The sequence below is a fragment of the Toxorhynchites rutilus genome, chromosome 1 (assembly GCF_029784135.1).
Source record: "Toxorhynchites rutilus septentrionalis strain SRP chromosome 1, ASM2978413v1, whole genome shotgun sequence".
Lineage (NCBI taxonomy): Eukaryota > Metazoa > Arthropoda > Insecta > Diptera > Culicidae > Toxorhynchites > Toxorhynchites rutilus.
The window spans coordinates 72,350,519-72,484,413 of NC_073744.1; the positions used below are offsets into that span (position 1 = coordinate 72,350,519).

The following is a 133,895-nucleotide window of genomic DNA, read 5'->3' on the forward strand; positions in this document are numbered from 1 at the left end:
CGAGATCGACTTCTGCATTCTAAAATCCGTCCGGGATTCAAACTCATTCGACATATGCAAAGGTGGCAGCATTGCTATAACCCAAACAAACATAAAAATAATTCATCCGTATTATGCAGCTTACTCTCTATCACATTAACATGCCCCAATGCAGTTTTAAATTGTTGAAATACGAATGAAAATTATTACTAGATTACTTATCTCACCCTGACTTAACAATTTTTTTTGTAATTTTCCAAGTATTTCCGCTAATAATAATATATCATCAATATCAAACAATTTTGATTCGCCTCAAGGCAATGGAACACCTTTCTGCATATGTCGATTAGGTTTATATCTCGGATGAATTTTAGAATGTTTGAATTTCGGATGGATTTTACAAGTCGATCTCGTTCGGGTCACAGAATGCAACATCGTGCTAATTTCAAACCCGATCGTGTTCCGGAATTAGGGGTGGATGTCACAATGGCCAACGGGAAGAAAACAGTTGCTGCAGGTGTCGGCAACGGCGGTAAGAAAGAAGTTTTTCCGTTGTGTTTGATTCACATGAATGTCGTGTCCAACATACGGTGGCCGTTGCAGACCTTTATGGTAGTATGTATTTGCTGAAGTGCAGTGAGAAGTCTATGGTTTCTGGTGTTCCTCGACACAACGAATTTTGCCAGCATACGTGGCACCGACTTTTCGGTCACAGAGACTACGATGTGGTAAATTTGATTAATAAGAAAGAGATAGGTACACAAATGAAAGTTTTCGACCGTGGGATACGACTGGTGCGCGAGTGCTGCCTAGAGTCTTCACAGTTACACAGAAAAGCATTCCCAAAGGTAGTGGAAAGGTATTGTTGAAACCACTGGGCACTGAAACCCAAGTGGCCGAATTCACTTCGTCTGAGTGACAGCAGCCCTGGCAACCGGAAAACAGTTTGAGCGAAAAACGTCAAAGGAAGCCATTCTTTTTCCGATCCAAGAACAATCCAGATCAAGACTGAAAAGTTCTAGGTGAGTCTAGAGATTAAATTCGTGGTTTATTTATTTTATTCAAACTAAAATTAATTAGAACGTAATTCCGTTTCCGTAATTAGTTTCAGGAATACTAAATGTGAGTTGATTTAGGCCATTTTGTTATTCCTTCAGTTAATTACAAACCTTACTTACACAGCGCTTGGAAACATAGACAGAAGCATCATAGAATCCAGGCACATTTTTCCGCAGTAGAAGAAACTAAATATGTACGTAAACAAACATACTTACCTTTATAATCTCGAACTAAAATAAACTTATATGTTTCTAGTTTGAGCAGATTCAAACCGAACTGCTACAAAAGGAGTTTTCAATTCTCAACATTTCTCATAAGATTTACCTATCCTCACTTTGAGATGGGAAGCTGCCGCTTATGTAATGGCCCGGACAACGAACAGATGGTTGCCTGCGACGACTGCGAGACATGGTTGCATTTCGCTTGCGTGAATGAATCACCCGGTGTGGAACATCGTGATTTCCGATGCTCGGAATGTGCCGCGAAGAGGGAGAAAAAGGGGAAAAAGTGCGGTAGCAAATCCGCGACCGGAACTGTTCCGAAACCCTTACCTCAGTTCGTGGCTCTCGACAATCAACCACCTACCGGTAACATAACCACGTCTACGACTCGAACGATTATCTCGGAACCAAGACGCAGAGTGAGAAATTCCGCCATCCGAGGGAGCGATTACAAATCGCTTGTTTCAAGAGTCAGCAAACGTTCCGCTGTTATGGAGCTTGAAATGCGTCGGATGGAAGAGGAATTGGCGATGAAGGAGAAACAGCTAGAGGCGGAAAAGCTAATCCGCGAGAGGAAGTTGGAAATTGAGCAGTTGATAGCGCAAAAACGATTCCAGCAGGAGAAGGAGCTGCAGGAGAGGCGACTGGCTCAGGAGAAGGAGATGCTAGAGAAGCAGCTGGCAGAAGAAATTGAATTTCAGCGGAAGCAGCGCACTCTACAAGAATAGCATCAGCGTGAACGTCACCAATTGGTGTTGGAAGAAATAGGAAGCGAAGACGGCGCCGTTGGGGGAGAATATTTGGACGACTTTTCCGAACACGACAACCGGGAAAAAGTGCACGACTGGCTAATCCACCATGTCAATCCGGATACGAAAGCAGCGGCTCTCAACGAAAACGTGAACGAGGTTCTGAAAGTTTACGAGGACCAAACGCCCAAGCGGAATCCGGAGGTACCGCGACAGCCGAGACATGTCGTCCCACTCCAGTATCAACAGGTCAACCGTCAATTCCGCAAGCAAGAATCCGTTAGGGATGAAAGCCAGAGAACTGAGGACGTATTGTCAACGTCGACGACCAGTTCTCGAGACGGGTCGGGGCCTACCAGGGCACAACGCGCCGCTCGTCAAATCCTTACCAAGAAGCTACCTACGTTTACCGGAAGAATTGAAGAATGGCCGCTATTTTACAGCAGCTATATAAACTCAACGGATGCCTGTGGATTCAGTAATGTCGAGAATCTTGTCCGCCTTCAAGAGTGCCTGAATGGTCCAGCACTCGAATCCGTTCGCAGTCGACTACTTTTGCCAAATTTCGTGCCACAGGTGATTAAAACGCTCCGGATGCTGTACGGCAGACCCGAGCAGTTGATTCACGCGCTTCTAAATAAGGTCCGGAAGGCGGATGCTCTGAGAAGCGACCGATTAGAAACTTTTATTTCTTTCGGGATGGCGGTCCAAGAATTATGTGACCATTTGGAAGCAGCTAACCTCCAAGATCACCTGGTGAACCCGATCCTAATACAGGAACTAGTCGAGAAACTTTCGGCTGCGACGAAGCACGAGTGGGTGATACAACTGGGCAACGATTGGCCTTAAACGAAGCTCGTACGGTGAAGAAGCTGTACCTTCCGAGACAGCACGTGAATTTCAGAGAGATTATCGGTCAATATCCGCACCTTCAAGGACTGTACTCGGCTAACCAAGCAGGAGAGGAGCCAAAGATTCTGATCGGACGTAACAATATCCATCTGATGGCAGCTTTGGAATCAAGAATCGGAAACATCAACGAGCCAATCGCTGTTAGGTCTCTCCTCGGTTGGACAATCTACGGACCTCGGGGAGCTTCGCACATTGAAGGCTTTTTAGGCTGTCACCGCGAGCTTACGAACAAGGAACTGCATGACGTGATGCGTGAGTACTTCGTCGTAGAAGAAGCTGAAGTCACAGTGAGCGAACTGTCTGAATCGGATGAAGTTCATCGAGCTAGAGATTTGCTGAAGAGAACAACCGTTCTTGTTGATGGTCGTTTCGAAACCGGATTATTATTTAAGCGGGATGATTTCGAGCTGCCTGACAGCTACCCTATGGCGCTAAAGAGGTTGGGTGGTCTCGAGCGACGACTGAAGAAGGATCCTTCCCTCGAACAGGCTGTATGCCGAAAAATCAAAAAATACCAAACGAAGCAGTATGCGCATAAGTTGACGGATGAAGAGATGGCGTCGGTGAATCCCAAGAAGGTTTGGTACCTACCTCTCGGCGTTGTTGTCAATCCAAACAAACCTGGCAAGATACGTTTGGTTTTAGACGCGGCGGCTCAAGTGAATGGAACGTCGTTAAATTCCATACTGCTTTCTGGACCGGATCTTTTAACATCGCTGCCAGCCATAATTCAGCAGTTTAGAGAACGACCGGTGGCTTCAAAGCGGACATACGCGAAATGTTCCACCAATATCGGATTCGGGAAGCTGATAAACACGTATTGTTGGAGTGCGACCCTGTTCTGTTACGATCACAGCCGGCACCCGTCAAAAAACCGGAGGCGATTGAAGAGAAATGATCGTGATTATCATTATACCTATAGTCGACTGAGAACGCAGTATACAATTGTACTTTTAACTCTTAATACGTGAAATACATGTTTATTCGTTTGTTACGTTACTTCCTCGGTTTACTCTCACATCGTAACAAAGTGGCGACGAGGCTGTAAGAAAAGTCGTGCCGGTAGTTTCCCGTTTTTCGTGAAAACAGGTCGAAAACGCCGCGTCGTGTTCCATCCACGTGTTTCCCATGCCGTTACCACAACCACCGGTGCCACCAGGCAGCAACATGGATCAACCGTTCAAGGAGACGATCTTGCAGCTGCTTTCCAACCAACAGGCACTGATGACCCAGTTGGCGGATCAGATGGCCAACATTCAAGGGAATGTCAAGAACACCAACCAGAATTAGCTAGTGCTAGATTCCTTAGTAAGTAATATTAGGCTGTCAAAAAAGTCCTGCGGTATTTTTTTTGAATTTTCATTTGTTCATAAAATTAGTTACAATCATCTGTTTCATATGCGTCAAATATGCGCCGTTTTGTTTGATGACTTGTTCCCAACGAGATGCCAACTTCATACTACCCCTGTTATAGAAGCTCGCTTCCTTATTGGCAAAAAACTCGGATAGCCAATTTTCACAGGCCTCTTTTGTGGCTAACTTCTGACTACCTAACTCGTTCGCCATGGACAAAAACAGGTGGTAGTCACTTGGTGCAAGGTCCGGACTATACGGCGGATGCAAAAGAACCTCCCATCCGAGCTCCCGGAGCTTCTGGCGCGTCACCAAAGAAGTGTGTGGCCTGGCGTTGTCCTGATGGAAGACAATGCGGCCTCTGTTTATCAAAGATGGCCGGCCGAAATTCTATAACCGCTATTAGGTATACTGGTGCTCCGGAACCAATCCGTTGATGCGATGTGATGTGAAACGAAGCCATACAGCCACACTGATTTACGTTTTGAAAGAGAATGATATATTTTTCAGCGGATCCGCGCGTTTTGTACTTTAGCGGTACACGCTCACAGGATAGAGAAAAATCGGCAGACTCAGCTAAAGGGGCGAGTCCAACGAGACGAACGAATGAGCGTTATAAGGCAGCGATGGCAAAAAAATACATTCATTCATACTGATTTTTACCTCCGACCGAGAAGGTCGTCTTTTTCAGCTCGGCGTTTTGGCGTTTTGGACAGCAGACTGGGACGTCTCCCGTTGGCGATTTTGAAGCAGATTCATTTAGCGTGGCAGCAGAAGGCGAATAAGAAAAGGCATCAGCTCGTTTTCGACCGTGGAGAGTGTGCGCTTACCGGCCAGCCGGAAAAGCGCGCGCTTTTGTGGCGTCACCGACGCTGTTCTCTTTCGCGCTTGTTTCAGTGACTAAATAAATTTATTACCATACGATTAGTGTAAATATATGCTCGCAAATACGCACGGTGAAGTGATTTAGCCCTTCAGGACCAAAAGTTGTAAACAACATAAATTCCATAGTGTATTTCTCTTGTTTTTTTACTTTTACTATAAAAGTGGTTTTTTGCGTTCTTCGGAGTGTTTTATCTCCCGAACCAGTGTTGTTAAAAATATTTTTCGGGCACATATCCGAATAGTGCTTACCAATTCTTGTGCTTACTAGAACCATTCTGCCGGCTATACCCACGGTGTAGCCAGGCAACACCATGGCATCCAGTAGCTCTGGGCCTCCAGGAGGCCGAGCTACAAATTTATATCAAGGGAAACCGACCCAACGCACCGCTCCAAAGTGGGCCGATCCTAATAACGGGAACCTGCAAATTTTGCTCCTACGTGCTACCGGAGAGAACGTGCTACCAACCAACCCGTTCATTGTTAGGAAAACAATCACCAATGCCGTTAAAGATTTCGATAGCGCGAGGCCTTCACGAGACGACAAGAAGAGGATGCAATATGTCTTAACATCCAGAGATGAAGACACTATAGGTAAGCTACTTCTTATTACCCAATTAATTGATAAGACACCTGTCGAGGTAATCTATCACCCAACACTAAATCAACTCAAATGCGTTGTCACCTGCAGAGAAGTAATTAATTTAAAGGAAACCGAAATTCTTACCGAACTTGCCGACCAAAAAGTGATCGAAGTCAAGCGGATCACTAGGAAAGAGAACGACGAAATCATACCTACAGCCACACTGATTTTGACCATTCGTGGCACAGTAATCCCAGAAACAATTTCCTTCGGATATCTTCGCATCGGGACTAGGAATTTTTACCCGAACCCGATGCAGTGTTTTAAATGTTTCCGTTTTGGACACACATCAAAACGATGCCAGCATGAAAACCCACTTTGTCGAAACTGCGGTAAAGAACACGAATCGGAAACAGAAATTGAGACGTGCAATGATATCGCATACTGTGTTAACTGCCAAGGGAACCATTCCTCTTCTAGCAGGAAATGCCCTGTATGGCTCAAAGAGAACAACATTACAAAAATTAGAATAGATCCAGGCATCTCTTATAAAGAAGCCAAAGATCTATTCAATATTCAAAACAATGGACAAACTTATTCTAGTGTCCTGCAAAACAGGCTGAACACCCTTCAAACTGAAACACCCACTGCTAGCTGCAGTAAATGCAAATGTCAATGCACCTCCGCCTTGACAAATTCCGACGCGAGTCGCGAAAGCACTCCATCTTCAATAGACACCACTATCACGGAAACCGATACCTCGACCACCGAATCAGAATATGATTCCGATGTTTCTATGGCAATCTCTGAGGCTCCAAGGAAAACCAAAAGGAAGATATCTTCCAAAGACACATCTTCAGAGGAGCTAAAAACCTCGGAAGATGAACTTCGACAAAATAAAGAGAAACAAAGAAAGAAGACACGAAACAATCAGGAATCAACGGAAACCACACCACAAAAAAACAACACACAAAATAACACACAAAACCAAAACACACAAAACACCAACACACAAAACAACAACACACAAAACAACAACACACACAATAACAATACACAAAACAACAACACACAAAACAACAACAAACAAAACAACAACAAGAAAACGACAAAAACACTAACTTCCTCCACCCCAAACAAAAATGACAAGAAATCCGGAAAGAACAGCACCCCTTCAAAGGGGAAATAAGATCCACCTTACTCGTCAATACATTCACTCCAACGAGCAAACTAGCTATTCAATGGAACATTCGAAGTCTCCAAAGAAATTTTCCGGAATTACAAACATTAATTTATAAATATAATCCCACAATCATAGCTCTTCAAGAGACTATGACGCAGAGAAATTTTCACAAAGATTCTATCAAAGGATACACCACTTATTTCAAAGAAGGACCCAACCCTTCATTCAACGGGGTTGCAACTTCAATAAAAATCGGCACCCCCCACAATTTTCTCCCCGTTAACACCGCTCTACAAGCAGTGGCAATACGAATAAACCTTCCTTTTCCAATCACAGTAGCCAGCATATACATTTCTCCTACGTCCGACCCGGCTCTTCTACGGAATCAACTGGACCATCTTCTAACCAACTTCCCTCCCCAGTTCTCCTTATGGGTGATTTCAATGCTCACTCATACGCCTGGGGATGTTCATACCTCAATCGAAGAGGTTCCATTTTAGAGGATTTTCTCTCCGATAATACTCTCACTCTTCTGAACAACGGCCAACACACCAGAATCAATTCTGCTTCTGGCTCTTCTTCGGCCATAGATCTCACCATCGTATCCCCTCAACTTTGTTCAAAGCTTTCATGGAACACTCACGATGATTGCTGCAACAGCGATCATCTCCCAATATGTATTTCCCTTGGCCAACCTTCTCCAGAAGTTTCAACAAGGCCTAGATGGAAATTTGAATATGCAAACTGGGCTGGCTATCAATGTGACATTGAAAGCTGCCTCTCAGCCAAACAAGATTGGACACCCGAGGACTTTTCCCAAGCCGTCCTTGAGGTTGCAATTCGGCACATTCCTAGAACCAGCGGAAATCCTGGTAGAAAATGCGTCCCATGGTGGACACCTGAAGTAAATAAAGCTATCAAAGACAGAAGAAAAGCCTTACGCAAGCTAAGAAAGGCCCATCCGGATAACCCATCTAAGCACACTCTGCTAGAGGAATTCCAAAGGGCTCGCAAAAATGCTAGAGCTATTATTAAAACAGCCAAGCATAATAGCTGGATTAAATTTGTCAACGATATTAATCCCAACACGTCGTCAAAGGAATTATGGAGCAAAATTGGCAGGCTTCATGGGAAAAAAAGGAACAACGAATACAACCTTCTAATCAACGGTCAGTACACAAATGATCGCAAAACGATAGCAGAGGCCTTCGGAGATTTCTTTGCCTCCACCTCAGCTAACCAAAGCTTCGATACTACCTTCCAAACTCGCAAGGCAGAATGCGAAAAAATCCCCATTGATTTTGACACCGATGCAGATTTTGACTTCAATAGAAATCTTTCATTCAAAGAACTAGAATGGGCTTTAAACAAAGCAACACGGGGCTCCACTGGACCAGATGACATCAGCTACCCAATGCTGAAAAACCTACCCTATCTTGGGAAAAAAGTTCTTTTAAAACTTTACAACAATGTATGGAACAGTGGAATTTTCCCAAATTGCTGGAAAGAGGGCCTAATGGTCTCTCTGCCTAAACCAGACAAGAATAATCACCTGCTGGACAACTTCCGTCCCATCACTCTTCTGAGTTGCGTCGGTAAAATCATGGAAAAAATTATCAACCGGCGCCTAACGACCTTTTTAGAGTCAAACAAGCTGCTCGACCCTAGACAATTTGCCTTCCGCGTGGGTAAAAGTACAGAAGACTGCCTCGTAGCTCTCGAAAAAGTCCTAGACGACGCTGCTGAAAGTAATCTGCACGCAGATGTTGTATCACTCAATCTTAGCAAGGGCTTCGATCGAGCATGGAGGTACCCAGTTCTGAAAAATCTTTTCAACTGGGGGGTTCGTGGTAGATTAGGCTTCTTCATCAAAGGGTTTCTGGAAAACAGAACCTTTAAAACAATCATCAACAATCACAAGTCTTCATTGAAAAACCTTGAAAACGGGTTTCCCCAAGGTTCAGTCCTTTCTCCAACACTGTTCAATGTTGCCATGCAACCTATTTTTGAATTAATTCCCGACAGTATAAACATTTTTGTTTATGCTGATGATATCACTCTTGTTTCTGTCAGTGGCTTTGGGCTAGCACAGAGAAAGAGACTTCAAAGTACAATTGATTCCATACAAAACTGGGCCCAAAACATAGGATTCCAATTTTCGCCAGAAAAATCCCGATTCATTCACATTGGCAAAACCCTCAAAAAGAAATCCGCCCTAAAGTTTAATCAAACCGAAATCCCTCAGAAGAGAACACTAAGATTACTGGGCGTAACCTTCGATACCAGGCTTAACTTTTTACATCATGCTCAATTAGTCAAAAAAACAGCGAACGGTAAAATGAATATCCTGAAGTCTATTACAGGAAGTTTATCCTCTGGACACAGAGAAACATTGCTGAAAATTATCAATGTCTGGTTGATCCCCCAAATTCTCCACGGAGTAGGCATCTTCAGCCGTGGTGGGGACAGAGTACTCAACGCCATTGAACCCATCTACACCAAAGCAATAAAGCTAGCAACAGGAGCCTTCATCACGAGTCCCACTTCTGCCGTCATGGCGGAAAGTGGCCATCTACCTTTCAAATACCTTGTGACAAGAATTATCACAGGTAAAGCCATCCGACAACTTTCACTTCCTGACAATGACCCCCATGTACCATTAGTAATTCGAGCTAAAAACTGGTTCAAAGACCTCACAAATCAGGACCTTCCCGATATATGCGCACTTTCAACTGCCACGGGAAGAAAATGGAACGTAAAACCGCCGAACGTAAATCTTGATCTTCTCAAGTCTGTCCGTGCGGGAGACCCTCCACCAAAAGTGAAAGCCTGCTTCAATCAACTCACGGCAACACACTTCAAATTCGAACACCAGGTCTACACAGACGGTTCTGTTAACTCCGATGGAGTTGGGTGTGGAATTTTCGAGAACAGATACACCGATAGCTTTTCTCTTCCACCGCAATGCTCCATCTTCAGTGCGGAAGCTGTTGTTCTACTAATAGCTACACAAGAGTGTACCCATGATCACCTTCCTACGGTAATTTTCTCCGATTCAGCTAGCTGTCTTCAAGACCTGCTCAGTGGAAACAGTAGACACCCATAGATAATACAGACAGAACAGGCTGCTTCAGAAAAAAACGTCTCCTACTGTTGGGTTCCTGGTCATTCCGGAACCCTCGGAAACACAGCCGCAGACAAACTGGCCGGTAAGGGTAGCAAAATAGAACCACCAGTTATACCCTGTCCTCGAACTGATATAGCTCGCTGGGTCAAACAGCAAATTCGCGAAAGCTGGAACATAGGCTGGTTAAATAGCCCTCCCACCCATCTCCATCAAATCAAAAATACCACACTTCCTTGGTTTGATCAAAACAACAGCAAAGAAAGACGGGTTTTAACCCGTCTTCGAATTGGACACACTTTTTTCACACACTCACACCTAATGAAGAAAACCGAAAGACCACTTTGCGCATGTAACTCAGCCCAAGTCTCAGTTAGGCATCTTCTACTAGAATGCCAACACACCAAAGATGCTCGTGCCCGACACAATATAGGTCAGAGTCTCCGAGACACTCTCAGTAGAGACGAGACACAGGAAACCAATCTAATTGCGTTTCTGAAAGAAACCGGCTTCTTTGGTAAAATCTAAAATACATTCTCATTTCAGTTAGTCACTTCACCGCCGCGTATAATATATAGATATAAGATATAGATACGTATACGATACGTATAGATACGTATAATATATGTAGATATAAGTAAATAAAATGTATATATATGTATACATGTACATGCGCATGCATGCACAGGTTTATGTACAAAATTACAAATCTAACAAATAAATTGGCGTATGTATGTGAATGCATCTATAAACATATAACATACAAAAATATTAAAACAAATAAAAATATATAAACATAAACATCTTCCATATATAACTCACAAATTAACTTTTTCCAGCATATGCAGCAGTACTATATAATCAAACAGCATACCTTTTAAACATATTATTATTTTATTTACTCAATTCTAACCACACTAATTCATACTTATCCAGCATTTTCCTAACACCATTAAACTAACTACATTTATAAATCACCCAACATCACATCATTCCTTCCCACTCCATCCCACCCCTTCTCCTTACCTTTCCTTTCCTTTTCACCCACCCCCCCACTCCCTCCCTTTCTCTTTGTTCTAGAGCTTGGTTCTACGATGCTTCGTCGCCGCTTTGGTACTAATTAATAACAATACTGAGCTGTAACGTACTCATATTAAACATCTTATATGGCATAGGATCCTTTCCTGCCTTCGCCCGGTTTTACATCTGAGCAGACAGGTCCGATGAATATGGTTTTTTCTTCGTTTTCACCAGCCTCCTCAAGACTGGTGCTCAATGGCTCTTCTCAGAGCTAGAGGCGAATGAACTGAAAAGTTTAAACCCTCTTAAAGCCAAAAAGAAGAAGAAGAAGAAAATACATTCATTACGATTTGTTCGCTCGTTGGATTCACATTCAGGCTAAAAAGGGTCCTTTTCAAGATCACAAAATTATCTTTAATCTAAAGAGCTTATTGTTTTGTTATCACTCGATATCCCCATCTTGTTCGGCTAAACCTTTCTGTTTAGCGATTGCGTTTGCCACTCGCCACAGCTTTCACAGTTGGAAAATTTCTTCCCATCCTGCTTGTGACATGTTGTACAGTAAATTACATTTAACGCGACGTGCCGAAGCACCGCTCAGTGTCGCATTGGAGGCGATTTTAACCTGTAATTGAACATTTGCGATGACAGTGGTACAGTGTCGACTTTCAATGTGGGGTCATAATTTGGACCCCGAACTCTATGTTTACAAAAATGTCCAACTAAATATGTCGCATTACAGGTCCGTCAAATTAGCTATATGTCGAGCTAAATGTAAATTACTGTACTTTCAATCTGGAAGCAATTTAAGAATTCTTGAAAATTGAATAATCGAGAAAGTCCCCAACCATCAATAAGCTCAGCACAACTGCCAAATTCTCATACTCATCATATCTTGGCAAACAAATTATGAAAAAATCATTTTGTGTTTTATTATTATTTTGGATAATATTTTAGAATGCATTGAACTGTATTTCATAAACTCTTTTTTGAAAGGTTTAATGGCACTGATAAGCGCCGTGTTTTATGGAATGGTTCCAATTTAGAAAACTTAGTACTCGTGGTTTTGAAAAACAGGAAGTGGGTTATATCTATGGTATAACCGCAAGGGTGACGTAGGACTATCGTTGATTTAGAGATCATTTTTTTGAAGTTGAATCTGAATTCATTCTGAATGAATGAATATTTGGAGAACTTCGAAAACGAGAGCGTTACGTTGGAGGCACAAGGTTTTATGCATCCAATATTGGATACGGAAATATCCTACTGATGGGGAAGAATAATCTTCAGAAGCTATCCTGTTAATTGCGATTGATTGAAAAACCACAAAACCAAATGTATTTGGTCACAGTGTTACATGGATAGAAAACATTCAAATAAACTCTTTCACATGAATGTATTTTTAAATTCCTAGAGGAACTGGCAGATTATTTTCCGGATCTTTCTCGATGCTGAACGGCATCCAAACGAAAAGAATTCCGTGCGTGTATGTGTATGTGTAGCGGCTGCTTCGATGGTCACCTTCTCTTCTCCTGAAGGATCGGCTTCTCTGTGCTCCCTCACAGTTTCAAACAAACTGCTTGCGTTTCAGGGCAGATCTCGATCCTTCGCCGTCCAGCACCCTCAGCAACGATGTTGTCTTGTCGATGTCCTCACGAAAAATGAATGTGTCTCACCACTAGAATATCGCTTAAGTATGCTTTTTGTGCGTTGTGCTCGCGTGGCCGAGTGGTTAGCGTCAAACCTAGCATGCCGGGGGTTCGGGTTCGATTCCCGTTCTGGTCGGGGAAATTTTTCTTCAAAAAAATTTCCTCTGACTTGCACAGTGGTCACGCGTTTTCTAGAGCTTGCCACTCAGAATGCATTCAAGGCGTGTTATTTGGCATAGAAATCTCAATTAAGTACTAATGAAAATGACGCAAGTAATATTACGTTGAGACGGCGGAGTTCCTCTAGGAACGTTAGTGCCATATAAGAAGAAGAAGAAGATGCTTTTTGTGCGTGATTGAATCGAGAGAAGGCGTGGTTTACGATGGCAATTTGGAAGGCAAACTAGAGGGGAATGAACTCTCTGAGCTCGGAACTTTCGGCGATTGAGCAATAATCGATTGCGGGCGCATACAATATTGGATACGGAAATATCCTACTGATAGAGAAGAATAATCTTCAGAAGCTGTCCTGTTAATTGCGATTGATTGAAAAATCACAAAACCAAATGTATTTGGTCACAGTGTTACATGGATAGAAAACATTCAAATAAACTCTTTCACATGAATGTATTTTTAAATTCCCAGAGGAACTGGCAGATTATTTTCCGGATCTTTCTCGATGCTGAATGGCATCCAAACGGAAAGAATTCCGCGCGTGTATATGTGTGTGTGTGTGTGTGTAGCGGCTGCTTCGAGATCTTCCCGGGGAACCGTTTGTGGCATCACTCTCCTCCTGATGGATTCCCTTCTGGCCTAAGGTGCACAAACAGGCTCTTGGTGACACCGTTCATCCGCGTTTTCATGATAAATGAAGAGCTTCACCACAACAGCGACAACATGCTCCAATCGCTGTTCAATTAGAACTGAGTGGATTTCCGAGCGGCGCTCGCTTATATACCGATTGGCGATTTCAATAGCCTGTTTTGAAAGCAAATTTAAGACTATTGAAACAAGTTTTTGGATCAGAAAGTAACAAGTATAGAACGCGTAGACATTTTATCTTTCGAATGAAGTGTTTATCATACCAATTTGTTGTTTTGGAGCTATTAACACTCAAAATCTCGGTCTCCGGCGTAACGCTTTCGTTTCCGAAACTTTGATTTTACACCCCGATATAGAAATGAAAGACGTAGTCCTACGTCAAAAAACCATTTCGAACGCCCTCGATGCCGCCTTGTTCTGGATTTGCCACCAAAGCAGTTTGTATAAAGAACAAACTTTTTCTTCTGCTACCTGCTGCCGTTTTGCGATTGCGTTTGCCACTCGCCACTCGCTGCAACTGCCTGTTGTTGTCTTGGTGTCCACGGAACCGATTGTGGTCTGTTCTGAATGCGGGTTTTCTTATCGTCGCGAGCAGCTTTGCCAGCTAACTCGATAACTTCGGCGGCCGAAACTATATATCGCCGGCTAGGTGGACTGGTGCACTGGTACTAACGCGCTCGGCCTAGCTACCCTTACGGAGCAATTGGCGGATACACCTACGGTGAATTGCAGACCAACACGGTTCGAGCTTTGTCATGTCCAGACATGGCTGCTCGTGTTGCTTTGTTGATTTGATGTGATGCGAAACGATGTGGTGTACGGTTTCGATGAGAATGATCGTTACGGCAGCGGAGCGGGGATTTTTAAGCTGACTGGCTGGCTCGAGAATTACGCATGTGTGAGACTGCGACCAATGTTTCGTTCATATTTTTTCTTTTTCCTTTCCAATCATGCTTCATTGTATTTCGCTGCTGCTCTGGTTGTCCGTTTTGGTCGGTACGATTTGAGGAGCACAAAATGGACCAATCAAAAATGGGCACATAGTGCATTTGGACAATGCTTGATATTTCACAATTATTCAATTATTTATCTCAAGAAAAATGAAATGTTATTCGTTATGATAGATGCGTAGATATATTTCCTATCAATTGATGCAAAAACCTTTGCGATCTATTGAGAAATGCTCGAGTTATAAGCGTTCCAAATCTTGTATTTTTTCCTACTTGTTCAGTGCCTAGATTTTCATTTCACCCCCTATATCTTCCGGTTAGACGTAGTCCTACGTCAAAACCATTTTCGGCAGCCCTGTTTCCACGTTCATCGCCGGTACAGGTGTCTCCAAACGGCGAAAGAAGAAAATGAAGATTCAATAACCTATTCCTGTAGAGTTAATCGAGCTTGTGTGGATTTCAAGCTGCAGGAGCTAAAAGAGGATCAGTTTAAGGCACTAATTTATGTGTGCGGGTTGAAATCACCTAAGGACGCGGACATCCGGATGCGCCTGCTGTCAAGAATCAACGAGATGCAGGACATCACGCTGGAGAAGATAGTGGAGGAGTGCAAAAGTATGATCAATTTGAAGAAATACACTTTGCTGATCGGACGTCAGGTTGCCTCCACTGCTACGACTGTTGCTACGCAAGCTGTTCGATCCAGTTCTCCCCATCGTAACTAACACAAGAAGAAGTTTGGCAGTAACAAATCCGACAAACCGAAGACACCGTGTTGGTCCTGCGGCGGAATGCATTTTTCCAGTGAATGCAGTTTTAAGACACACAAGTGCCGTGATTGTGGTCGTACCGGCCATCGCCCTTTTCTGTCACCTCTGGCGTGCCGCAGGGCAGTCACTTGGGTCCTCTGCTCTTCGTACTCTTTATTCACGATATTTGCGCTGTTCTCAAATCGCCTAAGTTGATGTATGCAGACGATCTAAAATTGTTTCGTGTAGTAACATCACGTATGGACTGCTGTGCTCTTCAAATGGATGTAGATACTCTGCTGGAATGGTGCTCAATAAATGGCATGGAGGTGAATATTAGGAAATGTCATGCGATAACATTTTCGCGACTTTGCTCACCAATCACATTTGAATATGCGATGGGGTCGACCGAAGTGGAAAGAGTTGCAGCCGTCAAAGACCTGGGAATCGTGCTCGACAACAAGCTAAAATTTACGCAGCATATTGCAACGGTCACCGCTAAGGCTTTCATCGTTCTCGGGTTCATTAGACGCCACACTCAGGCATTTAGAGATGTCTATTGCCTCAAATCGTTGTATGTGTCTCTCGTACGCAGTATATTGGAATAGTTTCGTACAACATGGAGGCCGTAGTTGAGGAAGAGCTGAAGCGGCTTGAAGATTTAGGCATTATCACACCAGTGACCTATGCAGACTGGGCAGCTCCCATCGTAGTGGTCCACAAGCCTGATCGGTCAGTGCGCATTTGTGCGGATTTTTCTACTGGGTTAAAAAGCGCACTTCAAGCGAACAGCTATCCACTTCCACTCCCGGAAAACATATTCAAACGTATGGCGAATTGTACGATGTTTAGTCACATCGATTTGTCAGATGCTTATCTGCAATTGGAGATCGATGAGGAAAGCAGGAATTTCGTTACCATTAACACCCACAAAGGGCTGTACCGTTTCAACAGTATTTCTCCCGGTATAAAGTGTGCACCCGGTGCTTTCCAGCAGATTATGGATGCCATGCTCAGTGGAATTCCTTGTACATCTCCGTACCTCGACGATATCCTTGTCGGTGGCCGCACCGCCGAGGAGCACAAGCAGAACCTGTACCGTGTCTTGCAACGTCTACAAGAGTATGGATTCACGGTAAAATTCGACAAGTGCAAATTCTTCATGCATCAAGTAAAGTACTTGGGCCAGCTGTTGGACACCGAAGGCATTCGTCCGGGCCCGGATAAGGTGAAGGCAATCGTAAATATGCCTCCCCCTCACGACGTTCCCACACTTCGATCCTACTTGGGTGCGATAAATTATTATGGGAAGTACATCCGAGATATGAGTACCCTACGTCAACCGCTGGATGAGTTGCTCAAAGAGGGTACCAGCTATCAGTGGTCCAATGTCTGCCTACGTTCTTTTGACTATACGTTCACTATAATCCTCGACTTCAAAGAGTTGTATCAGCAGATGCATCGAATGTGGGCATTGGTGCTCGCATTGCACATCGTTTTCCTGACGGATCAGAGAAGGCAATTTATCACGCATCCCGAAGTCTGACGCCAGCTGAGTCCCGCTACAGCCAGATCGAGAAGGAAGCTCTTGGTCTGGTTTACGCCGTTACAAAATATCACCGAATGATCTATGGGAGACAGTTTGTTATACAGACCAACCACAAACCGCTCCTAGCGATTTTTGGGTCAAAGCGTGGGATTCCTCCGTACACAGTCAACCGCCTTCTGACTATGCTTCTGTACGACTTCCGCATCGAATATGTTTCCACGGATCACTTCGGGCATGCAGACATCCTTTCTCGTCTAATCAACTCACACGTCAAGCCAGACGAGGACTACATAATCGCGTCGCTAGAAGTCGAAAGTGTCATCTGCAACATTGTCTGCCACTCTATCGAATATTTTCCCATCTCTTACAAAACGATAGCGAACGATACCTGTGAGGATCAGACTCTGCAGAAGGTCATGGAGTTTGTGCAAAAGGGTTCGCAATCTGAAGCTAAGTCTCTCTCCGGAACACCGGAGGTCCAGCAGTTCTTCGCTCGTCGAGTTTCGCTGTACGTCGCTCACAAAGTGCTGATGTACAGTGACCGGATCGTAGTCCTGAAGAAATTGCAGCAGAAGGTACTCCAGCAACTCCACACAGGGCACCCAGGCATCGATAGAATGCGTTCACTGGCCCGGAATTTTGTTTATTTGCCAAACATCGATGATCAAATCACCGCGCTAGCTTGTCAGGAGTGTGCCTCGGTCGCAAAAGTAGACACCAAGACGAAACTTGAGTCGTGGCCGACTCTCGAGAAACCGTGGCAGAGAGTTCACGTAGATTTTGCTGGTCACATCAACGACACATACTTTCTACTAGTGGTGGATTCATTCTCCAAGAGGCCGGAGATTATTCCGACCAAACGCATCACCACCGCTGCAACAGTGTCGAGTCTACGGAAGACCTTCGGGAGATTCGGTATGCCTGCGACGCTCATCAAGACAGCGACATACCCCGGTGCGTTTCCGTATTGGTGCGTATTGCGTTTCCTTTTCCGAACAGACCCTTCGTGTAAACCGGACGTGTACGTTATGGATGTGGGAACCTTTGGGGCAGCTTGTTCACCTACATCCGCTCAATACGTGAAGAATTTAAGTGCCTCCCAACATGCGGACCAATCCCAGACGCAGCAAGAGTTATAGTTCGCCGATACTGCTGAAGAAGCCATCAATCGAGCAAAGCAGGACCACTACGTGCATTCGAAAGCTGGATTCGAGCTGCAAAGCTGGGTCTCGAACGAAAGATCGTTCACTCGAGCACTAGGTGAACAAGAAGCTGATGATCGGGTGCCGCTGCAACCAAATGATGATGGAGCAACGGAACGTGTTCTTGGGATTATATGGTGTCCCCATGAGGATGTGTTTACTTTTTCGACAGCGACCGACAAAGCGGATTGCCCTCCGATGCTTAATGAGCCTTTTCGACCCGCTCGGATTCCTATCTCCCTTCACAATCCATGGCAAGATTGTTTTACAAAGCCTGTGGCGCACTGGTTGTGATTGGGGTCAGAAGATCGACGACGATAGTTACACACGTTGGTCCCAGTAAAGATCCCGCGTTGTTATCTACAAGGTGCTTCTCCGAAGGTCTACGAAGACTTACAGCTTTATGTGTTCGTCGATGCCAGCGAACAGGCGTATGGTGCAGCTGCTTTTTTCCGAATAACAACCGACGATGGTCCCCGGTGCTCATTGGTGATGGCAAGAACGAAGGTGGCCCCGCTGAAGCTGCTGTCAATCCCTCGTATGGAACTAATGAGTGCAGTGCTAGGCGCGAGGTTGCTGAATTCAGTTGAAGGTAACCACGAGCTGAAGGTAATGAAACGCACGCTCTGGACCGATTCGCAAAATGTGCTCTCATGGATCCGATCCGATCAGAGGAAGTATAAACCATTTGTGGCCTTCAGGATCGGTGAAATTCTCCTAGAGACGAAGATCGACGAATGGCGTTGGGTGCCATCAAAGTATAACGTGGCAGATATGCTCACCAAGTGGGACTAGGGCCCTTGCTTGGATTCGGACGGACCCTGGTTTGCTGGATCTCAGTTTCTGCAGCAACCAGAGTAGATGTGGCCGATACAGAAAACACCCGCACCAAACACGAAGACCGAACTTCGGGCATGTCATATATTCCACACATTGAAGGCTTATGAACCAATAATCGACGTTAATCGGTTTTCCCGGTGGAATGTTCTACTGCGTACGATCTGTTGCGTCTACAGGTTCCTTTCGAATTGCCGTCGTCGGATTAATCGAGCGTCCATCGAGGTCATTCCGGATGCTACCGAAAGAATGCGGAAATTGGCAATCCGTGATGTCAATTATTCCATTGTTCCGCTGAAGCAAGAAGAATACGAATTAGCCGAAGTTCTGCTGTGGAAAATAGCACAACGTGAGACGTTTGCGTGCGAAGTAGCTATTACATTAAAGAACCGTCAGCTGACATCGGAAAATTGGATTCCGATTGAGAAGAACAGTGTCATCTATCACTGCAAACCGTTCCTAGATGAGTGTGATGTATTACGGATGGACGGTAGGACGAAATATGCGGACTTTATTCCACACAAACGATTCCCCATCATTCTACCAAAAGACCACGAAATCACCGATCTGCTGCTAGCGGAATATCATCGGCGTTATGGACACGCAAACCGGGAGACAAAGTTTAACGAAATCCGACAGCGTTACTATATCCCGAAGCTGCGAAGTGGTGTGAAGAGGGCGATGAAAAATTGCCAATGGTGTAGAGTCAAGAAGAGTCGACCGCAAGTACCTACTATAGCACCTCTATCGGTTGAACGATTGATGCCGTTCCTGCGACCATTTAGTTACGTTGGCGTCGACTATTTTGGGCCAATCGAGGTGACATTGGGACGACGCGTAGAAAAAAAGTGGGTTGTACTTTTTACATGCCTGACGATCCGAGCAGTACATTTAGAGATTGCACAAAAAACACTGACTCGTGTATCATGGCCATACGGAGATTTGTGCTGCGTAGAGGCCCACCAATCATCATTTTCTCCGATAATGGTACCAACCTGAAGGCAGCCAACAAGGAACTCCAAGAGCAAATACGTCGGATCGGGACAGGCTGTGCCAATGTCTTCACCAATGCCAAGACTCGTTGGTGCTTTAACCCACCATTGGCCCATCATATGGGGGGCATATGGGAGCGTATGGTACGGACGGTCAAGAAGACTATGGCAACACGAATACGAACCGTAGAATGAACGATGAAACTCTTTTAACCGTTATCGCCGAAGCCGGAGAGATCGTTAACTGCAGACCATTGGTCTACATGCCGCAAGAGTCAACGGACGCTGAGGCGCTCACGCCCAACCATTATTTGCGCGGTACCGTTACAGAATTGAAGGATCCTTGTATCGCACCAACACGTCAGGCTGAAGCGCTTCGAAGCACTTACCAGAGGCCTCAGTACATCGCCGATGAACTATGGAAGCGGTGGCTAAAAGAGTATGTCCCTTCGTTGAACGTGAACAGCAAATGGCTGGAAGACTCGAAACCACTTAAGGTAGACGACCTAGTGTTCATCACAGACGATCAGAATCGCAATGGATGGGTCAGAGGGCGAGTGAACAAAGTCATCGCAGGCAAGGATGACCGTGTGAGACAGGCAGAAGTTCACACTTCCGGTGGACTGTTCCGGCGAATATAAGGTTAAGAAGATGATGTTTATATATATTATATAAGGTTAAGCAGATGATATTTATTGGATACTGTAGTGAAAGCAAAGCGTATCGATTCCTTGACTTGGAGTCTCGATTATCAGAGACGCTCCCTTTTAGAGCTGGGAGCATAAATCAAAGAAGTTTCAGACGACAGCCGGATTGCATTTAATGTTGAAGTTGATGCTAATGGTATGAACGAGGTGGAAGTTCCGGATGAGAATATAGAAGTAAGCGATTCTATGTACGACTCGATCGATTCGATTAGAGAACTGGATTATGCTGTTGAATCCAGCGGAATAGTGGCTGGAGAAGACGAAGATAATCGATCTTCGTCTACCGATCTACCGATTTAACCCTTTCATTTCACTCGAATTCTATTGGCAAAACCTCCAACAGAGCCCAGCGTCGGTCTGACCTTGAGCTTTTCGTTAGAATCGGGTCTCATTCCCATTGTATCCACGATGACAACGGTACGGTGTCGAGATCTGGATACGAAATTAGTTTTCCACTAAGGGCCTGTCCACAACGTGGACAACTTTAAAGGGGGTAGGGGTTACGAAAATATCCACACTTGTTCACGGTGAGGGGTTAGGGGGAATAGATTACATCCACGTGGACACTAATAAATATTTTGAATAAAATATATAAATATCTGTATTCAATAATATATGAAAAATATTCTGTATTTCTAGGAAATTTATCCGTATTTATGAAAAAAAGGCCTATATTTTAAATTCTGTGCTCAAATTTGTATTCTGGGACTATTGCACATGAGTAATATTAAAAATACACGATAATGCTTTCGATTCAGCTTCCGCTGTCAATGTAAATGCCGCTTAGTTTATGTTTTCTAAGAACTCGAACAACAAATTCTTTCACGGGACCGTATCTTTCGAAAAATGTCCCTAGCAGCGATGCTCTTCTCCGTTGAATTGTAATATTTTCTGGAATACGCTTGTAGTTATTTGGTTGTACAGCAAGTTCGTGTGCGCAACTGATGATAATCGAATCGAGACGCTGATCAAGAATAATTTTTGGTATACGACACATCAATTAACAGATTCCTTACAACTCGCTTTATAAATGAAATGAAAACTCGCAGTTCGAAGCAAATCGTTACAGGCGGAGACAAATATAATCATTTACAACAATGTTGAGCGAAAATAAAATCTTTGAGGTGCCATACAAATGAAGCATACATTTCTGCATAATTCAAAAATTGATCAAGCAAACGGAACCAGATTTGGTATGTGGAGGTTTTAGAGGGCAAGAAACATTTCTAAGGTGGTTCAACTCTCCTTCCACCTCTCTAAGAGGTGGCTGCCATAGAAATGAAACACGAATTTGTACATAACTCGAGAACTAATGAAGCAAAAGAAACCAAATTTGGCATATGAAGGTTTTATTGAGCAATAAATGTTTTTATGGTGGTTTGACACTCCTTTACCCTCCCTAAAGAGGGAGTGGGAGGTTGCTGAACAACTCGAGAACTAATCAAACAATTGGAATCAATCTTAGCATGTAGAAGTTTTAGGGATCGATAAACGTTTCTATGATAGTTCGACACTTCTCGCCCTCTTTAAAGCAGGGCCCGATACAAATGAAACCCAAATTTCTGCATAGCTCGAAAACCAATCAAGCAAATGGAGCCAAATTGGGGATGTGAGAACTTTTTGGGTATGAGAAATGATTCTATGATGGTATGACCTCTGGAATGGAGAGGGGGTCCCATAAAAATATTACACATATTTAAATCAAACATATTCCAAGAAAACATGACAATTGAAAATTTTCGGGAAACGCGTTGGTAGTTCATTTGATGATTGCGCTACCGAAATTGATCTTCGTTCGAAAGTGGAAATAGATTTTAATGTGATAAAACGCACTCCTATATCTTCTTATATCTATATAAATAAAAATGGATCGCCGAATGTGTCGGTAAAAGCAAAACTCGAGAAAGGAATTGTCCGATCTAAGGCTATCTTTATTCTATCATATTTTCTGTATCAAACATTTATTCCATGCAACGGAAAGGTGGAAACCGATAAAATCGTAGAAATCATCCAAGTAGACCGGCATGTGAGAGCTCGCTCGATTGGCCAGTGTGTGGCATGTAAAATACAATGTCAATATAGCTTAACTTGGGGCTTAACCTATAACGGGTTAGTACCATTATCCACCACCGCAAGCGCAACAGTACACAACCGTTAATCGGGTAACGCTTCAACGCATACACACACACATGCACACGAGCCGCATATCCGCTCCTCCATATATCATCCTGCACTCTTTCACCGACACCGACGAGGTAAGTCGCACATTTGGCGATCCTGCCATTTCTTTCAAGTGAACCAATAATCTTCCATCGTTTTCAATCTTGAAATAAGAGTTCGAGTTAAAAGCAAGTGAATTGTGACAACGCAGTGCTAAAGCATTCCGGAAAGAGCTGGAAATATGCATCAGTCGTTTACAAACGACGCCATTCGAGAATTGCAAAAATTGCAAATCTTTTGCAGCCAACGCTATATGACGCCATTAAGTAACGCAAAATATCAAAGCTGCATTCGTTTCAAAACGACGCTATAGCAAAAACGCAAAACTGCAATCGTTTCAAAACGACGCCATTGTAAAAAAATGCAAAATTGCAAAACTTCAGCAATCGTTTTAAAATGACACCATTGAAAAAATTTAAAAAAAAATGCAAATCTGCTGCAGTCAGTGTAAAACGACGCATTAAAAAAAAAGTAGAATCGCAAAGCTGCTAAAATCGTTTCAAAACTATGCCATTGGAAAAATGCCAAAAAAACGACTCAATTGAAAAAATACATAATTTCAAATCTGCGGCAATAGTTCCAAAACGACTCCCATTAGAAAATACATCCGCTGCAGTCAATCTAAAATGACGCCGTTGTAAAAAAATGCAAACTTACAAAGCTGCTGCAATCGTTTCAAAACGACGTTTTTGAAAAATGGAAAATTGCAAAGCTGCTGTAATCGTTTCAAAACGATGGAATCGAAAAAAATACATGATTGTGAATCTGTGGCAATCATTCCAAAACGGTCCCCATAAAAAAATGTATTCGTTGCTGTCAATCCAAAACGATGACACAAAAATATTCAAAGCAAAAAAAAATTGATAAAATGTTTGGCTGAAAAAGTTAACGATATCTTTAACAACCATAAACGAATAAGATCCATCGACCAATGCATAAAGCTCTTGCATCGAATGACTGGTTCACCGGTGTCTTATAGCTAAAATTATGTATGTGGCAAATTACAGGTTGAAACTCGTAATCTCTACAACATACTTCCGAAAATCTTGAACTATGGCACACGACAGAAAGCACATTCGATCGAAAGAATGAACCCAGGTGAACTTCGTCCTGATGATAAAAAACCGATGCAAGAAACAAATCCCAGCGACATCGACGAAAGTGAGAGTCATGATAACAGCAGCAAATGTTCATCGAACTACAGCGGTGGGAGCGGCCACGAAGAAGCTGCAAACGAGATCAATGCAAGCGACCATAACGGTGTTTCCAGTGATACTCCCAGTGATGCTTAGAGCCCACATTGAAGACCTACAAACTCAAGCAAGTCAGGAGTCGAGCTTCTAAGCACAAACAACCCGAAAGGAAAGCAACATGAGCGAAAAGTGAAGCAACCCGAGTAGATTCTCGCCGATTTCTCGACGGTAGTCGCACTCCTACGTCGCACTCCAGTCGCGAACCCGAACACCCGGCATGATAATGTGAGACGCTAGTCACTCGGCCACGGGTGCAATCCAAGTGTACCTCGCTTAGATAGCTACCAGTGCCTTGCTTATAATAACCTAAATGTCATACCGCAATATTTGTCAAAGCTTCAGAATAATGCTTTCAAAACCCTGTGAAGTAGTAAAATAGGAATGTTGATAAAAGTCAACTTCATCTTTTCTTATACTACACATACTCTTTTGCAGTCATTGAATGGTTTGTTGTGGTTATAGTTGTACTGTTGGAATTTGTTTTTTTTTTTTGAGAGAGGGGGAGATGTGTGGCATGTAAAATACAATGTATACTGTATACTGTATACAATGTATACTTAACTTGGGGCTTAACCTATAACGGGTTAGTACCATTATCCACCACCGCAAGCGCAACAGTACTCAACCGTTAATCGGGTAACGCTTCAACGCATACACACACACATGCACACGAGCCGCATATCCCCGCTCCTCCATATATCATCCTGCACTCTTTCACCGACACCGACGAGGTAAGTCGCACAGCCAGGAACTGGGTATAGACCATAAAACCGTTTGGAACCATTTGCAGAAGATTGGATTCCAAAAAAAGCTGGATGTATGGGTGCCACACGACTTGACGCAAAAAAATCTTTTAGACCAAATCAACGCCTGCGATACACTGCTGAAACGGAACGAACTCGATCCATTTTTGAGGAAGATGGTGACTGGTGATGAAATGTGGAATGAAGATAATGGGATAATGAAGTTGCCTTCTAAATGGCCACAAATTCGCGAACAAAACGGCGCATATTTGACTTAAATTGGATAATTTTAAGTATGTTAAATAAAGCGTCAAATTTCGAACAGAAATACGACATTTCTTTTTCCCCAACCCTATATTTAAGCGTTTTTGAAACATTTTTCAAATGAAAATATCATAATATCAAAAATATAACAAAATAATTATCTGAAGATACGCTACGCATGCGACAAACTATACAAACAACTCGAAAAAGTATGACAGTTGCACCGATATCTTTCACTCGATCGATGCTAACGACTTACTCGATATCTATAATCTAAAAACATAACTAACGAGCAAAATACTTATGGATTTCTATAAGAGGGTTCATTAAGTATAAAAAAATTATCATGGTCTTTTTTCGGATGTTTCACGATATGTGACTACTTTCTAGTCGAATATCTGACTATTTTCTATTTATACAATGAATATCTTTGGAAGCACTGAAAGCGTGCAAATACTCTTTAAGCGTTTTGAATGAAAAACATAGCTAGAACAATTCGGAACTCAACGTGTTAATGCAATCACACACTTGTCTACATAGAGGCGATTGAACCTCAAAATGTAAAGCTTCCTAAATGTAAAAAGTAAAGTGTTGGTGTATAGATCATGCGACTCTGTCGTGTTGTTTATTTTCGGTTTCATTTGTTGATACGAATATAATTTAATTATGATATTAATTAAAATAGTGATAAATGTTGCTTCTAGTACACGTGCACCATTCCATACAAGAAAGTCCAGAATAATACGTATGTGCACAATCCGCCAAGAAATCCATTGGTAAGTAAACTCTTTCGACTGATGAAATATTTCTGCCAGTTCGAACCAGATTTCATCAGTAGCATACACCAAAGTCCGAGCACCGCTAACACGTAGAACAGAAAACCAATTATTCCGGTCAATCCCAGCACTCCTAATGAAAATCAAACCGTATTATCAATGGCTTTGTTTGAAAATGAATATCTGATTTGTAATAACCTGCAGTACTTCCAGATAGAGCAGCCATCGATGTGCGGCAATATTCAACAGCGGATGCATTATTCCTAATTGCCGCCTCACTGTATGCGATAATCTCGCCGGATTTGGTTTCACGCGTTTTGACTCGAGTTGTGCTCATTGTGATAAATATATCTAAGCAGAAATCAGTTATCAATTGAGAATGTGAATCGAACAAATTTGGTGTTTTTCATTGATCAATCTCAATTTACTGTTTTGACGTTTGTCAACGTAAACTTATCACCTCCCTGCCCAGTATAAAATCGTTCATCTTTTCGGAAAGTACAATGAGGAAATATTTTGGTAATTCAGCATACGAAATGTATGTAGGTTAAGGGCCGTCCAAGATGGTGGAGTTAACAGGTGGTTCGTAATTTACACTATTTAGAAAAGACGTTTGAGGAATGGCAAGACGAAAAGTTTGGATTTGTTTATGTTATTACTTACGTTGGTATGGTTACATTTGATTTCGTCGAAGGTATTTGAAGCATTATAATAAATGATTTCATGATTTTTTTTTTGAAAATGAACGTATTTCTTACAATGGAAAGGATATAAAAAAGCCATTGTTTGTATTCATTTTCATATTCACATAAAACCCCAACTCATTAAATTGTTTCATCCCGTATTGTGCAAAAATGCTCTATGGGGTTGGGGTCTAGGGACTGGGATGGCCACTCAAGCATTTCAATCTATTTGGACTGAAAATAGCGCACCTTCAAGGTGTGCTTGGGAGCATGGGAGCATTGTCCTGTTCGAAGATATAGCTTTTATATTCATTTTCCTTAGTGACGGCTTTAAGTTTTCCTCCAAGACATTGACGTAGGACTCAGTAGTCTTCTTGAGTCATCGATCTTGACGAGATTGTCCACCCCATTCCAAGAAAAACAACTCCTCACAAGAAACGATTCTCCACGGTGTCAAGCAACAGTTGAGTAAACTGGATAGCTCAGACTTCAGACTGTCATTTCTTTGTGTTTTTCAACCTCAAACTTACTCTAATCGGTCCAAACAATCTTCTTCCAAAAGTCAGTATGACTGGAGCTCCTGGTCGTGGACCGTCATCATTCTCCTTGAACCGTTTTGCTCAAGTTTTGATGTCATAGGATTTGCTTTATTTGAGGGGCTTAGAATGAAAGGGGTGTAAGTGATTTGATCGATTTCTCTACATCGACTCTCTCTTTGGGTCATAACTTAGCTGCAAATACATTCCCAGCTGTATTTACCAACGTGGAGAATAGGTCAGAACCTCATCTATCGGATTCTATAGCAAACTTAAATTGGAAAGTTTTTGCAGTTGAGTTATTAACTAAATAAAAAGTTGATGAAGAGAAAACGATCAAGTCACTTACACCCCTTGCATTCTAAGCCCCTCATTTCAAAATAAATCATGCGAAATCTAGTTGCAAATCATGACTATGTACCAAAATTGCATAAAAATGTAAAAATAATGATAATCTTTATATAGATACACAGTTGCATGTTAACCCTTTTCGGTCGTATTCAATTTGGACATGGGTGCCATACTGGTCGGAATTATTTTTACTTGAAAGAGCAGTGATGCATAATTTGTATGATAATGAAGGATAAACAAAATTTTTTCAATTCGCTGTGAACTTTAGATGTGTATCTACGGACTAATGTGTTTTAAAATGCTGTTTTTATATAAACAATATTCTAAAACTCTCGTTTGTGCACCATCTTTCGACACAGTCCTTCAAAATAAGGTCCTGATTTTTTAATACAGTTCTGCACGGTAAAAAAGGTTTGGTGGCTGAGAACAGACATAGGAACGCGAAGATTTAATTTTTCACTTGCATTACTATTTCCAAAAATGTACACTTTCACGAGGAGTTGAAATTTGAGCAATTTAAAAAAATAAATACATTACGTGTCACTTCTCTACAAAATCAACACCAAATTTTGCACGAATTAGAACAAGTTTATATTTCGTAGGCCATCCTTAGTTTCCAATCAATCCAAACAACGTATTCGGCCAAGCTACGACATGTGGTAATTTGAATCTCGCTCCACGCAGAGGTAGCTGCTCGTTTAAGCTCAATAAAACTCGCATACCGCCTATTCTTCGTGCGATCAATCTACATAAGTTATCGATTGGGGTGAGAACTGATAAAAAAGCAGGGTAGTCCAGAATCGAAGCCCCAGTCCTATAAACCATATAAAGGACTACCGACTTTAATGAAATAAGGCCCTATTCTGTTGGAATAACACGGTGGTTTCGATGCAAAAACGGTAGCAAATGAATCAGGAATACATCCTTGAACTCCTATTGACATTCTTTGTTTTAAAGAGGCTTTAAACTTTTCAGTTCATTCGTCATTTGAAACAGTTACAAACAGAGAAATAAAATCTAACATTAAATAAATTTGAAATGGAATAAGAGTGCAATCGAGGTGTTTACTTGGTAAAAAAAATATTCAGGAATGTCCACGTGGACAACAGGGGGAGTGGTCTGGTCAATGTCCACGCTTGTCCACGAAGGAGGAGGGGGGAGTCTAAAATCGTGCTTTTTGTGTCCACGTGGTATGTGGACAGCCCCTTATGTACCCAGGGTTCAGGAATGTCCACGTGGACAACAGGGGTAGTGGTCTGGTCAATGTCCACACTTGTCCACGAAGGAGGAGGGGGGAGTCTAAAATAGTGCTTTTTGTGTCCACGTGGTATGTGGACAGCCCCTTATGTACCCAGGGTTCTGCTACCTGCCTTTCTTTTCCTATATACTCGGATAATGCCGACACCACAGCTATCTGTGGTGCTCAACAACTAAAAAAGTAACACCTCATCTGACGCAGCTGTCAGGAGGGTTAAAAACCAATCCAACCGCCTACACTGTTTTGGTGTTCGAGAGGCTGGCATCAAAAACACGATTGCATATGAGAGTGCTAAATGGCCTCAAAATCCTATAATCTGCTCTACAAAATCTACAGTAGCCGGAACATGGATAAAATTAATACATTTCCAGAACGCACTGGAATATACTAATGAAATAATTTCTGCAATTAATTTCGCTGCCTAATTGTTGCAGGAATATGTCTTCGATTTTTTTATGAGGGGTCACCCACCAAATTAAAAATGGAGCATGTAACGAAAGTTTAAGAGATTTCAGAACCATATTCGCATAATCGTCATTCGCGTTGACGGCATTGAGCTTCGTTTACGAGTTGAGAGGAACGTCAAAAGATAATTGATTTTCAGGTGGAATGAACACGTTTTCTAAAATAAAATTATGAATGAAAATTTACTCCTCCGTATCAAATTAGTATTCTAATTAAATGATACACATTTTTCTTCAGGTGATGGAAAATTCTCATACAAAAATTGTTTTTGTAGATTATTTTATTGTGCGTCTATTCCCTAACTGGACAGAACGACTAGAAATAGTCGCACTTGGAACGGTCGTAAAAATAGTTGCGTTTGCTGTTGACAGATAAATATGTCAAAAGTGACAAATCTTATAATCGTCATTACCAATTATTCGTGTTTTGCGAGCATTTTTGTGAAATTCAAAATATTGATAGCAGCATGGAATATACAATTATTGAAAACATTCAGCATCATCGGGCTAACACAAAATATAATTGTTTATACGAATACTACTTCCTGGGATTAACACGATCGCAAGAAGCCCAAAACAACCATCAGTTTCTGGATCGTCGACTCTGAGCACTTTCCGAAAATTAGTTGCAAACAGACGAATCTGGTTGATCAACCTGTATCCGAAAAATCCTATTTGTATTATTGGTTATGTATGGTGCGTCTATTTGCTAATTGGACACGACGGTCGTAAAAATAGTCGCGTTTGTCGATGACAGATAAATGTGTCATCGATATCGATGCGAATCGATAATGACAAATCTTTGTTTATTATTTTGTGAGCATTTTCGTGAAATTTGGATTCTTTGGAGTTTCAATCATCGTCAATTTATGAAATAATGCATGCATATGGAATTGACTTTTAGGAGAGCTTTGTAGACACGCCAAGTGAACATTGGAAAATTTGTTGATGAATTAAACTATTTACAATTGGATCTTCATCAACTCTTGATTGTTGGCGAAGTTGCGTTTGCAAACAGAAATATCATGCACAACCAAGGATACGGAATTATAGAACAGAAGTTAATGTTTAGAATTTTTCCAGACATTTAGAATAGAATAGTAGAAAGGCTTAAAACAGACGGCCCTATTACGAAAAATTGTTCTTTCCAATGATAACGTATGACCATCTCCAGGTTTTTTAATTTTCAGTGTGAACGGTGCTCATATTTATTGTAAGCGAATATCATAAAATTAATTTCTTGTCAACTTACCAATTTCGAACTACCATTTTACAATCCAATTGAAGTTGTTTTTAGATTGATTAAGACATAATTGAAAAGAAAATTAAATCCATCGATTATCTATTACTGAAATACAACAATAATAAATGTTCTCTTTATTTAATTCATTAGTTAAATCCGTGCAAGAAAATAGTACCAAATGTAGTGATTATTATCGTTAGTATTTGTAACTTTGGATGCTTGCTAAATACTATTTCTTCATACTGCTACGAAGAATTCATTGCATTGCAATGTACTTGTGCATGAACATGCGAAACGCTCATAACAAGGTTTCAATTCTTTCACACAAAATCAATTCAACTCAGTCAACTCTTCCACACGAAATCTCGATAGATTTGAGATTCGAGAGCGACACAGCTTGAAACAGATGAAGTTATTCATCCGTCGGAACATCCGTCAGTAACTTTGGACGTACATCTTCCGGTTGCGCAAAGGTGTAATTCATCCACTTTCCCCATAAAGCGTGCTGCACACTGTAGCTCTCAATTGTTCGATGCACTATTCCCCATAGTGTATGTGATGTAATCATAAAGGCCCATTTATATGTTGCTAGTGGCTCACTTGACAGTGAGCAGCTACTGAGCAGGTGAACCCGCTTGACAATTGGTTGACTCGCCTTGTCCGTTCACACAGTGTGAGCTGCTGGCGAGAAACTAGACACTACAGCACGGGTTTACCAGGGATGCCAGGCGATTTTTCAGATGTGCATCAAATAATCATAAACAGCAGTCAGGTCCGAATTTGACAGATGATTGATCCGAAATTGACTTCTTCATCGGCAGTTTTCGTCTAAGGTTTTCAGTTGCATTCATCATTATACAATTTTATCGCGAAATACACGCTGATCGTGTATAAAAATACTTTGTGCTAAATTTCTTCGAACCGAAGGTACTATCTGAAAAAAGCAGAAAGATAAAAGGATTTGGGCCAGGAGTTGGATTCAAAGAAAAGGAGCAACAAATACAATATTTAAAGAACTTTATGACGATGGTCCTTGAGATTACAGAGCAGTGTTGAGAATAACACCTGAACAAGTGGAAACTCTGTTGGATTTAATTACTCCAATAATATAACACCAAACACAAATACACTCATGAGGGATGCTAACCTGCAAGAGTGAAATAAGAAATGACATTAATGTGCTTGATGTGTTTTTCCTCGGAGAAAATCCACATGCATATATAATAAATTCAACAACAAGGCGACTTTTACTTTTTCACTATTGTTTAAACTAGATCATTCAAACGGTCACTTCACACATCGAAGGTTTTCGGTTACATACCGTTTCAATAATTAGATTTATGTATATGGTTTGCGTTACAACTAAAACTTCAAAGCTGAAATAAACAAATTGAATTATCACAGTTCCGGTTTCGTGGAAGAACTGGGGCTATATTCGCTCAATCAGCGGTTTATCAAGCCAATTATCATTCCTAAACTCAAAATTTAGTGCGCAGTTACGCAATATATTCTTCATTCACATTTTTTTAAACAAACTTCAAAACCTTAATGTAAGTTTAATGGAATGCGCTATATAACAATACCAATTAGAATAAACATTGAATAAGCTTTCAAACTTTGTTCAAAAGTAAGTGATGAATTCTAGTTCCCTCCGGTACGATGGTGAAGACATTTGAATACATTTTAGTACCATATGAAGACATTTGAAAAAATCACTCGGCATCCCTGGATGCGAGTGCGAGTAAAATCAAAAAACTTTGAAGTAGCTCGCACGCCGGATCTTGCATGACACTAACTGGCATGATGTTTTCACACGGTGTGAGTAGCTATACTGCAGTAACTGTCTAGGCCGTCTCGTATGCGTACTCGCACCGTATAAACTAGGCTTAATGGAATGTTAAACGATGGAATGTCGATGAACGACAAATTCCCTTCTACGTTGAAAATTATAAAATTTATTATTATTATCCAATCGGAGATTTTCAATTATAAAAAAAAATTTCATATTGAATGCAAATAATGACGACACGATATTTTGTTTACCAATCCAAATATAATCCGCCTACTACTCTACCTCATATGTATACCTTGGTCTTATGAATATGTCAAAATACAAAAGAACGAGGGTTCTCTTGTTGTGATAAGAAAGTTCTGTATATTTCAATGTTTTTCTCTCAGTAAAATATGGCTCATATTCAATATACTGACGGTCTAGTTCGTGAATACGTTCTTTTCCGTGGATTTTCCAATACTTTGAAATCATTCGATGCGGAATTAAAGAACGACAAAGATAAAAGTTTTCGCGTGGATAAAATTATCGATCAGCTAATGCAGCTGATTCAGGCGCATGATCTCCAAGGACTTCGGGACCTTTGGGCTCATTTAAATAACCATCTGTTCCGAAATTTGGAACATAGCTTTACTACTGGTACGTTTGTTCAATTAATAGGTATAGTGATTCGATCTACATGCAATTATTTTGCCTTTCAGCCGTAAACAAATTGGAACAATCGATCTTCAAGTTTTACTTGGTCATTGCGTATATGTCGAATAAACCTGAGAAAGTTAATGAATTTTTCACAAAATTGGCATCGGAACTTGTCTCACAAAGCGAATGGAAAGAGTGGTTTTGTAAGTGATTCACAATTTTCAAAACTGTAACTGTAATGTAACAATTTGCTCGTTTTAGTTTTTCCGTTCTGTAAAAACCCGGAAGAACATTCTGCTTTCGCAGTTTGCTTTACGAAACAGTGGCAGGATACTTTGCTGATTTCGTTGCACAACTTTTTATCCACCATTTACCAATGCATGCCTCAGCCAACCATTTCGAAGGTGGACGCAGAGAGTAATCTGCTTCGTAAGTTACAGGAAGAAAATGCCCAACTGCGCGCCAAACTTCAGAGTATACAACAGCATACGGCACCTACTGCTACAAGTTCCTCGCACCAATCGAGAGTATCTTCGTTCCACGAGCAAAAGTATACACTTGACGGAAAAACTCGCTACAGCTCTCGAGCGGCCGGAAACGCTCAATTTCTAAATGATATCATTCCTTTCGACATTCCCCCTCCACCTCATATAGTGGATGATTTTTACATAATAGCCCAGGAAACCAACAACATTGGTAATGCGGCGGAATCTCAAGCACGTGGACTCAAATCGTTGATCAAAAACATCAGTTCCGGTGGCAGTCCAGTGTTGGGACGTAAGGATACAACGTCCGATAGAAACAAGAAGCGATCGGGGAGCGTAGGCAGTCGTAACAATTGGATCCATAGTTAAGTGTAAAGGCGGAAATATTTGTGTGTTTGTCATATGTACCTATATAAACAATAAAGGATCTCAGCATGGATGTATTATCAAAGGTGTATCGGATAAAAATAAAAACAAATCTTTCAAGCGAAAGCCCTTCTGAATCAACAATTATAACAAAACTTGTTGCTACTGGGAACAACTAATTTACGCAGAACAATATAAAGTTTTTGTGTTGCTGATGCAATGTGCTTCGATTCCTAAGGCATTCTGATTCACATTAATTGCACTTTCAGTATTCTGAACCCAGTTTTAATATAGCCGAGATGACATTGGCAAACTATAAATGCATAGATCATTGGAAATTGTTTTAACGGGTTCTTTTTCTATATTAGTGTATGTAATTATCGAGATTCGTGAATACTGTACGGGTAAATTAACGGCTGACACTGATCATTGACATTTACTAAGCAATGGAAGCTTCAAATGTAGAAAGTAATAAACTTACTGTTTAGAGTTTTAAAGTCAAACTGGAGCCCGTACAAGTGTATCGCATACAAGATTCTGTATATGCTTATAAAAAAGTATATCTGGTGCATATATATTATTTTTTTGCAGATTGTGCTACCTTGCCACCATTACACTGTTTCACTAAAATACTAGAACATCTAGAAGTATATGTGTTTGTTCGACATCGTAGACCTATGATAAATAGAATATCTACAGCCCTATTCTGTATACCGACGGATTTGCATTTCGTTCGATTTCTAATTTGGCATTCCCTATTTTGAGCGTTTTGTACATTTAATGTTCGAAGGGAAACAGATCGAACGAAATGTAAAAACAACTCGAATGAAATACGGAGTGGAATTTGGTCAAGTCCGTCGAAATATTTCAAATCGATCGAAATGCAGAATAGGGGTGATAGTATCTTTCGTTTGTGAACATTTAGGCATCGCCGATGATAGCACAAAGAGCCCGTTTATAGTCGCCAGAGCATTCGTTCTGAAAAAAATCGTCATTCATTAGTAAAAGTTTATGATATTTAGATAATGATGTAGTGAGGAAGGTAGTGTGAAAAGTTAATTTGTATTAAAAGAAAGAGTACATAAAATGAACCATAGATGACAAGCTCCAATTTTTCAAACCACATGCACTTTTATATCCTGTATATGGGTTATAATCAACTCAACTCATGTCGATTTACTGCATGAAAATATATCATCGTTTATGAAAAAATAAAGATGAAGCATTTTGTTAACAATCAACCACACCATGAAGAAATAATAGCATAAATATAAACCCTTTTTCAAAAATAACTACATTACCTCCTGTCATCGTACGAGAGCGATATCCATGCGAATGAATGGTTTTCCAATTCCACAAAAAAACGTCGAATATTAAATATGCGTCATGTGGCAAATTGTTCGTTATTGAAAAATAAACAGAAAAAATGTTAAAATTGTAGTTAAAACGTGTCTATGACATTTGCTGAAATGAACCGTTTGCGGGAATAATGAATATTCTCGAATTTCTACGTAACGCGGTCATGTTTTCTACTTCTAGGCTATTTTTTCTGGTGCCTTCGACGGGGGTGAGATTGGGTCAAAAACGGAGAAAGTCACTATTTGTAATATCGTGACAAATAATGTGAATATTTTTGAAAGCTGTGCACCTTTAATAAGAGACATATTTTCACTACTTCCAATGTATGATACTCAACTGTAGTACAAATAGTTATTGTTTAATAATTCATCGAAGTTTGATAATCCCCCAGAAAAAAAAATTTGCTTAGCTTTATACAGAACTACTACAAGAATTATTCTTTTATGTTTTGTCTAGATGAATCATTGTTGTTTTTGAACATCAAAAACGTTTTTACATGGGAATTTCAACATTTTCGAAATAATCTCTTATTTACGCTGAGTGGGGTGAGAATGGGTCAAGCAAAAAATGGGCAAATTGGAAAAAGAGCATCTCACATGTTCCAAGTTCACCAGAAGGAATTGAGAACAAAGGAATCGAGGAATTCCGACGAAAGAAGTTTGATATCCCTCCAGAAACCAGCATCACGGCAGAAGACATCGTAGAAGGCAGACTTAAGAATGATCTTCAAATACTATAATTTCCATTTGATTTACACCATTTTCGTAACTCATCATTCAAGACACTTACATGTTGTCAAATTATCTTGAACTGATTGTAAGCTGTCCAAACAATTCAAGAATAAAAACGGGACACGTAAGCCCAGAAAAAAAAACCAAAAAGTCATAATATTTTTAAAGAATTTCATTGAGTGAATAAAACCGACAATAAAACCAATCAATCAAACATTCTCAGATTATCTGTTCTTCACAACGAAGGAATGTTCAGATGCTGGAGTGACTTGGCGAAGATTATTATGAATTATTATTTGACAATAATAATAGGGTTTATGGTTTAAGCATTGAGTTGTGACAATATTATGTCCAAATATTGTTCATTGAAAAATATTATTTCAATAGATGCAGTACTACCAGGCAAACACAAAATATAGTCAGTTAGCTTCACGAATTTCTTACATTCCATAAATTTATTTTCTATTTCTGAAAATATTTGCGCACAACCACTCACAACTGGTAAGGATTGTTTGTTCCTCTTTGTTATCACATTAATTATAATTCCTGTAATGTATTTGAACAGAAAATTTATTTTACTAATGTTACTTTGAATCTCTGGCCATACAGGAATAGATTTTCACGCATTAACCCACAACGAACTACACTCGTGATTGATTGAACTGTGCCCAAACCTACAGTATCGAACCTGACGCTCGCTCAGCATATTGGAACGACTCGATGTGCTCGTGTTTGATAAGTGCTGATGGAAAAGAAATTCTGGAGAAGTGGGTAATGTTATACTGTTATGTTTCTCCTTTGCTAGCCTTCGATTTTTAAATATACTCCAACGCAGTATTGTAAAATTTATCCATAGTTTTAAGAAATTTTTAATCAACGAGTTTTTACGCAGGACTACTTCTTTCAATAAAGCTACCAAATCAGGAAATGTCACGTTTTTATGAAATAGTTTCAAAGTTAATAACTATTTTTGTTGCGAACCAATCGAATTGCAAATTTACTAAGAATTGTTTGATATGTTATACATTCTTCTTTTTTTTCTTCTTAAATGGCCCTAACGTTCCTAGAGGAACTTGCCACTCCAGAGTACATTCAAGGCGTGTTATTCGGCATAGAAATCTCAACTAAGTACTACTAATAAAAATGACGCAAGTAATACTACGTTGAGAAGCCAAAAGTTCCACTTGCCAGAAGAAGAAGATAGTGTAAGGGGAGCGGTCCCCAACTGAGGGTGACAGCCTAACCACGCTCAAGTAAAGGATTCCGAAATTGGAGTTCGAAAGCAACGGACAATTTCAGAATTTGCGACTTCTTCTTCTTCTTCTTCTTCAATGGCACTAACGTTCCTAGAGGAACTTCACCGTCTCAACGTAGTATTACTTGCGTCATTTTTATTAGTACTTAATTGAGATTTCTATGCCAAATAACACGCCTTGAATGCATTCTGAGTGGCAAGCTCTAGAATACGCGTGATCACAGTGCAAGTCGGAGGAAATCACTTTGACGAAAAATTCCCCCGACCAGAACGGGAATCGAACCGGCATGTTAGTTATTACGCTAGCCACTCGGCCAAGGGAGCACCAAGAATTTGCGACTGGTTACGATAAATTGTATGACATGTTGCATAGATTATTCGAGGATACAAGGGTGATGAATCTTTGTTACAAAGGGTAAATTTACTAGAGCTAGAGCTTTCATAAAATCTCTATCACAATTGTTCGGCATCGCGTTAACCATATCAGAATTAAATGATGGAGTTCAGATTTTTGTTGAGAACTAAAAAAACTTATTCATCGGGTTCAGATCAATAATTGTACTTAAGTGAATAACATGCTTTCGCTGAGAATCCAGTTTGATAGTGTGTGTTGGGAACTTTTAGAGTGGTTTACTCGTTTTTCATAGTTTCAACTCACCACAGGAATAAAGATCTGAACCATATTAGTGTGACGGTAAAAATGTTGTCGCTAACTCCATGGAGTGCTCATTTTGATGCAGTGAGATTTATGCGAACTTCGATGATTTGATCACACCCATTGAAGATTTGTGCGATACTGCCGGGTATTTGAATACTACAATAAATAGTCCCTTCTAGAGGCAATTCGTGATTCCACATTTCTGTGGTTCTGCACTTCTGGTGCAATGCGTTACGTGAAGTAGATCTTGCGCAGAACTATTTGCAAACCAAATGATTATATCTGGATTAAATTGGTATCAGACTCATCGCACTGGAATATTTTTTGTCGAGAAGGCCATTTAAAAAAAATTATTTAAATCTAATAACTACGGATTTGCTACTGAAATGGAACTCGTCTTGAAATAAGCAGGCTAGACAAAAGACGGACCAACAATGGAGGATGAAAATAGGGCGGGAATCTTGGAGTGCATTGATCGTTTCCATCGGGAAGTACAAGAGCGGTCCAAATTGTCCAGAAGGGTAGCCGGAATTTTTGAAACAATTCAAGCATCGGGAAGCGAGCTTTTGCTGTAGATACCAAGATTCTGTAGACATTTGAATTAGCCTGGGCGATGCCAATCATTGGGCTGTAAGAATCGTTACAAAAATCGTTAATAAATCTTACAGTGAGGCTGAAACTGCTACTCATCGTATTCGTTCCTGTGGCATCTCATGGAGGAAGCTGTTCAAAATTGAAAACTATTCAAAATTATATGCGTTTAACGATGAGACAGACATTTATCAGGGTGTGGAGTGGTAAGATCTTGCTCATTTGTTTTGGTCATGACTTTCACATTATCTGAACACCGGTGTACACGACTTTGCGGATGACAGTTTAATGATACATACATAATTTTATGCTGAAATGTTTTTTTTTCGTACTTGCATCTTATTTTTAGTCCTTTATTTCGTTATCCGTGGTCACCTTGCCACTCAATTGTGCGGATAATCGGGGTGTACTTCAATAAATATGTTTTTGGTTCGGTAAATTTGGTTTAAAAAAAAACCAAAACAATCATTTAATAACAAGGGTTCATTGGAGAGGAGACATCGAAGACACCCGCCCCGGGTGTCACCCGGTCACGCTACGCCCTGGGTATGAATAAGCCATTCGCGATTCTAACACTCAGTCTCGTTCCAACTAGCGGGCAGTTAGCAGTCTCACCTAGTGCTGATGTCACACTTGTTTGCTTGATTTTGCTCGATACAAACTTCAAAAGTAAAATCCTTCCACATGCTGAATCGGCCTAAACGGTTCAAAATGTAACCTTTTCAGAGTGTAATTATAGTACATTGGGTTCCTTTGTATTAGCAGTCGCCCTATACAGCTTCCATATCCAGCTTCCAGTAACTGCTTGAAACTCTTAGATTGGCGTCCGAAAGGAACGGACAACTCCGGAATTTGCGACTGGTTACGATAAATAGTATGACATGTTGCATAGATTATTCGACAATACAAGGGGGATGAATCTTCGTCACAAAGGGTGAATTTACTAGAGCTAGACACACTGCAGTGTGCGGGTGCTCTGAGGGGGCACTGCATTTTTTCAGCCGATGATTTGATCGGGTTGGTTGGGTTGCTAGTGCGCATTTATGTTCGACAACGGAGAAGAGAATGGAGAAGGAAAATCAAAAGGAGATTCCGAGAGCATTCCGAGATGCATCCCGTTCTCAGTGATTCGCACGGCACGTATATCGGATGCCAAAATTAAGAGAGAATTGAACTATCGACCGATAAACAATCATCATGTGTGCGTAGATCGATGCTAGCCAGTACTGATTAAACGAACGGGCAATAGTTGACCGTCCGAATAGTTTGAATGCAATCGGGAAACAAGCGAATCGAATAAAATAACGAATAATTTTCTTGGTTATCATCCTCTATATTTTTTAGGAACACTTTGAATCTCACTAGTCAACAATACTTTTTTAAATACTTTATGTTAAGAAAAACGGTACTGTCTCGTTCAAAACGGTGCGTTTGGCCAGTCTAACTTATTGGGAAATTGATGTCGAAACATAATTCTTAAAAGAAAACAATATATATTACTTTGACCGATTTTAACCCCTTCTAAGGGGTGAGATTGGGTCAACTTTCATTTAATCGCAGTTCAGTGAAAAATTAACACTTTTCAACAATTTTCTGAAAACTATGAGCTCACTATTAAGAAAATTTCTACATAATCAGAAGTGCGATAGTTATTCAATAAAAAAAACAAAAATTTTCTTTTTTGACCCAACGACGGTAACTAAACATTACGAACAATCAAAATTCGCTTGAAACGGCTTTCCAGGGAATGTCATAGAATGCCACGCTCACTCGTACATTTGATGACAAGCGACAATAAATGTAACAATATAATTCAATATAAATTCTATTAGAATAAGTAACTCACCCGTACAGCACTTAGCAACGTTTTGTTGTACATTTGCTCATACTCGTCTTTGATGTTCTGCAAGTCCAGCTCCGAGCGCGAGACAATAATACGAATCAGACTGGCATCGTTCGTACCAGCACCATCCATTGCCTTATGCAAGCGTTTCGCGAAGAAATGCGGAGCCATCTGAACGCACTCCACAATAGCACTCAAAGCTTGATACAGCTCCCCGCTCAGTTCATCCTTCATGGCTTGCTCGATCGTACGGCCGGACAGCTTCTTATATTCATCAAACACAATTTCCAGCTGATCAAAACTAGCATGGGCCAAGATCTTGTAGAAGACTTCTTCGTCAGTACCGAACTTGCCCTCACCGGCATTGTACAGCTGATTGGCTTGCTCTACAGCTAGTTCCTGATCAACCGTCCCTTGAGGATCTCTTGATCCGACGATAATCATCGTAAGCAACCTCCTGAAGCTACCATCTGTTTCACTGCACAAATGTTCAGCCAATGGACGATCATACATTTGCTCGTAACAGTCGACAATCTTTTTAATCTCTTCATTAGTTTGTGGGGCAAGAATTTCAATAAGGGCGCTCTCATCGGTGCCGAGACCATCCATCGCTTTGTGTAACTGCTTGCAGAGAAACTTTTCCGATGGCATCAACAATGCGACAATTACGCTTTCGAACTTTCCACCCAGCTCCGATTTCAGATCTTCAATCAGGTCCTGTGAAAGAGCGATTTTGCAATACATGATGATGATGACGTAGCCATTATTTTTGATTACATTATTCACTTTCATTCGGGTGAAATTCATGAGTTACACACCATTGCTTACGTGAGATACAGAATCTTTTGTTATTTACAAAACGCATACCCGTGACGTTTCAAAACAAGCATTGATCTATTCCCATGACTCATCCTAACATCGAGGTCACACCATTCTCAATTAACTCACCCTTCCCAGTTCGCTGGTATACGTCTCGAGAATCTGCATACGCTGAGCGTTGCTTCTGGTGCACAAAATATCAATGATGGCTTGCTCGTCGGTTCCAAACCCTTTCATAGCGGCCCTTAACGCATTGGCATCGGCCGAAGCATCGATGTCTTCCGCCGGGACTACGGTTGGTTTCGGCTGGAAAATGCAGAATTATTTTTCTCAAACGTCTTTGAACAGAAACATGGAAGTGTCGTCATATCATTCGATGATTTTGAACTACGGCGACACACCTTGTTCGGGAGAAGCAATTTACTTACGGTATAATACCAGGACATTTTTAATTTTAGCTTTAAGAACAACAGGAATTTGCACAATTAGACTTCCCGGAGTGCAGATGACTCAACGATAGAAATATAAGCCTATAATTGCTGTGTTACAAATGCTTCTTAAATTGAACGTGAATAAAACACCTGCACTGACAACCTGACTGTCGGAGCGCAAAACTGTATACTAAATATAGTGAAACGTTTCAAGTTAGGAAACCTCTCATGTTTTACAATTGAGAGAGTAATCTGAATAGGGCTCTTGCTACACATACATGCAGAGCATCTGTTGGGCAAACATCATTTGTGTACATTCGTAGCTTCTATGCAGCAGAAGCGGATTCATTATCAATCGACGTTCTTGTAGATGATTTCGACCATGTTCTCACTGCAGCGGGGCGTCAGCGTGGCGTGAGCGAGGCGTGTTCACTTCTCGCCACGACATTTCAAGTCACTCATATTGCACCAGGTGTTGATTATCATAAGAAAAATAACACTCCTGATCGTTGGATCTTTTTTGACATTTCAATTGGATCTTTTTTGACAGCCGTTTTGATTCAGTCCGCACTACCTAGGTCACAACACGTTTCAAAGAGATATTGCGTATTTTATACGAAAATCTTACAGGCGATCGTTTCCGCGATATGAACGATATGGTTGAACACTTTGCTGGATTTAAAACCATTCTATTGACGAATTTACGCAAAGCTGAATCAGCTCTGCGACATCCACATTAGAGCTCAGAACCACAAAAGTGAGGGTGTATGTTTATTTTACGCACTGAAAAGCAAGTTTACGTGGCGATTATTCATTTTATTTCAATTTAGATTAATTTCAGCCATTGAATGTCGTCAGTATATGGTAAGAAAGTTGGAGTTTTGTATACTTATGATGGTTTCAACACGCGATTTGACCAAAGTCATAGATAATCTTCCAAAATTTTACGTTTGACAATGCATACCGGTTATTGATACTATGGATAATGGTGATGAAATCGATATCATATCAAATTGGCTGATATCATTGATTATGTAGGGGCCGATACGAGATGGATTTGCAGTATTCCTAGCGCAAAACACCCTATTCATCGTTTACTTAGTTGAAAAAAATTAAAGTTTCAATACTTATAACAAGCCATTCCTCGTAATATACATAGCACATTGTAAAATGATGATTTTCTAAACTTTTCAGCGTGGGAAGAATACATGAAACCGGGAAATTTGAAGATAAGTTCAGATTTTTCTAGGAAATTTGAACGAATTTCATACCAAAAAAACAAAACATCCTCATTTTACTCGCTGCGCCATCTGGTTGTAAATCCAACGTAAATTCGTCAATTGGTTTCGCATCAATCAGAGAAAATATCGAGTTGTTGCTGTCGCATCATCGACACTATTCACAGTGTAGAACAATTTAAAATCGTCCGCATATGCAAGTTTGGGATACTTTAGACAAAGATTAATATCATTGAGGTAAAGCAGGAATATATAAGGACCGAGATGACTTCCTTGAGGTACGCCCGATGTCACCCGAAAAGCCGGTATCGCCGATTTTCACTGACAGCACACGATCAATCAGATATGAGTGTAACCAGTTCAAAAGAAAACTATGGAAACCTAGACGCTGGAGTTTGACGACAACGATATCGTGTTGATTTTGTCGAACGCGGCCGAAAAATCTGTATAAACAGCATCGATCTGGTTACGAGACTGTAGAGAGCGGGCGATTAACGATGTGTACAGCATCAGATTCGTAGAAGAAGACCTTCTGGGCACGGAACCGTGTTGTTGGTCGGAGATGTAACTGCTGCAGGCGTGTGAGATGAAAACCAAAACTATTAATTCAAATAGTTTGGAGATAGAACAAAGGCAAGCGATACCTCTATAATTTTTGATGTCTTTTTTGCTGCCTTTTTTAAAAACGGGGTAAACGAATGAACTTTTCCATGCCTTCGGGAAAACTCCACAGCGTAGTGAGCGACTGAACAATAGACTTAGCGGTGAAGAGAGTATGCTTGAACACTTTTTCAATACGATAAAAGGGATGGTCCAGGATTCGAAAATCTCTTAAGATCCAAACAAGAAAGTTATACTTTGCTTGTTTGTACAGGATTAATACAGACAGCAGGTAGGCAAGGTACTGGCGGCTTCATAAATTTGCTCATTGTAAAGTCTTTCGCTAACGAAAACGCTACTGAATTGTTCTCGGAATAGCTCACATATACTTATTTTGTTTGATGCATCCACATTGTTGCGTGTCATTATGGTTGGTAGTCTTGACTCCTTCCTCTGTACATCAACAAATCTTCAAAATTCTTGTGGGTTCTTTTTCAGATTGCTCTGAACTAGGTCCAGATGAGCTCCAAATAGCGCTCTGTTCAATTGTTTATAGTCTTTGTTGATTTCTGAGTAACGGACTTTCCAAAAAGCACAACGGAGATTGGAAAATTTCCTCAAAGTAGAACGTTTTTCCCTCTTCAAACGTTTCAAAAGATGATTAGACCATGGCGGATAACGAGAGTTGCAGGCTGTTTTCTTAGGGACAAATCGATAAATCGCATAGAGGATAACATTAGATAAAGACTGCGTGGCTACCTCTATATCGCAGTCAATCAGAATGTCGTCCCAGTTGATACTTGTGAAGAAACGATTCATTGATGAAAAATTCGCTTTACGATAATTGTAGTAAGTAGATTCGATGGTTTCAATAAAGACGAGTGGTGACGTTTCGAGCAACGAAACAAGAAGCGGAGGATGATGACGACATATTTTAAATAAAGCGGAAGGAGCTTTGATCACCGTTGTGTTGTGAACCATTTCTGAATTTTCCCGTCAACTATTCTCTTGAACTGATTTTGCCGACGTTGCCGGTGATTGGGTATGTGAATGCTACCTTACGATTTCTATGGGAGAATATTTGACATTTAATTTTTTTACGTTGACTTCACGGTGACGGGACGTTGTATGTGTAGCGCACTATATTCTTATGGCGGGCTTACATTAGGGAGATCTATAGCTATAGATGGATTTATTCACCCGAAAATAGATGTAAACGGGTGAGCACATATACGATACACTTCTTCGAGGCATATATGTATAGAGTGTATAGAACAAATTCAGGCATATGGTGAGGTGAATTTCTCACTGGTTAGGAATCACTAAAGTTGAATGCAGTTCTACTTCAGGTGAACAAATTCACCGAAAATTTGAATATATTCATTATATAAGTTCGCGCTAGTGTAAACGGTTCATGCGATTTCTACAAATCTCATCATATTTCTTCACACGAATATATCACTAAATCCACCCTTACGCCGAAAAATAGCAACTGTGTAATGTGTTAATTATAGATATTATAAACATGTGACATGTACACGGTTAAAATTCGGCTCTGTTTCCTAAAATAAATAAATGGGACAAAAAAAACAATACAACTATACTGAATTGTCAAGTTCCGAGTTTTGTTTTGGAAAATCTAAAAATAAAGACTCTAAATGCACTATTACAGAAATCGAGTCGATAAGAATTTTTCCATTTTGTTCGAACCCGTTTTTTCGTTCGCGTTATAATTTCGCATTCCATATTTCGAACGTCTTGCCCATTTAATGTTCGAAGAGAAATAGATCGACCGAAACGCAAAAATAACTCGAACTGAATACAGAATGGCATTTTATCAAGTCGTTCGAAATATTTCGAATCGATCGAAATACAGAATAGGGGTGTGTATCTCGATTTGATTTATACAATAGGACGCTATTTTAAGTACCGTGTATAACAGCAGAATTGAGACGATACCTAATTATAAGCTTCTTCGAGTATTAGAGATGTTCTATCAATTCAATCTCGATTGTTCTACAGTTTCGCGTTCGAGGGAATTAACAGTAATTTCAAATGCTAATATAAAACAGGAAGTGGGTTATATCTATGGTATAACCGCAAGGGTGACGTAGGACTATCGTTGATTTAGAGATCATTTGTATGAAGTTGAATCTGAATTCATTCTGAATGAATGAATATTTGGAGAACTTCGAAAACGAGAGCGTTACGTTGGAGGCACAAGGTTTTATGCATCCAATATTGGATACGGAAATATCCTACTGATGGGGAAGAATAATCTTCAGAAGCTATCCTGTTGATTGCGATTGATTGAAAAATCACAAAACCTAATGTATTTGGTCACAGTGTTACATGGATAGAAAACATTCAAATAAACTCTTTCACATGAATGTATTTCTAAATTCCTAGAGGAACTGGCAGATTATTTTCCGGATCTTTCTCGATCCAAACGGAAAAAATTCCGTGCGTGTATGTGTGTGTGTGTGTAGCGGCTGCTTCGAGATCTTCCCGGGGAACCGTTTGTAGCATCACTCTTCTCCTGATGGATTCCCTTCTGGCCTAAGGTGCACAAACAGGCTCTTGGTGACACCGTTCATCCGCGCTTTCATGATAAATGAAGAGCTTCACCACAACAGCGACAACATGCTCCAATCGCTGTTCAATTAGAACTGAGTGGATTTCCGAGCGGCGCTCGCTTATATACCGATTGGTGATTTCAATAGCCTATTTTGAAAGCAAATTTAAGACTATTGAAACAAGTTTTTGGATCAGAAAGTAACAAGTATAGAACGCGTAGACATTTTATCTTTCGAATGAAGTGTTTATCATACTATTTCGTTCAGTTGTTTAGGAGCTATTAACACTCAAAATCTCGGTCTTCGGCGTAACGCTTTCGTTTTCGAAACTTTGATTTTACACCCCAGTATAGAAATGAAAGATGTAGTCCTACGTCAAAACACGCATAAGAGCAACATTCCATATTTGTTCTCCTAATAGCTATTGTTTAAGATTCGAATGCGAAAAGTTTCGCGAACTTCCGAACTATTGAATCACTTTTTGGCATCAATACAAGTGAAGCTCATCGTGCAACGCACCTTTCCTTGAGTCTGGAGTAACATTTTCCAGCTAGTTATTTGTTTCATCGGACACGTGTTACATGTTTCATGAATCACAGTGACTAGTGTATGTTTATTTTATTTCGTGACGCGTTTCATTTTTCTCGGAAGTTAATATATGGATCATACACTGATGACTTATTTCTCATGCAATCTAATTTTGCATATTTATTTTCGGATGATATGGAAGGGTGTCTTTTTACCTACACATTGTTTTATTACCATATGTTCGTCGACGAATAGTACAGTACAAATAAAACGATCCATATTATTCAAGGCATCCGATTTGTTTCTTTTATTTGGCAATACGTTTCATCGTGACAACGCTTTTGTATTTTCGAAATTCATCCAGTTGACAACCCTTGGAGCGTGTTAAGAAGCTGTCAATATCATGCGAAGGAATAGTTAAAATATTTGATCTTTAACGTAGGTTTTCAAGCATCGCCAATAAGGGCTAATAGTGCGCGCTTATAATCACCAGAGGTCTCACTCTAAAAATACGTAATTACTAAATATATTTTTTTTTTATCATGATTGAAAATTATAGTTACTAACCTTGACTACGCTGTATAGCGACTTGTTGTACATTTGCTCATATTCATCCTTAATATTTTGCAAATCAATTTCTGAACGAGTAATAATAATGCGGATTAAAGTGGCATCATCAGTTCCAACGCCGTCCATAGCTTTATGCAAGCGTTTTGCAAAGAAATGTGGTGCCATTTGGACACACTCTACAATCGCGCTCAATGCATCGTACAATTCTCCGCTCAATTCAGCTTTCAAAGCTTGCTCAATTGTTCGTCCTGTTAAACCTTTGTACTCTTCGAACACTAGCTCCAGTTGATCATAGCTAGCATGGGCCAGAATTTTGTAAAATACTTCTTCATCGGTGCCCAGTTTACCTTCACCCGCATTGTACAGTTGATTAGCCTGCTCTACAGCCAAATCGGGATCTACCGTTCCCTGAGGATCACGTGTTCCGATAATAATCATCGTGAGAAGCCTCCTGAAGCTACCAGAGGTTTCGCTGCACAAGTGTTCCGCCAATGGTCGATCATACATTTCTTCGTAACAGTCGACAACGCTCTTGACTTGCTCATTGGTTAATGAACACAAAATCTCGATCAATGTTTTCTCGTTTGTGCCAATTCCGTCCATTGCTTTATGTAGTTGTTTGCAGATATATTTCTCAGGGGGCATCATCAGGCCAATAATAACATCCTCGAATTTGCCACCAAGTTCCGATTTCAGATCGTCGATTAAGTCCTGGGCAAAAAAAAACCTCGCTTATAATCTATCTCTATTTGGTGTGATTTATTCCATCATTCTAATAACTGAACATCCCCAACAATCGTCGCAATACATGTACACTTACCCTTCCTAATTCGCGGCTAAAAGCATCCGCGATTTCGTTTCGCTGCTGGTTACTTCTGGAACAAAGTATATCGATGATAGCCTGCTCATCGGTACCAAATCCCTTCATTGCTTTTCGGAGAGCAGCTGCATCGACGGATGGATCAAATTCCTCCGCAGCATACACGGTCGGACGGGGCTGTTTGTGATGCGTAAATGGGTGTACATAGAAAAAATGTGTTGGCAAGAAGCACTTTCCTAAAACTATTCTATTTGTTCACTCACAGTATAATACCAGGACATTGTAATATTTGCAATTTGTTGAAACTAACACACCAGAAAATATGATTTATGCTGAAATATAAAAATAATGATCGACACTTGCACAGCCTACACTTCTTCGCGACGCAAAGCTCTCAACAAGTGAAGTGTTGTTCGATTATGTTTCAGTGAAATGTGCAACTAAATGAAATGTCGCACAACTTGAGTTGCGTGTGCATGTTGTATCTTGACAAATTCTATGTGTCGCTTATAAGGTATGGATCGATTTTAAATTAACAGTGCAATATAAATATTATAATAAAATAATCAAAATATTGGGATCTCCTCAGCAATCATTAAATCGTAAAACTAGCGTATATATAGAATCATATATCCCATGTTTTGGGTGGTATATGATGCGCCTAAATGCCATATACATGAAGAAATGGAGGTGATGTACATACATGGCAACAGCTTGTGAATAAGTTTAAATGAATATTACAAATTATTACAATAGCATATAGTACATCTAAGAAAATTTGATCCGATGGGATTCGAACTACGATTGTTCGGATTATAAGCTATCTATCACGGCTATCTGTAATGTAATACAACTGCTGATACCCGTACATATAATACGAAAAAGATGCAATCGGATACGTCATTCCTAGTCGTCTAATGTATTTTAATGAAAATGTATTGAAATTTATCAGCCGTATGGCACCCGCCATGTTTTTGGTGCCAACATCTCAAACGTCAAAAGTATTTGTTTTCTTCAAAACAGCGATCCACGTTGACGCCATTGAGCTTCGTTTACTAGTTTAGGGGAGCGTCAAGGAATAGCTGATTTTCATTCGGAATAAACGTTTTCAAAATTAAAAATAATGAATGAAAATTAGCTTTTCCATATCAAATTAGTATTCTATTTAAATTAAAAACATTTTTGTTTGCAGTTGGGGAAAAGGTCTCATACGAAAATTGTTTATGGAGACAACTTTATATTATAATAAAAAAATCAGTAACAATGTTGGAATTGTATAGGAATTGTATAGGTTGTATGAAAGTCAGAAATATGTGTCTCAAGTAATTAAATAAAAAAATTTTTTTATCCCATTTATTTATTTTTAGGCTCATTAGTATTTTAGCTGTAACAGAGCCGAATTTTAATCGTGTACATGTCACATGGTTATCATATCAATAATTATAGCACCTTACACAGTTGCCATTCGTATTCCTTCTATACCATTGCTTATGGTACATTTACACAGAAGCCATTTAGGCGTAAGAGTATTCTTTCTGTTCTTCCATTATCCAGTTAGACCACCGGACAGCGGAGACAGTTGATTGATCATTGTTGAGTTATTTATAGAACAGCAGCCCGATGTGTCTTGCAGAGCAGAGCAGCTGCATGGATGAATCGATCTTGTTTCGACCGTGGATCGATCTCCATCGCTGATGATTGTTGCGTGGACGTAGCTATTCTGTAACAACACAAAGATGGTCAATGAGGGCCCTGAGTTTTGAACAATTAAATAACATGATGTGAAAATTTTGATTCAAATTTTGAAATACAAAAACCGGCTTGGTGTCTTCTAATCTGATAGAGATTACACTAACGAATTTGGGACCCAAATTATGGCCCTAATTTGAAGTCGCCACCAGACGTCGACACTATTTTTCTGTCATCGCGAATTACCAATTTACCACCATCTGACATATCGTGAAGTCGATGATGAACTTTTACAGCAGAGGGATAGTGAGATATGCGGTGACGGTAGGTAGAATGAGATAGCGATAATCGTGCCACACACCTGAAATTTATATAGAAACTAGCTGACCCGGCAATCTTCCCGCCCAAAATTTATTTTTCGTTATCACATCCACATTTTCTTGCTAAGCGCTGTTCGTGGGTCCAATCGCAGAATTATTCATCGATTGATCTTCTAATCAAAATCCTCAGTAATTACCTTTTGCTATAAAATTCCTAGTACTTCTACCAAAACTCGACATTATAATATGAGATTATTTTCAGACACAATTCTCGTTCAAGATTTTTCAACCACTTGCAAATAACATGTTTCTCCGTTACGTTACATGCCAAATTTGGTTTTATTTGCTTGATTAATTCTCGAGTAATGCAGAATGTGTGTTTCATTTCTATGGCAGAACCAGTCCTAAATCACCATATCACCACGAGACGACGACACTGTTCATACGACATCGCGAGTGTTGATATTTCAAATTCCTGATATGATCCCACTTTATTTGCGACTTTGAATATGCCAAGATATGCGATTTATTGTTTGCTGGGGTAGTCCTTCGTCAAATCTTTAGTCCTTTTCAAAAAGTTGTCTTATTTTGACGTAGGACTACGTCTTTAATTTCGGTTTGTAAGCTCAAAGTTTCGAAAACAAGAGCGTGGCACTTGGAATGCAAGGTTTTGAACGTAAATACTTTGCCGGCTGAACGGAGTGGTATGATAATCACTTCATTCGAAAGAGAAATATCCAAGAGTTATATAATTGTTAACTAACTGTTAACTATTGACTTCACACAAATCTGTACATTAACGAAAGCCCGCTCGGAAATCCACTCAGTTATAATTGGGCAGCGGTTGATGTACAATCGCTAGAATCTGTGTGTTTACATAACGCAGACTACAAAACCAAGGATCATGGAGAAATCGGCATTGCAAAATAGATGCAAGGTGCGGGTACTTTTGTGTTCTCGCATACATTTCCGCAGACCGGAATGAGTTTCCCCAACACAGTTACCAAAGAGTCTGGTGAAATCGGCATTGCAAATATATGCAAGGTTCGTGTACTTTTGTACCCATATGCATTTTTGCTAGAGATGGGCAAACCGTTCATGAATAGCCCATAAGAACTAGTTCCCCAAAAATAGTGAACGAACTGTCGTTCTTTTCTACTGAGCCACAATTCATATGAACTATGTACGCAGTTCAGAACCAATTCAGGACGAACTGTGTACGAATATCACTGGCCGAACTTTGTATACAGTTCAGAACGAACTGTGTACGGTTATCTGTTTATACGAGGAAGGAGAACGAACGAATGATAGATGAGTAGTGGTGAATGGTGAATAATTTCTAAAATAACGAATGAAAACAAACGATAGCCCCATAAAAAAACAAATATGTGATTTGAGTATTAGCGATCTCAAAGTAAAACGATAATAAATAGCAAGCAAGTTTTCAAAATACGTTGATTTTTTAATCGGATTGTTGGATTGTTGGAAATAAAATTGTAAAAAAAATTAGCGAGGTGTCATTTGACACAACGAAATCAAAATAAGGGTGTCTCGATAGATTTATTTTGTGATGTGCTGAATTATTTTGAACAAAATTTGAACAATTAATTATATGCTAACAAACAACATTCTATGTATGAACAGAACTGTCCTAAATAACATCCTCCTCTTATTTTGCAAACTTGCTTTGACATTTCCCTTCGTTGTACGAAAGAGTGAGTGAACCGTCCGAAAGAACTTGTTCACTTAAGTGAACAATTAGTCACTGAAACGATTATTGAAGTGAACTGTTTTGCCCATCTCTAATTTTTGCACTCCGGAATGTGTGCGGACTTCAAAAGCGGTATGAACAGATAGGAATAGATTCTCCTCTTTGCAGCATTTGTGGTAGTCTCGAAACACTGAAACACAGGATAAAACTGTACTTCAGCTTTGACGGTTTGGTCGTGTATAATACATTTGCGAATGAAACTACAAATCAGTGATCCAGAGGAGTTGATTGCGTCACAAATTTCTGAAAAATGTTACAGATCGAATGCTGCCCTCTGGCTTACTGTAGAGGCAATTAATTCAATTTGAATAATTTTGGTAAGACTCGCAATGATTATTTGATAACGTTCAAAGATGGAAAGAATTTGAAAAACAATTCAAAGAGTTTCTGAATATCTTCTACGGTCGGTTGGGCTTTGCTTGGAGTAATAGGGTTTCGCTAGTTCTTAATATGTAGGTTATGAAAAAAATATCAAAGGATTTTCCAATATCTGCTAAGGTCAATTTGGGTTTGCTTGGAGAAATTGGGTTTCACTGGTTCGTAATACTTTAATTACTAACTCCGAGTTGCCGCGGGTAATCGGTATTGCTAACCTTAAGTTTAGATTAGGTTAAGGTAGGTTAAGTTAGGTTAAGGTTTTATACTCTTTTTAACAAACGAAAATGCTTATTCAGAGCACAGGTAATGATTTGTAAATGTTTATTCCTGATGAAAATGAAATAAATAAAATTAATAAGAAAAAGAAAAAAAACAACGCTTTGGCTCTGTTATTCAATACTGCATTGGAAGATATTCCTACATGTCTTCAGCTCACTGAACTTCTACGTATACCGTTGAAAACAATTTGCTGCGATAACGACGATTGAAAAATATACTTTCAACTTTCATATCAAAATAAAAACTGAGTATCTGAAGTTCGTCAAATCAAGCAGAGTTGCGGTTGGGGAAGTACGTACACTTGGAAGACATTAACTTCAGATGGAAATGTAAAATACAATAGAACCTCGATTATCCGCGAACGGATGAGCCGGGGTTCGAATTATCCGCTGATGCGAGTTCTATAGCTATTCTATAGAACTTTTCAAACTTTTTTTTTGTCAGTGAGTAGATGACTCTTGATCTCTTGCTTTGATCATGCTTCCACATTATCTGTGCTCTGGTACGCACGACCTTGGATAGTTGAATGATTTCTGTATCGATAAAACATACTGAAATATCATTTTTTTGCGTTTGCACCTCATTTTTAGTCCTTTATTGCATTATCCGAGGTGACGTTGCCAGACTATTCCGTAGCTAATCAGGGTTCTACTGCACATTGATCGTTCAGCCATTCTGCCGTTTACATATTTTGGGAGTCCACGATAGATGAATGAAATGAACAAAGCATGATTCCTTACGTCAGATTTGGAACGAAGAACGTGATCTATCACAATGCATGAATTGAATTGAAAATTGTTTCATCAACCACTGGTCAATAATTCAATCAATACACTCAAATGATCACTAGGTCAACGGTAGTCCTACGTCAACCTTGCGGTTATACCATAGGTATAACCAGAGATGCCAATCTTCCTGATTTTTCAGGATTTCCCAGACTTTTTGGCACACTCTCTGATATCAAGATGAACATTCGATTTAGCCTCATTTTACTGAAATGATCCTGATTTTTCCTGTTTTTTTTTGTGTTTTTTACTTACCGCTAAAGTACAAAACGCGCGGATCCGCTGAAAAATATATCATTCTTTTTCAAACCGTAAATCAGTGTGGTTGTAGTGCGGCATCGTTTCACATCACAATATACCTAATAGCGGTTATAGAAATTCGGCCGCCGGAGTGCTCGAGTTGGCTTGCAAAGCTGCTCACGACAATAAGAAAGCCCGCCTACAGAACAGAGCACATTCGGTTCAGTGGCAACAACTAGTTTCAGCGAGTGGAAAACGCAATCGCAAAACGGCAGCAGGTAGAAGAATGAAAAAGTTTGTTTATACAGACTGCTTTGGTGGCAAAACCAGCCACCGTACAACACGGCGCTTTTCAGGGCCATTAAACCTTTCAAAGAAGACTTATTAAAAGTTCTCACAATACCAATGCATTCTAAAGTGACATAATATGACATATATAATAAACTGATTGATCATTCAGTTTTCACAAACCCATGCATGGTTTCCGAATTAAAACAGGCTTCATATTACAACACATTGTATGCAGGATGGCATTAACGAATTTTCTCGGTAGCAAGATCTGCTTTCTTTGGTTGATAACTGATGTTGAAAATTGACTGACGTTACATCTCCATTGTATAGAAACATAATTAAGGAGCAACATGATGAGCTATGTATTTCCTGCTGCTCTGTTCTTATTTTAAAGGACTTTAATCCTGTGTTAATTTACTGTTGCTTTTTCAGAACGCTTATAGCTCGTTTAATTCTCGACAGATCGTAGAGTTCGTCTCCAAAACCTCAGTTCTTTTTCATTTCTATTTACTTTGTTTGCGGAGATACAAATCTTACAATTCATTCGTCTCCGAAACCACAGTTTAAGGTACGGTAATGTGCTCAATAATGAAATATATGATAGTGAATGAGCTGATGACCACCTATGCATTCCCTATCACATTTTGATTGTACGATATGTGCATACGCCAACAGATGCCCGGCGTTGAACATTTAATAAGTACAAAGCCTTCAGAAAAAAATCAAGAATCAACTATGAGATAGTGAGAAAAAATTGAGAAAGTTTGTAAAAAAAAGCAAAAACACAACACAAAAGGTTCTTTTCAGAACCGCCAACATGTTCATAAAGAGTAAACAGTAAACTAATCCATTTTTCAGGTAGATAGGTAGGTATTCACGTAGGAGAAGAAAATAAAACAATATATTTAGCAATAGGCTGTCCCCTTTGTATAGTCCTACGTCACTCCGGTTATGTCCCCGACATTACCCACCCGTCTTTTTCTTCTAATTTTCTAATTTTTATGCCGTAACAACATTCTTTTAAGTGGGTTGTATATTGTGTCCAACTTTGAGCTCAATCGGTTCCGCACTTTTCGAGTTTTTGACGCGTACACAAACGAATAGAACATTTTTATATAGAGATAGGCATAAGATAAGTCTCATAAGTCCCATAGGATATTTTTAACAAGTGCTTATTCACTCCACTACCATGACTGGCTCGCAAACGACTTTAGTTCGAGTAGTACTATTATATCAAGTACGAGTTTATTTATTCGTTAGATGCTTACACAAGCGCTGCGATGATTGTATAAAGCGTTTTTATGTTTTAATGAATATTTTTTAAAAATGTTTTAAAATGGAAACGTTTATAAAAATAGTTGAGAAACTGTGTTCTTGGCACTGTCGGTTGTGCGTAATAAGTAATAACATGTAGAACAATATGTTCATAAAAACTAGCATCTATAAATATAGTAAACATTCGTTATCTCGTAGTTAAAATTATTGAGGTCAGAGATTCCACTGTACGTTGTCAGCGTTCTTAGGCATTTCCAATAAGGGCACACAAAGCCTTCTTATAGTCCCCAGAGGTTTCGCTCTAAAAAAAAAGTGTTCGTGTTCATACAATTCTACAAGAAAAATGAAAATTATTACCTTGACTGCACTCATAAGCGTTTTGTTGTACATTTGTTCGTATTCGTCCTTGATGTTTTGTAAATCAGTTTCTGATCGAGAGACTATAATGCGAATGAGTGTAGTATCATCGGTACCCATTCCATCCATTGCTTCGAACAGGCGCTTCGCGAAGAAATGAGGAGCCATTTGAACACATTCAACGATGGCACTGAGCGCTTCGTAAAAGTCGCCACTTACTTCAGCTTTCAATGCTTGTTCAATTGTCCGTCCCGTCAATTTCTTGTACTCCTCGAACACATACTCCAATTGATCGAAACTTGAATGCGCCAAAATCTTTGTGAATACAGATTCGTCGGTTCCCCACTTCCCCTCACCAGCATCATACAGTTGCTTGGCTTGAATCACAGCAAAATCTGGATCCACGGTCCCTGGCGGATCACGTGTACCGGTGATTATCAACGTAAGGAGTCGTCGAAAGTCACCGGAAGTTTCTGTGCAGACATGCTCAGCCAACGGTCGGTTGTATAGTTCTTCATAAACTCGTGCAATGTGATGCATTTGTTCGTTGTTTTGTGAACAAAGTATCTCGATTAATGCCTTTTCGTTGGTTCCGAAACCGTCCATTGCCTTGAAGAGTTGTTTGCAAAGGTAATTCACCGGTGGTTGCATTAGACCAACAATAACATCTTCGAGTTTTCCACTGAGCTCCGATTTCAGGTCTTTTATGAGATCCCGACCCAGCTCGCGGGTAAATGCTTCGGAGATTGCTTGCCGCTGCCAGTTAGAACGGTTGCAAAGGATATTGATGATTGTCTGCTCATCCGTTCCAAACCCTTTCATTGCTTTCCGTAGAGCTGCAGCATCAGCAGACGGGTTAAATCCTTCGCTGGGTAGTACAGTAGGTCTAGCCTGAATTGGTGAAATGAAAAGTGCGGTGTTAAAATTGATTGGCTTGATCTGTTGGTATCTGCAGATATATCTTAAATGTTTGGCAATTTTTACCAAAAACAATCTAATATATGATAATGAATAAAAATGTTTATGGAACTAAAAAAACACTGAACCACTCAGCTCATAAAAATCTTCAAGATCAGAATAATCAGTAACGCGTTGGTGGCATTATCTATTTAATTGAAAGGAAGAGCGAACGTGCTAAATGGAATATTCTATAGTGGTTTTTGTAATAATTATTTATTCCTCAATCGTGAGTTCCATGGCCATGGTTCCATGGTTTCTTCTTTGTTTACAAAATTGATGACGTACACAGCATTGCGCTAGCCGGAAGAATGGAACATAAACATGGGAATGCTTGGCTAAAGTATCCCTTATTGTTTACTGCTGAGAATGGATTCTAAATAAATATTTAGAGTATCGAACACTCAAGATTGCAAGCCGTAATTAGACTAGAAATTCCGTGTTTGAGAGCTATCAACGAGCATTTTACTGCTAATGAACTGGCGATATGAATTGCGGTCACGCAAGCTGTATAGTGAAGGACATCGGCTATGCTGGTGCAATTATATCAGACAAATGTAGACAAGCTAATCTCACTGTTTCAACTTAACGAATTTTCTCGATTTTGAACCATCATCATCCTAATACTGCTAAGCTTAAATGTATAAAAAGATTTATAAGACTAAAGAATTTTTTACTCATTGTATAATACCACGACATTATTGAACTTATTCGATAACCGATCGAAATAGTCTAATTCTAATGTGATTTTTTTGCTACTCTATGGATGTGAGTCACAGTACAGGTTTTTCACAGTTGTAATTTTTCCTTCTACTTGCGTTGTTTATCCGAACCACTCGCTTTGCACGGTTTGCATCGACTAATCTCGCGAAATTTACTGAAGCTGGTAGTAGTTGCTAAAAGCAGAGATACATTTATTATCTTTTATTCATGCCACTCACACTCTCGTGTAACAATAGTCATTAATAGAGCCGGTTTATACAACACGTCACTACCGTTGGTAATAAGTCCGTCAATAAGTTCACGACGTCACAGAATACACGTCTCGTTTACACTTGGGTTTTCTTTAATGAATCACCAAGATTTTAAAAGCACTAGTGCTTTTTCCCTCTTATATCTTGGACAGCCATACACCTTAGGGTGGCAATGGATGTATGAGAAAAAATTCATCATCGAATTTCAAAAACCGACCATGTAGGGTAACACGGGGTGAGTTGGACATACGGGGTGATTTGGACTACCCCATTATCTCAAAAAGTACGGTTCAACTTGGAATTTTTATAATGTCATCTTCTTTTATTAATGAACCGTATGTAACTAACGTAAAAAAAACTTTGGTAAAATTCGACAGGTGGAAGGGAATGGTAGCTTGAACACAGCAAGCACTTTGATTTTCGAAAAATGTGAATTTTCCGATCGTGGTTTTAAGGTTTTTCCCGCTGATTAAACAAACTTTTCGTGTATTGTGCAGTAAAGTTCTGTTTGTCTACATAAGAGGAACAATTCGATGCAGCGAAACTGTAACTTTGATAACAATAAATGAAATTAATTGCATTTTAATTTTTGCATGTTGTGTGGGTTGACATGGACATATTTCTGAGGGGTGAATTGGTGCTACAGATTTGAGGTTTTTCTTTGGTCTAATTGATTCCAGATGCCGCTGAATTACAAAAAGAGGATGGGCAGACAACGTTGGAAGAAAGAGGAGCTTGAAAGAGCAACGCAGGCCATCAAGAACGGATTTTCTTTGACCAAGAATCGAGAATGTTTGAAAATGCTCGAACAATAGTGAAAAAAATCCATGCAGAATTCGAGATGGTCTCAATCCAATTTTTTTGGTCTGGAATCTGGCTAAGACACCTGGTATCCATCCCAGAACACTGTTACTGATTGTAACATTATTGGCGATCTAACGTACAAATCTACACCTAGGCGGCGCTGCGGTGAATGTGATGATGCAGCCGTATGGCACCCGCCATGTTTTTGATGCCAACATCTCACACGTCAGAAGTATTTGTTTTCTTCAAAACAGCGATCCGCGTTGACGGCAGTGAGCTTCGTTTATTAGTTTAGGGGAGCGTCAAAGAACAGCTGATTTTCAGTCGGAGTGAACGTTTTCAAAATTAAAATTATGAATGAAAATTAGCTTTCCCATATCAAATTAGTATTCTGTTTAAATTAAAAACATTTTTGTTTGCAGGTGGGGAAAAAGTCTCATACGAAAATTATTTATGAAGACAACTTTATATCATAAAGAAAAAAATCAGCAACAATGTTGGAATTGTATGACCATATGGATGAATGAAAGTCAGAAATACGTGTTTCTAATAATTAAATAACATAATGTGAAAATTTTCATTCAAATTTTAAAATTTGAAAACCGGCTTCGTGTCTTCTAATCTGGTAGAGGTTACACTAACGATTTTGGGACCCAAATTATGACTCAAACTTAAAGTCGCCACCAGACGTCGACGTTATCGCGAATTACCAATTTACCACCATCTGATATATCGTGATGTCGATGATGAACTTTTACAGCAGAGGGATAGTGAGATAGGCGGTGACGGTAGGTAGAGTGAGATAGCGATAATCGTGTCATACACCTGTGATGATGGTTTTAAATTTTGCCATGTGAGCTTATGGAAGGTTTGTAGTTCTTTCCATAAATTACAATGTTATAATCATGAAAGATTATTTGATTGCGATGAGTTTGTAAGAAATTTAATTCTGCGTAATTTTATATATAACATGTTATTTATTTACCTCTCTCAGTAGTAAAAACTATAAAAATGTTGACAATGGTTGAATTAAAGAAGGGAATTCGAGAGCACAATCAAACACAAGTAGAAAAATGTACGATTCCTGCATGTGAGAACTACCTTGGAAAGCCCGGAAGTAAAATATACGTGATTTGTTTTTGAGTTTTAGGTTACATTAGCATCATTTTCTTAGTTCAAAAACAAAATCCAGATGTCTCACCGATCGTTTACGTTTTGCGTTAGATCGCCAATTCCAATGTTATGTTTTTTTCGATGAAACACACACTGGACCAAATCACCCCACAGATGGTCCAAATCACCCCGCATCAAATTTTAATATCCAAAAATCATCTCTTTTATTTTATGATATTTTTGGTAGTTTAAAGCTTGATATAATTATTGTATATTGAATTACAGTTTAGATTAGTGAAAGTGCTGTCAAAGTAGTTGTTGAAAAAAAGTTCTTTTCCGACTCCGACTCCCAAACAAGTCACACGCTTTTTTATTATACTCCGAAAGATTTGATGAAGTATCTTTTAGTAGTTTCCCTCGGTGATCCGGAACACATTAGTGGCGACGAGGATAAACAAGAAACGATCAGCGACCGCTTTGAAGAAGCAGCGGCAGTTTGGTGACCAGTTTTTTCCGGGAAAATAAACACGGTAAAAGTTAACAAATAATTGTGAGTCAAATAAATTTTGGTAAGATATTGTGCGACCATTGTTCAGTGGTGACAAACGCTTTTGTGAACCAATGCGCCATTTGCTTTTAAAGAAAAAGTTTTCCATGTTTAAGTTATTTAAAGTGATTTTTCTTTTCTTCCGAGTTTGGAAGCGCTCTTGAACAATCGGGAAATTACCCGGCGACAATCATTTTTATCGACTAGAAGTTTGCCATTGACATCGCGGAGGAAATTTTGCTGAAAATCGGTTGATGCTCGCTTTTGGCATCGGGTGAGAGTGGCAGTTGGTTTGGTGAGTTATATCGTTTGATTTCTAGACAACCAAGAGAAGTTCAAAACAGACATTCGAGCGTTTTCGTGCAAGCAGCTTATTTTGACTTGGAGTGTATGAATTTTTCTTCTATAAATAAGATTAATGGTCCCTGCTTGTTAAATGTATCTATTAAAAATGATCCTGTAAAGATGGAGATTGATAGTGGATCTTTTGTATCAGTGGTGAGCAATTAGTTGTATTTACCGGTTCCAGGTTAAATGTTTCTGGGGAAGTTGAAGATATTGTTGAATGCAAGGTGAAGAAAGTGAAATTGAATCTTTTAGTTCTTGACTGTGATTACCAATTTATTCCTTTGCTGGTAGACCATGGTTGGATGATTTTTTTTCCCAACTGGAGACATTTTTTTGGTGATTCAATACCAATCAATTATATTACAGAAAAACAAAATAACGCACTTATTGCTGGAATAAAATTAAAGTTTTCTGACGTTTTTGTCAAGGATTTTTCTACTCGAATAAATCATTTTGAAGCCGATTTGGTTATGAAAAGGGACATTATAATTTTTAAGAAGGCAAATGACGTTCCCTATCTTTCAGGGGAGAAGGTTTTAAATTGTTTAGATAAATTAGGGAAAGATAACGTTATAACTCCTATTCTAACTAGTGAGTGTGAAAAGTGAAAAATTAGTAATTGACTACAAAGTTTCTATTAACAAGCTAATTATACCGAATACCTATCCATTGCAATTTACTCAGGATTTCTTTGCTAGATTAGCTGGAAGTAACGTGTTTTGTGCGTTGGATTTTGAGGAAGCGTACACACACCTATCAATGTCTGAACACTCACGAAAATTTATGGTTTAACGCAATTAAAGAACGTAGACTGCTACAGAGCGCTTCCTCTAGTGCTATCTTCCAGCAAGAAATGGATCAGGTTTTGTATGACATTGAAGATCTTGTTGCTGCTTGTGATGTTTGTGTAAGCATGGCAATTGTTCCAATACTCAAAAAGTTTTTTCTAGGGCCTGGTATGCTGATTTTTAGCTTAGAGGATCAGAGTAATCCTTTTTTATTAAAGTATAGAAATAACAACATGGCATCAGAGGGTAGTTTCCCTTCTGAAAGGATATTTAGTTATACACCAAATGTGTTGATCGATTTGATCAACCCAGAGAAGAATTATAAGCAAACGCTGGTACCACATTCGCTCAATGATGCTTCTAAATCTAATAATAAATATTATCAACATGATCCTTTTGATACGCAGATGTCTGGGGTACAAGTATATCGTGGGGACAAGTATAATACTCTACATTTACGTGAAAAATGTTTTAAAGCATCATTTTCAAAACGATTCTCTAAAAAGTTATTACAGATTACGGTTGGAAACGAGACGACGACTACCGTTCATGCAATCCAGGTCAGAGTCGTTAGGGATACACAAGGAACATCGGGTCAGCCCAGGTTGAGATTGGCCGAAACTGGTCGGCCAATACCGACTACCTCTGAAACCGAGATGCCAACCGTGGAGGAGAGAAATGATGTTCGGCAAACGCCGGTTCGAATCGAGAATCAATCAACAGTGAATGGAAGCATAAAGAGAAAGTATCAGCCTGAATCGGTAGTGCTAACTGGCCTATCAAGGCGTTCGAAGAGAGTGAAGAGGCCAAGAAAGTGAATATGAATATTTTTGAATTATTGTTCTTATTTCTGGATTTTTGTAAGGGGGAAGAGCTATTGTATATTGAATTACAATTTAGGTTAGTTGAATTTTAGAGTGTATTCGAACATCTATTGAATGGGTATATTCTATAGACACTTTAGATAACTTTAATTATTCGTGTATTCAGCATTCGGCGGGATAAACATACTGCTGTCAAAGTAGTTGTTGAAATAAAGTTCTTTTCTGACTTCGACTCCCAAACAAGTCACACGCTTTTTTATTATACTCCGAAAGATTTGATTAAGTATCTTTTAGTAGTTTCCCTCGGATTTCCCTCGGTGATTCAGAACACATTAATAATGATTAAACATTATTGATTGATAGAAAACAAGTGTAGCTCAGTATACAATGTGACATTGTTTATTTTTATCTCGTCAATCGTAGCGTAGCGTCGTCCTTTCATGGACCTCTCCAGTTTTGGGAACAAGAAAAAGTCAAAGGGGGCCAGATCTGGAGAATATGGTGCCTGGGGCATCATTAGTGTGTTGTTTTTGGCCAAAAAGTCGCGCACAAGCAACGATGAAATTGAGCAAATTTGAGACGAATTTCGCGGCGACCCGTCTCATGCCCAAATCATCGATAAAAATCGAATGACACGAGCTAATCGATATGCCTAGGTCCTCAGCAACTTATTTAACGGTGATTCGACGATTGGTCAATACCATTTTCTTAACTTCATCATTTTTTCGTCTGTTGTTGAAGTGCTCGGGCGTCCGGCACGCTCTTCCTCGTTCACATCTTCTCTCCTTCTGAGAACATTTTGTACCACCGATAAACGTTGCTTCGAACCAAGGTAACTTCTCCGTAGGCCACAGTCAATATTCGGAATGCATCCGCGCACTTAATTTCGTTTTCCAAACAAAATTTGATACAGGTTATTTGATTCATTTTTTTGAATAGGTAAAAATCGAAAACGAGCCAAAACACGTGCAAGCAAAGCAGCGGTCAACAATTAACTGAACATTCAAAATGGCCGACCTTGTCGGCATAAGTGACAGACATGAGTACAAACATAACGTCACTAAATAATAGGTAACCCGCGATAATTCAAAATTCGCGATACTTTTTGAACATACCTCATATACTCGCGCATGGTGTCACAGACCGAAAATTGAACTTCTCTTTAACATTGCTATTGTGTATTTTTGAGGCTTTTTTTTATCTTATTTATTTATTTATTAGGCTCATTAGCATTTTAGCTGTAACAGAGCCGGGTTTTAATCGTGTACATGTACATATGTTTATGTTTCTATAAATTGTAAATTACACAGTAGTTAGTAGTAGCCATTTAGGCGTTAAGTATTCTGTTCCATTACATTATGGTAAATCACACAGTAGTAGCCATTTAGGCATAAGGGTATTCTTTCTGTTCTTCCATTGTTCAGCAGACCGGACAGCGAAGACAGTTGATATTGATCATTGTTGAGTTATTTATAGAACAGCAGCCCGATGTGTCTTGCAGAGCAGAGCATTGTATGGATGAATCGATCTCATTTCGACCGTGGATCGATTTCCATCGCTGATGATGGTTGCGTGGACGTAGTTATTCTATAACAACACAAAGATGGTCAATTGAGGGCCCTGAGTTTGAACTCACGATCGATCGCTTGGTAAGCGAGCGCGTAACCAAGTGGCTACGAAGACCCCCTTTTTGAGGCTTTATTGGTATTCATTTGAAGAAGAGGATATAATCTAATATTTATGACAGACATACAATTGTACTAGCGTTGTGCTTCGAAAACTGTATGTCTGTCACCATGTACAGCGCTAGAACCATGCAAGCAACTCGGTACAATCGCTGTACCTGTACCGACCTGTTTTACCGCTGTACATGGCTACAGTTGAACTGTTCGCAGCGCCATAGACGGATAGTGGTGGGTAGCTTGAACAAGCCTAATCAAAACACTTGGTAAACATTCTTTTCATTGGCTTTCTCTTGAGTTAATAACTTAGATTGGAAACTTGTTTGTTGTGTTTGAAAGTTTAGACGCTAAATAAAAACCATTTTCATTGAAATATGTGATGAAAATTGGTCAAATTTCTGATTGTCAGTTTGACATGAGGTACAATGTACAACCAAAGCATGTCTGTCATGCTACGATGGTACCCGTACAACGCTCTACACGTACAACGCTAGTACAGCTGTATGTCTGTCCATGGTATTATACGTAATACCATGGACAGACATACAGCTGTACTAGCGCTGTACGTGTACAGCGTTGTACAGGTACCACGATAGCATGACACACATACTTTGGTTGTACATTGTACCGCATGTCAGACTGACAATCAGAAGTTTGAATTTATTGCATTGTATTTTCACCAATATTTCAATGAAAAAGGTTTTTATTTAGCGTCTAAACTATCGAACACAACCAATATGTTTCCAATCTGAGTTATTAACTCAAGAGAAAGTCAAGGAAAAGATTGTATACCAAATGTTTTGATTCGTTTTGTTCATGCTACCCACCACTAATCGTCTATGGCGCTGCGCACAGTACAACTGTAGCCATGTACAGCGGTAAAATAGGTCGGTACAGGTACAGCGATTGTACCGAGTTGCTTGCATGGTTCTAGCGCTGTACATGGTGACAGACATACAATTTTCGAAGTACAACGCAAGTACAGCTGTATGTCTGTCATAAGTATAATACTAGAGACAGACATACAGCTGTACTTGCGTTGTAAGAGTACAGCGTTGTACAGGTACTATCGTACCATGACAGACATACTTTGGTTGTACATTGTACCGTATGTCAAACTGACAATTAGAATTTTTCCAATTTTCACCACATATTTCAATGAAAAAGGTTTTTATTTAGCGTCTTAACTATCAAACACAACAAGCAAGTTTCCAGTCAAAGTTATTAACTCAAGAGAAAGTCATTAAAAAAGAATGTTTACCAAATGTTTTGATTCGATTTGTTCATGCTACCCACCGCTAACCGTCTATGGCGCTGCGCACAGTACAGCTGTAGCCATGTACAGCGGTAAAATAGGTCGGTACAGGTACAGCGATTGTACCGAGTTGCTTGCATGGTTCTAGCGCTTTACATGGTGACAGACATACAATTTTCGAAGTACAGCGGTAGTACAGCTGTATGTCTGTCATAAGTATAAGACAGACACACAACTGTACTAGCGTTGTACTTCGAAAATTGTATGTCTGTAACCATGTACATCGCTATAACCATGCAAGCAGCTCTGTACAATCGCTGTATCTGTACCGATCTGTTTTACCGCTGTACATGGCTACACTGCCCAAATATGCATGGTTGACGTAAGCACCAAATGTGGTTTTTAATTGAAATTAAATAACAAAAATCATACAGCCCCTCTGGACAACTTTTCACTGTTATTATTTATTAAATTGAGGCAGATAATTCGATATAAATTGTTTATAGTCATGATTATTCAGCTAAAAACAATAAAAAGGCGTTTTCCTTTTCTTGGTGACATTGGTGCTTACGTCAACCATGCATATTTGGACAGTACTGTTGTACTGTGTGCAGCGCCATAGATGGTTAGTGGAGGGTAGCACGAACAAACCGAATCAAAACACTTGGTAAACATTCTTTTCATTGACTTTCTCTTGAGTTAAAGGGCCTGATTCTCAAATACACTTTACGGTGAAACGAAATAAATGGCACGCCATTGAACAACGTTTTACGAGTTAGTGAAGTGTCGAAGATAAAAATGAGTTTTCAGATGCTTACATGCCACAGTATACCACGAAGACATTCAAGCATGGAGGAGGGAGCATTATGGTGTGGGGGTGCTTCTCCTGGTACGGGGTTGGCCCCCTGTATTGAATGGATAAGATCATGGATCAGTTCCTCTACGCCCAAATCCTATGAGATGTTATGCTGCCACACGCCTAGTGCGAGATGCCCCTGCAATGGCAGTTCATGCTGGATAACGATCCGAAGCATATCGCCAAGACCGTCAAAAAGTGGTTCCAGGATAAGAAAGCATTTGCATTCACCGGATCTGAACCCTATAAAGAACCTAAGGGAGATCGTGAAAAGATCGGTGTACACGGAGAAGTCGAAAAATAAGCAACAACTGTGGGATAGGATCCTAGCTTGTTGATACACCATCTCGGTCACCACGTGCCAGCAGTTGGTGGAATCCATGCCGAACCGAGTGTGTGAAGTGATGCGTAACAAAGGTTCACGACCAAGTACTAACCCTAGAAGCTTTTCACGGTATGATTTTTCTTGTTTTTTTTACCATGAATTTTAAAACCGGTCTTAATTTTTGTCGCGTCGCGATTTTGTCGCGATTCTTTTGGTTGTATGCTTAAAACGCATTTTTTAATGAATGAATATTGTTTTAACAACATATGTTATAAATTCTCGAACAAAGCAAATAAATTGATGATTAATGGACATAAGCATTGGATTGGTTTATTTTTCTCAAAGTTTTGCCACTTTCTTTTTTGCTTGAGCAGTGGTTCTAATGTTTTGTCCAACATTGTATAACTACCTTCTAATAAAGTCGGGTAAGATGGACACTCCACCGAAGGAGAAGAAAAAAATTACAGGAGGTTGTGTCCAAGATACGACCGCATTGTTGACGTAGAACTACGCTGTTTTTTTTATATAAGTCGCTTGTTTATATCTTCGGATATCATTCTATAACGCTTTGGCGCACAATCTTAACGTCTGCTTCGCCATAACGTCAGTTTAATGCATTGATGCATCCTCAAAGGCACCAACGAAGCCCTTATGATAACGGAAAACAAACAATGTTAACTGCTTGGAAAAAGACTGAATTATGCCACACAGCTTGTACCCTGCTGTAACACCCTTCGAAGCGAATTCGCTGATGAGTTTGTCAAGAGCGACCGCCTTCACCACCAGCGGGGAGAGCTTGATTTGGTTGCTGCCTGGGTAACGGCGTTTACATGTTCGACCGACGCGCCGAAATCGCCTACTTCGCTGTTGTTCGATGCGGTGTCACACTCGCGAAGGCTCGTTCAGTGCGAGCGCTTTTCACTGCACCAACATCGCGTGAATCATTAAATGACGCTTATCCACGATATCGATTGGACGATATCCAAGTTGGATTACCACTGGTGAGGTCCAATCTTAGATCGAAGCGCAGCGAAAGCAAAGTGAACTGGATTGCTCAACAGTCCGATGCCGAATGAAAGTTTGCCTCAGCGAGATCCACTGTTTATACTCTAAGCAAAAATTCCCCTTCATTCTTCTACTTTTTCTTTGTTCACGGAGACTTGAAATCCTACGACTTCCCCTCCGTTGGTCGTCGATAAGTTGCTCGTTACTGACTGCTCTGTTCGGGAAAGCACACAAATGTACAAGCAAATGTATGGGAAAATGAAAACGCTAAAAGTTTTCATGATTTTTAACCATTTACAAACTAGGGAATTCTAATGTATAGCATATTAAACAAATCTTACGGAATTTCCGATTCGTTTAGTATGCAAATCGCCAAAATCCTTTCGCGGCAAAAATAGTTATTAACGTTAACTTTATTTCATAAAAACGTGACTTGTTTTCTGATTTGGCACCCTTAATGAAAGACGTAGTTCTACGTCAAATCATTTCGTTTTGGAAACAATTTTATTATCTCTTCCTTCTTTTTTTAATAGATGCCCACTAACTACGTTTGAAAGAGCAACCAGATATCATGTACGAATCAACAAAGCGGTTTTGAGAACGTAATCCGTTATGTGCTGTTTCTTACACCAATGGAACCACAATCGATTAAAACGTTTTTATGTTATTTTATAGCTCTTCATACTTTCATGAATAATATTCAGTTGCTTACTTTCAATTATTAATAGGAAAAAGTCGAATTTCGTTATTTGTGTTGGAGTATCAAAAATTACTCTGTTTTGAGAAGACTAAATTAGATGACTATTAAAACTGAATGGAGACGAAGTAAATATATTTTCTGGAGTGTTTCCATTCAATTATACCATCTTCTTTAAATAAATAATCATAAAACCAAAAAGATACAGATACGGCAATGTTACAGGGAAGTTCAATTTTCGGTCTGTGACACTGTGCGCGAGTATACGAATTACGATTTTGCACGTCAGTACAGGAGGGTTAATTAGAATTCACTACATTTTCTGAATTCAGCACATAAAGATAGAAACGGCAAACAGTTTTGAAATGCAGTGATCAAATTGCAATCTTTCAAAATAATTCAGTAATACAAAACCTTGCGTGCAACAGTGAAATGTTTCCTGCACATCATGCTCACGAGAATGTAAATTTCAACTCGTTACTCACTCTCCCGTTTGGCTAATCGGTCTCTCAAACACTTGATTGCAGTTTCTGCCATTTAGAAAGTAAATATTATGTCAATTCACTGCGGTTCGATGGATTCACCGACTGCTCCCTAATATATAAAGAAATTAGCAAAACTTCTTTATTGTAACAGCGGACGGGTTGACAGCCTATTATTATACTTATTTTGTTTCTTTACAATTTCATGAAGTTACATTTTAATAATGTTGAAAATTAGCTTAATGTCAAGAAGAGTTTTATCATCTTTGGGAGGTAAGTGGTCAGTGAACGAAGTACTGGAATTCAATTGTTGTAGCTATCTAATCGAATCATTCGGACACGCCGATCCATTGATATTCTTTTTTATCTTTTGCTTTGCTTGACGACGCACAGGAACATCGAACAGCTCAAGATGGTTCAGCGTGCAAAGCATAAGGCATTCAAAACCGCGTACTGCTATTGTTATGCTCAACATGGGTGGCCCACAAAATACTGACCAGGTCCACGATTATCTACACAGAATAATGACCGATAGAGATATGATTCAGTTACCTGTGCAAAGGTAAGAATCTCGTGTTGGGATAGTGATCTCGAACATTTGGAAGAATTTTGCGGTTCGGCTAATACTTAAGATCCACGTTATTGTTCATTCCTCAGCTACATTTTTATCTTTGCGCATTCAGAATGCAGTTGGACTTGCTTATAGTAGAACAGATAACATAGTTTTTGAATATTTTTTAAAGTCAGTTCACATAGGTCACAGATATATAGGTCACCAGATTCTAGACATCGCAAATCGATCAACCATAATTCTTTTACACTTTTAGCAAACTAGGTCCTTGGATCGCTAAACGACGTACACCAGAGGTTCAGAAAAAATACTCAGAGATTGGCGGCGGCTCACCTATATTGAAGTGGACCAATACTCAGGGTGAACTACTGGTCGAACAGCTGGACAAAGCCTCGCCAGAAACGGCTCCGCACAAACATTACGTGGCCTTCCGCTACGTTAACCCTCTCACTGAAGATACTATGAAAGAAGTGGAACAAGATCAACCCGAGCGGGTGGTTTTGTTCTCCCAATATCCTCAGTATAGCTGCGCAACGTCCGGTTCCAGCTTCAATGCGATTTTTTCGCATTACAAGGATAAATCAAATGGATTGAGCGGGGCTAAATGGAGCGTCATTGATCGGTGGGGCTCACATCCGCTACTTGCGAAAACATTTGCCGATAACATCCGGAAAGAGCTTAATAAATTTCCCGAGGACAAACGAAAGGATGTAATCCTACTTTTTTCAGCACATTCCCTCCCTCTAAAGGCAGTCAATCGTGGAGATGCATATCCTACGGAAATCGGCGCTACTGTTCAAAATGTGATGCAAGAGTTGCTGTATTGCAATCCGTACTGTTTAGTGTGGCAATCGAAGGTGGGTCCACTTCCTTGGCTGGAACCATTCACGGAGGACGCGATCAAGGGTTACGTAAAGCAGGGGAAGAAAAATTTCATACTTATCCCGATTGCCTTCGTAAACGAGCATATTGAAACTTTACACGAACTGGACATTGAGTACTGCCAGGAGTTAGCCCACGAGGTGGGAGCTGAAAAGATTGGAAGGGCTGCCGCTCCAAATGATCATCCGCTTTTTATTGATGCACTGACGGATATCGTATCTAATCATCTGAGAAATGGACACCGAGTGAATCCAAAGTTTTTGCTGAGATGTCCTGCATGTGTTAATACAAAGTGCTTAGCAAGCAAACAATGGTTCCAAGCACTATGTAGCTAAAAAAGGGTTAGGAATGTGTTGCAATAGACATTGAAAAATAAAAATCATGGTTTTTGGAGAATTCTACTGCTATTTCAATAAATAAAATATGCGAAACTCATGAGAATACAAGGGTGAACTTTCGATTTCGATTTTGATACTGTTGTATCAAAGTAATAATCCGCGTTGACGGCATTGAGCTTCGTATTACGAAATGGGAGAGTAGGCATGACAATATGGGTTTCCAGAAGAAATGAACACACTTTTAAAATAAAAATTATGAATGAAAATTATTTTTCCCATAACAAATTAGTACTCTATGAAAATCACTTTTGCTTGCAAGTAATGAAAAAATATCATACAAAAATTATGTCTAAAGATAACTTTATATTATAATGGTAAGTTTTGGTGAGAATATTTGTAAACTTATAGAAAATAGTTTAAATTAGACCGCTGGCTGAACTGTGTATACAGTTCAGTTCAGAACGAACTGAACGGTGAACGATGAACTGTGTATGCAGTTCAGAACGAACTGTTTACGATGACCGCTGGCGGAACTGTGTATACAGTTCAGAACGAACTGACCGCTGGCTGAACTGTGCGTACAGTTCAGAACGAACTGTGTATGGTGATCGGTGTACAAGAGCAAGGCGAGCGAACGAGTTATGCACGAATGCTGCTGCAAGGTAAATAGTCCTCAAATTAACGAATGGAAACAAAAGAAAGCCCCATGAAATAACAAAAATAAGATGTTTTCATAACAAAACGCAATATTTCAGGACAGGATGGTTCTTAAATTGGATTGTTCGATTATTTATCAAATAAAGTTTTAATTTCATATTTTTAAGTTGAGGGTAAATATTTCAGTAAGATATGCAATCACAAAAAAATACAGTTGAAAGCGAAACGATTCAAACAGTATTTTTCAACAGTAAATAAAAATTTGTGTCGCTGATATGAAATGTTTTTATATTATATCATATTGTGCTTGATAATTTCGAGAAAGTCTTTCGCGTTTTGGTACAGTTTTGCTATAGCAGTTATTGCAAAACATTGTAGAAAAACAGCGCAACGCTAGTTTGTGCTGAAAATAATAAATCACGGTTCAAACTAGATCAAAATTTCAAAATCATGGTTTGATTTTCTATTTTGCTAAGATATTTTTAACAAAATTCGGACACAGAGAAAACGGTGGATAACAAACAGCATTTTATGAATGAAAAGAACAGTCCTACATAACATTTCACACTTTTTTATACATGATTTGGCATATCCCTCTAATGTACGAAAGAGTGAGTGAACTGTTCAAAAGAACTAGTTCACTTAAGTGAACGGTTGGCCACTGAACGGTTCATTAAAGTGAACTGTTTTGCCCATCTCTAGTCTCCACCAATTCACACATGCAGTCAATGCTTCCACCAGCACCGTCGCGTCAAATGCCAAACGAATGATTTATTTAATTTTATTCATGGTGTCGCCACCTACAAGAATTTTAAATTGCAATGCCCTCTTTCAAATCAGCATGCCTAGAATCAGTTCTAAATTTTGAAAAATTCAATGAGAATCATTGAATTCAATTATTTAAATGCTTAAACCCCATAGTCCGACCCTTATGCAACAATAATAATGTTGTGACCTCCGAAAAATAGTGGTCCTTCCAATTCCCGACGTGTATTAGATTTCCGGGGTGAATAAATCGCGCTTTCCCTTTATTTGTTGGGCTGCTTTCTTTGGTATAAAGCATCGAAGAAAGCTTCTTTCTATTCGAGCTTAATTATTGCACGCGATCACAAACTAATTATGGTACAACAATTTGAACACTTTATTACTCGTTACATTTACACAAGACGAACTCTTTATTTGACGATTAACACTACATTTATTATACTAAACTATTTCTATTCTAACATTCAAATGATGGCCGGCCGTGCGCCAATTGTTAATTGGACATTCAAAACTGAGAGCCGGTATCATGGATGCCACGCCATTTTATATTGTAACAATGTTACGACAGTAGAGTAATTTTGTACTGCTCGAAATGATCGGCACCTATCGGAAAATAGTGCAGTCGTGTATTCGCTACAGTGGAGCTTTTCGACTACGACTACCGTGAAGCTTTTTAGACTACCTACTACACTACTGCTATGACTACTATAGTCTTTTTCGTATCATATATAGCCGGCCACCTAAATTTGACAGCTCAAATTTACAAAAACAAAAGGCATGACATGCACGGAGCAACAATTTCACCGAGGAATGCAATTTTTGATCAAAATTACTAACTAATCTTCTCCCTTTTTAGCTATTTGTGTTTTTGTCCGACTCGGATATCCATCGGAAGTGAGGATTTCTCCCGCTGGTGGTTCAATTCGGTCAGATATTCCCTCCTCCATCGGTCCCAGTGTTGTTGGATGAGTTTCTGTAGCTGCAGATAGTGATTGAGTCGGTTGGTTGGTACGTGGGTGTAGTTCGGATCCGGCAGGCTGATAAGCGGCGACCCGATGAGAAAGTGCCCGGGAGTGAGGACATCCAGCTCTGTTGGATCGCTTGATAGGGACGTCAGAGGTCGGCTGTTCATATTCGCTTCAATCTGGGCCAGCACAGTCGCATATTCTTCAAAGGAAAGCTGGGTGTTGCCGAGTGTTTTCACCAGAGATGTCTTCGCAGATTTTACAGCAGCCTCCCATAGGCCACCAAAGGACGGTGCTCTCGGCGGTATAAAGTGCCACTGGATCCGATGTTTGCTGCATTCGCTGACAATTGCTTCCCGGGTGCGTTTATTTTCGAAGAGACGGTACAGTTCGGCGAGTGTGTTGTTTGCCCCTTGGAAATTCGTACCGTTGTCCGAGTGAATCTCAGTTGGCATTCCGTGATGAGCGATGAAGCGACGTAGAGCTGCGATGAAGGCTTCCGTGGACAGATCACAGACCAGTTCGAGATGTACAGCCTTGGATGCAAAGCAGACAAACACGGCGATGTATGCCTTTCGTGGTGCTGCTCTTCGGTGCGCTGGTTTCGTGTACACGGGTCCACAGTAGTCCACTCCGACCACAGTGAAGGCTCTGCTAGGTGCTGTACGAGGCTGCGGTAGTTGACCAACGGGTTGCGTGACAGGGACAGGGTTTTGGCGGAAGCATTGCGGACACTTGCGACACACAAGATTGACGATGGCTTTACCGTTCACCGGCCAGAATTCTTGCCTCATCGTGGCTAAAGTCATGCGAGGACCAGAGTGCATGCAGAGTTCGTGATAGTGTTTGGTGATGAGGCGTGTGAGTGGGTGTATTTTAGGTAGGATCATAGGGTGCTTGGTCTGATAGTTCTCTGAAGAGTGTTCAAGTCTGCCACCGAGTCGGATGATACCTTTTTCGTCGAGGAATGGACCAAGTAACCTCAACGATGATTTGTTGGAAACGGATCGAGTTTTAACGAGCTCCTTAAACTCTTCAGTGAACATCTCCTGCTGTGCAATCTTCGTAAGCGTTTCTTTGGCGTGCTCTAGCTCCCCGACTGATGCGAGTTGGTGAGGATAGGGATAGGGTTTGGTTTGGGTTAGGTTTGCGACGACAACGATTCAGAAAACGAAGAACCAAAGCGATGATCCGAACCAAACGCCAGAAGGATGAGTACCGGTAAAATAGGAAAGAATGCTCCTGTGGTTGATGTATCACAAGTACCGTTTTTCGCCGTTCTAGTAGATCTTCCGGTACCAGTTATGTGTTTAGGCCAATATTCATCCAATTTCGCTAGCCAGGAAGGAATGTGTCGCCAGATGGTATTAGCAACGAATTCCTGGGGAAGCATTCCGCGAGAAACGTGGTCCGCCGGGTTTTCTGTTCCCTTCACGTGGTTCCAGCTATGGCCATGAGTTAGCTGTTGAATTTCAGACGTTCGGTTCCCAACAAACGTTTGCCAAGTATTGGGTGGTGCCTGTATCCAGTGGAGTGTGACCGTTGAGTCCGACCAGAACCAGCAAGGAATACCCTCCATCCGCAGCGCTGCTGAAACCTTGGCGTATAGTTTCGCCCCCAAAAGTGCAGCACAGAGCTCGAGCCGCGGCAGACTAAGCCGTTTGAGAGGGGCAACCCGTGATTTTGCCGCGACGAGCTCGGTTTTAATTTGACCTTCCTTGCCGGTTAAACGTGTGTAAAGGCAGGCACCATACCCAACTTCGGACGCATCGGTGAAGATGTGAAATTGTGTGGAGATCGAATCGTCCAGAAAGACGAACCGAGGAACCTTGTAGCCTTTCAGAAGGGTCAATTGGGCCGCGAATTCCTCCCATTTCCGGGCGATATCGTCAGATATAGGATCATCCCAGTCAAAAGTTGACAGCCAAAGTTGTTGCATCTTTATCTTGGCCCATGCCACAACCGGTGAGACCAATCCGAGTGGGTCGTAGAGTTTCGCAATTGCCGAGAAAATTTTGCGTTTTGTCCAAATGCCTTCGTTCGTAGATGGTTGTACTTCGATGCAAAGCTGATCTGATCCGGTTTCCCACCCCACTCCTAGCGTTTTAATTTTCTGGTCCGCTACGAAGTGCAGCATTGTTTCTCCTTCAAGCGCTCCGATGGGTAAGTTCTCCAGGACTTCTGGACTATTGGAGCTCCATTTACGCAGCTCGAGGCCCCCTTCGGCCAGTAGTGATTGGACTTCCTTCTGGAGTTTTATGGCTTCTTCTACTGTGTTTTCTCCCGAGAGAAAGTCATCCATGTAAAAATCTTCTTGCACGGTCCGTGCTGCAAGTTCGTAGTTGTGAGCGGAATCCAAAGCCAGTTGCTTCAGCACACGTGTGGCGAGAAATGACCATGGGGACAAGCCGTACGTGACGGTTAGCAGCTCGTACACCTGAATTGGTTCTGATGGATCACATCGCCACAGGATTCGTTGAAGGGGAATGTCGTCGAGGTGGATTAAGATTTGCCGGTACATTTTCGTGACATCAGCGACCAAAGCGATAAGATGTTTCCGGAAGCGGAGCATCAGATCCAAGAGTTCATCCTGAATCGTAGAGCCGGTGAGTAGAGCTTCGTTCAGCGAATGATTTGTGGACGTTTTCGCCGATCCATCGAAGACTACCCGTACCTTTGTGGTGGAACTAGATTCCTTAAATACCGGGTGGTGGGGAAGGTAGCAGACCATTTTATCTTTATCCAAGCGAGAATCGTCTGCTTCACCGATGTATTTCATGTGACCCAGCTTGATGTATTCCCTCATGAAATCCACGTACTGCGATCGTAGGTTTGGGTCTCGTTCCAATCGTTTCTCTGTCTGAAGAAATCGTCGCAGAGCCGTCTGCTTCGATTCGCCAACCATGCTGCTGAAGTTCATGCGTTTGGGATATCGCACGATATATCTGCCGGTGTCATCGCGTGTGAATGTGTTCACGAAGTGCGTCTCGCAGTCCTCCTCTCCCTGTGACCGTGGCGTTTTGATCGTCAACTCTTCAACCGTCCAGAATTTTTCGATTGCCTTGTCCAGAGATTCTACCTTGGCAACGTGACAGCTGACCCGTGTTGATTCATCCATGCGTTTTGCTTCGCCGGCTGCCACCCATCCGAACACCGTATTGACAAATACTGGAAGCGTATCGTCGACCTTGCGAATTTGCAACCGGCCACCATCGCGTACATGGAAATCGTAAAAGTACTGTGCACCCAATACCAAATCGATCGGACCAGAGATGTTGAATTCAGGATCGGCTAGAACCATATCGGGTGGAATTTTCCGTTGAGTTTGTGGAAGCGAGACAGATGGCTGGTCGTCGGTGACCTGCCCCAGAACCAGAAAGTCCAATGACGTCGAGAAATTCTGCACCCGAGAAGAAACTGTGGTGGAAACTTCGAAAGCCGTGCGGCTTCGTGATCGTCCTATTCCAGTTATTTCCACCTTCCTATCCCGCCGTGATAATTGAAGCAGCTTGCAGAGATTTTCCGATATCAGGTTGACTTGGAAACCAGAATCCAAAAGTGCCCTTGCGTGGTGGGCCCTTTCCCATACGTCCTTCACGTTTAGCAAAACCGTGAGTAGAAATGAGTGTGACTTTGACTGCCCCATCGCCATGTTGGTTGAAACTGATGCTACCGAACTAGAAACCAATTGACCAGAGTTCGAAGCGCCGCCGGAAATTGATGGAGCAGAAGTGTTACCGTTTTCATTCGTTGAAGTGGGGATAGGAGCAGAACTAGATCCAGAACCAGGGAAACCAGGATGCAGCAACGAATTATGTTTTTGGAGCACGTTTTGCATCAAAATTTAGACGGACAATCTCTAGCTAAATGATTCCGACCCAGGCAGTTGCTGCAGAGCCGCTTGGAGTTTGTAAGCTGCAGCCGTTTATCCACCGGAAGACTAGCGAAAGTTGGGCACCGAGTAATCCAATGCTTCTCACTGCAGGCGAAGCAGCTTGGGAGCGAGTTCTCAGTCGCCGAGTTAACCGAAACTTTAGTTGGACGGAATTTGCTACCACTGGATGACGACGAAGACGTGGAGAACATCTGCTGATCGACAGAGACAGCATCCAGCACCCGAGTTTGCCTTTTGAGGAATTCGACCAATGAAGTGTACGACGGTTCTCTATCCGGTGTGACATTTTCCTCCCAACGCTTCTGAATGACCTCGTCCAGCTTCGAGACCATTAGATGCACCAGCATCGCTCCCCATACATTCGTCTTCTCCCCTAGTTGATCCGGGATCTTCGTGTTACGTTCGAAACAGTCGATGAGTTCATGCAGGCCAGTCGCTGATTCCCTCTTGATTCTAGGATATTCGAACAAGGCGTTCAAATAACGTTTCTTGAGGAGGTATTTGTTGGAGAACCGATCAACCAGACTATCCCAAGCCACCCTGTAATTAGCCTCACTCATCGCATAAGAATCGATCAACTTCAAAGCATCGCCCTTCAGAGAAGCACGCAAATAATGGAACTTTTGTATGTCGGTTAGTTCCACCGAGGAGTCGATTAAAGCCACATAAGTGTCGTGAAACGGAAGCCAATTTTGGAAATTGCCATCAAACTCTGGTAGGTTTATTTGAGGAAGTCGCACGGAAGCATGTACATGAGGGACGTTGTTTGTGTGTGTAGTCGCAGTATTTGGTGTCGCATGTTCTGTAGTTAATTTTCTCGCCAACCCTGCCCTTACCTCGAAATATTTATCCTCGAAATCGGCCCTCGACTGCTGGTAATCCAGTAAGCTTTCTTCGTTGTCCTCCATGCCTTCGATATCGCTCTGGAGATCCTCGAACTCCTGATATTTTTGATCGAGCTTCTCCAAACGAATCTTGACCGCTTACTCATCGAATTCCTGTGTTGTTTTCAGGAAGTGGTCCATCCGTTCCACGAAGTTGATGACGCAGTCCCTGCTGCGTATCAAGGCCTTGTACTTCCTCGACGTTGACATGCTGCTGGCACCGGATAGAATTCACGAATAACAAGCAAGAACTGTGAAGCAAAGAAACCAGCAGAGTACCTCCCAGAAGAGAATATTGTTCGTTGGACAGGAACTCACCTGGTGAGCCTGTCAAATAGGCCTTGTATTAAATTAAAAAAGTTGTCTCTGCTTTTCCCACCGTCGTCTGGTGTCCAAATTTGAATTTTGCACTCCCCAGTCAGTCCAGAAGCTCTCAAACACTCGATATCGTCTAACGTCCACCAAGCTGTATTAGAAGTGTCCTTACGAGTCCTCCAGTAGTCCAATTAACGCGTAAGAACCGTTTTAGTATCCGGCCACCAAGAACTCCGTCGAAGTAGATTGAAATGTAGGACCAAGAAAACGACCAGGTAGAGAAGAAAGCGAATTGTGAATAGTTGGACAGGTCCTCACCTTGAAGGCCTGTCTAATGAGCCTTGTATTATATTTCAATCTCTCCTCAATCCTGATTCGTGATGGCAGCGCCCAGTAAATTCACATTGATCGTGATGGCGCCTCGTGATTGTGTAACGAGGAAAATGGCGCCAATTCAATTGTCCAAAGACCCAATGGCGTCTCTGCGTCGGTACGTTTCCAAAGAACCACTATCCTGGTCACGGCACCAATGTTGTGACCTCCGAAAAATAGTGGTCCTTCCAATTCCCGACGCGTATTAGATTTCCGGGGTGAATAAATCGCGCTTTCCCTTTATTTGTTGGGCTGCTTTCTTTGGTATAAAGCATCGAAGAAAGCTTCTTTCTATTCGAGCTTAATTATTGCACGTGATCACAAACTAATTATGGTACAACAATTTGAACACTTTATTACTCGTTACATTTACACAAGACGAACTCTTTATTTGACGATTAACACTACATTTATTATACTAAACTATTTCTATTCTAACATTCAAATGATGGCCGGCCGTGCGCCAATTGTTAATTGGACATTCAAAACTGAGAGCCGGTATCATGGATGCCACGCCTTTTTATATTGTAACAATGTTACGACAGTAGAGTAATTTCGTACTGCTCGAAATGATCGGCACCTATCGGAAAATAGTGCAGTCGTGTATTCGCTACAGTGGAGCTTTTCGACTACGACTACCGTGAAGCTTTTTAGACTACCTACTACACTACTGCTATGACTACTATAGTCTTTTTCGTATCATACAAATAATAAATAGAATAATTCTTTCAACTAGTCGCGAATGATTTTTACTCCGAAATTTGGAACTAAGAGATATGTTGACATAAAAAGTACAGTAAGTAACTTATAAAGCGATATGCTGAGGCACCACTCAGTGTCGCATTGGAGTCGGTTTTGACCAGTAATTGGACATTTGCGACTGGTGGCGACTTTCAATGTGGGGTCATAATTTGGGCCCCGAACTCAATGTTTACAAAAATGTCCAACTAGAGGTAAAAATGTCTAATTAAACGTGTTGCATCACAGATCTGTTCAGTTAGCTTAATGTCGATGTAGATGTAAATTACTGTACAACCAAATCAAAACAAAAGCCGAGACACAAAGCCCAGACAAAAACCAAACGAGCCGTCCGTCTCCGTCAATTATTCTTTTCTACAAACCCTGCCGGTCGTTTTCGTTGAACGTATGCTGACGGGTCGTTACGTTGCTGGTGTATGTGAATGTTTTCATGAGAATTGCATGGTAGAATCATTGCCGTGTCGTGACGTGACGGGACGTGAACGTGACGTGGATGTTGTAAGTGAATCGCACTTAACAGCCCGTCAGCGACCGTTCATCGAATACGACCGGCAGGATTTGTAGAAAAGAATATTTGACGGAGACGGATGGTTCGTTTGGGTTTTGTCTGGGCTTTTGTTTTGATTTTGGTTGTATTCTTTACGTAAACATATCTCTTAGTTCCAAATTTCGGAGTCAAAATTATTCGCGACTAGCTGAGAATAAAGTCTATATATTATTATTGTTGAATAAGGGTCGGGACTACGGGGTTTAACCATTTAAATAATATAATTAAATGATTTTCATTTAATTTTTCTAAATTTAGTACTGGTTCCAGGCATGTTGATTCGAAAGAGGGCATTGTAGTTTTAAACTGTTGTAGGTGGCGACACCATGAATAACATTAAATAAATCCTAAATATGATTAGCGAATAATATAAAACCGCCTTTATTGAGAATTCCTTCTTGCATTTGTGCTGTGCTGTGTATGCCCGGAGCCGTTCCGCTCAGGCCCCGACCAAGAGGATATGATCCGCGAGTCAAGATGTGTCGCAAATTTAGCTGTCATTGCCAAACTATCAAATTTCTCGGTGAGCTCAAGGCAGATCTACGTAACAAGGTGCGCCCATTCGCTAATCATATTTAACTCGAAACAATCGTCAAATTCGCGAAAATTTAAAGAAGGCAGTTTTGCAATCTTAAAATTTGAATGGAGATTCTTAAGCTATCCAATTACTTAAAATACGACGCTCTCTTAACCATTTGGCTGTATATTTCACAACACACAACATTTACAAAAACCCGCCATTATAATATAAACTCATCATCAGACACAACTCCAGTTGCGAGTGACAGTGGTCGCAAATTGAATTTGCGACCCGAACATGTTTGACGCTGTCAAATGGCGTGTATTAGAATATGGATGCACTAAAGGTAATATTATATTATCAGGCACGTAGCGTAACCGGCACGGCACGTTTCATGCAAGACAAATATTATTGCGTGTGTTTCAAATGTGCATGCATATATATAGCGGAACGGCTCCGGGCATACACAGCACGCTTCAGACAAATGCATGAAGGAATTCTCGAAAAGAATATTTTGCCGGTGCCGGGCACGAACTACATGGGCGAGTAGCACCATACATACAAACCCAACGTCGAAGTTCGTGGTGTGGGTGCGTTCGTCGCTCTTCGGTACGACATCGGTTCAATCACCAGTAGCATTTCTCCGCTCCGTCTGCGCTGCCGGTCCGTACAGAGAAGTTGCTATGCCTGATGATATGAATACATCATGTATTTGTCTGCCGGTGTCGGTACGTGCCGTTTACGCTACGGCCTTAAGGCATACACATTTGAAACACACGCAATAATATTTGTCTTGCATGAAACGTGCCGTGCCGGTTACGCTACGTGCCTGATAATATAAAATTACCTTTACACAGTTCAGAATGAACTGTGTACGGGGATCGGTGTATAAGAGCGAGATGGAAAATGAAAAGTGGGAGGATTTCTAAATCTGTGATGTCACAGATTTTGTTTAGATATGTTACTTTTCTTATACTAGTCCACTACATAGGAAAAGTGTTGTTATTAAAAGTAAAAATATGCAGATGAAATGAACGAACTAGTTTTTTTTCCTAAATCAATGCTAACGTTTAAAATCATAAGGGCCCAACTGATATTTAGCAGAAACTCAAATTTCAGTATTATTGAGGTGTTCTAAACTTGATATCAATTCAATGTTTCTTTTTGTTACGTCGACCAAAAACGTAAATGAACAAAGTCTGAGTCACAGAATATTTCGTTCCATTTGACAGTGCATGGACGCTATATATACGCATACACATTTGAAACACACGCAATAATATTTGTCTTGCATGAAACGTGCCGTGCCGGTTACGCTACGTGCCTGATAATATAATATTACCTTAAGAATATTTTGCCGGTGCCGGGCACGAACTACACGGGCGAGTAGCACCATACATACAAATCGATCGTCGAAGTTCGTGGTATGGGTGCGTTCGTCGCTCTTCGGTACGACATCGATTCAATCACCAGTAGCTACGCTTGGCTCAATTTCGTCAACGCGAATTTACTCTCCCGCTCCGAAAACAAGTTTCTCGGCTCCGTCTCCGCTGCCGGTCCGTACAGAGAAGTTGCTATGCCTGATAATATAAATACATCATGTATTTGTCTGCCCGTGTCGGTACGTGCTGTTTACGCTACGTGCTGGATAATATAAAACGGCCTTAAGGCTTACACTGTAAGCTGTTCACACGAACTGTACCCAGTAAAAAGAACGACCGTATGTTCACTCTTTTTGGTGAACTAGTTCTTTTGAACAGTGCAAGGACCGTTTGCCCATCTCTACTCCGAGCTAAAAGTGTGTTTCATTCAACACAACATCATGTTACGCAAGTAAACAAGAAATAAAAATAAATCCAAATAACAACATTCATCTGTGTTCTTTTTTAATTTGAAGTTCATGGAAATTTGTAAAGCTACTGTAAAACTTGCATAGGCCTCTTGCGAAAACATCACCTAAATGTGTCCACGTGAACCCAATACTTGATAAGTAACAACAACAAACCATACCATAGAATGAAAACAGAGTAAATTGTTCAGCCGGGCTTGGAGGACCAATTTTCTCTCATATCTCCCGTATAAACATAACAAAACGCTGATGCATAGCGGATGTTGGCGAGAGAGCAAGAAAGTGAGAGAGAGAGTGAACAGCATAATCACTGTGTTCAAAAAGGGAACATCCATGAGCATACTATCAGGCTGGCATTATAGTAATACAGCAGCTTCTGCTGCTCCCGTCCGCAATTTCTTGACCTCTCATACATTTTTTGCAAATAATCCCCTCCCAGGAGCAGCAGTGGCATATGAAGAAAAATCAATTTTAGGAAAATTTGCAGAACAATCTGAGGAATCGATTGAAAATGTGAAAATCGATCTAATTGCGGCTGAGTGCTGGTGTATTTAGTAATGGACGCGTCTAAATTCAGGCGCTTGCGAATGTTGTGTTTGAAAACGATGGTATTATGGGGTTTGTACAGTGAGAAGTGATATTCAACCATCTTCGGGGCTGGACTGAACGATTTTAAAGCCATCCAATTGAACAGATTGGGAGCATAATTTTCGAAAATCAGATTTAATTATTTTGAACAGCTCCAGCTAACTATCCTCAAAGAAGAAAGAAGTGAATAAAATAGATATAACAAGGCTTCTTGTGAAAATCCTAGGAAAACGATGGTCACTAAGAAGACAGCTGACATAGAGAAAGAAAGGCTAACGAAGAAAATGTGTTCAAATAGCAGCTTGAGCGGGTCAGGATCGGCCGGTGGTACAGCAGCAATGGTGTGTTTTAGTGCTGGAACGACACACCACGCTGCTCACAACCAAAATGCACCAAATATACTGGTTTATAAGAAGATGGAAGCCATTATCGAAAAGATGCAGGCAGAAGGGTCGGGAGTGTCAGTTCGCACGGTTAAAGCTTTCATGAGCAAAGTACCGTCTGTGTTCACTGGTGCAGATTTGGTGACATGGATAACGCAAAATCTTGCTGTGGATGATGTGACCGAAGCTCTCCATTTAGCTCATCTGCTGTCATCCCATGGCTATTTATTTCCTATTGATGATCATCAGCTTACTGTGAAAAACGATGGCACATTCTATCGTTTTCAAACGCCCTATTTCTGGCCTTCCAACTTTTGGGAACCTGAAAACACGGACTATGCTATTTATCTTTGCAAACGAACAATGCAGAACAAAACACGCCTTGAGCTGGCAGATTATGAAGCTGAGAATTTAGCCAAACTTCAAAAGATGTTCTCCCGAAAGTGGGAGTTTATCTTCATGCAAGCCGAGGCTCAGAGCAAAGTGGACAAAAAGCGTGACAAACTGGAACGTAAAGTCCTCGATTCACAGGAACGCGCCTTCTGGGATGTACATCGTCCAATGCCTGGTTGTGTAAATACCACGGAGATGGATATTAAGAAAGCCTACCGACGGGGTGCTTCTAGCCTTGGGTCAGGTTCGGCTAATATGGCATACAACAGCAACCCAACCGAAACTATGACCAAGACAATCAATCTATTGAAGCAAAGATTAGACCGACGAACCATCAAGGTGTCCAAAGGAGCCGAGTCGTAAGTACCGCTGTGGCTTTGCGAATAAATGGCAAGGTCTAGCTGACAAGTATTTTAAACCTGTTGTTTACGCATATCTCTGTGTTTTTTTTCTTTTCTGTATTTTTAAGGTATATTTCATACTATGAACAGTACAGCGAGTTTGACTATTTTCTAACGGCTCCGGACTATCCCAATCCTTGGCAATCAGATAGCACGGAACTGTGGGATACTGAAAAACAAGGGTGAGTGATGAGCAAGAATCACATTCGTTTGTTTCCCATACTATCAACTACAACAAAATTATAAATTTCCAGCAAAGACATCCCAATGAAACGTGTCAAACGATGGGGTTTCAGCCTCAGCGAACTTTTAAATGATCCAATAGGACGAGAGCAGTTCACAAAGTTCCTCGACAAGGAGTTTAGCGGCGAGAATTTAAAGTGGATATGTTATCTACCCATATCTCATGAACTCAAACGCTGAACGTTCGTTTCGTTTTCAGATTTTGGGAAGCCATTCAAGATATGAAGGCTTTGCCTCAGTCACAAATCAAAGATGCTGCCAACGCTATCTGGAATGAATACTTGGCCCCAGATGCCGCTTGTCCGGTGAACATTGACTCCAAGTCATTGGAGATTGCTCGCGTGGCGATCAAGGAGGGAACCACCAGTCCGAGTCGTTGGTGTTTCGATGTGGCCGCTGACCATGTATTTTATCTGATGAAGAGTGATTCCTACTCGCGCTATCTGCGCTCCGACATGTACAAGGAATATTTGAATGGCTCCAAAAAGAAGGTAAAATCCATACCGAACTTGTTTGGTGTGAAAATTAACTATTAGAGTTTTGGCAGTATATATATATAGTCGTCCGCATAAGCCTAAAGTCTCACGAATTTAAGATTATTTTCCTCATCATTGCTTGTTCATCAATAAGCATTCAAATTATATAGATATGGTTAAATACGTAGATGTTGATAGAGGTAGATTCAAAGTAATGTAGTTTACAGGCTGAATGGTCCGAGGATATTATTTTTCTTTTCTATTTACCTGATCTAAACAATTTCATTTCGTTATAGACAATTAGACAGCAGAGTTCATAGAATATCATATTTTTCTTAAATGTTTGAGATACTCCGAAACCATGTGACAAAATGAATAATTATAGAAAGCTATTTATAAAAATTATCATTGCCTGTTTATTTTTCATCAAACTATTTCTGCCACATAAAGCCGTTAACCCAAAGTTTAACCGATTCTATTTGGGTTTTTGAGTTTCTCGTCGGTGAACACGATATTCTCCAACCTTCTTTCAGCGGCCCTGTTCAGCAGCGCTTTCGCTCTTTTTACCCGTTCTTGTTTTTGCCTTATCGAAAGGTCTTGAACCTTTTGGATCTTGTAAGGTTTGGTCTGTAGTTTATCTTTCAGGATCCGACGGAGACTTCGATCCGATATTTTGAGATCCTCCCCAATTTAGTGGCACTACGTCGAGGATTTCTCTTAAGGCGCTTCTTGACGATCTTCACCAGGTGTCACCACAGTAGCTTGACGTCCACCACCATATCGTTTTTTGGTACTTCCGGTGTCCAGGTATTTTTTAACTGTACGGTGTACAAAACTTCTGCACACAGGTATAGCGGACAGCTCACGAACTATGTCTTTCTGGCATTTCCCAGCTAGGAACAAGGCAATTACAGCACTACGTTTCTGTTCGATATCCATATTTGCGGATAACACTCGATCTCAAAAGTAACACATACATCCACTTGCAGCTAAGACACAATGTAAACAAACTGACGAGGGGTCGTCAAATACAATTTTCTGTGCAACGTTATAATTACTGTTGAAGTAATGTAGCAGTTCAATTGCCGGACCCTGTACATATTTTATACGCATATAAAGTCGTATATAACGATATACGATGCTTTTTACTCTGATATACGATTTGACCCGACAATGCTATATAAAATGAATATTATTTGCGTATATAATACTGCATATCGCGATGCTAGGATGATCGTTCTACCAATATACGACTTCATCCATCAATGATATCGAAAATCGTGTTTTTGCATTTTATACTATTCCGGAAACACGTGATGCATCCTTTGATTGATATTTTATACGATTGTAATCTTACCGGTACAGATTCTTCGGTTTTACAACAGATGGCGTAACTTGATTATTATTCCAATGAATAAAATTTCCAGACATTCGTTGGATAGCTACTGTCATAGCGCGTCTTTTTCAGTACATGTCAAAAAGTTGAAGCGTAAACAACATAGTTTTTTGCCACTTCGAATATGTCGAATTTCGTACCAACGAGAGAGTTTTTGCGGGAGTGTTACTTCATTACTTCAATATGAAGAAAAAATCTGCGGAAAGTAATCGCATTTTGGTGGAAGTTTATGGTTACCATGCTCCAATTGAGCGAACGTGTCAAACGTGGCATTTCTCGTACCTAAAAAACCCTCACATGGCAAATTTGGCTCCATTTGCTTGATTAGTTCTCGAGTTCATTTGTATGGTCTATAGTGTCGAACCACCATAGAAACATTGACTGCACCCTAAAACCTCCACATGCCAAATTTTGTTTCATTTGCTTGATTAGTTCTCAGGTTATGCACCTCTCCTTTTCTTAGAGAGAAGAAGAGAAGTGTCGAACCACCATAGAAATATTTATTGGCCCCTAAAACCTCCGTATGCCAAATTTGGTTCCATTGAATTGATTATTTTTCGAGTTATGCGCCCCTCCTCACCTTAGAGAGGAGGAGAGGAGTGTCGAGCCACTATTTGAACATTTATTGACCCCTAAAACCTCTTGGTTTCATTTGCTTGGTAAGTTCTCGAGTTATGCAGAAAATTGTGTATCATTTGTATGGCATCAGTGTGACAAGTATTGTAACACTGATCGTTATATACGACTTTATATACAATTATATCATGACATATTCGTATATGTGTTTAATATCGAAAAAATCGGGTTGTTGCTGAAGGAATATCGCATCATCATCACTATTCACTGTATAGAACAATTTGAAATCGTCCGCACATGCAAGTCTGTGACATTTTACGCAAAAAAGTATTATTGAGATAAAGCAGGAATCTGTAAGGACCGAGGTGACTTCCTTGATGTACACCCGATGTCACCCGAAAAAGAAACGGTGTTGTCGATTTTCACTGACATCACACGATCAGTAAGATATGTTTGTAACCAGTTCAAAAGAAAACTATGGAATCCAATGCGTTGGAGTTTTGCGACATGATTGTTATGATTGATTTTATCGAATGCGGTCGAAAAAGCATCGATTTGGTTACGAGACTGTAGATAACGAACGGCGAATGATGTTTACAGCATCAGATTTGTGGAAGTGGACCTTGACATACTATTTAATAATTCTGAATGATAGTTAGAGGACAGTCGTCATAAATAGTTGTGTAATTTATGGAGTGGAGTATAAGTACGAGTATGTGGTTGATAACAAAGGATTTCATTATACAGTAATTTACATTTAATGCGACATGCCGAGGCACCACTCAGTGTCGCATTGGAGGCGATTTTGACCTGTAATTGTACATTGGCGATGAGAGTGGTACAGTGTCGACCTCTGGTGGCGACTTTCAATGTGGGGCCCTAATTTGGGACGTGAACTCGATGTTTACAAAAATGTCCAATTAAAGGTAAAAATGTCCAATTAATCGTGTCGCATTGCAGGTCTGTCCAATTAGCTAAATGTCGCATTAAATGTAACTTAAGGCGGCATTCCATCTATTCAACATGCTACATGCTATAAGTCAATGGTAAACAACAATGGATATGATACTTGCGCAATTTTTTATTTTGTTTCCACCTAAGCAACTATACAGTAGTATGCGAATGCTCACTGCTCCAACATATCTGTTCTGATGTTATTGTTTTTATGATCAAACATTCTGTGTTTCCATTATTGTGGTGAATTATGATAATCATCAATAAATGACGTAGTTGCTCCAATATTGTTGTACTACACACGCCGCACCGATCCGCAGGTCATCGGATAAGGCCAACATTGCTCGACAAGACCAATTATGTCGATTATATCGTAAAAGAGACACTCCAATAAGCAAGAACAATTGACTTGTAGCATGTAGCATGTTGAATAGATGGAATTTCGGCTTTACTGTAGTATTTTTTCCTTCTAATTTTTTTACAATATGCATGAGTTCCTTCCCTGAAATCATATTTTTGTCTTATTGTCGATATCTCTTTATTTCGTAGTTTTGATACTTTGTTATTTCATTAGAATAGTGAGTAGTCTACACAAATACTAACTATGACATACAATATGGTTATGAAACCACTAATGTATATATCCACTGATATCCAACATTAATTACTTTAATCGTATTCATGAAATGACATACCTATGTGACCCATGAGCAGACATCGGTTCGAGGACTCCGAATATTCTCTGGCAGAAAAGACACACCTGTGATAAACTAAATGAATAAATGAACGAAAATTATACATAAACTAAAATGCGCGTATCTTAAAAAGCACAACTAACTACCAAAGGTATGTTGAAACAATAAAGTAACCAAACTGTATCATGAGCGAAACAAATATGTATCCTCACTGATTGTTCTAGAACAGAAGGAAGTAACTAGTTTATGTGTATAGAAGAGTATTTCAAACTTATATAAACGGTTGACTATCACTATAGAGAAAATAGTGAAGAAAATACTCATAGCATGTCAGATTGTGAAACTCGTAACCACAAGAGTAAGATCTAGCACACTAATGCAGAAAGAATTAGATATATTCAAAACAGTGCATCCGCGGTAACCCACCGTTACTCGAACATATAGTGAGATTTTAATGTTTGGATAACATTTTAGTGACAAATTTTTTAACAAAGAGATATTAACAAAAACACATTTTCGCCTCGATTACGCTTTCTAATTGCCGTCTTTTTCTTCCATGTTCACCACGGAAGCAATGCTTCAAATCAAAGAGTTACAATTTTGTTCTCACGAAGAAAACTGTAAGCCATACCCAATAACGGACTATCCGGTCGATACCCTCTTACTAAACTAAATGAAAGTAATATTGAAACTCTCGCAGTTAACTTCCAACTATAGAAACGGTTAAACCTGTATATTAATCATGAAAAAAATGAGATCGCTAATAATTTCACAAGATTTTTAAATGTTGTTGGCAGAACTTGGATAATCTATTCGAAGCACTTTCCTACCGTACTTTACTTTCGTATAAACTTGTTACATTATAAGAACGTCATTCAAGTTCCACAAATAATGCATTAAATCAAAATCTAGTCAGAAATGAATATAACGTCCTGTTTTTATAATTTTTCTCTAGAACACTAGCCACGCGCTATAGCAGACGTAAAGTCGTGTAATTTTTGAGTGAGTTGAATATATGTGCAAACAAGAGGAGAAGCAGATACAAAAAATTAAACCAATATTCCATTTTGTTGGAAGTATTGTAAACCAAAGCCCCTAATCCTCCTTTTTTGCAACTATTCTCGGTTGTAATAGCTCTTATCCTAATCACATCACTCACCACAGTGAATCCTGATTTTTACCTCCCTACTAAAAACAAGGAAGGGTCCTTGATAATCGCTAGGGACCCACGCTGTAGCAGCGACTCTTGTGGCCTTCGGGTGGCGAATATTATACTAACATTCCTTCCCTTCCCCTAGTGACTGTGAGAAAGTGATCGGTGTCGGTTCTTTGTGCAATATGGCTGGTTCAGGTCAATCACGAAGAGCAACTACGAAGTGTACAGTCTACCCAAGCTCAAGCTCTAATCTGATAGTGATTACAAAAAAAGTCGCCACCAGACGTCGACACTGTACCACTGTCATCGCGAATGTCCAATTACAGGTCACAATCGCCTCTAATCTCTGTAGCTGTAACATTACAGTAGTCGTTCGAAAACTGGACCTGCTTTAACTGGACTGCTTTTTGGGTAAAAGTTAATTTGAAAATGTATAGATAATTGACGTCTTATCCAATGTGAAATTTTGCTTCCAGGGGAATGCAATTTGAGATGTAATTATTTTCGCACGACAAAAACATTGATTAAATTACAGAAAAAATATTTGCCAAATTATATTTAATACCTGGACGGTGTGTTTTTCAGCAACAAGTTTTGGGTTGGATGTAGGATTCAGGAGATACGGGTGAGAATATTTCTGGAATATATGCACCTGGGACCTGAAGCGCTTTGAAACAAGATAACCCTACTTCACCTCTACACTCTATTTTTGACGTAGGACTACGTCTTTCATTTCTATACAGGGGTGTAAAACCAAAGTTTCGAGAACGAAAGCGTTACGCTGGAGACCGAGATTTTGAGCGTTAATAGCTCTTAAACAACTGAACGAAATGGTATGATAAACACTTCATTTGAAAGATAAAATGTCTACGCGTCATATACTTGTTACTTTTTGATCCAAAAACTTGTTTCAATAGTCTTAAAATTGCTTTCAAAACAGGCTATTGAAATCACCAATCGGTATATAAGCGAGCGCCGCTCGTAAACCCACTCAGTTATGATTGAACAGCGATTGGAGAATGTTGTCGCTGTTGTTGTGAAGCTAATTTCGTTTATCATGAAAACGCTGATGAACGGTGTCACCAAGAGCCTGTTTGTGCACCTAAGGCCAAAAGGGAATCCATCAGGAGGAGAGTGATGCCACGGTTCCGCTTGAAACATCGGAGCAGCCGCCACACACACACACATACACACATACACGCGCGGAATTCTCGTTGCTATCATCGTTGCTGAAAAATAATCTGCCAGTTCCCCTGGGAATTGAAAAATACATTCATGCGAAAGAGTTTATTTTAATGTTTTCTATCCATATAACACTGCAACCAAATACATTTGGTTTTGTTATTTTTCAATCAATCGCAATTAACAGGAAAGCTTCTGAATATTTTTTTTCCCCATCAGTGGAAATTTTCGTATCCAATATTGGATGCATAACATGAAAAACGGAAAATGTTTCACATCGCGAAAATCAAGTCATTTTCGAGCGATTATTTGCTTTCTACTCATATAATGCTGCGACCAAATACATTTCGTTTTGGATTTTTTCAATCAAGTGCGATCAACGTAAGAATGTAAGAATGTAATGAACGTAAGAATGCGAATGTCTTTCGGCAATTTATTAGAGGTGCAATGAATCTTTAGGAATTCCCGCTCTACGCGCACTGGCAAACAATGTTTACTCAACAATTTCTCAAACGAGAAATGGGTGTTGTGAGAAAGGATTAGCGAACGCGAAAACGACAAACGGGAGAAAGATACGTTTGGAGGTTGAAGGAAATTGGCAGAAAACTTCTTTATTCTATCATTCATATAATGTGATTCATACCACATCGTTTTGCCAGAAAGAGATTATTAATGTTCAAAGGAGGAATCGAGTCCTCCGAGGAAATTACCCAGCGCAAATTAGAGTCGACTATCGATTGCGGCATTCGTACAAAAATAATTTTATAATGCAGTTTCACCAAAGTGATTTCTTCGGATATATTCACTACATCATGTCATGTATTTCATATTCTTCATTAAGAAATCCATATCCATGGCACCTATCGGTAACGAATTATTATCGAAACCACGATTTTCGCTAAATGCTCCTTTCAGTTCGGCCTGTAAAAAACTTTTCTGTACTCTAATCCATCAAATTTGGAGCCCTGAAAAGGGCCGTTGATTATATGCTAAGCTAATATAGCACGCTCTCCTCGGATACGATGGGCCAGCTGGATGTCCTTGGGCATGATGTGACGCGTTTTGCATGGATAGCACACAAATTGGTATCTTCGAATAAGCCTCCTGCAGCGTCATAGCCGCGGAACTTTGGAAGCGCAAGTCGGTTTTGAAGTCCTGAGCAATTCCACGATCCAAATGCTGCAAAGGTAGCTGCGGATCAGCAATTCGGTCGACTTCTGATAGCGATGAATTTCACGCAAAGTTCCCGGTCGATAGCGATGTGGCTTCTCCACCTATCCTGCTACTGGTGCGCTTATCCGAGCTGACTTCGTGTGCCTTACCACCGAATGACTAACGAGCTGTCTGCGAAAGACTAACGAGCTCGAGTCCTCACGGTGCGAGAGTAGAGTAAGAAATGAACGAAAGCGGTAAGCGGTAATGAATTAGAGAGACTTTAAACTCTGAGAGTTCATTCGTCTCTTGCCCTTGAGGGCGGGAAATTTAATTGAAAGGAAAACTAAGAAAAAATTACTGCAAAATTCATTATTCTCGCTCGACCCAGTACTAGCAACCGCTATGGATGTATGTCGTATCGCCGCACCCTACACGGCTCTGGGGCCAAAAACACAACCAAACAAATGGAGCAGGGAAAAAGCCCCTTTTAGTGTGCTTGAGGAGCTCGCTTCTAAAAAGGGCATAAAAAACCTGTTCATCTTTTGCTGAAATTAGAAGAGAAAACAAACAAAGTTTTATCAGTATAGGTAAATGTAGTAATTAAACATTAGATCTGTTCGAATAAACCTGTATCCTTTAGGAAATCGATGGTCCTTTTTTCCTCGACGTCGTCGTCCGATAGTGCTGTCCTTATGGTGTCTGCAACCTGAAACTTTATTCTAGAAGCATTAAATCTAGAGCATGTGATTAAAATGTGTTCCACCGTGAGTCTTACATTGCACGACTCACAAAGTGTTGGTTCGATCCACACATGATGAATTTGTGTGTTAAATATGTATGCCCGATACGTAAACGTGTCAGACATACTTGATTAGATCGGAGAATACTATCCTTCCAGGGAAGGGTAGTATTCTTGATCCTTCTTAAGAAGAGGTCACGGGAAAAATACCAACTGTTCTCCCAGCTCAATCTGAGGGATTGACTGACCCATCTGATGATGTCTGTTGCTGGGGAGGAGGTGGTCCATAGTTCGGAGAGCCTACCCTCCTTGGCGAGACGATCAGCCTGTTCATTACCCTGGATTCCGCAGTGCCCTGGGACCCAGCAGTAAGTGATGTCCTTCCCTGTAATTTTTTCCTCGATGCTTAGTATCCAAGGGTGTTTACTATCGCCACTTTGTAGCGCCCGTAATGCACTATAGGAATCTGAGAAGATCACCACTTTACTGTCGTTATCACAGAGTGATGTCGCGATAAGGAGAGCGGCAATTTCGGCGGAGTATACCGAACATATGGAAGGCAGTTGGAATTTTAGCTCCGTGTTATTGGCAAAAACTCCAAACCCTGTTAGGTTTCCATCAAAAGACCCATCTGTGAAGATTTTGTGGTGGGTGTGATACTTGTTATGAAGGTGGTTATTAAAACAGGCCGTAACAATGCTGCTGGCTTCCCCAGCCCTGACAGCATTTTTGATTGACCAGTCTATCTTTGGCGGATGTGCATGCCATGGGCGTTGACCGACTCTGCTTAATGGGGCAATAGTCGGGAGGGTGACTTGGCTAATATTTTGCAGCCAAATGTTGGCTCTGGAGTAAATGGATAGAAGATCCGGGTATTTCTCGGACGTCCGGATGGCTTTAGTGGCTAGCATATTTGTGAGGAAGTGTTCGAAAGGAACTACGCCAGCCTCCACAAGCAGAGCGTTTATTGGGCTGGTCTGGAAGGCTCCTGATGCATGTCTAATCACACTATGGTAGATAGGCTTTAGGTGATTCAAGTGAGCCCAAGAGGCACGGCTGAAAAGTTCGATACCGTAACGAATTCTAGAGAAGATAATGCTTTTGCCTATGTTGCAGATGGTTTTACGAGAACTCAAGCGGCATCTGCCACCTAAAGCTTTCATCAGCCGCAGGCGGCACTTCATACTAGCTTTAGCATTTCTGAGGTGTTGTCCGAAAGATAGTTTACTGTCAACTAGCACTCCGAGAATTCGGATAGAGCTGACTCTCTTAATAGGCCTGCCATTGATTAGACATGTTCTAAACCTTTTCCTATGACCTTTACATTTGCAGCAGTGCATTATATTGGACTTCTCTGCAGAAAACTTAAACCCAATGGAATTTGCCCAGTTACTAACAGCCGAGATTCCTTCCTGCAGTCTTCTGCGGGCCATTTCTGGGAAAGCATTTCTTGCCATCAGCAGTAGATCGTCTGCATAGGCCAGTACCTCGGTGTTTTTAGGGATAACCTCTAGAACCGACTGCATAGCAACGAGGAAGAGGGAAACTGATAGAACCGAACCTTGTGGTACTCCGTTTTCTAGGCCACGGTGATCCGAAAGTACTCCTCCGAAGTAAACTTGAAAACCTCGATTGGTGAGGAAACAGCGAAGAATGTTGAAGAGGGAGCCTTCAAAACCCCATCGGTGGAGTTATGGCGCCATGTGGTATCGTAGGCTTTGGCTAGATCGAGTGAAGCAATTTCGCTGTGGTGGCCCTTTTCGATAGTCTCTTGAAGGAAATGGTCGAGTTGACTGAAGTAGGTGCCCGTACCTTTACCTCGGCGGAAGCCGTGCTGTCTGGGGTCCAATAGTTGGTATTCTTCAAGGGCCGTCCTAAGTCTTTGATTGATCATTCTTTCGAAGACTTTCCCTAAGCAGTTGAGGAGGGTTATGGGACGGAAGTTGTTCGCGGTCCGTTTACTCTCCTTCACTTTTGGGATAGGTATTACCAATCCCGTTTTCCATGTATCTGGGAAACAGCTGTTAGCCCAACATTCGTTGTATATCTGGAGGAGTAGAATTTTTGCATGAAGAGGTAGATGCTTGATCATCGGATATTCGATTCCGTCTGGGCCGGCTGATTTGCTTTTGGATATTTTTGTATTCGTTGTATTTGTGGACCTGTTCCGAAGCAGGAGGAAAAACTTTAAGTTCCGCCTCCGCCTTAATTGCCTTGAATTCGTTGGTGTAGTTGGAGGTGGCTGAAATAGTGGCAAAGTGGTCGGCTATGATGCCTGGGTCTTCGGAGAAGGTGCCGTTAATTTCGAGGGAATAGCAGTTTGAAGCTTTCTTGCCACTAAGAGAGTTGACCTTGTTCCAAAGTTCAGATGTCGAAGTATTAGGGTTGATGCCATCAAGAAATTCCATCCAACTGTTTTTCTTGGCTTCGGTTATTACCTTCCTGGCTAGAGCTCTAGCCGTTTGGAAGTTTGTTAGGGCAATCATTTTGCAAGCGCTTCCATCAGGAAGGCGTCGTAGGATACGGAGGGATTTTCTTCTCCTTTTGATGGCCTGTGCAACTGCATCGTTCCACCATGGGACAGCCTTTCGGCCGGGTTTCCCACTGGTACGGTGGATGTTTTGTTCAGCCGCCAAAACGATGGCGTGGGTAAATTCTTCCACGGAGCAGCTTTCATGATCAGAAAGTAAGCTGTTGATTGTGGATTCGAAGCCTTCCCAGTCAGCCGACTGGTATATCCACTTCCTGCGCAAACGAATGTTTGGGTTTCTTGATAGGGTTCGGATGTGGATGGGGAAATGATCACTACCTCTGAGGTCACTATCAACTGTCCAGCTCAACCTGGGGGCAAGGTCCCAGGAAGCAATCGTGATGTCAATGGCCTATGATGATCCGCGATGGATATCTATCCTGGTATGACGGTGATCGTTAAGTATGATGAGGTTTAGTTTTTGGACGATTCCCAAAATTGTTTTACCTCTTTTGTCACATTTGTTTCCTCCCCATGAAGAGTGGGAGGCGTTAAAGTCACCCATCAGGACGAATGGGTGCGGTAACTGTTTGATGGCATCCGTAAGTTGAGTTTCAATGTCATTACTGTGCAATGGGGGAATATAAATGGAAGCAAGGGTTACCTGTAGAGGTCCCTTCAGTTGTATCGCACATATTTGTAATGATGATGTTATGGGGATGACGGTATGAGGAAGGTCACTCAGGACAGCGAGGCAGGCTCCAAAAAGCCCCGAGGATGGCCCTTCCTTAAAATACCATGAAAATTTGCCGCTAAATGCCCGCTCTAAGAGCGATACATTGATTTTTTTAGTTTCTTGAAAAGCCAGTGCTAGTGGGAGATGTTGTTCCTCAGCTAACATTAGCTTAATTTCATTCATGGAAGTGGATAGCCCACGCAAGTTCCATTGAATAGCAAGTTTTCGGTTGGGTATTTGGTTACAGGACGAAGGGTTGCTGTTAATAGCTATAGGAGTGAATTTTAAAAAAGAGAAAAAGGTAAGTGGGCTGAGGTAAGTAAATAGGGGTACAAAGATGGGAGAAGGGTATGAGATTAGGAATGGGTAGATTTGCCGGATTTGTTCTTCAGTCTAGGATCATTTTTGGAAACGTTGGCAATTGGTTTGTTGCCGAGTGGGGTGGGTTTGTTTGAATGGTTGGATTGGTTGGAGGTTTTAGTTTTGGGTGCGGTGGTTGGTTGGAATGAAGTGGATGGTTGGGGGGAAGTGGATGGTTGGAGGGAAGTGGATGGTTTGGATTCGTTGGCTGGTTGGGTTGAGTTGTATTTTTGGTTTTTGGATTTCTTCCTATTGGATTCTTTTCCTCTAAAAATTTACTCTTCTGATGATTTGAATTCATCTGAGGTTGACCTTTTGTTTGTATTTTTCCTCTTGTTGGAGGGGGTAGTTTCAATTTCCATTGAAATATCTGGGTCGGATTCTGAATCTGACGAGGAGGTGCTGAGTTCCGATTCCTGTGGATTACTGGACGGGATTGGAACTGCTTTTACGGAAGAACTTGGCTTAGCCTGAGTGCAGTTGCACTTGCATTGAGAACAACCTGTATTTTGATTTTAGTCTAGTCTTTCTTGAAGCTTACTAGCAAAGGAAGGACCATTTTTGTTCTCAAAAATGGATTTAGCTTCCTTATATGACACACCTTGGTCAATTCGGACTCTGGTAATGTTATCCTCTGCGATCCACGCTGGGCACTTCCTACTGGTTGAGGCGTGATTTCCCTTGCAGTTCACACAAGAGGCAGGTGCATTGCAGATAAAATTTTTAATTTTGTCTTTATCATTACTATTTGTGTTAAGTTCAGGGTGGGCTACACCGCAGTTACGACAAAGTTGGATTTTTTTGGCGCACTTTTTGGAAGTGTGGCCGAAAGCGAAGCATCCGAAGCATTGCATCGGGTTTGGGTAGAAGTTTCTGGTTGAAGTACGGAGGAATCCGAAGTTAATTGCTTCAGGGATAACTGTTCCGTTAATGGTGAGGATCATTGTTGAAGTAGGAACTCTTTCCTTCAAGACTGGGTCAAATCGTAGAATTTTTTTAACACCGATCACATTTTGGTCGGCTAGTTCAGATGGGAGGACGTCTTCGTTTAAGAACATTACGTCACGACAGGACACAACGCATTTGCGTTGGTTCAAGGTGGGATGGTATAAAATTTCAATGGGTGTTTCGTCGATCAGCGACTTTGTACCCAGAAGCAATTGAACGAGTTTTTCATCTCGTAGATGTAGCGCATATTGAAGGCGATTTTTATCGTCGCGTTGAGGTTTCGCGTCTTTAAATTCCTTACCGATCACTCCTTGGATCGATTTGGAAACGGTAACAAAAGCAAAGGAAGCGTCATTTTATAAACCATAAAAGTATAGAATCTAAATCCCACCCTTATTATATTCGTGAGTATACAGTAAGCTTATACAATAAAGAGGGTGGGGTAAAATAAAATGACACTTCCCTTGCTTTCGTTCATTTCTTACTCTACTCTCGCACCGTGAGGACTCGTTTCATCGGGACTAAGCAGACAGCTCGTTAGTCCTTCGGTGGTAAGGCACCACGAAAGCAGCTCGGATAAGCGCACCAGTAGCAGGATAGGTGGAGAAGCCACATCGCTATCGACCGGGAACTTCGCATGAAATTCGTCGCTATCAGAAGTCGACCGAATTGCTGATCCGCAAGCTACCTTTGCAGCATTTGGTTCGTGGAATTGCTCAGGACTTCAAAACCGACTTGCGCTTCCAAAGTTCCGCGGTTATGACGCTGCAGGAGGCTTATTCGAAGATACCAATTTGTGTGCTATCCATGCAAAACGCGTCACATCATGCCCAAGGACATCCAGCTGGCCCATCGTATCCGAGGAGAGCGTGCTATATTAGCTTAGCATATAATCAACAGCCCTTTTCAGGGCTCCAAATTTGATGGATTAGAGTTCAGAAAAGTTTTTTACAGGCCGAACTGAAAGGAGCATTTAGCGAAAATCGCGGTGTCGATGATAATTCGATACCGATAGGTGCCATGGATATGGATTTTATAATGAATAATATGAAATACATGACATGATGTAGTGAATATATCCCCATATCGAAGAAATCACTTTGATGAAACTGTTTACCGTTTGTCGTTTTTAAGTGTTGGGAAAGGGCATTATTTTTGCTGAGTAAATTCCAAGAAAAAATCCATTCCTTCTTTAAGCGTGATTCATTCTGCTTCGGATCAACGGAACGGTGATAATCATTTCATACAAAAGATAAAATGTCCAAGAGTTATATGATTGCTATTTATTGAGTCGGAAAATTGTTTCAATAGCTTAATGATAGCTTCGAAAACAGGTTATAAAATGACGCTTCCTTTGCTTTCGTTCATTTCTTACTCTACTCTCGCACCGTGACGACTCGTTTGTTTGGGACCAAGCAGATAGCAGGTTAGTCTTTCAGTGGTAAGGCACACGAAGCGCACCAGCCGCAGGATAGGTGAAGAAGCCACATCGCTATCGACCGGGAACTTTGCGTGAAATTCATCGCTATCGGAAGTCGGCCGAATTGCTGATCCGCAAGCTACCTTTGCAGCTTTTGGTTCGTGGAATTGCTCAGGACTTCAAAACCGACTTGCGCGATAAGCGCACCAGTAGCAGGATAGGTGGAGAAGCCACATCGCTATCGACCGGGAACTTCGCATGAAATTCGTCGCTATCAGAAGTCGACCGAATTGCTGATCCGCAAGCTACCTTTGCAGCATTTGGTTCGTGGAATTGCTCAGGACTTCAAAACCGACTTGCGCTTCCAAAGTTCCGCGGTTATGACGCTGCAGGAGGCTTATTCGAAGATACCAATTTGTGTGCTATCCATGCAAAACGCGTCACATCATGCCCAAGGACATCCAGCTGGCCCATCGTATCCGAGGAGAGGGTGCTATATTAGCTTAGCATATAATCAACGGCCCTTTTCAGGGCTCCAAATTTGATGGATTAGAGTTCAGAAAAGTTTTTTGCAGGCCAAACTGAAATGAGAATTTTCGTTTGGATGCCATACAGCATCGAGAAAATTCCGGAAAGAAATAATCGTTGCTGAAAAATAATCTGCTAGTTCCCTGGGAATTGAAGAATACATCCATGCGAAAGAGTTTATTTTAATGTTTTCTAATTATATGGCGAACACAGCGAGCAAATACATTTGATTTCGTAATTTTTCAATCAAGTGTAATTAGCTGGAAAGCTTCTGAAGATTATTCTTTCCCATCAGTAGGATATTTTCGTATCCAAACGGAAAAACGGAAAATGTTTCGTATCGCCAAAATTATATAATTTTCAATCGATTATTGCTCAGTCGCCGAAATTTTCATACTCAGAGAGTTCATTCTCCTCTAGTTTGCCTTCCAAATTGCCATCGTAAACCACACCTTCTCTCGATTCAATCACGCACGAAAAGCATACTGAAATGATATTCTGGTGGTGAAACCCATTCATTTTTCGTGAGGCGTCGTGCACAAATTACGTAACGCGATAAGGGGGGAGGGGTTAGATGTTGCGTTACTTTCTGTTTATTAGAGATAGGAAATTGCGTTACGAAAGGGGGGGGAGGTTCAAAATCCGGATTTTTGCGTTACGTAATTTGTGCACGACGCCGGAGGACATCGACAAGACAACATCGTTATTGAACGAGCTGAACGGCGAGGGATCGAGGTATTCATTACCTGGCTTGACCTGACCTGAAATGCAATCAGTTTGTTTTAACTGTGAGGGAGCGCAGAAAAGCCGATCGTTCAGAAGGAGAAGAGAAGGTGACCAAGAGAGTATCAGCATCGAAATACGGTTCCTCGGGAAGACATAGAAGCAGCCGCCACACACACACATACACGCGCGCAACTCTTTTCGTTTGCTGGTTATCGAGAGGAAACCTGGAAAGAAATGATCGTTGCTGAAAAATAATCTGCCAGTTCCCCTTGGAATTGAAAATTACATTCAAGCGAGTTTATTTTAATGTTTTCTATCCATATAATACTGCGACCACATACATTTGGTTTTGTGATTTGTCAATCAAGTGCAGTTAACAGGAAAGCTTCTGAAGATTATTCTTCAGAACAAGGTTTTTTGTATCCAATATTGGATGCATAAAACCTTGAGTCTTCAAAGTAACACTCTCGTTTTTGAAGTCACCCAAATATTTATTTATTCATTCATTCAGGATGGATTTAGATTCAACTTCAAACAAATGATCTCTAAATCAACGATAGTCCTACGTCACCCTTGCGGTTATACCATAGATATAACCCACTTCCTGTTTTTCAAGTATTTTTCAAGTGTCCTGTTTCTATAAGATCAGTTACATTTTACGTTGTTTTAGTTGTTTTGATCAATAAATCTGGAAAATGCCGAAGATAAAAGTGCTCACGAAGAAGGACTAATCGATGCATTTCACCAAGAAAATGTTGGTATCAGAGAAATTGCTCGTGCAATTTTATCAGTGCTCAATTATTTGGCGAATTCTCAAGGATACGGTAAGAAGGAGAGAGCTCCATATAAATCGAAGCTCTCTGACCGGGATGAGCGGGAAATAGCTAGAACAGCTTCGAATACCTCAAAATCACTTATGCAAATAAAGCAATATTTCAATTTAAATGTTACTCGGGTGACAATCGTCAAGTTTTGATAAAAAATTCTCACATAGAGGGGGCTTAAAAGGTTAAAGCTCTTCATCTTACACAATCTCACATCGGAAGACGTCTGAGTTTTGCCAAAGCTCACATGAACCGATAGTGGGACATGGCATGTTGTGATAAAGAATGTTTCCAAAAAATACATTATGTTATATACCATAAGGAAAAGTTCTTCAATGTATAGGTTATCTTCACTGATGAAAAAAAAGTACAATTTGGGTGGTCCTGATGGGGTACTGGCGTGATTTACAAAAGGAGGAACAGTATTTTCCAACCAGGAGTTTTGGTAGAGGCTTGTGCATGGTTTTGGCGGGATTCTTTGCAACCGGAATCTCAAGATAGCTTTCACATCATTCAAGGATTACATACATGTTCTGGAATCCTCTCTCCTACCGTTTTTGCGTGGATATCGTCACAAAAAATTACATTCCAGCAAAACAATGCTATTATTCATACCAGCAAGGAAACTAAGCTGGATAAAAATTAAAAACTTAATTTTTTGGACTGGTCGGCTCGCTCTCCAGACTTGAATCCTGTTGAAAAGCTCAAAGTCGCAATTTGGGAAACATGGAAAAACATCGAGAAATCCGTTCAGTAGAATTTGGTAAATAGTATTCCAACACGAAACTTCCAGGTTATTAGTCGAAATGGCAATGTTGCCAATTGTTGACATGTAAATCAACCGATCATTTTGAATTTTCATTAATAATACTTATCAATCATATTTGAGAACAACAAATAAACAAACAACTCTATTGAACGAAATTGACGCTAAATATACTTTGTTCTAAGCACTCGACTTGTTGAAATTATAATAAAATCAGGGTGGTCTTACAGAAGTTGGACAGAGTGTACCTATTAGATTAACTGACTAGAACCTTATTGATCACATCCAAACATATTTCGAGCCTCGATATACTCTATGATTAGTTCCATACTGCGACTCTTCTATGCAATCGAAATTCTACAATTAATCCAATGTAAATGAAATTAAGTAATTAAGTTGAAGCTCATCATATGATTCAGTAAGATATGTAAATTCGTTCAGGTTTTTGCTTTACTCCTTGAAGGGAAATGACGAGTTCAGCTCGTCATGAACTTTCCCGAACGAACTGATGGAATGACGTTAAATGAAAGATATGGCTAAAAATGTGTTTGTTTTTGTTAAATGTTTTATGCGAAAGTGATAAGAACTGTGTTGAATAGAGTGAATATGAACCGTAACTTTCTATATCAATCACTCCTCTTAAAACTAAGAAAACTAAGTCGTCTGCTAGAGCAGTGCCGACTGAAAATAAATTGTCGTTCAAGGGGTTACAGTAATAACCCGAGCTCAATGATTTCATTAATTATCGCAAATAAAATTACGCCGGATACTTGACTTGTTAAAATAAAGCTGGACAAAAATGCTTAGCAGGAAAAGGAGCATATGAGACGAGCTGAAGTAAATAACACGAAGTAAGTAGCACTTTTTTAATGATTCTGAATGTGACTCCTTTCTCTTTAAAATGCGTCCCATTTTTACTCCAGAGCCTTAATTTATTTGAACGACTTGTTTCGACCCGTATGCGACCCGGATTTTGATTCCCGACATTTTCCTGCATTTCCCGCTTCTCCCGAGTTGGCCACCCTGGTATTGTTATCAAAGGCAAAATTAATAAAAATGAACAAACTACCTTTTTGCATCAATTTATGCTAGCTTTCAGAATCAGAAAGATCTAGCTGATATTTTAGCAGGAACTGAAATTTCAGTATTATTGAGATGATTTAAACTAAGTACAATTCAATTGTACTTCCCGCCGAAATTTATTATTTTTTATGTGTTATAACGTTATAAAATCATTTTTCTTTCACTAAAACAAAAATGCGAATTACAAGAATTACAACATTTATTCCATTCATATAAAAGGCAAAAATAATCAGGATATCAATGAATACTTAAATGAACATACTTCGGCTACCGTGTCACCTGAATCTGTGGTGGCTTTCCGAATTTCGAAATGAGTGATTTGGGTTCGTTTCGACGAATTTTTCCTTTTTTGGAAGCGAGCTCGAAACGAGTGAAACGAATAAGGCAATAGTAGAGTTTCGAGAAAAATTTGACATTACGTAACATTGTGTTCGAACGTTTTTTAGCTAGAAACGAGAACATCTGTCTCGACGAGAAATGGTTGATCGTCGTATGGCAAAATGCTAGTGAAACGTTGATTTTAATACTAAACCTTGCATCAAACAAAATTTCAATTGCATTTTGTTTGGTTTTGACGTCTATTTGTACCAGTATGGGAATATAAATACAATACTTTTAGTATGTTGCATAACTAATCACTTATTATTCGAGCGCTATGAAATCACAGAGAAATGCAATAAGCATCAACATTTGGAGTTCATGGAGGAACATTCGGATCGCGTCCAAAGTTTACTGAATGCCCCTGATGCGAAGAGGACTTCTCACTAATTCTGGGACATTTTAAAGGTGCGTTCACCGTAGCGAGGGACTCCGGTGCGGAAGGTTCCGGAGTGGAAAAAAGTAAATGTGTTAATTTTTGATATTACATTTTTATTACAATAATTTGGTAACACCAGGAGCCAGAGGGTCAAAACGGTCGCTAATTTTAAAGCAGAAGGAATAGAAGTGTTTCTGGAAGTTGGTTGGTACACGGTTGTATTCGAAATATTTTCTAATGCTTCTCGGCTAGGCCTGAAATACTGCCGAAATCTTGAAACAGAAGAATAATTATTGTCATTTATATCGAAAACGTAAATAAGACAAACTCACTCATTTTTACCCGTCTCTGTGGAATAAGCTTGCTCTTATTTTCAATATCGCAGTCGTGTGTTCGTTTTTCACAATCTTTTCTTTCTAACCACAGTTCCAATATACAGTAGAACCCCGATTATCCGCTCGCGGATAATCAAGGTTCCACTGTAATATCAAATTGAATTTACCTTTCAATCTTTAGCCGTGCACTTTGCCTTGCTTACGAACCCAAAAATTTGACATTTCTCCTCGAGACAATTTTCGATCGAAATCTAGTACACTGAAAATATTAACTCGAAAATGATACATAATACATTCAATTCGATTCGAGTTAGAATTTTTTCGAATCGACTTCGTTAAAGTTCCCTTTGGAACTTTTTCCGTCTCATTCGTATGCATTAACTAGCGTCATTTATTAATACTTAATTGAGATTTCTCAAGCCAAATAACTATCCACTAAATAAGCCATGGATTAGGATTTTCCCGAATGAGATCCGCGTAGTTATGAATATCGCGCAAAACAATCTGCGCTATGTGTTAGTCATGGACGGGGTCCTCTTGCTCGACAATCGGCCTAATTGTTGGCGAACGTTTCGAAGTTTCATTAGGTTCCCTTTTCGGTTGAACTGGAACAACATATTTCTATTAAAATTGTTACTAAAACAATCGGGCTCACACCTTTCCTGACAGCAATACAGGTTTATTTGAAATTCGTAGAATAATTGTTGTATAGCTTCAAGCTGGAATTGAAATCTGTACAGTTTGGAAATAAGGAATAATCTGTATAATTACATAAAAGTGCGGTGTTTCAAAACCTGGACCTCTAATTTCTCCGATGTCCCTCAAATTGTTCCTAACTCCTGTGTCTATCACAAAATTGTCCGTTTATATATATTTTTTCCGTGATCTTCAATAGCGTGTATGTCGCTGAACGTTATTTTCAAACTGTTATTTTTCATAGTAACCGTCGTTATGATACATGGGCAGGCTTACTGCGATCGTGGCAACAAAAATGGTCCTGCAAAAGTAAATGAAAACTTTGCACAGTCTTTCACTGAACAACGCATTTTTAATCAAACTGACCCCTTTGTCGAGTAAAAATCTGTTTCGGACACAAACGTAAATAAACTAAGTCCGAGTCACGAAAACGTTTGTTTCTTTGATCGGAGAAATATTTGACAGATAGTGTGAACGGAAAAAGTTCCAAGATAATCTTTTTTTAAGCAAAATACACTTGAAAAAAATACTTCATTGACTCCGCATGGCCTAGGTGGAAACGTTTTGTTTATCCAGTTTTACTATACAGTGTACAATGTCGACGTCTAGTGGCGACATTCAAGTTCGGGATCCAAGTTAATGCGCTACATATACAGCCTCATCGTCACCGTCCCGTCAATTATTCTCTTGGACTTATTTTGCCGACGTCAAAGTTGCCGGTGATTGTGTATGTGAATGCTACCACACGATTCCCATGGGAGAATATTCGACATTTCATTCCTTCACGTTGACTTCACGGTGACGGGACGGTGTATGTGTAGCGCACTTTATTCTCTATCGGATTAGAAGGCCCAAAGACAATTTGAAATTGCTAAAATTTGAATGAAAATTTCTACTTTTTTCGACACCGTACCACTGTCATCGCGAATGGCGAATCAAACAATCCGCGATGACTGATGTACAGTGTCGACGTCTGGTGGCGACTTTTGAGTTCGGTACCATAATTTGGGTCCAAAAATCAGATTAAAAGGATCGACACCAGTTCAAAAAAGGTTAAAATTTAAATGACAATTTTTAGATAATGTTTCGACACATTTATTGAAACTCTTCGTTATAACGTTTGCATTAAAAAAATGGACTTTTTCGAATGGTGATACAAAACTAAGACAGATAATTATTGAGTTTGATAAATTTCCCATGGAAGGTAATTATATTAGCTTACTTGAACAAAAAAAATTACGCCCTTTCGAGCGGCCTTCCGGCAGTTAACCGGAACATTCGCCATGGCGGACGAAAACATGCGTGTAGGTATGTTTTTGAAATCTTTCTTCATTTTATTTATCAATTCCTTATCAGTTTTCGCGACAAAATTGTTGGAGTATTTCTTACGCTTCAAGTTTGCCCAGAAATTCTCGATGGGACGCAGCTGGGGGACGTTGGGCGGGTTCGTCGACTTGGGTTCCATATCGATATACAGCCGCTCTATCTCCTATATCGATCATTTCGAGTAGTGGGCCAACGCCAGATCCGACCAGAACGCCGCGTCTTCGCCCTCATTATATTTCATGATGAACGACGCAGTTTCCGGCAGGCAATTCGTATTATAAATTTCCCCGTTCACGGCCAGTCAGGAGCTAAAGAAGAGCGGCTTTGACATCTCCTTCTCGCTGATTGTCAGCCACAGCAGCGCCTACTTGGGGAATATGGTGTGTGAAATAAACTTCACTTCGGAGCTCGTGACCTGCCAGTCGTTGCCATCCAATGTGAGATAGGTCTCGTCGTCCATCACCACAGCCACGTCGCGATTCGCCGGGAAAATCGACTTGACCATCTTATTCAACCGCTGCCGCTGCATCATTGTTTGCTGCTCCGAGACCAGTGGACGGGACATTCGCTTCCTGAAATGTATGTCTATGTTCGCCAGGTACTTTTTCACTGTTTGGCCGGTTGCACCGACCTTCAGCCAAGTGCACGCAGCGATGTTGCCACTTTTCGCTCGATCTTTCTCTTCAGCATCCTTTGGAGCCTCTTGGCGCTCAGGGTCGTCGGCCGTCCGGAACCGGGCTTCGTTTCGATGCTCTGATTGTTGTCCAATAGTGCCAAGTTGTTGTAGATGCCGGAACGGGCGTATCCTACGTCCACAAAGTGCCGGACGGTGTCCGTTTTCGACGCGGTGGGGTACCGTTCTTTGAATGCGCACACTTCTGGGGTGGCATTGCGCATTTCGAAACGAGTAACCCGTTTTGAGAAAATTCGAACTCAAATCGAATTGGTTTTAGTATTATGTATCATTGTCAAGTTAATATTTTCAGTGTACTAGATTTAGAGCGAAACTTGTCTCGTAGAGAAATGTAAAATTTTTGGGTTCGTAGATAAAGCAAAGTCAAAGTACTCGAAACGAACAAAAATCACTCGTTTCGAAATGGGCAATGTCACTCTTGAACGGAGTAGCTTCACTGTGGCGATGCATTGCGGGCTCATTTGCGGGAAAGCTCTTTCGTTCACGAATGTAGAAATTAAATGCAAACCGCCCGGACCTGACATAGGATGATGTCACATTAGGCGTCGTGCACAAATTACGTAACGCGAGTAGGGGGGGAGGGGGGTCGAGATTTCGTTACTTAATGTGACATAGGGGGGAGGGGGGTAGCCGTGATCGTCACGTAACAAAGTTCCATTTCTATTCCTGAATAAATTCACGCGCCCCTAGCTTCGATTCTGAGACCAAAAGAGGTGTGTTTCCTATGCCAAGATGATAAAGCACGTGTTGTGATGGGCAGTAAGCAGGCACCGCTTGATGCAGCTCGAATATTGCGTTAATCTACTGAATCATGATTTTGTCATGGCTGGAAAACATAAGCTTATTCTGTCTGTTATCGCAGGATGCAAAACAAAGCTAGGGCACCTCGATCATGCTGAAGTTGTTCTATGCAGTGTTCCAATATGCGTCGCAATTTGTTCAGGAAGGTACTGTTCCTCGAACGCATTTCCTCATGGGATCGATTTTCAAAATATTAGACTGTCAAAAAAGTCCTGCGGTATTTCCGCGAGGTGTCGTTGTAAGCGCGTAGTTCTAGTTGTATTCATTGTATCGAGTCATACTATAGCTTGTTGGAAAGGTATTTTTGCGCGCTATAATATAGTCCTTGACAGTGTTTTGTTTGGTTAAGTCGTTCGTGAGTTATAGTGTCGCAAATATGGAGCAAAATAAAGAGAAAATCCGACATATTTCACAGTACTACTATGACAAAGGCAAAAATGCATCTCAAGCTGCCAATAAAATTTGTGCAGTTTATGGACTCGATACAGTTTCCATTTCCACCGCCCAACGATGGTTTCAACGTTTTCGTTCTGGTGTAGAGGTCGTCGAAGATGCGCCACGCTCCGGAAGGCCTGTCGTCGAAAATAGCGACAAAATCGCTGAATTAGCCGAGAAAGACCGGCATAGTAGCAGCCGTAGCATCGGCCAAGAGCTGGGGATAAGTCATCAAACCGTTATTAACCATTTGAAGAAGCTTGGATTCACAAAGAAGCTCGATGTATGGGTGCCACACACGTTGACGCAAAAAACATCTTTGACCGTATCGACGCATGTGAATCGCTGCTGAATCGCAACAAAATCGACCCGTTTCTGAAGCGGATGGTGACTGGCGATGAAAAGTGGGTCACTTACGACAACGTGAAGCGCAAACGGTCGTGGTCGAAGCCCGCTGAAGCGGCTCAGACGGTGGCCAAGTCCTCATTAACGGCCAGGAAGGTTCTGCTGTGTGTTTGGTGGGATTGTCAAGGAATAATCTATTAGGAGCTGCTTCCCTATGGCCAAACGCTCAATTCGGACCTGTACTGCCAACAACTGGACCGCTTGAAGGTAGCACTCATGAAGAAGAGGCCATCTTTGATAAACAGAGACCGCATTGTCTTCCATCAGGACAACGCCAGGCCACACACTTCTTTGGTGACGCGCCAGAAGCTCCGGGAGCTCGGATGGGAGGTTCTTTTGCATCCGCCGTATAGTCCGGACCTTGCACCAAGTGACTACCACCTGTTTTTGTCCATGGCGAACGAGCTAGGTAGCCAGAAGTTAGCCACAAAAGAGGCATGTGAAAATTGGCTATCCGATTTTTTTGCCAATAAGGAAGCGAGCTTCTATAACAGGGGTATTTTGAAGTTGGCATCTCGTTGGGAACAAGTCATCGAATAAAACGGCGCATATTTGACTTAAAACAGATGATTGTAACTAATTTTATGAACAAATGAAAATTCAAAAAAAAATACCGCAGGACTTTTTTGACAGCCTAATATGTGCGAGCTGCCTGAATTCGAGATTATTCGGTACCGAAGAATAATCAAGTCAGTAACCATAATTAATGTGGATGGAGGACCAGACGAGAACCCTCGTTTTAAAAAGGTCATAGATATTTCCGATCTATTATTTTAATCAATTAAATTTCGATGCAATATTAGTTGCTACAAATTCTCCAGCAGGCAGTGCATTCAACTGAGTTGGATTGTCTCTTTTCCGGCAGGTTAAATACTTCCTTGTGATCATGAGGGATCTCACTTGGACGAAAAACTCGAAACAAGGGATCCGGAATTGGAAATAAAACATTTTTAGTATGCAGGGGAATCGTAAGCTGATTTGTGGAATAACCTAGCGATCGATGGATATCCCGTCAAAGCAGAATATAGGGGAACGGTGGTAAAGACCAATACCTTAAGTAAACGTTGATTTTTTCGTGAATTTCACAAAAAATATATAGTTATCTTCCACAAACTGATAGTCTAGGTCTCTTTTTATAATAAAATTTGTCTTTATGGCAGAAATTTTGTAAAATGAATGTGTCCGGCATTTTAAAAAAAAATAAGATTGAGCCGGGAAAGACGGACACCTGGGGTGGGAAAGATGACCACTATCTGAAAATTCAAGTTTATGTGCTCGATAAGTTTTGGTGGTCCTCAAATAGGCCTTAAAAATGATCGAACAAAAAGGCTTGGGCTTGCAATTTGTATCTTTTTTTCATATCTAAAATAGCTTCCGGCACTCGGAATGACAAATTAATTGGAAGAGAAGTGATGGTAAAACACTCATGTAGCGAAAAATACCCCAAGAAATACACGATAACAATGAGAATCTTATCTTCTGCAGACGAAAATTTACATCGAGCTGCTCTCTGTAGATTTTTTTTGTTTTTATTAATAAATTTAACAGAAAGCCAGCTAAGTGTACACAGTTATTGTATTGCAAGTTTGTGTATCATTGAAATTTAAAAGAAAAATGTACTTTATTAATAATACAGGGGTGTCCGTCTTTCCTGACTTTCCCCTATTAATTCCGCAAACTTCTAAATCGACGAAGCGGAATTAGTACAATATCAAGTCTAGTTGTTTGTTCGTCACGTAAAGACATCCCAAGACCCTTTGCAGGTAGTGAAATGTAACTGCTGCATTGAACGAAGCAGTAGTTATTTTTGTGTAGATCAACATCAATTTATACCAGTACATGGTATACTCAACTAAACGCCAGATGGTTTGAAAGCACCAATCCCAACAGATGTGAGCATTAATTTTCCATTTTGGTTTGTTCGAAATTCTATGAACTTGTCAAAAGTTCTTCCGAAGTCACTACTTGTATATAAAGAACTTTCGTCTAAACATTTGATTCCGACCTGGGCAGATATCTGATTTTTTTTACGTTGATATTCTCGTTACTTAAAAAAAGCTAAAAAATTTTCAAACGACTTTGACTCTGGGTACAGATTAGCGTTACGTAACATGAGGGAAAGGGGGGTTCGTCTTGCGTTACTTTCTGTTACATAGGTGGGGGGAGGGGGTCCAAAAACCTCATTTTTAGCGTTACGTAATTTGTGCACGACGCCTTAGGCGGATTCGCCGCCGCAGTTTCCGCGAGTACAACCGCAGCGGAGGATCTACAGTGTATTGTGAATGGGCCATGTCACACAGAGCGGGGCGGTTTTCAAATGGAGAAAATAACCGTCGCGATATCCGCGACGGCGAATCCGCCTAATGTGACATCAGCCATAGTAAACGCGATGCGATGCGGATTTCAATGCAGTGAAACTGTTTGTGGAGTGTTTTGCCGCGAATGAACGCAAGTGATGGTTGCCAGGCGATTCTCATAAACATCTTCACAATCGAACTCATCAAACGAAAATAAAAAGTCCCATGAGGGTTGTGTCCGAGACACGACCGCATAATTGACGTAGAATTCCGTTAGGCTATCTGTTGGTTGTGGATATGTTTGAAGAATTACATCGTTAAACTCTTCGATAATGATTTGGTTGTGATGTCTCTGTTAGGGAATACATTTCGGTAGGAACAAAAGTTTCCCATACTTTCATGTATTTGCAATGCCGATTTCCCCCAGGCAGCTTGGTTTTGATGTCTCTGTTAGGGAATACATTTCGGTGGGAACAAAATCTCCCCCTACTTTTATGTATTTGCAATGCCGATTTCCCCCAGGCAGCTTGGTTTTGATGTCTCTGTTAGGGACCCGCCGCATGTGTCGTCAATTTCATAGGGGTTGAGTTTTTTCAATTGTTCGATAGTTAGTTTCATGACATATATTATTCTTTTCAATATAAAAAAATGTTATGGAGTGCCGAAATCGATTGACGCAAAAATTTCATCAATCCATCATGAAATGACTGAGCAATAAGCGTTTTAAATTGGACAATTGCTCGATGTGCTCGATTTTCAATTTTCAATTTGTACCCCAATATGTTTCCGAAAGACGTAATACTACGTCAAAATTGTGTTGTTGAATTATTATTTTCGTTTTGTTCGACAAATCATATAAGTTTATTCTAATTTACATAACGCACATAATGAAAACTGCTTAGATGTTTTTTATATTTATTGTAATGAGTTCAAAGAAAATAAACGATCTTCAATATAATTGAACGTGGCTTATCATAAAGCATTCAGAAAAATGCATGCACATCATATCTGGCATCCTTGTGCTGAGTTATTTATGCGGGCGCTACACGATTCGTCCAACGTTTAACTCGAATGTTGGACTCAAACTTTTGACTCGATGAATCGACAAATGTTGTGACGAATGTGCTGCTACACGGTGAAGTGAATGTTCGATTCAATGCAATCGGTCCAAACAATCGGCGAGTATTTGGATCGAATGTTTATTGTTTTTATTTACTATCAAAAACGTTAGGAAACTGGATGACAATGCGAGTATTGAAATTGCTGCCGTAGCAATTCTACTGATATCGGGCTGTAAATTAAAAATGGTTGAAATCAATATTATTAAACTGCAATATTTTGCCGAATATTCTGAATTTTATGAATTAATTTCATAGATCCTTCATCTAAAATTTGTAAACAAACCAATCTGTCAAAGATAGATTCGGACGAATCGTGTAGCGGTGTATCGAATTTAATCGAGTGTCGAATCAACGAATGACAAAAATCCTTTGACTCGTGCCACTCGCGTTGGAAGGTAACCCACAACGAACGGATTACCTTCCAACGCGAATATTCGACACTGGACATTGGAGGTTCGTAGCTCGTCTGTCGACTACACGATGCGTCGAATCATCGAGCGTCCAGCATTCGAGGGTGTTCGTAGCATCGTGTAGCGCTGGCTTTACATGTACAATGGAGTGGAATGAAACATAAAAAACGCGCGATCTAAAGCGATCAGTATGTACGCGGTGAGCTCCAATTAATCGCTCTGCATCACTTCGCACCGCACCGCGTTTACTATGTCCCCGGCCTTAGAGCTCGACTGATAGAGCTGTCAATTTTTTTCTGTTGACTCATGGGTTAGTATGATTGATGAATCGGTAGTTTCGTCAGGGAGTGAGAAGGTAAACTCATGAAAAATCGACAACTTTTGTCCCTTTTTTAATGCAAACGTTAATATAAAATTTCATTGAAGTTCCCCTTGAATTTTTACTAGTTGGTCCAGTAGAAAGCGAATGTCGATAACTGGATTGCCCTTCTCGCCCAGTTAGCGAACGGCAACCGTATTAAAATTTATGTGATACACTTCAAAAAGCTAACATTGCACAATGGTCTAGGAGATGCATTTAAGTGGAAATTAGCATTTAGAGCTCGACAGTTAGTTACATATGATAGAGCGCACATTTTTATGTTATCAAAAATAGGGTGACCAAAATTATCGATGAAATAAAAAATATAACTTTTTTATCTTAATAGACAAAGGGAAACCTAGTTCGACAATGTTGTAGCCCCGGTTATTCGAAACATCTTTGTAGAACAAAGTTTTTTTTCTATCACTTGAAATAACCGATATAGCGCCTTTTTTCTAAGTTGCATTAGGGTCACCATGAATAGAACTGTTTTCTTGCTCTTATTTTTATATATCAAATTCTACATGCTAACTGTCTTCGATATACTTTTAGAGTTTACTAATACAAACATTTCGCGATGCAGAACTTGTCAATATCTCAACTCCACTCAAAGCTATTGATATTTCTTCACCAAAAATACGCTCTCTTCATTTTTTCATAACATAAAAAATGCTTGTTGACGGAATTTGAAAGAACAAATTTCACTCTATATAATATGTGTGGTGGATCACACCATTGAGGTAGATGGCGGTTCCTTCGGCTGAAGGAGGCCTGGATGATAGCTCAGGAGATTCGATACTTTTTCACTTTAGTCTTCTGGAAGATCATACAATTTCGATGTGGCTTGTGGAGAATGGAAACACACTTTGGATAACTACTAAATACACTCGGATGGCTTATTAACGCGATGTTGCTTGGTAAAAGGTTGGAATTGGAATGGAAGATGGCGCAGCGAGTAAAATGAGGATGTTTTGTTTTTTTGGTATGAAATTCGTTCAAATTTTCTAGAAAAATCAGAATTTATCTTCAAATTTCCCGGTTTCATGTATTCTTTCCACGCTGAAAAGGTTAGAAAATCATCATTTTACAATGTGCTATGTACATTACGAGGAATGGCTTGTTATAAGAATTGTAACTTTATTTTTTTCAACTAAGTAAACGATGAATAGAGCGTTTTGCGCTTAAAATATTGCAAATTCTTCTCGTATCGGCCCCTACATAATCAATGATATCAGCCAATTTGATATGATATCGATTTCATCGCAATTATCCATAGTATCAATAACCGGTATGCATTATCAAACTTAAAATTTTCGAAGATTATCTATGACTTTGGTCAAATCGCGTGTTGAAACCATCGTAAATATACAAAACTCCAACTTTCTTACCATATATTGACGACATTCAATGCCTGAAATGAATCTAAATTGAAATAAAATGAATAATCACCACCGAATATTGCTTTTCAGTGCGTAAAATAAACAAACACCCTCACTTTTGTAGTTCTGAGCTCTAATGTAGGTGTCGCATGAGCTGATTCAGCTTTGCGTAAATTCGTCAATATGATGTTGCCGTAGTGTCGTACACCACATATTGGGCCTGATTCTCGAATACACTTCACGGTGGAAACGAGAAGATGTGTATCCGCGATAACAACGGTACGGTGTCGACATCTGGATACGAAATTGGATCCCCACTAAAACTTATCATTATAATAGCAAAATATCTTCAGATAAAATTTGTGTTTGAGATTATTATACCACATAAAGGAAACAAAGTTTTACATTCACAGTGACCACCAGTTTGATACGAAGAAGTTAATTTTCATTAATAATTTTTATTTGAAAAGTGCTCATTCTGCCTGAAAACCCATTATTATCTTCGACATTCCACTAACTCGTAAAACGCAGTTCAATGGCGTGCCATTCATTTCGGACCTGATTCTCAAATACACTTCGAATACACTTCACGGTGGAAACGGAATGAAACGTATCCGCGATGACAACGGTACGGTGTCGACATCTGGATACGAGATTAGTTTCCCACTAAACTTATCATTATAATATCAAATTATCTTCAGATGAAATTTTTGTATGAGATTATTATATCACATGAAGAAAACAAAGTTTTCCACTCACATTGAATACCAGTTTGATACGAAGAAGTTAATTTTCATTAATGATTTTTTATTTGAAAAGTGCTCATTCTGCCTGAAAACTCACTATTATCTTCGACACTTCACTAACTCGTAAAACGTAGTTCAATGGCGTGCCGTTTATTTCGTTTCCACCGTGAAGTGTATTCGAGAATCAGGCCCTTCGTTTTCACCGTGAGGTGTATTCGAGAATAAGACCCATCGAGATGAAAAATAGAAGGTGGGAAGATTCACGGGTTTTGCTTGTGTTAAACTTTGATTGTATTAGTAGCCAGGAAGATAAGAAGTTTACATATCAGGCATAACAGTCAGTTACTCAAATGGTACAAAATTGAATGTGTCAACGAATAACGTTGAAAGAGGATAGAAGAGAAAATAATTACATATTTCCAAAAAATATTTTTCGCGTTACATTCATCATTTGAAAAATAAACAGAACATGTCACGAACCAAAATGTTTCATTTTTGTTATTTCTTCTTATATCAGAATTAGTATTCTAATTTTTACTATGTTTGGATTTTAGAGCATCTTCATAGTAGTTTATCTGTTGTTAGCAATTGTAATTCCTTTTTCCACAATTAGGGTGCTGAGCACTTCATTCGTCTAAAACTAGGACGGAAGCAGAAAACTTTTCGTCTCAATTTAGGTCATATGGAGTCTATTCAATTTATTTTTCAAGTGCATTTTACGCGGAAAAAAAACTTGCTACTTTTTTCTCATGCGCTGTAAAATGTTTTCCGCCAAAGGAAAAAACGATTTTGTAACTCTGACTTTGTTCATTTACGTTTTTGGTCGATGTAACGAGAAGTTAAAATAAGATTGAAATAAAGTTTAGAACACCTCAACAATACTGAAATTTCAGTTGGGCCCCTATGATTTTGAACGCTAGCATTGATTTAAGAAAAAATACTAATTTGTTCATTTCATCTGCTTATTTTTACTTTTAATAACAACATTTTTCCTATGTAGTGGACTATTATAAAAAAAGTAACTGACGTCACAGATTTAAAAACCTCCCACCTCCCTTCCCACCTTTCATTTTCCATCTCGAAGGCCCATTGCCTTTTGGATGGGAGGGAATGATTTGGATAGGAAAAAGGATAGGGATGGATATTAAAAATTGGAAATTTGGAACACTTGCTCCTCGTTTGCACTGTGGGGCGCGAACAATGTGATTTTGAAAACTATGTTATTTTTTGCGTTTAAGTAAATTAAAATTGAAATCAAGATTTTTTGGAGATAGATAGATAACTTTGAGCGTGATTTAGATATTGACAAATCTCTTAATTCTACTGAAAGTTATTGATGGTTTTTACCCAACAACTCATGATTTCGATTTCAATTTACTCAAATACAAAAAATAACATAGTTTTGTAAACCACACATCATGTAGAATGAAATGTTTTTTTCAAATTCCACTATTAAGCTTTTTTTATGTTTGTCCTGGAAAGAATGACAAACATTTGAAGTGAGCGTATTTTTTGGGAAGAAATATCAATAACTTTGAGTGAAGTTGAGATATTGACAAGTTCATCGAAAAATGTTTGTATTAGTAAGCTCTAAAAGTCTTCCGAAGACAGTTTGCATGTAGAATTTGAAATATAAAAGTAAGAACAAAAAAACAGTTTTTTCATGGTGACCCTAACGCAACTTAGAAAAAAGAGATAGAAACGCAACGGTTATTTCAAGAGATAGAAAAAAACTTTGTTCTACAAATATTTCAAATAACTGGGACTACAACATTATCGAACTATGTTTACCTCTATCTATAAAGATAATAAAGTTATATTTTTTATTTCATCGACAATTTTGGTCACCCTATTTTTGATAACATAAAAATGAGCGCTCTATTATATGTAACAACTTTGTCGAAGACAGTTTATGTCTAGAGAATAACTGTCGAGCTCTAAATGCTAATTTCCACTTAAGTCCAGGAGGTGCATCATTGTGCATTGGTGAGAATTGATAATAATAATAGAACATGTTTCGTTTTTTTACATGGATTGATAAATTATATGAGGTAACTGCGCTTTAGGAGAACGCTATTATGAAGTATTTTGGAGCGCGATGCAGTTTTACGACCACTTACACATCTCCAATATTCAGTAGTATTTGTCCCTTATATTCGTAATTGTCCTATTTCGTTCACGAAAGTGATCTCTATGACATAAGCTACGAGAACACTGCATACATTTTTGATCGCATACATTTTGTTTTGAGATTCAACCTTGTCCAGCAAACATTGCAAATACCCACAATAATGGATAGATACGTAACAAACATGATTTGATTCCTACAATTGTACAATAGCAGAACAGGTATTGGATACTTTTTGCTTCTATTTGTGATATTTTTGTGATTCAAACTGGCTGCAATTTGGAGAGAAAGTAATCAAAAAGCGAACAGCAAAACATACGTTGCGCAAGAGGATTAGAATAGGCCAATATTGAAAGAAGCAAATAGCATATTTATTAGGGAAACAATCAATCATAGTAGAATAGTAAAACAAATACGGTGGAATACGTGTAGAATTCTATATTTTAAATGTACAATTAGAGAATGGAAAACTGTTAGTGGCATGACTTCTATGAATCCGAAATTCCTTGCTCAGTTATAACGAAATGACACTCACTAGCAGCGGCTGTCGGAGAAAATAGTAATCGACAGACTCGTGCATTGGTTCCCTGCGTTCGACTTAGCTGTAAACGGGTATGTACCAAGCTACTCCAGGCAAGCCCAAGTGCTGGGATAATCTTTTCGTCACCCAATGTTGAGCTGTCGATCAACGATCGAACTTGATTGGTGCATACCACGGCTAAATCGAACTGCTCTTGTAAGAGATATAAGGCATGAACCACTTTTCGAAATGAATGTGCTCGGTCAACGTAGTTTTGCTCGGCGGCGTAGGCAGCTGTTATGGAATCAATTACGATCAATCCGATTGGATTGTTCTTCAATAAAACAGGGAGACGTTGCAGGATGCACTGCTCTAATAATGTCTGTGAACAATGTTTAGTGAATTAAATACAATAAAAATTCCGCTGTTGCTCATCACTTACCGAGCTGTTCACATTTTCTAGGAAAATGTTATCCGTGAAGTTGATAGTTTTAACGTTCGAAGCATCATACTTCGTTGCAAACCGCTCATGCATTTGCATTAATCTTCTGGATGGGAATGGATGCTCGGTGCTGATGAAAACCACTCCTTTTTCCATGCCCTCAGTATGGTGTTGAAACTGAGAACTCAACGATAGATGAAGAGAGAGTTGGGTTTTGCCAGAACCCGCCTCACCTGCTATTTCCACTATTCCACGGGAGTTTATTCCCCCGCCAGTAAGTTCATCCAGGGAGCCAACGTAGAATTTTATTTTGCGCCATCGTCGTGCACTGTGCTGTTCAGCCCATTTTACTGATTTAATATTGATCCAGTACTACATTCGAAATGAATTATGGAACAGTATATTTTACCTGTTTGGAAACCTAATGTATTTTTTTCATTCGCCATTGATTCAGGGGAGATTTTGGTTTTAATTGCTATCACAGCATCTTCAATTTATCCACTAGTTCATTTCAATGAACAAGACAAATGTTTGTATTTAGTGTTGACATTTAAATTCGTGTGCACAGTGAAAGAAATTATAAAAAATGGTCAAGACCTGTGTCATGCGGATACAATCAAATTGATTGTCAAGAAAATCCAATCGAAATGTCCGAAGAGATCCAATAATCAGGAGGGAAGAAAAGTGTTACTTTTCTGATAATAATCCACTACATAGAGAAAGTATTGTTATGAAAAGCAGGCATAATCGAATTAAATAAAATGAACGAGCTACATTTTTTCATCAATTAATGCTAGCGTTTGAAATCATAAAAGCGCAACTGATAATTTGGTAGATTCTGAAATTGCAGTATAATTGACTTCTAAACTTTTCTAAACTTAATTGTAATTCTATTTTACTTCTCGCCAAATGTTAGGTTTTTATTGTTCTGAACACTAGAATTATATTATTTGAGCTTTTTTCTTTTATAAAAACAACTAAAGGTGCCCGTGCACTGTTTGTCCAGGGGTCAAATTTTTGACACATTTTGACAGATAAAATTTAGTTTGATATTTGTACAAACACTACTCTTCAATTATTGACAGTGGCAAACAATGTCAAACATCGGACATGGAAAAAAATGAGTGATATATTTAAGCTAGCCTTATCATGTACCGACAGGTTTGAAGAACAGACCGAAAAAATATTTCAGGCATTCAATAACTGAATATTCGCTTGTCGTGTTTTGGGTCAAATATATTTGATCAGTACACGTTGATCAAATTTTATCTGTCGAAAAGAGGAGAAACGGTTGACAGCGTGGGAAAAACAGACAGCATGGGGAAAAGTTGCAAGATTTTTTTTCCAAGCATAATGTACTTGAAAAATAGATTTGATTAAGTCTGCATGACCCAGGTTAAAACTATTCTTCTTCGTGTAACGCTTGTGTTTGGTCGAATGATCAGATACTGAGGCGTCGTGCACAAATTACGTAACGCATGTAGGGGGGGAGGGGGGTCGAGGTTTTGTTACTTATAGCGAATTCGTTTTTGTTCAGTTTCAACCCCAGTGCCGAACTAACTGCAGTCAAAACGTTTTTTTATTCACTCAGTTTCGCACTCAGTGTCGCACTAGTTCGCCCAGGAAGCTGTTAGTTTCGCACTGAGATGTTTCAAGGGTTGGCACTCGGGTTCACCAATACAACTATACTGAACTGTCAAGTTCCGAGTATTGTTTTGGAACATCTAAAAATAAAGACTATGAAAATGGAAAACCTGCTGCTCTTGCTTTTGTATTATTGTAATCGTAATCCAATTCGGATTCTGATTTTGAACAGTATGTTCGTGTAGATGGCATTAAGCTCCGTGTGCTTTCATTGGGAGGCGAAAATTATTATGGATATTCAGGAGGAATAAACATACTCTCAAAATCAAAATTATGAATGAAAATTTACTTTAACGTATCGAATATTTATTTTATGTGATAAAATAAGAGGTTTTTTTCCGATGTCGCAGAAACATTGAACGAAAACTGTGTTTAACGATGATACTATATTATAATAGTAATTATTTGTGGAACAAACAGGAAATGCATCGATAAATGGTTAATTGAGTGTCAGGACTACATGTGTTAGGTAATCAAACAATATGAAGTAAAAATTTTCATTCAAACTTTTATACTTTTACACTGCACTTGGCCCTTCTGATCTGATATCGCCACCAGACGTCGACACTGTACATATATCGTCGCAAATATAAACAAATCAGACTATATAACGCATACCAACAAACCACCGCATTCGTTAAACTGAAAACTTTTTTTTATTACAGAGTCAGTGTGGCACTGACTCAGTTTTAAAAACGAATTCGCTATTAATGTGACATAGGGGGAGGGGGGTAAGCGTGCTCGTTACGTAACAAAATTCAATTTTTATTCCTAAATAAATTCAGCGCTCCTATATGCTTGAGCAGATAGCTTCGATTCTGGGGCCGAATGTGGCGTGTTTGCTGAGTCAAGACGATAAAGCACGTGTTGTAACCGCGCACAATAGGCAGGCACCGATTAATGCATCTCGAATATCGCGTTAATCTTCCAGATCATTATTTTTCTTGGCTGCTACACATAAGGTTATTCCATCGGTTATCACAGGTGCAGAAAGAAGCTAGGGCACTTTGGTCATTCTGAATCAGTTGGATACAGTGATCCAACGTACGTTGTAGTTTGTTCAGGAAGGCACTGTTCTTCAAATTCATGGGCTCGATTTTAAAAAAAGGTGGCGAGCTCCCTGAATTCGAAATTATTCGATATCGAAGATTTATTTACGATTAACGGATGAAGGACCAGACGAGAACCCTCGTTTTAAAAAGATCATAGATATATATTTTCATCATTTTATTCAATTGAATCTTGATGCAATATACTTTATTACAAATGGTCCAGAACGCATGGCTTTCAACCGAGTTGAACGTCGGAAGGCTATTATTGTTTTCGCATGATAATTATGGATCTCACCTGAATGAGAAACTCAAAACAATCCGAAACTGGAAGCGAAACATTTTGAGTATGCAGCGAAATCGGTAGATGATCTATGAAACAACCTAGCAATCGATGGATATCCCGTTCAAGCCTAAAGGGTGTGTCACATCAAATTGCATCACGGAAAAAACGCTGTAGAAATTCGCCCAGTAGAGCGATCCTTTTGAAAATTTTAGACAGTAAAATAAAAACTATTAAACAACTTTTGGCATTTTCTTTTTATCCATACTTCGAGCCCAAGCCCGTATGCTCGCACCTTCCTCTTTACCCCGTCCATAAGGTTCTGTACAACGTCAGGTTGTAGTTTTTTTGAACAGAAATCCATTTTCTCTTGAAGTCCGCCTCCTATTTGACAACTTTTGGGTTCTTCCGGAGGGCCTGCTTCATAATCGCCCAATATTTCTCTATTGGGCGAAGCTTCGGCGCGTTGGGCGGGTTCATTTCCTTTGGCACGAAGGTGACCCCGTTATCTTCGTACCACTCCAACACGTCCTTTGAATAGTGACACGAAGCGAGATCCGGCCAGAAGATGGTCGGGCCCTCGTGCTGCTTCAATAGTGGTAGTAAGCGCTTCTGTAGGCACTCCTTAAGGTAAACCTGCCCGTTTACCGTGCCGGTCATCACGAAGGGGGCGCTCCGCTTTCCGCAAGAGCAGATCGCTTGCCACACCATGTACTTTTTGGCAAACTTGGATAGTTTCTGCTTGCGAATCTCTTCCGGAACGCTGAATTTGTCCTCTGCGGGGAAGAACAACATGCCCGGCAGCTGACGAAAGTCCGCTTTGACGTAGGTTTCGTCGTCCATTACCAGGCAATGCGGCTTCGTCAGCATTTCGGTGTACAGCTTCCGGGCTCGCGTCTTCCCCACCATGTTTTGCCTTTCGTCGCGGTTAGGAGCCTTCTGAACCTTGTATGTACGCAGGCCCTCCCGCTACTTGGTCCGCTGGACAAATGAACTTGACAAATTCAGCTTATTGGCGACATCCCGGACCGAACTTCTCGGATCACGTCTAAACTGCTTAACTACGCGCTTGTGATCTTTTTCACTGACGGAGCATCCATTTTTGCCGTTCTTCACCTTCCGGTCGATGGTTAGGTTCTCGAAGTATCGTTTTAGTACTCTGCTGACCGTGGATTGGACGATTCCCAGCATCTTACCGATGTCCCGATGTGACAACTCCGGATTCTCGAAATGAGTGCGCAGGATTAATTCACGACGCTCTTTTTCGTTCGACGACATTTTTCCAAATTTACGAAAATTTGACAGTGAAGCATGGCCAACGTGATCTATACACTCTTATCTGATTATAAGCGAAAGCTGAAGATATAATTCCTAAAAATTAAATTTCTACAGCGTTTTTTCCGTGATGCAATTTGATGTGACACACCCTTTAATATATTCAGTCCGAAAACTCCCAAAATGAGGAAGTGGAATTTGTAGGATATTTAACCGAATGATTTTCCTCGTCACGTGAGAACATCCCAGTACTCTTTGCAAGCAGTCAAACGACAGGAACCGCTGCGTTGAAACAAGTTATTATGTTATTCTGTCCCGCACACACATCCACATACAAGATTAGGCATCTCAATGCGAATACAGCGCAGATGAGTTGATCTGAAACAGGACCCATCAGTCCTGTTTCAGAGCATCCAAAATCATACGTGCGTGAATTTCAAATTTAGTCGAATATATAGGGGAAGATGACCCTGATCAACCCCTTAAATTGCAAATGCGTTCCGTTGATGTGAAACACATGAGGGAACGTTTTAAATAACTACGAAGGAAACACAGAGGGCTGGTTCAAGACCACCACAACTTTTTTCAATTAACGGTATGCCGTTTACTTCAAGCATCAGGTAAATTCAATTTATTTAACTTGTCTTGAAGAGCAGACCATAAGCAATCGAAATAGTTTAGTATTGTAATGTTTCATCGTCTGTAAGAACATTTAACTCATTCTCAGTACTGGTTGAAAATCTATCTTTCCCTTTTTTAAGCATTGAAAACACGGAATGTCACCGTAACGCTGGAATAAAGGGTGCAAGAAAATGGTCATCATACGTTAAAATCCTCAGTTTTATGACACCTTTCATTTGACACTGCTTAGGTAGGTGGCGCCATTTCCGAGATCCAAGAGGAGGTCGGTTTAAGACCATCGGTCGGATTAGGAATATTTCCCCCTATTCTTTGAATTTGAGAACATATTTTTTAAATTCCTAAGAAAGCGACCCTTTTGTTGAGCAGGGACAAATCTCGATGCTCGATTCAGTCTCGAACTTCTGAAAACAAACAGTTATTTTTGTATAAATCAACATCAATTTATACCAGCTCCTGTTCCTCTCAGCCAAACTGTAGATGGTTTGAAAGTAACAATCCCAACAGATGTAAGCATTGATTTTCTTTCTCTGTTTGTTAGAAATTCTATGAACTTGTCAAATTTAATTCGAATAAACTGATTCCGGCCTGGACAGATTTTCTACGTTGATATTTTCATTATTTAATAAAATCTGAAATGTCATGAATTTTTTTCAAACGACTTTGATTTTTCGTTACGTAACATGAGGGGGAGGGGGGTTTGTCTTGCGTTACTTATTGTTACAAGGGGGGGGGGGTGGTCTATAAACCGGATTTAGCGTTACGTAATTTGTGCACTTTAGCTTTAGCAGAAATGCCAGATAGGAAAAAGTTTTTTATTTTGAAGATATTCAATCGTTCGTTACTTCATTAAATTTTTCTTACATCGTCAAACACAATAATACACATTATTATATACTTGTAAATAAAATTACTATATTATATTGTTATTTAAACATGACTGTGAAAACACATAAATTTATTTCCGCGTGCTGAATCAAAACAATTCAGAAAACCACCCGGCATAAATGCTGATGATTGATAGTGGTCCTTTTGTAGGTCAACTATCGGCCATCCGTTTAATCAGTACTGGCTAGCATCGATCTACGCACACACGATGATTGTTTATCGGCCAATAGTTCAATACGCTCTCAATTCGCTCTCGATTTGCTCTCAATTTTGGCATCCGACATACGTGCCGTGCGAATCACTAAAGGCCCATTTATACGTTGCTAGTAGCTGACTTCACAACGAGCAGCTACTGACCCGGTGAACTCGCTTGACAAATGGTTGACTCGCCTTGTCCGTTCACACAATGTGAGCTGCTGACAAGAAACTAGATACTAAGTACGGGTTTACCAGAGATGCCAGACGATTTTTCAAATGTCCATCAAATAGTCAGAAACAGCAATCAGGTCCGAATTTGACAGATGATTGATCCGAAATCAACTTATTTATTGGCTGTTTTCGGCTTAGGTTTTCAGTTGAATTTATCATTACACAATTTTAAATTTTATCGCGAGACACACGCTGGCCGTGTTTACAAATACTTTGTGCTGAATTTCTTTGAACTGAGGGTACTATCCGAAAAAAGCAGAAAGAAAAAAGGATTCGGGCCAGGAATTGGATGCAAAGAAAAGGAGTAACAAATACAATACTGGAGTAACTCCACGATGATGATCCCCGAGAGTACAGAGCAGTGTTGGAAATAACACCTGAAAAAGTGAAAAAACTGTTGGATTTAATTGCTCCACAAATACAACGCCAATATACACTCATGAGTGAAACTAGAAATGATGTGCCTTTCTTCTGGAATATGGAATATATATCAGATTATTGTCGCTATTTTTTAGAACCTCGAAAGCATCCATAGCTTAATTAATTCCGAAAGTATGTGGTGCTACAAATGGCAGTCTAAAAGATTTTTCAAAATTTGATTTACTTCGCGTTGACAGCAGCTTCGTGTACCAATTTGTGAAATGAAAATGATAGTAGATTCGCCGGAGGAATAAATACGTCTCAAAAACTAAAATAATGAATGAAAATATACTTTTTTCAAATCGAATATGTATTCTGTTTCTTAGAACAATACTTTTTTTTGCAAGTTGTGAGTGAATTTTGAATGAAAATTGTGCCCGATGATGATTTTATATTTAGATTCCCAATAAAACTGTCTCAATAAGAAAACGTGCCCCGCCAGTGTGCCAAACAAAATAACAACGATTCCGTTTAGAAACTATTAGGGTTTTATTTGTTTTTCCAATATTTTTCAAGTCTATAAATATCTTCGCATATTTTCAAATATCTTAAAAATAGAGACATTTGTTTACATTTGGCATCCCTGATTCGAACGCTAAATTCTGTTTTTTGACGTTTTGAGGGATGCGAGTGCGAGTAAATTCAAAAAACTTTGAAGTAGCTCGCACGCCGAATCACACATGACACTAACTGGCATGATGTGTTCACACGGTGTGAGTAGCTGCACTGCAGTAACTGACTAGATCGACTCGTATGCTTAAGCCGGGTTCAGACGGTGCGAGTAAGCATACGAGTCGGTCTAGTCAGTTACTGCAGTGCAGCTACTCACACCGTGTGAACACATCATGCCAGTTATTGTCATGTGTGATCCGGCGTGCGAGCTACTTCAAAGTTTTTTGAATTTACTCGCACTTGCATGCTTCACAACGTCAAAAACAGAATTTAGCGTTCGAATCAGTGATGCCAAATGTAATGAAATGTCTCTATTTTTAAGATATTTGAAAATATGTGAAGATATTTATAGACTTGAAAATTATTGGAAAAACAAATAAAACCCTCATAGTTTCTAAACGAAATAATTGTTATTTCGTTTTGCACGCTGGCGGGGCACGCTTTCTTTTTGAGATAGTTTTCTTGAGAATCTCTAATATAGAATCATTATCAGATCACAACTTACAAAAAAAAGTATTGTTCTAAGAAACAGAATACATATTCGATTTAAAAAAGTACATTTTCATTCATTATTAAAATTTTTGAAGCGTATTTATTGCACCTGCAAATCGACTATCATTTTCATTTCACAAAATAAATAAAATTAAAAAAAAAAATCTTTTAGACTACCATTTATAACATCACATCCTTTCGGAATTATCTGAGCTATGGATGTTTTCGAGATTCTAAAAAATATCGACAACAATCCCAACGATATTCCAAAACAAAGGCACATCAATGTCATTTCTAATTTAACTCTTGCAGGTACAGCATCCCTCATGACTGTATCTTGGCGTTGTATTCGTGGAGCAATTAAATCCAACAGTTTTTTCACTTGTTCAGGTGTTATTATCAACACTGCTCTGTAATCTCGGGGATCCTCATCGTAGAGTTCCTTCAATATTGTATTTGTTGCTCCTTTTCTTTGCATCTAATTCCTGGCCCGAATCCTTTTCTCTTTCTGCTTTTTCGGATAGTACCTTCAGTTCAAAGAAATTCAGCACAAAGTATGTATTTTTAAACACGATCAGCGTTTGTTTTGCTATAAAATTGTGTGATGATACATTCAACTGAAAACCTAAGATGAAAACTGCCAATAAAGAAGTCGATTTTGGACCAATCATTTGACAAATTCGGACCTGATTGCTGTTTCTGACTATTTGATGGACATTTGAAAAGTCGCCTGGCATCCCTGGTAAACCCGTGCCGTAGTATCTAGTTTCTCGCCAGCAGCTCACACTGTGTGAACGGACAAGGCGAGTCAACCAATTGTCAAGCGAGTCCACCGGGTCAGTAGCTGCTCATTGTCAAGTCAGCTACTAGCAACGTATAAATGGGCCTTTACTCGCACCGTCTGAACCCGGCTTAAGATTGGGATGCACCCAATGTTCTCTGAATCTTTTCGATTTTCCTTCACTTTTCTCATCTCCGTTGTCAAACACAAACTAAATACACAGTCTTTCGAGAATATTCGGCCAACAGTTGGCTAGTGTGCGCACTCTCGACCAACACGACTGTTTGGTTGGCTCGGTGTGCGCACTAGCAACCCAACCCGACCAAACTATCGGCTGAAAAAAAAATCTGCAGTGTGCGGGGGCTCTAATTATTTCTCGTTGCGCCTATTATTTGATTTATTTTTATATTACTGGATGCAAAAAATATATATAGGTAGTTTTGTCAAAAAAACGTTATCTCGGCCAATATTTCCTGTTTTTTTTCCATAAGCACTTACCATTATAATATAAAATCATCATCAGACATAGTTTCGTTTAAAATCTTTTCACAATTTCGAAAAAAACCTCTTATTTCATCATATAGAATACATATTCGATACGTAAAAGCAAATTTTCATACACAATTTTTATTTTGATAGCATGTTTATTCCACCTGAAAATCCATAACCATTTTCGCCTTCCAACAAAAGTACACAAAGCCTAATGCCATCAACGCAAATATACTCTTCAAAATCTTAATCCGAATTTGATTCCGATTCCAATAATAATAGGAGTACCGGTAAGTTTCTTGGTTTTTTTAAAATTAATGCTTTATTCTGCAAAAATGTTACAAATTTAATATTCAAAGTATTGCCCATCGCTAGTCACAACTTTCTTTTATCTTTTTGACAATTCACGGATCCCTTTGCGGAAATAATCGGTTGGTTTGAGCAAGGTATGGAGAATATGGTGGGTGGGATAGAACCTCCCATTTCAGCATTTCCAAGTATGTTTTTTCGCGACATGCGGCCGAGCATTGTCTTGCTGCAAAATAACTTTATCATGTCTTTGCTCGTATTGTGGCCGTTTTTCCTTCAGCGCACGACTTAAACGCATCAATTGTCGTCGATAGAGGACCCGTGTTATGGTTTCATTCGGGTTTAGCAGCTCATAGTACACGACATCCAGCTGTTCCCACCGAATAGACAGAAGCAGTTGTTCGCACGTGAAAAAACGGCGTTCGACCTCTCGTGGCTTCAATTCATACGGCACCCAATGTCCCATCTTCCGGATCATTCCTATTGCTTTTAAACGATCGGATATGGTTTGCTGAGCAGCTTTTTTCTTCATTTTGAAGTAATAAAGTAACACTCCCCGCAACGTACGTACTCTCGTTGGTACGAAATTCGACATATTCGAAGTGGCAAAAAACTATGTTGTTTACGCTTCAACTTTTTGACACATACTTAAAAAGACGCGCAATGACAATACCTTTCCAACGAATGTCTGGAAATTTGATTCGCTGGATAATCATAATCAAGTAAGTAGCAAAACTTTTGGTGTAATCAAGTTACGACATCTGTTGTAAAATCAAAGTAACTTACCGGTACACCTATTACGAGTGCGTTTTTTTTTATCTGACAATCCTTTTCCACCCAGCAAACATTAAATCGCATAACTTGGCACATTCTAAGTCACATATAAAGTGTCGATCAAAGGATACATTGTGTACATCTATTATTTATCACTACAGATTAAGTCTCAATTCGGTGTAACAAGCATCGGTTTTATGATCGATCTATACGAAATCATACATGAATTTCAGGCTCAGACAGTTTGTGAGTCACATGAACATATATAACGAATCAATGTAGTACTGCCAAAAATTGTATAACATGCTGTGGAATATTGTTCAACAGTAAATCATATTAACTCCTAATTGAGGCCATATTACATCATATTAAGAATTAAAAAAAATATAACGATCCGCGATGTCTATGTACATTGTCGACGTCTGGTGGTGATATGGAATAAATTTCAAGGCAAAGAGGCAAAATAACCGCTATCAGATCAGAAGGCTCGAAACAGCTTTTTAATTTAATTTACAATGATACTACATTTCATTGAGAGATTAGATCTTCTTCACAATGTTTTTCCAATAAACCCGATCCATGGCTGCAGCTTTCCAACTCCCGACTGCACCGAGTCCTGCTACACCTGGAGTTGCGCCAGTTCTTGATTCATTCTCATTCTCCATACTCCGTTTTCCTGTACACCACCGTATATTGTTCTCAGCACTCGGCGTTCGGAAACATATGGTACACAAACACATTGTACCAGTGACGTTGAGTGAAGCTTTCGCACCCGGGGCGAAAGTGTCTAGTCTAGTTGAAGAGGGTCACTATTTGTATATGATATATGCCGAACGGTGAAGTATTTGTAAATGTAGGGATGTTTTTGGACCCCTCAAATCGTATACCCGGGGGCGGTCCGCGCCCCCGCACTCCCCAGTCGACGTCACTGCATTGTACATAGTGCACTTCGTACGGGGACGGAGTTTGTTGGACCTTAAGAATTTGCGGAGTCTATAGTAGGCGCGACTTCCATTGACTATGCGTCAAGGTAGACAAATTTCTCTACCATCTCGAGCTCGTTGCCATCAATCTGAACTCTACTACTAAGAAGAATTCTGTTGCGATCAGTCCCTTATGCTAGCATGTATTTAGGCTTAGACGCATTGATCCCAAGCCCAATCAGCCCTGCTTCGTGTTTCAGTCGGGTATATAAGTCGGCTACCGTCGTATATGTTCATCCGATTATGTCCACGTCATCGGCGAAGCAGATAAACTGACTATACTTGTTGAAAATCGTGCCCCGCATGTTGAGGCCCGATCTCCGCAAAACACCTTCCAGCACCACGTTGAAGAGTAAACAGGAGAATCCATCGCCTTGTCGGAGTCTCCTGTGAGTCTCAAACGATTCCGACAGATCACATAAGATCCAAACACCGTTCATCGTTGCCTGAATCAGTCTTGTCAGCTTTCGGGGAAAGCCGTGTTCGTCCATGATTCTCCATAGCTCTCGTCGATCGATTGTATCATATGCGACCTTGGAGTCGACGAAGATGTGGTGCGAAGGGACATGGTACTCGCGGCATTCTTGGAGGGACTGCCACTGTGTAAAAATCTGGTCCGTTGTCGAGCAACCGGGCATGAATCCGGCTTGATAACTTCCCACAAATCTACTTACTATTGGCGATAGACGGCGAAGGAGGATCTGAGACAGAATTTTGTAGGCACCATTCAGGATTGTGAAGGCACGGTAGTACCCGCCATCTGGCTTGTCACAATTTTAAAGATGGGCCAGATTACCCCGTCCTTGCACTCCTCCGGTAGCTGTTCTGTGTCCCAGATCCTGACCTCCCTTGAAGAGCTGCGCTACTAGGCCATACTGCTGATTTGTGGTTCTTTAGCTGATTAATGACCTTCTTAAGTTCACCCATCGTCGGCAGAGGTACGTTGTCGTTTTCATTGCAACGGTGTAGTCCTCATCAACGCTGTCTTGGTCTCCTGCCTGCGCGCTGTTCAGGTGTTCATCGTAGTGCTACCTCCACCTTTCGATCACTTCGCGTTCGTTCGTCAAGATGCCTCCTTCCTTGATCCTGCACATTTCGACACGCGACACAAAGCCTTTGTGCGAGGCGTTTAGTTTCTTAAAGAAGAAAACGATAAAGCAGCTCTAACTCCTCACACTCCTGTCCTTCTTTTCCGCTTCTTTTCCCAAGAGAGATGTGTTTGTTGCTTTCACTTCAGTCAGTATCGTTCTATGTTTTGTCGAGTCGCTCATTACAGCATGGCTAAGCGTGTTGCATCCTTCTCGTTCAGAAGCGCACGGCACTCGTCGTCAACCCATTCGTTCCGTTGTTCGTCCTCATTGTTCATACCCGATGACGGTCCCTACTGTGCTGCGAGTTTAATAGTTCAAAATGATAGAGACAGTGGTTCATCCCCAACAGGGGAAATAAGGTAGGAAGGAGCGCTCCATTTAGTTGTGCGGTTCGACAGTCTTAGCTGGTTGCGATTTTGAATCATTGTTTTCGGATTGTTCAGGATATCAGTGAGAAACATGCGATTTTACTTTCAATAAATAGTATGGTTTATTTCCAATGCATACCTTATTGTGTCTTCTACTGTATAAAGAATATTATTAGAAATATGTCTATTTATTTATCTTGCTTTCTCATGCCGTATGCTAAATTGTATCACTCCACGTGAAAATGCCTTTTGTTAAACAAATATTTTAAAATTCGTTCTGTTCAATTTTATTCCCGCTTCCACGTAATATAGCCGTATTCGTATAATTCCTCATTTGTATAAATTTTGATTACTCATTGAGTTGTATTGTTGCCTTTTATTTGTAATGTCGTATAACCTATAATGTTGCTTTTTGTTCGAAAAGCATCTGAAGAAGACTGAATAGTTCACTGCTTCTGGCTAGTTATCGTTCCATATAGTGATCAGCCTCGTAATCTCATGATTGCGTGTGATGTTGAAATATAATTATGAAGCGTTCTCACAAATGCAAGCAAAACGCGTATGACCGGAGATCGAACATTGATGAACAAGAAATTATATTTAAAATTTCTATGTGCAGCTTCTTGAACATGTGTGTATCAGGAACGCTTTTCGCTCACTTTGCATTAAAAACTGTTCGTTGCAAGATAGTCCTTGAAATTAGAATTATTTTTTCATTAAATCAGACACATTCTGTGCAAATAAATTAGGTGACAAACAAATGCTCAGCGCTGCAGGATGCTTTGTCTAAAAAATGGACCGATTTCAACATGTTTTGCCTGGATTTGAGACGCATTTATTCGACTGCCTGTGGTTTGGTCAGTCTTTTGGCTCCTCGACTTGGAGGACCCTTAGGTTTGGAGAACTGAGGCCTTAGATTGAGTTTCCTTGGGTGTATTTCTTCGTACAGAAACTCTTCGGTCAACTCAGTGCCACTGTCAATCTCAAGTTTTTTCGTTATATCAATTGCGTGTTTCTCGATGGTCGCGGAAAACGGTCCCTTACAACTGGAATACATCATCCGTTCGCGAATCGAACAACTATAGCCGGGCATTGAGTAGATGAACACCATACTGTCGAGATGGTTTCCTTCGTGTTCATGCTTGAATAAATATAGATGGTATCTTGCGTGATCCGTTGGTATCTGGGAGGGCAGCTTCAATAGATCGATATTGGCCGCATTGACCAGATGAATCTTCTCCTCTTCGAGATCAATTCGGAACTGAAGGTAGTTGTAAGCGCCTCTCCGCATGTCGTACAGCGCCTGCGATGTCATTTCGGAAATGGGACAGTTGATGCCACCTAGTGTTTGCTGCTTGGTGTCGATAGCAAAATCTGTCTTCACTTCGCTCTTCCTTATTTCTGCCAGTTCCTCCTCTCTGCTAGTCAGTGGAGCAGGTGAACTAAAATCGACTTTGTGCTTTTGATATCCTTGAAATGTCGTTTCGTCTTTAGTTGTTGCGTTTAATTCTTCTTTGATGTGGCTGGAACCAAACTCCATCTTGAGCGTGGCTTTCGTCGAAGCGTATAACATCTTCTGTCGAACTGTTGCTGATTCCGGCACCCAACTCAGGAGAAGCCACGCGTAGCCAGTAGGAATTTTATAATCAAGCCTAAAATTTGAAATAGCCTTGTTTCATAGTTTTCGACAAACTCGTACGTAATAAATACTGTAATACCATTCGCCAGCTATACAAATCGTGTCGCGAAACAAAACAACATGAGTCGACGGAATTCATTGTTTTGATAAACCATATATCGTTACAAAACTTTTACCCTTTAACAATTTTTCTGCATGTTACCCTTGCCCTGGATTTCATTTATTTTGAATTTCAATGACGCATGACGGTAACGCTTTATTTGTTCGATCGGAAACGATACAACCAACCATTGTTTTCGAATATCAGACCGGCACATATAATACTGAAGTAAATAAAGCAAACCTCACCTGTACAAAATATAGCATGGGACATCATCCTCAATCAGTGGCTTGAGAAATGCATCGTAATCCTTTTCCCAGTCTTTTTTGATCTGTTTGTGATCTACTAGCGTGAGTTCCTCTGAAACAAATTTTATGTTGAGATATGGTCAGGAAAACTGAAATATTACACGTGTTGAATGAAAAAAAACTCATCTCATCTTTCTAGGATATAAATAAATAGAAAACTAAAATTGTTTCCACACGTTTGGTTTGCGGGGGGGGGGGGGCCTCAATGACCTTCGGAATAAATGATCGCTCTCTACCGGCTATTGCAGCACTTACCGTTCTCGATAGAAACTTTCAGCACTCGAGTTTTTCCGTCCTTGCATTTCCCAAAAAATTTGAGAAGCTCTGCGTTTGCTACAATATGAAAATCAAGTTAATTTTTTACCAAATAAGTAACTTATTCAAGAGTGTGCGAGGGCGGAATATTTTGATTGTGTACTTTTCTCTTTCTCCGTCATTCAGAAAATGATTCATTACCCACCCTTAATTCCGGTTTGATGCGACATTTTTCACTATTCGATATTTATGGATCAGGGATGATATCAATGATAATAGCACTACACAGGTTTGGAGTACAGAATGCCGATTCGGGTGGATGGAGCAAATAAAATATTGACCGACCAAGAAACCTTCAGCTTTTCTTGTTTTTCTGATTGATAAACGTAGACTCAATCCTCTGCGAGCAAATATGCTGACGGAAAATTGAATTTTGACGTTTGAATAAATTTTTCTCTGGTGAGTGACTGATTCAAAAAAGTTCATGAGTGCCTGAAACAGAGTTGCCAGTTTGTATTGTTACCAACATTTGGTCAGGTGTGCTACACAAATTACGTAACACTAAAAATGCGAGTTTTGAACTCTCTCCCCCTATGTAGTAATAAGTAACGCAAGACAAACCCCATCCATATGTTACGTATCGCTAACATAATTTGTACACAAAGCCAAAGTCGTTTGAAAAATTTTCGTAATACTTTAGCCAAGGAACTGGAATTGACAGGTAGTTCATTTTCGACAGTATGATTATGAGGCATGGAAGATGCGAGAGAGGATGAAAAATTACAGCGACTACTTTTGTTTATAAACAAAACAGGTCTAATTTTTATCCTACAGGGCGTGTGGAGAAAACCAGCTGTTCCCTACGCTGGACCGGCTTCAACCGAACCAGCTGCAGTGCCCCACAACCTGTAAAATTAGTTTAATATCCAGCTGGGAAACAACATGCCTGAATATCCACGGGTGAACAGCGTACCGCTGCGGTCATTCAATCGTAATGGTTCGCCAACGGCTAATGTGAGCGAAGGGAATGGAACATAGAGCAGTACGGCACAAGCTCGCCGGTAGTGGCTCTTCCACCAGTAGAGCTCTCACAATCACTGTATTGCCAACCCCAGCAGCAACGGCAGCAACTCTCACGTCCCGTGAACAGCAATGGAAACACTTGCAGCAGTCACCAAATCGCAACAATGATGCCAAGAATGTAAATAAAAACAACATTTTTGCGCAACAAACACATAGCGGTATGCACTTCCCAATACCTATTTATTGCATGCCATTTGTTGTCCTCTTCCTCGGAGAACTCTAGCCGTTTGTTTGTAAATACGTAATATACGTAAATACGCCGCTATCACTTCGAATTTAAGTAATGGCTGAACAACAATTCTGACAAACCGTTTCCACCTTGGTTTTTACATCACAAACACAACAGGTCGCTTCGTTAAGGGTTTAAATAAAATACGTTTGAAGTAAATCAGCGTCACTCTATCAATCTCGGTACCACTGGTCCTCATTTCCCATTAGGTTATGGGCTCAGTGATCGCGGTTACCGGTAAGAAGTGAGTTTTTCGCGTATAGAAATGGAAAAAGAAGAAGAAACGGAACTCTTGAACGAACATGAGTTTCAGGATTGCTTCGAGCGGGAAGCAGTGAAAGTCTACGAGCTGGTAGTGAAGGAAGGCGAAGCTCCAGCCATCCAGGATAGGAACACGAAGCCGATAAAGAAGCGGTTAAAGAACGATCTTAAATACAAATCACTGCTCATTTCTTGAATTAGTGACATCATGTTGGAGTATATCCAAGATAAGAAGACCACGAGAGCAATGAAAACGGCTGGCTATGGAAAAAGTTTTCGAGTGGAAAAGCATCGCTACTCGTCTCCACCTCCAGATGAAGCTACTCACACAGCGGTACGATGGTAGCAGTTTACAGGATCACTTCCTGACATTCGATCGGATTGTCCGGGAGTACAAGTCGACCGGTGCGAAGTGCGAAGACATTGACATCGTGTACTATCTGTTGCTTATGTTGGGACCGAGTTTTGCAGCAGTTGTTATCACCCTCGAAATAGTATCTGAGGAGAATTTGTCGTTAAAATTCTTGAAGTGTCGATTGCTTGACGAGGAGACCAAGCAAAAAAGTGGTGGTGTCAGCGGCGGATGCGGGAAAGCGAAGACAGATGGCGTAGCAATTAGAACAACAAGTGGAAGTGTTACGGCTGTGGTCGTGAAGGGCGCAAAATCGTTGACTGTCCGGAGAAGAATAAAAAGAAGGAATCGACGAGATCGAGTGTGCATCTAGGAAAGGATGAAAAAGGTGTGTGGTTTGTGAATGGTGATAGTAGAGTATTTTCAAAAACGGAAGAGGTGAGCTAGATAATTGATTCTGGTTCGTCTGAGCATCTTACGAATAATCGGGTGCTGTTCAAGAAGCTGGTTCCGATGAAGAAGCCGATGCAAATCTCCGTTGCCAAGAAAGGAGAGTCGAGAATACGATGAGATCAAACTTTTTGCCGTTTTCAGTGGGAAATCGATTTCCATCACACTAAAGAATGTCCTCTACATTCCGGAACCGCGTGTGAATCTCCTGTCGGTTCGGAAGATGGAGATTGCTGAACTGAAAGTTGTGTTTGCTGGTGGTATCGTGACAATCGAACGAGAGTCGGGTGTGGTAGCCACCGGAGAGCGTTGTGGTAAGCTCTATGAACTAGAAGTGAAGAACCAAGAAAGACAATGCTTTATTCTTCCGGTAGAGTGCTTAAAGAGCTTGAACTCTGGCATCGTCGTTACCGGCATTTGAGTGCGAAGAACTTGTAATTATTGTGTAATAATTGGCAATGAAATGATCTTCGATATGAGTGCGAAGAAGGATAAGATAAGTGGTGAATTCGTTTGCAAACTGTGCCTCGTAGGCAAACAAAGGTGTAATGCTAGGCGCAATTTGAGAAACGTAAGCGAACACGAGACTACTACCATGATTCATACGTG

The 133,895-nt window shown here is 40.2% G+C and overlaps 12 protein-coding genes and 1 long non-coding RNA gene across 13 annotated transcripts; 6 read left to right on the plus strand and 7 right to left on the minus strand.

The window, feature by feature from the left end:
- Positions 1-280: 280 nt before the first annotated feature.
- Positions 281-4,352, plus strand: LOC129762054 (uncharacterized). The gene is made up of 2 exons (XM_055760034.1): positions 281-1,231; positions 1,294-4,352. Exon 2 carries the CDS (start codon positions 1,379-1,381, stop codon positions 1,985-1,987), a length of 609 nt encoding a protein of 202 aa, XP_055616009.1. The 5' UTR covers positions 281-1,231; positions 1,294-1,378; the 3' UTR covers positions 1,988-4,352.
- Positions 4,353-15,633: 11,281 nt separating this feature from the next.
- LOC129782528 (uncharacterized protein K02A2.6-like) lies at positions 15,634-17,923 on the plus strand. The gene is made up of 4 exons (XM_055789661.1): positions 15,634-15,777; positions 15,831-16,602; positions 16,749-17,738; positions 17,784-17,923. Exons 1-4 carry the CDS (start codon positions 15,634-15,636, stop codon positions 17,921-17,923), a joined length of 2,046 nt encoding a protein of 681 aa, XP_055645636.1.
- A 3,668-nt stretch (positions 17,924-21,591) lies between these two features.
- LOC129762207 (uncharacterized) lies at positions 21,592-25,093 on the plus strand. Its single transcript, XR_008740575.1, has 2 exons — positions 21,592-24,726; positions 24,786-25,093. It is a non-coding gene; the product is annotated as an uncharacterized LOC129762207 (long non-coding RNA).
- A 500-nt stretch (positions 25,094-25,593) lies between these two features.
- On the minus strand, positions 25,594-26,239 carry LOC129762311 (ER membrane protein complex subunit 6). The gene is made up of 2 exons (XM_055760478.1): positions 25,977-26,239; positions 25,594-25,911 (listed from the first exon to the last, which is right to left on the minus strand). The coding sequence occupies exons 1-2, from the start codon at positions 26,113-26,115 to the stop codon at positions 25,703-25,705; spliced, it is 348 nt and encodes a 115-aa protein (XP_055616453.1). The 5' UTR covers positions 26,116-26,239; the 3' UTR covers positions 25,594-25,702.
- A 6,190-nt stretch (positions 26,240-32,429) lies between these two features.
- LOC129761929 (WD repeat-containing protein 91) lies at positions 32,430-33,681 on the plus strand. The gene is made up of 3 exons (XM_055759782.1): positions 32,430-32,741; positions 32,804-32,944; positions 33,003-33,681. The coding sequence occupies exons 1-3, from the start codon at positions 32,498-32,500 to the stop codon at positions 33,593-33,595; spliced, it is 978 nt and encodes a 325-aa protein (XP_055615757.1). The 5' UTR covers positions 32,430-32,497; the 3' UTR covers positions 33,596-33,681.
- A 25-nt stretch (positions 33,682-33,706) lies between these two features.
- On the minus strand, positions 33,707-41,478 carry LOC129761930 (annexin B10-like). The gene is made up of 4 exons (XM_055759783.1): positions 41,277-41,478; positions 40,978-41,154; positions 40,033-40,746; positions 33,707-34,570 (listed from the first exon to the last, which is right to left on the minus strand). The coding sequence occupies exons 1-4, from the start codon at positions 41,292-41,294 to the stop codon at positions 34,514-34,516; spliced, it is 966 nt and encodes a 321-aa protein (XP_055615758.1). The 5' UTR covers positions 41,295-41,478; the 3' UTR covers positions 33,707-34,513.
- Positions 41,479-46,501: 5,023 nt separating this feature from the next.
- Positions 46,502-48,032, minus strand: LOC129762556 (annexin B10). The gene is made up of 4 exons (XM_055760945.1): positions 47,875-48,032; positions 47,612-47,788; positions 46,789-47,502; positions 46,502-46,724 (listed from the first exon to the last, which is right to left on the minus strand). Exons 1-4 carry the CDS (start codon positions 47,890-47,892, stop codon positions 46,668-46,670), a joined length of 966 nt encoding a protein of 321 aa, XP_055616920.1. The 5' UTR covers positions 47,893-48,032; the 3' UTR covers positions 46,502-46,667.
- Positions 48,033-54,590: 6,558 nt separating this feature from the next.
- On the minus strand, positions 54,591-62,483 carry LOC129782530 (annexin B10-like). Its single transcript, XM_055789662.1, has 5 exons — positions 62,467-62,483; positions 56,949-56,997; positions 56,736-56,849; positions 54,997-55,887; positions 54,591-54,940 (listed from the first exon to the last, which is right to left on the minus strand). The coding sequence occupies exons 1-5, from the start codon at positions 62,481-62,483 to the stop codon at positions 54,884-54,886; spliced, it is 1,128 nt and encodes a 375-aa protein (XP_055645637.1). The 3' UTR covers positions 54,591-54,883.
- A 5,212-nt stretch (positions 62,484-67,695) lies between these two features.
- On the plus strand, positions 67,696-69,503 carry LOC129777511 (ferrochelatase, mitochondrial). The gene is made up of 3 exons (XM_055783822.1): positions 67,696-67,926; positions 68,047-68,215; positions 68,481-69,503. The coding sequence occupies exons 1-3, from the start codon at positions 67,878-67,880 to the stop codon at positions 69,439-69,441; spliced, it is 1,179 nt and encodes a 392-aa protein (XP_055639797.1). The 5' UTR covers positions 67,696-67,877; the 3' UTR covers positions 69,442-69,503.
- A 2,219-nt stretch (positions 69,504-71,722) lies between these two features.
- On the minus strand, positions 71,723-75,483 carry LOC129782531 (uncharacterized). Its single transcript, XM_055789663.1, has 2 exons — positions 73,011-75,483; positions 71,723-72,930 (listed from the first exon to the last, which is right to left on the minus strand). The coding sequence occupies exons 1-2, from the start codon at positions 75,481-75,483 to the stop codon at positions 71,723-71,725; spliced, it is 3,681 nt and encodes a 1,226-aa protein (XP_055645638.1).
- Positions 75,484-81,250: 5,767 nt separating this feature from the next.
- On the plus strand, positions 81,251-90,350 carry LOC129762618 (regulator of G-protein signaling 7-like). Its single transcript, XM_055761066.1, has 5 exons — positions 81,251-82,695; positions 82,806-82,919; positions 82,992-83,117; positions 83,180-83,471; positions 87,097-90,350. Exons 1-5 carry the CDS (start codon positions 81,794-81,796, stop codon positions 87,154-87,156), a joined length of 1,494 nt encoding a protein of 497 aa, XP_055617041.1. The 5' UTR covers positions 81,251-81,793; the 3' UTR covers positions 87,157-90,350.
- Positions 90,351-115,410: 25,060 nt separating this feature from the next.
- LOC129766895 (DNA repair protein XRCC3) lies at positions 115,411-116,611 on the minus strand. Its single transcript, XM_055767496.1, has 3 exons — positions 116,433-116,611; positions 116,024-116,373; positions 115,411-115,963 (listed from the first exon to the last, which is right to left on the minus strand). Exons 1-3 carry the CDS (start codon positions 116,467-116,469, stop codon positions 115,550-115,552), a joined length of 801 nt encoding a protein of 266 aa, XP_055623471.1. The 5' UTR covers positions 116,470-116,611; the 3' UTR covers positions 115,411-115,549.
- Positions 116,612-128,721: 12,110 nt separating this feature from the next.
- Positions 128,722-131,355, minus strand: LOC129771959 (twinfilin). The gene is made up of 4 exons (XM_055776127.1): positions 131,117-131,355; positions 130,912-130,989; positions 130,597-130,708; positions 128,722-130,261 (listed from the first exon to the last, which is right to left on the minus strand). Exons 1-4 carry the CDS (start codon positions 131,139-131,141, stop codon positions 129,445-129,447), a joined length of 1,032 nt encoding a protein of 343 aa, XP_055632102.1. The 5' UTR covers positions 131,142-131,355; the 3' UTR covers positions 128,722-129,444.
- Positions 131,356-133,895: the final 2,540 nt, after the last annotated feature.

Excerpts from the sequence above, each read along its gene's own strand:
- LOC129782531 (XM_055789663.1), bottom strand. The coding sequence starts at position 75,483 with ATGGCGATGGGGCAGTCAAAGTCACACTCATTTCTACTCACGGTTTTG. Across the intron at positions 72,931-73,010 it reads TGGTTCGGATCATCGCTTTG|TCGGGGAGCTAGAGCACGCC; the intron begins GTTCTTCGTTTT and ends AACTCGCATCAG.
- LOC129782528 (XM_055789661.1), top strand. The coding sequence starts at position 15,634 with ATGGGGTCGACCGAAGTGGAAAGAGTTGCAGCCGTCAAAGACCTGGGA. Across the intron at positions 15,778-15,830 it reads TCATTAGACGCCACACTCAG|TATATTGGAATAGTTTCGTA; the intron begins GCATTTAGAGAT and ends TCTCGTACGCAG. Across the intron at positions 17,739-17,783 it reads CAAGACAGCGACATACCCCG|ACCCTTCGTGTAAACCGGAC; the intron begins GTGCGTTTCCGT and ends TTTTCCGAACAG.
- LOC129762311 (XM_055760478.1), bottom strand. The coding sequence starts at position 26,115 with ATGAGCACAACTCGAGTCAAAACGCGTGAAACCAAATCCGGCGAGATT. Across the intron at positions 25,912-25,976 it reads TCTATCTGGAAGTACTGCAG|GAGTGCTGGGATTGACCGGA; the intron begins GTTATTACAAAT and ends GATTTTCATTAG.
- LOC129761930 (XM_055759783.1), bottom strand. Across the intron at positions 40,747-40,977 it reads ATACCAGCGAACTGGGAAGG|GACCTGATTGAAGATCTGAA; the intron begins GTGAGTTAATTG and ends GCTCTTTCACAG. Across the intron at positions 34,571-40,032 it reads CGTTGCTAAGTGCTGTACGG|AACGAATGCTCTGGCGACTA; the intron begins GTGAGTTACTTA and ends GATTTTTTTCAG.
- LOC129762556 (XM_055760945.1), bottom strand. Across the intron at positions 47,503-47,611 it reads TTAGCCGCGAATTAGGAAGG|GACTTAATCGACGATCTGAA; the intron begins GTAAGTGTACAT and ends TTTTTTGCCCAG. Across the intron at positions 46,725-46,788 it reads CGCTATACAGCGTAGTCAAG|AGTGAGACCTCTGGTGATTA; the intron begins GTTAGTAACTAT and ends ACGTATTTTTAG.
- LOC129771959 (XM_055776127.1), bottom strand. The coding sequence starts at position 131,141 with ATGTCGCATCAAACCGGAATTAAGG. Across the intron at positions 130,990-131,116 it reads GCATCAAACCGGAATTAAGG|CAAACGCAGAGCTTCTCAAA; the intron begins GTGGGTAATGAA and ends TTCATATTGTAG. Across the intron at positions 130,709-130,911 it reads GAAAGTTTCTATCGAGAACG|AGGAACTCACGCTAGTAGAT; the intron begins GTAAGTGCTGCA and ends AATTTGTTTCAG.
- LOC129761929 (XM_055759782.1), top strand. The coding sequence starts at position 32,498 with ATGGCTCATATTCAATATACTGACGGTCTAGTTCGTGAATACGTTCTT. Across the intron at positions 32,742-32,803 it reads GGAACATAGCTTTACTACTG|CCGTAAACAAATTGGAACAA; the intron begins GTACGTTTGTTC and ends TTTGCCTTTCAG. Across the intron at positions 32,945-33,002 it reads CGAATGGAAAGAGTGGTTTT|TTTTTCCGTTCTGTAAAAAC; the intron begins GTAAGTGATTCA and ends TGCTCGTTTTAG.
- LOC129782530 (XM_055789662.1), bottom strand. Across the intron at positions 55,888-56,735 it reads ATTACAACTGTGAAAAACCT|GCTAGACCTACTGTACTACC; the intron begins GTACTGTGACTC and ends TCACCAATTCAG. Across the intron at positions 54,941-54,996 it reads CGCTTATGAGTGCAGTCAAG|AGCGAAACCTCTGGGGACTA; the intron begins GTAATAATTTTC and ends CTTTTTTTTTAG.
- LOC129766895 (XM_055767496.1), bottom strand. The coding sequence starts at position 116,469 with ATGGCGAATGAAAAAAATACATTAGGTTTCCAAACAG. Across the intron at positions 116,374-116,432 it reads TACATTAGGTTTCCAAACAG|TAAAATGGGCTGAACAGCAC; the intron begins GTAAAATATACT and ends ATATTAAATCAG. Across the intron at positions 115,964-116,023 it reads TAGAAAATGTGAACAGCTCG|ACATTATTAGAGCAGTGCAT; the intron begins GTAAGTGATGAG and ends CATTGTTCACAG.
- LOC129762618 (XM_055761066.1), top strand. The coding sequence starts at position 81,794 with ATGGTCACTAAGAAGACAGCTGACATAGAGAAAGAAAGGCTAACGAAG. Across the intron at positions 82,696-82,805 it reads GTGTCCAAAGGAGCCGAGTC|GTATATTTCATACTATGAAC; the intron begins GTAAGTACCGCT and ends TGTATTTTTAAG. Across the intron at positions 83,472-87,096 it reads TGAATGGCTCCAAAAAGAAG|ACATCGGTTCGAGGACTCCG; the intron begins GTAAAATCCATA and ends ACCCATGAGCAG.
- LOC129777511 (XM_055783822.1), top strand. The coding sequence starts at position 67,878 with ATGTTGAAAATTAGCTTAATGTCAAGAAGAGTTTTATCATCTTTGGGA. Across the intron at positions 67,927-68,046 it reads AGTTTTATCATCTTTGGGAG|GAACATCGAACAGCTCAAGA; the intron begins GTAAGTGGTCAG and ends GACGACGCACAG. Across the intron at positions 68,216-68,480 it reads ATTCAGTTACCTGTGCAAAG|CAAACTAGGTCCTTGGATCG; the intron begins GTAAGAATCTCG and ends TTACACTTTTAG.
- LOC129762054 (XM_055760034.1), top strand. The coding sequence starts at position 1,379 with ATGGGAAGCTGCCGCTTATGTAATGGCCCGGACAACGAACAGATGGTT.